The 126155-nt window shown below is 43.5% G+C and overlaps 2 protein-coding genes and 1 long non-coding RNA gene across 4 annotated transcripts; 1 reads left to right on the top strand and 2 right to left on the bottom strand.

The window, feature by feature from the left end:
• Positions 1 to 5526: 5526 nt before the first annotated feature.
• LOC115645577 lies at positions 5527 to 13498 on the bottom strand. Its single transcript, XR_003998775.1, has 3 exons — positions 13392 to 13498; positions 12850 to 13185; positions 5527 to 5660 (listed from the first exon to the last, which is right to left on the bottom strand). It is a non-coding gene; the product is annotated as an uncharacterized LOC115645577 (long non-coding RNA).
• A 2825-nt stretch (positions 13499 to 16323) lies between these two features.
• On the top strand, positions 16324 to 27991 carry VIM (vimentin). Its single transcript, XM_030550443.1, has 9 exons — positions 16324 to 16965; positions 17911 to 17971; positions 23039 to 23134; positions 23214 to 23375; positions 23952 to 24077; positions 25703 to 25923; positions 26029 to 26072; positions 26889 to 26974; positions 27624 to 27991. The coding sequence occupies exons 1-9, from the start codon at positions 16415 to 16417 to the stop codon at positions 27663 to 27665; spliced, it is 1389 nt and encodes a 462-aa protein (XP_030406303.1). The 5' UTR covers positions 16324 to 16414; the 3' UTR covers positions 27666 to 27991.
• Positions 27992 to 66290: 38299 nt separating this feature from the next.
• On the bottom strand, positions 66291 to 110314 carry ST8SIA6 (ST8 alpha-N-acetyl-neuraminide alpha-2,8-sialyltransferase 6). 2 transcript variants are annotated; one of them, XM_030550441.1, is made up of 9 exons: positions 110135 to 110314; positions 109625 to 109732; positions 96395 to 96490; positions 88421 to 88507; positions 82030 to 82174; positions 76865 to 76977; positions 74561 to 74653; positions 71912 to 72384; positions 66291 to 67428 (listed from the first exon to the last, which is right to left on the bottom strand). In XM_030550441.1, exons 1-8 carry the CDS (start codon positions 110227 to 110229, stop codon positions 71916 to 71918), a joined length of 1206 nt encoding a protein of 401 aa, XP_030406301.1. In that variant the 5' UTR covers positions 110230 to 110314; the 3' UTR covers positions 66291 to 67428; positions 71912 to 71915. The 2 variants fall into 2 exon arrangements, with proteins under 2 accessions (XP_030406301.1, XP_030406302.1); XM_030550442.1 differs by lacking the exon at positions 110135 to 110314 and adding an exon at positions 110072 to 110124.
• Between the last annotated feature and the right edge of the window lie 15841 nt (positions 110315 to 126155).

The following is a 126155-nucleotide window of genomic DNA, read 5'->3' as shown; positions in this document are numbered from 1 at the left end:
ACCTTTGCCAAACACTAGAAATGAGGAGATGATTCAAAGATATTCATTTACCACTCAGAAGAACAAGTTTTCAGCACAGACTTTCAAACTGTACTGTGTATACACTGAAGTTCTTGATCCTGTAAACACATATGCACAACAGGACTTCTCAACTTGTGTGAGTATAGTCACTCACAGGCATATATGTTTGCAAGACTGGACCCCAAGAAAGTTTCAGAAAACATACATGCATACGTAAATGCTATTTTCAAACAAATCTCTCTAATATTTCCATATTTCAGTCATGAGTTCTTGGAGCAAATTCATCTATGTTGCATTTCTGTTGACACTGGTGAAATTATACTAGAGATCATGCTAGCCCCTTATGTTTATATTCTAGCAATACTGCACAGAGCTGGACATAGCGCACAGTGCAGGCTGTCAAGAACCAGTTGTGGCTCACTCATCCAAAGCCACTCAGCCATCAAGCAGATTAAGGCTGCATGGACATAGCAGAGATACATTCGGCTCCCTCCCCTCCTTTTCTGCCCACCCCCGACCCCTGATAGGGTGATCAGATGTCCCGATTTTATAGGGACAGTCCCAATATGTGGGGCTTTGTCTTATATAGGTGCCTATTGCCCCCCACTCCGTCCCAATTTTTCACCCTTGCTATCTGATCATCCTTAACCCCAGAAGATCCTCTCCTTTCCCTCACACCAGGGTAAGAGTCTGGCATAGGAGATGACAGCTCTACCACTGCAAGATTATGCCTGTGGAGAATTCTCCACTGCTCTTTTCTTGCTACTTCAAGGCCACTCTACGCTAAGTGGACTGGAGAATCTGGCCCATAATATTTATATGCTATAGCAATAAAAAATAAGCAGCAGGATCTCATGAGCCAAAGAGGGACATTACTGGTCTCCTGTGGAAATGAACGGAAAACACCAAAAGTTCCCCAAGCACTCATGTCTGAGTAACTTCTTAGTAATCAGTTCTGTAGTTCATAGTACAGGAACTAGCCTCAGAGGTTTTAGCTACATATAGTAGAAAAAAAGGAGCAAATGCAAGTGAGGAATCTGGAAACAATTCTTCTTTATGGGTCTGATTTCAACAGGCTTTAGATCAGGCCCTATGTGGCAGTATTTCTGATGGACTGTTTACTTAACAGGCCAGAACCATGGTCAAGAAATATCATTTCTACCTTCAATTCCAAATTTCTTCCACTCCTTCCAAGAAGGATATGTCATTCCACGTATGGAATGCCCTCAGGGAAAGTGATCATCCACCTGTAACCTTTAACACTTAACAAAGGAGGGAGACTCTCCCATCCTATCAGAATCTATAGGAATCAATTTTTGTTCTCCGCTCTCTATCCCTAGACTGGGGGTTTCAAAAGTCACAACTAAAGTTTTGTATAAAAGGTAACATTGATTAGACTAATACACCTCTACCCCGATATAACACTGTCCTCAGGAGCCAAAAAAATCTTACTGCATTATAGGTGAAACTGCATTATATTGAACTTGCTTTGATCTGCTGGAGTGCAGCCCCGCCCCCCTAGAGTGCTGCTTTACCGTGTTATATCCGAATTCATGTTATATCGGGTCGCATTACATCGGGGTAGAGGTGTAACTGTAAATTTTAGGCTCAAACTGGACCTGATGTGTTCTATGCTATTGCCAGTGAAGATGTTGATCGAGCTCCCATTGATTTAAAGGAAAGAAGTATTGGGACAATGGGAGGTGAGGTTGCTCAGCACCTTGCAACAATGAACACGTAACATCTGAGGTGAGGGACTGTAAATCAGCTATGCCTTAACAGGAGACGAGGCTTTCAATATAAATTGATAGAGTTGCTATAAAAATATTAGTGTTTTCTAAATCAGTGCATCTCCAAAATAGTATGATTTATTCATGAACTGTCTGCTATTTTTCTGCATCCTCTTCTATATATATATATATATTTATAGCACAATAAAGAATTGTTGGCATAAACACATTAGACCAGCATTTCCATCCAAACAGCCTTTTAAAAATCCTTCCTCCTAGCAACGTAGGGGTATTTCCTCTTTCAGCTACTGTTTCAGAAGTTTGCCCACAACTTCGATCATCAGTCTGATAATACAGTTAATCACCGTGAATCTGAAAGATGTTTCCCTGGTAACCAACACATACATTCAGTGAAACAGATGGATGTGCTGAAAGGAAACATGCAAACAAAACCACTACACCATTTCCACTTTTTACAATACTTTAAAATTGTTAAATGTTACAGATACCAGGGCAGGAAAATTTTGTCACTACAGCAATAAGCAAAAATGATGACAGGAGGACACTGCATTTCACTGTGAAAGGAAGGATTACAGACTATGACTGCACCAAATACCTCCTTTCACTGCAAGCTATTATGTATATATAACAGACACCACCACACACACATTACATTTTTACCAGGGCCTCATGTCCTCTGGGGTTACATTAACTCTGCCTCACTCCATGTGATCCCTGCATTTCCTACCACATGAATCCAGACTATCTCCACTGAGCCAGCAGACCCCTCTGTTTGCACCTGTTCTGATTCCCATCATATTTATGAGCATGGAATGTTAACATTCTCCAGGTCACATATGTTCCAATATGTAACAGAGGTTTACTGGAATCATACTTCTGTGCTGACAGATCTAGCTTCAGGCTTCATTGCCAGGCTTTATTCTGGAGTAAATGCCTACAAATGAATTATTCACAAACTCAGAAAATAAGGGTTTATAATGGAAGCCTTAGTAGACCCTTAACTATGACTTGCCTTGGGCTGATATATAGAAAGTCAGAGAAAATGAGAGATTCAGATACTATATATTGAGACATAAGACTTGTAGAATGGTATAAAATGGTAGATAGATTCAGTGACCACCTGAAACTTGGAGATAAGTAAATGTTAATATAGGAGACTGAAAAGAAGGATCTGCTTTAAAATAGCAGTATACCAAAATGTAGATCTGCAAAAGCATGCAGACCACTCAGCAGGCTGGAAATGAATCCTATATTCTGGGTCAGAAATCACTCTAGCTAAGAAAGAATTTTAGGTATCTACATGTCATATCCTTGCTATGTAATCATTTGAGTTAAAAAAAATACTAACATCCACTATGGACAGAATTGAGCATAAAATAATGTTTCCACAAACCTTGCCCAAATATTTTAATTTTAAAAAATGAAAACCTTCTGCAGTTTATCAGAATTGAACTTTGTTTAATTTAATATTTCAGGAGAGAATGTTTCACACTTGACTTCTGACAAAAAATATAAAGTAAGTTAAGCTTTCCAGCCACTAATGTGGTATTTTCTTTATAGCTACTGAACTCAAGGTGGTTCATATACTGTACCTTGAATCTGTCACGTCAAAAAAGAAACCAGCATCAGACTTCGTTTTTTAGTCTCACCCACTCCTTTTCTAAGAACTCTGCAAAGGGGAAGTTTTGTGACTGAAGTTACAAATAATTGATGAGACAAAATAGAGTGTGTTCGGAGGAAGTGCCAAATACAATTTTTTAGAGGTTCCTTGTTTCATACCTTTAAAATGTTTTCAACTTCCCAGTACAGTACTAAATTTCACCTTCTGGTGTTGGATCATGGATGTATTCTCTAGACAATAAGAATTCATGTCAAAATGATGTTGTTTCTTTAATTATCTTTGAACTTCTGTTGCTCTTTAAGCAATTCCAGCCTATTGGTTAAATTTGGCCTGCAGTGGAAGCCCAGGCCAGATCCAGATCATGTGTTTACACTACATTATTGACTTTTTTGTTGTAGCTGCACATTCCAGATCAAAAAGAAAGGGATTAAAAAAAACCCCTACTGAATAGTAAAATAAATAAATAAATACAAATCTTCCACAGGACAATATGGACTCTTGAGTTCTAGGGCCCTGCTCCAGAGTCCACTCAAGTCAATCAAAAGACTCCCATTGACTTCAGTGGGCTTTCAATCAAGCCCCAGTTGCTTTTGGTTCACAAGCACACAAGCAACAGGCTGAGAAAGGCTTTGCAATTATATTTCAGTACTGACCATGTCTTTTGCTAACATGCCCACAATTGTTGCTCAAAGAGGTGATTTGTCTACTTCTTTCACTGTGTGGACTAGCCCTTTATGGGATTTTGGCTTTCCCCAACCTTTGCCTTGTAATTTAGTCTCAGGTGATGGGTTTGGGCTTGGGCCTCCCCTCCCCTGCCCACTTTGTAGTTAGATCAGGTGACCAGGCATCACATGGCATGAGGGGAGCATGGGGATGGAGCTTCCAATAGAAAATCAGGTGCTAGGAAAGGCCTAGGGGAGCACTTGCTAAAGAAGCCCGGAGCGGGAGAAATTGTGAGGGATGAAATTGTGAGATGAGAGTGCATAGGAGTAAATATAAGTATTCCAAGCTAGCTTGTGAAAGATCCAGGTGAAATGAAATTAGTCCAAGCTGTCCCTTCTGCTGCCATTATTTTTTTCCATATTAAGTTTGCATCCAATGAGAATAAAAAGCTTGGGATTTTCCAGAGGTTTTTTTTTTAAAAGGCTATCAGTTTTAATGCTGTTTTTCTGAGATAGGAAGGAGAGAATTCACATGTAGCCCCAATTAGTATAATTTAATTGGAGAGAGGAGTGCACTAAATACCTCTGCCTAAAGAGGAGAAATCTTCTTGCAGAATTAGAGAATGAGTGAATATGTGTTGGCAGTGCCAACATCCAGCTGCACAAGACCTGGGTTGAATGAAGTCTTGTAGATGTCAAATAATGAATGACATATTTTGCAAAAGAAGTGTTTTCTAATACGAGGCGCATAAGCCCTAGCTGAAATACAAAGGTGAAATGCTGGATTTGTCAATTGAGGATCCTGTGCGACAGCTGTAAAGGTCAGTGGGGGTTACTTCATTGCAGTGATGATTGAGGCACTGATCTCCAAGTGGCAAATGGCAGAACTGACAAACACAAGAATTCAAAACTCAGGAAACAAAGCAAAATAAACCCAGCTGATTCATTTCAACCTGAAATGTACATAAATCTCATTCCCAGTGCATATGCCACTAGCCCAGGCATTATATGCAATATGGTATTATAGGTAGTAGCATCATATCCTGAAAAGAACTGGATTAACAGGAAAATACCTCTAGCTACAGTGTTCCCTGTTTGCCATATGGGGAGCTCTACTGCAGCCTTAATTTTATCACTACTTGCACTCAGAAATGCCAGAATTGGAGCAAAAGGTGCCATATCCCAGTCATTACCAAATTCTTGCCTTTCAATTTTATTATCTAGAAGGTTACTTCTCCCTGAACTGCTTCAAGCACGCATCCTGGTCTCAGTAGCTTTCATAGTGCTTTTTTTGTCTCTACAGCCATAGAAACTGGCCAAAATTTAAGGGGCAGGAACTGTTCCCTTTCCAACCCTACTGCGGAAGCCACAAAGCTCTTAAATGGGTGCCCAATCCTTCCCACCCAGTTACAATATACAAGAATCTGACCTTTGAAGATGCCAGCTAGTAAGTGAGCTTGTCCTTGTGAATGGACGAGGGACTCCTTTCCAGCTGGTGAACACAGACTGCCACTGAGCTGAGCCAGACCTTGTGCCAAAGAATTTCTCTCTGTTCTTGAGCTGAGATGTATCTGCTGTCTCACTTCCCCAGCAGATATACACCATCTGGAGAATGGACATTTTTGTCATTAAAAAAGGAGGGGAAGGTTAATCCTCATTTCCAGTCCCTCTATACACCTCTCTGTCCCCACCCCCAACTACAGATGCATGGGATTTACCACTCTGCATCTGGATCGTCTTCTTTCAGTCCCACCAGTGAGGGAGAGCTGGTCAGATTTGGAGGGTAGGCAAGAAGTTGAACTACATGAGTTGCCCACCTGCTGGGTGGTTCCAGGTTTCTCAGCTCTGGGGCATGTGTGGGTCTCCTCCTTCTCCTTGTGTGTACCAGGCCAACAAACCTCAGGATCCTAGTATATTCATTTACACATCCCATTGGAAACAAGGATTTGGCATATGGCCCTCAGTTAATGCTGCTCTGCTGTCCTGGGCATCTCAAAGGAAGATGCAGTTGTTGCAGATAATTAATAATTCCACAGGTGTCTCCTGCCTCACCCTCAGAAACAACATCAGCATTTCCTGGTGTATCATTGAATGAAAAATTGTACTATTATGTTCAGCATAGGTGATGGAACTGGTGGAGCACAGGGCGGGTTCTAAATCACCTCCGCCAAATCTGTTTGCTGGTTAGATGATCCCTTTACATAGTTTGCTTTTGCAGGAGCTTGTCCAATGTGAATTAATAAGAGTTCAGATGCCAGTGCTCACCAATGGTGCATACCCTACTAAACTCACTGTATTTGACTTTTTCAGAAAGTTTTGCCCATAGAAAATAAGGGATGAACAGCATAACCTGTCTTTGTAAGGGCTTGTCAACCTCAAATTTTAAAACAGGAAAGGGCCAGATCAGGAAGATGGAGAGAAACAATCACAATTCAGGAAATGAGGCTTATTGTTTGGCTATGTAAAATGACAAATGCATTTGCACCCAACTACTGAATGGCTTCTATCTGCACTAGCAGCATAATACAGGCATAGCAACTGAAGGCTGTTACTGATATGCTGAAGATTGGGGTACCAAGTAACAGGTAGACCAATTATGTCACCTATCCATCATAAATCTTTAGGAACACTTACAAAAACAGGTTTGAAAATTTGTTTCAAGAATCCTTATGATGGATTAAATGTAAACAGTTCTAAAAAATTCTCTCCCCACTTCCCACTCCTTACTTAACTCCTCCCTCAGGAAAAGCCAGAGTAAAGAGGCAGACTTTGCAACATGTTCAAATGTCCATTAGACTTAAGCTCTACTGAAACAACCAAGGAAGAAGGAAGTGGAACAGAGGGTAGAGGGCCCTCTCTCGAGCATGGCCATTGATAGAGTGGTTCATCAGCTGAACAATACTTTCCTTTTGAGAGGTCTGAAACTTCACTTGTTCCATCAATCTCCAAGGGTGAATCAATAAATAAGAGTAGCAATCATCTCCTGTTTTCCCAATGTTTCCTCCTGGACATCTTGCTGTTTCCTCAAGTTACACATGGGTAAAACCAAGTTCATCTTTCCTCCCTAAACCTTTAATATTTTTTCTTCTTTTCTGCCACCTATATTACCTTGGGTCATTTTTGACTCTGCTCTCAACTTTTATCCATGCATCCAAGCTACCATCAAATCCTACTATTTATTTCTTTACAGAATATCAAAAACTCATCCCTTCCTCAATGTCCCTACAGATAAAACCCTTGTTTGTGCCTTGGTTATCTCCCACTATGACTCTGGCAAGCTCTTCCTCTATGTCCTCCCTTTTCCCCATATCATTGCATTCCAACCCATCCAGATTGCAGGGGATAAAATCATCCTCCTCATCCTCCACTCAGACCATATGACTCTGTTATTCAGATCCCTTCATTAGCTGTCCCTCCTCTATTGAATCAAGTTTATGGTTCTTGTTCTCATCCTCAAGACTCAGCATAACATTGCCCTAGCCTACTTCTCAGCTCATCTCCTCCTCACTCCTCTATGGTCTACCACCAATGCCAACTTTTCCATTCCCTTTTCCTGGTTGTCCCTTGTGCCATCCTCTCTCCCGGGAATAATTTGCCTATTAAAAGTGCAGCCTCTCACCCATTTTCCATGTAAATCTCTCCTGCTTCTTCCGCAAGTCCTACAAATGCTAGGCCACATAAACGTAACACCATTGCCACTTCCATCTCCATTTCAAAATGTCCTAGATCTTCACTGTTCTTTGACTTTCCACATGACAGTTTTAACTTTGTCATGCTTGTAGAATGTAAGCTTCATGGAGCAGAGTCCATAGTCAAGATTTGAAATGCCTCAATCTATATATGCTCAATTTGAGACATAGGTGCTTGGCATTCTGTGGAAATAAGCCCTTCTTACGATACCTCAAGCTGAACATCAAAAAATAGAGCCCCCACCCAAACCATTAGCCACTCTGGAAAATTTTGGCCTGTGTCTTTAGCTGTGTCTTGTCCAGCACTGAGCATATTGTCAGCACTTAATGTCTAGTGATATGTTAATAATAAATAAAGTGAATCATAGAAGAGCAAATAATATTTTTATAAAGGGATTGAATACTATTCACACTATAGTTACAGTCTAGTCTGAGGAATTTTTTTTCCCCTCTTTCCCAACCCCGGAACCGCTGCATATTCTTTGAGGCAAACACAGACCTCTTACACAATATCCCACTTAGCTTTTAAAATGATTAACTCAAGTGGGGCCATGGAGAGAGGAAATCAGCCAGAAATGGTGGGGTCTATGCCTGTGATATGTTAGATGGGGTGGAATCTGAGTTACTACAGAGAATTCTTTCCTGGGTGTCCAGCTGGTGAGTCTTGCCCACATGCTCAGGGTTTAGCTGATCATCATATTTGGGGCTAGGAAGGAATTTTCTTCCAGGGCAGATTGACAGAAGCCCTAGGGTTTTTTCATCTTCCTCTGCAGTATGGGGCACAGGTCACTTGCTGGAGGATTCTCTGCACCTTGAAATATTTAAACCATGATTTGAGTACTTCAGTGGCTCAGACAGAGGTCAGGGGTTTGTTGCAGGAGTGGGTGGGTAATATTCTGTGGCCTGCACTGTGCAGGAGATCAGACTAGATGATCATATTGGTCCCTTTTGACCTTAAAGTCTATGACTCTTAAAGTCTATGACTCTATGACAACTAGTAAAGCCAAAACTATAGAGCAACAGAATGCAAGATTCTCAACTACATTAATTTTGGAAATATAAGTCACATGGTCGTGGTATGAGTCATGTTCAGAGCACTTCCTTAGCAATAAAACACCCTTAGTTTCATATATTTCATACTACAGTAAAATATAATGTTACAGACACAGTGGGTTGATTTTGAAAAACTGCTAGTCATTTCCTTGACTAGATAACTAGCTATTCATCCAAGCTGTGTATATTTGGTTTGGTAACATGGCAACTAGCATAGACTTATATATATTTCTGATATATGTTATAGAATAAACTAGGAGTTCTCAAACTTCATTGCACTGTAACCTTCTTCTGACAACAAAAATTACTACATGACCTGAGGAGGGGGGACTGAAGCCTGAGCCTGCCTAAGCATCACTGCCCCAGGTTGAGAGGCCAAAGCCCAAACCCCACCGCCCCAGGCAGGGGGCACAGAGCCGAAGCCCGAGGGTTTCAGCCCCAGGCAGAGGGCCTGTAACCTGAGTCCTGTCACCCAGTGCTGAAGCCAAAGCCTGAGTGCCGCCACCTAGGGCTGAAGCCCTCAGGCTTGGGCCTCAGGCGGTGCGGTTTAGGCTTTGGCCCCAGACCCCAGCAAGTCTAAGCCAACCCTGGTGACCCCATTAAAACAGGGTCGCAACCCACTTTGGGATCGCAACCCGCAGTTTGAGAACTGTTGGAATAAATTATTATTGTGAAGCTCAGTTCTGTGGTCCTTCTTTAGGCTAAACACCAAAGAGCTGAGTAAAAGCTGGATAAGAACTTCATGAGTTGAACCACTGGCTTCAATGGAAGTAGTGTCTGCAATTTCAGGTTTTGGGGCCCAAATTTGTTCCCTTTGAAGTCAATGAGAAAACTCTCAATTTACTTGGAGCAGACCATTTGGCCTTGGTTCTTACAATGGACATGTAATTATAACAGTGAATATGACTTTAAGAGGATAATTTTCGTATGACAAAATGAGTATGGGAAAAATCAATTAAAAATCTCAATAAGGTAGAACGAGAGTATAAAGTCCTGGATTGCTTCATTGCTTTGATTTTTTTTATAACATTGGCATTTGCATTTCCACAGCATCATAAGCTAGGATTTTTTTCTGGATATTAAATATTGGTAAGTGAATATGTACTGAATTTGAAAACAGAAAATGCGCCAGTCATGCTAACCTGCCTAGTAAAAATACATAAGTAAACTAAGATACTCAATGGAAAACTTGTTTAATATTTGGCTTGAACTACTCTAGTCACTACCTCACTGAAATGAAATTACAAATCAAGACACATGAGTTTCATTATATATACAGATGTTTTTAGACATACAGATACAGGGCCTGATCCTGCGATTTTTTTCTTGTGCAAGTAGTCCTTATACAAGTATAGAATATACAATATCGGTAAAAACAGCATACCCAACATTGACTAATATCAATAAAAATTATTTGTCAATTGAGAGAATATCAAGGGAAACAGAACGTGGATATTTTGTTGCACTTGCAGAGCATGATTCTTCATTCCATTCAGGGCTCTTTTTTCTGCATGACTGGAGCAAAGGGGCCATAAGTTTATGTACAACTAACCCCTGGGGAGAATTCAGGAATCACTGATATTTTATATGTAATTAATAGTTCATAGCTAATGACTTACATTAAAAATGCAATTTAAAAAATCATGCCATGAACTTAGCTCTGCTCTGTACCAACTCAAGCTAGAACCATGAGTCTAATGTGTTAAGGAAGGCTTGGCCAACTTAGTATTAGGATGAGAAGCCAGGGCATTGTGATAAACAGTGCTGGAAATTCTTTAATGGCATTTTACTTCTGGGCATTACTGAATATATCCTAGTATGGTGTTAGTGTCAGCAGACCAGGTTGTAGGCAGTCAGACTGTGACGAAGTGGGAATTTTCCTGTAATAGGTTGTACAAATAGTGTGTGTGCCCTAGTTTCTCCTATATGCTGCATTGTTAACTAGGTGGCAGAAAAAGGTTGTTTACTCTCCGCAGAGATCTGGAGATACAGGTTCAACTGACACTAGCTACCTGGGGTCTGGGCCTCATGTCCATGGAGAGTTCGAGAAGACACTGGCCATTCCAATTGCCTGGAAATTTGGTACCTAGAAATTAACGAGCATGGATGGGCCACCTCTCTGCAGGAAGCCAGACGTGTTTAACCAGCTCAAGAACAAAGAGCTGAGGAGTGCCAGGTGACTATGTTCATCCGAGAACGAAGGACTGAGGCAGGGTCAATTGGGTTGTTGTTAAGTGTGGGCTGCTAGACGGGGGAGCCTCTTGTGAAATGGAAAAGAGGGGTCAGAAGGCTCTGGGCTGACCAAGATGGACTATGCTGTAACTTTCTGTTCTCCATACTAACTAAGGACTTTTTACGCTGTGTTCCAGACACCTAATACACCCAACTGTTTTTACAATGCTGGCTGAGAGTCACCGCAGAAGCTGAGGGTGGGGGTGTACTGGTCACTTTGCATGTACACGTCTCCAAGTCAGGTGAACTCCCTGAAGGGAGTTCACGGTGTGAAGTACGAGCGCTGAAGGCTCCGAGCTTCAGTCTAAGGAATGGTGAAGCCAAGTGGCTTACCCTAGTAAAAGAATGTGACCTTAAGTAGCTCTGGCACACTAAAAGGGTCCTCCCTCTTAGCGACTGTTCCAGAACTCCAAAACTGTGGTTCCATGATACAAGTGGTCAGAGTCCAAATGCCAGAGCCAAGGGGCAAGAGAGTGTTGGAACCAGGGCCAAAGGTCAGAATTGCAGTCACAGTCTGAACACCGGAGCCAATGGTCAGGAATCAGAGCTGAAGGCCAGGATTGGATTACCAGGAGTCAGAGAAGGATGGAGCAGGGCTGGTTCTGACAAGAGTAAGGCTGGGACACAGGACTGGAGCAAGGCTGGGTGCAGAGCAGGATCTGGGCTGAAGCCATGGAGAAGCAAAGCAGGAGTAGGGATTGGAGAGAACCAAACATAGGGAGGCAGGGAGTTCATAGGCATGTGTACTGAGCAATCAGCAAGCTACTGTTGCTGCTGGGCTTAAGACAGAGTGACTAGACAGCGAGTGTGAAAAATCAGGATGGGGGTGAGTGGATAATAGGAGCCTATAAAGAAAAAGACCCAAAAATCGGGACTGTCCCTATAAAATCGGGACATCTGATCACTCTAGCTTAAGAACCATCCTGCTAGTTTCCTCAGTCAATCAGATAGGGTGGACCATCAGACAGCCTACCTGACTCATTAAGAAAAACAACAAGGAGTCCAGTAGCACCGGAGACCTTGCTGTTTTTGTGGATACAGACTAACCTGGCTACCCCGATACTTGACTCGTTAAGGTGTCAGGAGTACTGAACAGGTGCAAGTGCAGGGCCTTACTCCTGACAGTTAGTGGCCACAGTGGTCCTAGAAATGCCATCTTTCTGATGAGTCAGGAAATGAAGGTCCTGACCAGTTATGGCCATTAAGGACTCCACAGCACTCATCCAAAAGTAAGAGTGTTAACCAAATTCCAATTCTGGGCCTGCCTAAAATTCCCTGTGAAGTTTCAACTGGATACAATATTTTCCCACTGCCACTGGATTTTCTTGCATCCCAGGAGGTGCACGGAGAGGTCAGTCCATGTACTCCTTTGACAGCATGGACTGAGCATGGCAGACCTTATGGACTCTGCAATAGGGAAGAGACTCATTGCACCTTCCCCCACTTAGGACCTGTGTAAGGGCCACCCAACAAATGATGCTAAAAGTTTTATGTCATTCTGATTATCACATTCTGGCTACTAACTTCTTAACACTTCTAGTAAATTTCATGGCAAAGAGCAACATTAAGGCTCCCGCCCAAGAAATGCACAGGTCAGAAAGGAACAAACATACGGCAAATCATATTTAAATATTAGGGTTTTCAAATTTATTTGCTAAAGCAAACATCCCTGAATTTTGGGGAAAATAAATGCTGAAAACATGACACTCATTATCAACATGTGAAGCATAAACAATTATTGTTCCATTAGTAAAAGTACAGTGCTGACTGGGTGTGGTGCATCTTTTTTTAAAAAGTACTGCTAAACTATCAGTACTTACCAAGTAGAACATTTTTAATCTATGAGGCTGCTTGTTATGTGCTGCCATACTTTTGCTTTCTCATGGAGGGAGTGTGTATTCTTGTGCCAGGACTTTAAGAAGACTCACAAAGATTTATAGCTGAAACCTGATGGCTGAAATAAAGAGCTCTCACAGAGCCAGGATGGCACATCTCAGGACAGTCCAGGATGCCAGTACAGTTAGCTCCACGAATGCTCTGTGTGTGTGTGACCCCTGCCTCCTATTGAATGAGAGAATGAAGTGAGCTGTAGTGCAGGACTTGTGTTGCAAACACTTCTGTAGCTCAACCATGTCAGCTTCACTTGCTTGACTAAGCTGCAATGAAAACAACAAAGTAAGGCCTGAAGGAGGGTGGCAGAGAGGTCCAAAATAAATCCCTTCATTTAGATCCAAACTACATTCTTTTGTTTCCAGATCCTAACCAGAATAAAAACACAGTACAAATTCCTTTATAAAACATTTCTTCACAAAATATTCTGGGCCTGATTCTTCCTCATGGGATATAAGTATCTCCCACTCACTTGATTGTGCCGTGATAGGAGAATCAGACCCTCTACTTTGTCCATCGTCCATCTGTATGTTCACGTCTATCAGCATATCCAATATAAATATTAGTTTTGAAGGGGTTGTGAGCTAGATGGTGAGAGATTTAAAAAATAAAAACAAAAAAGTTACACTAGATCAAATAGTTTTTCATAGCAATTAAAGATAAAAAAGACCTAGAAAGTAATTTAATTGCCCTGTCGGTGACACGTCTTTTCCCCAGTAGAGAGGGAGTTTTTCCCTGATGTTCCACTATTTTTTCCTTTTCTTAGTTTCATTCCATAACTCCTAGTTTTAATTCCTGTACCACCTACATAACTTCTCTTCCCTGCTGAGTGCCCCATCCTTTTAAGGCAAAATTCCCATTGACTACAAATGGGAGTTTTGCCGCAGTATAACATGCAGCATCTGATCCTTGATATTTATATCCTTCAGATAATTGCTGCCAGTTATTATGTCTCACTATAGCTGTCATTTAGCCAATTGCTCTCTTCAGGCCTGATTCTATGCCCATTGAAGTCAATGGCAATGCTCCCATTAACTTAAATGGTTCAGTTATTAAACTGGAGTCTGCTCTCTCGTTCAAATCATAGAGGGTTGTGCCAAGAAGCAGGAGCAAGATCTTAATCTGGTGTCATTCGACTATTCTGATAACATTCTATTCTATCTACTTTCAAATTTTAACTAATGGAAGCGTCTCTTGTTAAAACATTAACAAAACAGAACAATGAAAGAAATCTGCACCTTCACTGACCCCCAAAAATCGAGTCCATTAGCTCACCTAGCCAAAGGGAATTCCAAAAATCTCGTTTGGGCCTGACAATTTTGTGCCTAATAAGTAATACCTGAGATTACAATAATTGAAAGAAGTTAACAAAAAAGGTTTTCTCCATTTGTCAGTGTTTATTTCATATGTTTGACAGCCCTTTGCATATAATTAGTTTCACTGTTTTCCTGATATTCAGTTTCCCCCAAACAGCTACAGGGAAGAAGAAAAATCTCGTACGCAATTTTTATTTTATAAAATAATCAGCACATACTATTTAATGGTTATCAGAACCTGGATTTTTTTCTTATCAATATCAAAACATTTGAATTGTCACTGTGCCTTTAAAATAGATGTCTATAGTGTCTAGCCTTGAGTTGTTTCACACAGTCAGTAACTGTTTTTATTTAGCCTGGGATGTTGTTACTAACATGGCTGTTCCGTGCTGTGTCAGGTTGCAATGTGTGTTTTTCTGCTAGAGCCCTTTTTATAAAGGGTTTAAAATATGCCAAGCAGAAGCCTGGTTAGGGTACAGGGTGATGTGGGGGGAAGTCTGGGTTATTTCGATTTAGTCAGTGCACAGGAATCAGCTTAGGGATTCCCTTCCATGCTTAGGGGCAGCCACCAGAGCCTCTGAACACACCATGCCAGACAACAAGCTTCAGACTAGCCACTGCCTCCCCCCAAATTGCCCCCCCATGAGCAGCAGCCCAGCTTATGCACAGACTTGGTGACAGCAGAGTGACCTGTGTACACCACAAGCTACCTGGGAATGTACCAAGCACGAGCGAGGCCGGTATGGTGCATGTATCGGACATCAGCACTCAGCCTTGAGCATGCGCTTAGTTCACCCCTCTCTGCACACAGTGCTGGCATGGCAAAGCAGGCATCAGTGACTCCTAGAGAAAGTGAGTTTGTCCGCCTCCTTGCTTAACCCCGAGCCCTCGTCCGGCACCCGCCCCGAACCCAGCCTCCATGCCAGGGCACCAGGGGAGCATGGAGAGTCCTGACCCCCAGCTCCGTAAAGCACATGGACACCCTTTCTCACGGCATGAGAGCCCACCTAGATTGCCCAGCTGCTACTCAAAAAGGCAAGGAAAAGACTTAACTTGCAAAGTGCTCTGGCCCTTTCCCTCCTTTCTCTAGCCCCCTCCTCAATCACTCCCTTCCATGTCTGATTCCTCCTTCTTCCGCTCTCCTCATCCCCTCCTCTCCTTTGCTTGATCTTCCCAGCCTGCTTCTTGCTTACCCTCCTCCCCCACCCTGCCTCCTATTGATCCCGTGATTCCCCCACTTCCTACTGTCCCCTCCTGATCCCCCACCCTGCCTCCTACTGACCCCAATTCTCCCTGCTTCCTGACCCTCTCCTGCTCCCCCCACCCTGCCTCCTACTGACTCCCTCCTACTCTCCCCACCCTGCCTCCTACTGACCCTGATTCCCCATCTCCTTCTGACCCCCACCTTGATTCCCCCACCTTCCTCCTACTGACCCTCGACCCCCACCCTGCCTCCTACTGACCCCGATTCTCTCTGCTTCCTGACCCTCTCCTACTCTCCCCACCCTGCCTCCTACTGACCCCGATTCTCTCTGCTTCCTGACCCTCTCCTACTCTCCCCACCCTGCCTCCTAGTGACCCCGATTCCCTATCTCCTTCTGACCCCCATCTTGATTCCCCCACCCTTCCTCCTACTGACCCCCCGACCCTCATCCTGCCTCTTACTGACTCCGATTCCCCCCACCTCCTACTGCCCCCGCCTGATCCCCCACCCTGCCTCCTACTGACCCTCTTCTGCTCCCCCATCCTGACTCCTAATGACCCCCCACGATCCTGCACCCTGCCTACTGACCCCCTCCTGCTCTCCCCACCCTGCCGCCTACTGACCCCCAGGCCCTGTCCCCCCATCCTGAGCCCCCGCAAACTGCCCCGTCCCTCCCTGGGCCCGGGAATCCTGACCCCGCCCCGCAGCCTTTGTGCGCACTGCAGGGCGGGCCCGGGCTGGCAGCGGAGAGACCCCGGCCCGGCCCCGCCCCGCCCCGCTCAGGGCGAGAGGCGGGGCCGCCCGGCTGGCCGGGTTGGCTGGCTCGGGGCGGGCCGCGCGGCCGAGCCGAGCCGAGGGCGTGGCAGGGGTATAAGTACCGCCGCGGGCAGCCACCGCCGTTCTCCTTCGTCTCTCTCGCTCCGGCAGCAGTCGCAGGACCCAGCGCCCCCGGATTACAAAGCGCCGGCCGCCGCCATGAGCACGACCGTGAGCAGCAAGAGCTCGTACCGCAGGATGTTCGGCGGCGGCAGCCGCCCCAGCACCTCGGGCAGCCGCTACATCACCTCCTCCAGCCGCTACTCGCTGGGCAGCGCCGTCCGCCCCAGCAGCATCCGCCTGGTCTCCTCCTCGCCCGGCGGCATCTATGCCACCAAGTCCTCGGCCCTGCGGATGCGGAGCAGCCTGCCCCCCACGCGGCTCATGCACGACACCGTGGACTTCTCGCTGGCCGATGCCATCAACACGGAATTCAAGGCCAACCGCACCAACGAGAAGGTGGAGCTGCAGGAGCTGAACGACCGCTTCGCCAACTACATCGACAAGGTGCGCTTCCTGGAGCAGCAGAACAAGATCCTGCTGGCCGAGCTGGAGCAGCTCAAGGGCAAGGGCACCTCCCGCCTGGGGGACCTCTACGAGGAGGAGATGCGGGAGCTCCGCCGGCAGGTGGACCAGCTCACCAACGACAAAGCCAGGGTGGAGGTGGAGAGGGACAACCTGGCCGATGACATCCTGAGGCTCAGGGAGAAGTGAGTGCTCCGGGGGCGGATGGGTGGGGAGGGGGCGCCCAGGCTTCGACCTCAGGGCAAAGTGGGGAGCGAAGGGAACAATCTACAGCTCCAGAGTGCGAGAAGGCCCTCCGCCTCCGCCCCCCCCCCCGCCTAAAAACACCACTTCAAGTTGTTCTGATGGGTCAGCCCCAACTAGATGGCCATTGAAGCTGAGTTCAGCATCAAGGAGATGGCGGAGTGCACAGATCCAGTCCACATGGATAACTAACTAGTGTGTATCCATAAACGAACTGGTCTGCAGCCAAAAGAAGCCTGATGTATATTCAAGGCGCTTCTAGTCCAGATTAAAGTTGAAAAAGCAGGCTGTTGTGGAAAACCATCATGGATGGCCCCTATCTTCTAGGGGAATCTCCAACGTGGGTCTCTAGTATTCTGTTCAGACAGTGTAGTGAAAAGACCAAGTAAACAGTTAGCTTTGCCACACTCTCATCTGGGTTCTTAGTACTTACTGTGTTGCACCATGGATCTTATCTTGAGGTTTTTCGTGGGTTTGAAAACTTTGGTTTGGCAAATTAATCCACTTCTTAAATATTGCAGCCTGACAGAATCTGAATGTAGCAAAAGATTATTTAAAACCAACCCAAATCTAGGTCAACCTCTTGTTGCGCATTAGCTGAATAAGCAGTAACGGTTTTGGCACTGCTTGTGTTAGGCTATCTGTGGATTTCAGACTGCTGTAACAGCAGAAAGCCTCAAAGCCCAGTCATGCAAACTTAATGAAGAGGGCACAGACCAGAAAAATGTCGGAACGAGATGCCTTTTGTCAGAGGCCCCATCTTCCCCCTCTGACTGGGATGTTGGCTGGGTGTGGCTACCATCTGGATTTGAACAGACACTAGTACTGGTTTTCTCTCCCCCCCCCCCCTTAGTTTGTTTGTTTAATCAATATGCTACTATTTTCAGGTTGCAAGAAGAGATGATTCAGCGAGAAGAAGCTGAGAGCACCCTGCAATCTTTCAGACAGGTTTGTAATAATCTCTGCATATTAAAATGCATAATAAGGAGCACACTGAATGTAAACCGAAATGTGTAGAGTTGGCATAATGTACAAGTCAGATGTAGGGCCACCTAGTGGTAAAAAAGCAACTTGTAAAGGTGCAAGACTTCTCTCAGGCCACGTCCAGACTAGGAATTAAAATCGATTTTAGATACGCAACTTCAGCTACGAGAATAACGTAGCTGAAGTCGAATTTCTAAAATCGAGGTACTCACCAGTCTGGACGGGGCTCCATCGATGTCCGCGGCTCTCCGTGTCGATTCCGGAACTCCGTTCGGATTGATGGAGTTCCGGAATCGATGTAAGCGCGCTCGGGGATCGATACACCGCGTCCAGACTAGACGCGATATATCGATCCCCGAGCAATCGATTTTAACCCGCCGATGCCGCGGGTTAGTCTGGACGAGGGCTCAGTACCTCCAGGAAGTTACTCTTATCAAGGGCATGGCCATTCCTTTAGTCTAGAGACTAGTAAAACTGGAAACAGTTAACTTTTTTAAAGTATTTGGAGATTCTACTAAAACATAGCAGACTTGACACTTCTGAATGTATTTGCAATAAGTAATTTGAAATAGAAGTGTTGGCTTGCATGACTAGGTACAATGTCTAACACATCAGAGGTGAACTCTTAAAGCAGGGAGTGGACAAGTGTAGAAATAAGACTCTACGTTTTTTTTGTGGGGGATTCTTTTATTTAACAAGAATCCACCAGTCCTCATGCAGTAACTACATGTTTTCTTTAGGATGATGATAGTCTAAGTGGAGAGGGGAAGAGCTATTGTTTTGCTTTATCCAAGACTAGCCTATTCTACAAACTCGCTCCAATGTGGAATCGCTTTCTGATCCAATAAGGGTGAAAGGGAGCCATCTGTTCACTTGGCTGAAAGGTATTAATGGTTTCTATGGGATTCACTATGGAATGCAGATACAGGCATTATGGCAAGCGTGGTGGCAGCAGATTGAAATAATAGAACTCTTTGTATAGAAGAGTGGCTTGCTGCAGGCTGCATTCTTACAGAATGTGTAATGATGTAAGCGTGTTTTAGAGAAATGTTTTATAACATCAGTTATTTTAGATATGGCCCAGTCTTGAAATTCCTAGTACAGGACTCCTGCTCTGAAATTCTTGCAAAATAAGAATGGCTCTAACATGTGAGAATTTTCCTGTTAGAGCTGTCTACTGATAGGTCAGACAACTTCTCTTTCTGGCGGCCTTCAGATTTTAGGGGAGGGTTATGACCAGGGATCTTAATTTTCTGTGATCAAAATGAAATACTGAACTTTAATTCCCTAGTCACAATACATTTAGGTATCAGTTGAACACAAGGTTTTTAGTGATAATTTTATTAATCATGATGGATGGCACTGGTAGGCTTCAAACTTCCTTAAGAATTGTAATTAATAGAATTGCAGTTTGTATTTCTTACATGTACCAAACACTTCTATGTCTGTTTTATACAGTAGAACCCCATTTATCCAAGCCTCCATTATCCAGCTCTCCCTGTTTAACCAAGCCACCTGTGGCTCACTGCCCACATTCCCCCATCTTAAAATAAGGGGTAGAAAGCTCTTTGCCAGTTCTCCTGATAATCAGAATTTTTTATTCTGATCTGGCCCCAGTCACAATTAGATCGGATAAATGGAGTTTCAATGTATGATTTCTATTTTTTTCACAAAATAGAAAAACTAAATATTCTCTGTAAATGGAAACTGTGGTGAGTTGTTGTGTGTTTTGTTTTTGGCGGAGAGGAGGAGGCTTCATTTTTTTTCCCATGGCAAACAGATTTCTAGGATCCCTGGTCATATCAAAAGTTAATAGCAATCAAGTAATAAGATTATGTATACTGGATTTTTCTTTAAAAGAAGTTCTCAGAGGAGAAACATTGAGTCATCTAAACGTTAATGTGAATTGTAAGCTGTCTAGATAACTTTGTACTTTCAGTAAAAAAACTAGGCTTCAGTTGATATATAGGTTTTGAGCTCTTCAGAGCATTTTACATTGGAAGACCAGCTCTGCTTGTAGCCTGCTGGTAATGTTGGACAACTCACATCACCCATCTGTGCCTCAATTTCCCCATTTTACAGGTGGAGGAGGGAGGGAATAACTTCTTTGTAAAGTGCCTTGAGATCTACTGAGGAAAAGCACTATATTAAAAGCAACTCTAGGGGTTCTTGCAACCTCAGCCTTTCTTTTCATTAGTCAAAAACAAACCCAAAACTTCTAACTAGAGTTTGGATTTCTTTATAGAATTTGCCTCTCAAGACTTTTTTTTTCTTTTCAAGAGACTATCACTGTGGAAAGGCATTACTAGAATTCCTTTTATCTCCAGCCAGCAGGGCTCAGATGTGGCTTGGGTCACAAAATTGCATAGTCTGGTATTGTCTGGTATTCTAGAGTCCCTAGTGGATGCCTGTCTAAATGACAACCAGAATTTTGCTAATCAAGCTGAATTGCACCAACGTAGTCCCAAGCCTTGCTCAAGACAAATAACATGAGCTCTTTATGCAAGAATGAAGGCATGTTGAAAAATGGAGTTGCTTGCCTAAAATGTGGACGATACCAGGCATTACCTTAATGAACCTCAATTTCTTCTGTATTTAAAGAATAGTGACATTGATGTTTCACATCAGGCTTGTCTAACACTTGTTGCACTGGCTTACCTAACGTAATTGACTTAAACTGGTGTAAAGTCCTGCATAGGCATTCTTAAATGCACTTAACCTTTTATCTAGTTCCACTGAGCTGAACTCAGCAAAGAATCTAGGTAAACTGGTTTAAGTCTGGCTTAATTTATTAAAGGTGTGCAAAGGATCTTGCACTTACCTGTGTTTTTAAAGGGACACAGTTCTCTTTCAAACTGATCTAACTGTCTAGAGTTGGGGGAGGAAGGGAGTGCTCTCAGCATGCACTCTGTCCTATTCCTTGGTGTTAAACATTTTAGCATATTTCATAGACTGGATTATACTTAGTTGCCATATGCTAATAACATAAATGATGTTTGTATTCTAATAAGCAGGTTACTCAGAAGTGATTTTTTTTCTCTGCCATCTCAATCCTTGCTGTACCTAGATGCCCAGTACCGCCATTAGTATTAGAGAATGGGATACATGTACTGAACCTTTAAGATGTAAGGTGTCAGTAATACTAGATGCATAGAATTCAGTATTTAATACTGGTCAGCAGAAATACAGGCACCAACCATAAATTTCACTGAAGACCTGTTACTCACATTCAGTATGAGTTCCACTATCTTGGGTCTGACTGCAAATGACTTACACGCTTTAAGGTAGGAAAACAGGAGGAAGTTTTAAAGATGCATGAATCTGAGGAATAACTAAACAAGCATTGGCATGACAAATATCTTTCCCTTGGTGAATGGATGTCAAAAGTTTGACATACAAAACTAAATGTATAGCTTGCTCTGGACTTTTTTTCTCAAGAAGGAACAGCCTTAGTCTTCCTACCAGGGCACAGAAGCTTCATGCTATTTCAGCCTTTAAGTATAGTTTCAAAGAACTGTAGGACACTATTTTTGTGGCACTTAAAATTCCACATCAGAACAGCAAAATAGCACTCGCATGGTAAGAGCTGTTCTTAAAGTAACCAAATAAGTTCACTTGCATTACATAGCTTTTCATTCTGAAGCAGTTACCTGTTCAACTATTTGATGCATCTGAGTTCATCCATCATCCTTTGATAAAGCTTCAATGAGTTGCTTGCTTTAGGGCACAGCCAGGTAGCAAGTGCATCAGTACAAAGAATGAGTTATAGCAATGTATACCCAGCTGGACTGCTACTAGGGAATGTGTCTGAGAGCCCCTGGCAAGATTGACTTCTTGGCTCAAATTCAGAGATGCAGCTAGAAAAATACAGGCTTATCCAGTCCTCTAATATTGTCCCATCACTATGAATATGCTTAAACAAAAGTCCAAGTAAATATTCAAATCTGTGCATCATCTAATTGCATATCTGGCTCCAACACACTGCTTTGAAAACTTAGCCCTGATGCTAGGACTAAAGGGCTTCTTAACCACTCTAACATGGCCCTCCAAAACTGGAAAAAAGATTGATTACAAGTTGTGCTTAAATTAATTTCATTCCATTCATTAAACTATATTTCATTGTGCTCATGTAATGGAAGCACGTGTGGATAAGCTGGAACATCTCCAACTAAAGTTTATCAAGTTAGTCCCTCCACTGTAGGCTGTTTCAACTCTAATGTATGTGTTGGGTCAATTTGAAGTTTATGGCATGCTTGTAGTTCAAGACTTTTCAGGTACCACTGGTTAAAATGAGTGGGGGAGTACAAACTGTTACTTCTGGTGTATGCCAGATGTGCCATCAATTTAAGATTTAATATGTAAATGTTCCCCTTAAATTCTATGAATCTTTGACAATGTGCACAAGGTCGATAATTAATTAGATTTGTATAAACCTCCTCCCAGAATGCCTTGACCTTAAAAGCGCTTTAGATTGTACACAATTAACCCACCAATGAATTCTTCCTCTCTGAGATAAAGCATGGTGCCAAGCTGAGCACTAGTAGTGCTATCTAGTTCTGTAATGAGGACAGTATGCAGTAACATCAAATAGAAGGTAGGGAGGTGTTCTGATGAATAAAATATATCAACTTTTTTTCCCTAGGGATTGGATTAATGTTGCCAGAGAATTTGGCAAGAAATTGCTTAACTTTGTTATCCTGACTCTCAGATTTATTATCTTCTGATGGATGCATAACAAATATTTCAGAAAAATCCAAATGGTTTTGAGTTAGACTGAAACATGTGCTGCTTGATTTAATGCTTATGTATAAAATATATACACAACCGACAGCTGACATGCAACTCTGTGTATGCAAGTACCCAATTTGCAAATACATTTCATATTATTTCTGGCTACAGACTTTCAGGGAGGTCACTGTGCTGCTTGACTTTGTATCAAAGTAGCAGTAAACTTGCTTATTAAACTGATTCATTTTTTTCCCCTTATTATTAGTATAGTGACCTTGCTAAATGATCTTTCCCTTTAATTAGGATGTGGACAATGCTTCTCTGGCACGTCTTGATCTTGAGCGCAAAGTTGAGTCCTTGCAAGAAGAGATCGTCTTCTTGAAGAAGCTTCATGATGAGGTAAAGTGCATCTTCATTAGATTATTAATCTGTACCTTCTACCATAGAACAGTACTTGACTGTCCACTGTTTTCTTAAGGAAATTCGGGAACTGCAGGCCCAGATTCAGGAACAACATATCCAAATTGATGTGGATGTTGCTAAACCAGATCTCACTGCTGCCCTGCGTGATGTCCGTCAGCAGTATGAAAGTGTTGCTGCTAAGAATCTTCAGGAAGCTGAAGAATGGTACAAGTCCAAGGTAAGTGTATGGCCCTTGTGGAAATAAGAATATTTGGCTTAACTTTACTTTTTAGATATCCATGATAGCTTTGCCATGATACATAACTACTTACATCCCGGAGGCAAGGCTTTATCTAACTGCCCCAAAACAGGTACTGCCTGTCATGAATCAACACTAAGTCTTGATCCATAATACTGTGTCAAGAACCTAGATACTACAGTAGTTTAATGTTTTGTCATAGTTCCTATTCTTTGCATAGCTAGAAGCATCCCATGTAATAAAGGATGGCTTGTGTACAGATGAGCTGGTAGAGGAAGAAATGGATGGGTGTAGATATAGCGCAACATACATTGTAGATAAAGAATGATGAACGCTAACTTCTGAAGATGTGTTCATTCTCTAATTTGATGGTTAAAAATGAAATCAAGAGTTGTAACAGCATGACACTAGTTTGGAGCCTTTCTTTCAAATATTTAAGATCTTTCTATGTGCAGTCTCTTACTCACCATTCCTCTTACCCTTATCTGGGACACTGGAGTAGGATACATTTTTGTTAAAGTATTATACTAACTGTAAATCTGGCTTTTTCAACAGTTTGCAGATCTCTCTGAAGCTGCTACTAGGAACAATGATGCCCTACGTCAGGCCAAACAGGAAGCTAATGAGTACCGCAGACAAATACAGTCCCTCACCTGCGAAGTTGATGCACTTAAAGGAACTGTAAGTGAAAGATACCACTGCAGCTGTTACTACTTGTGCTGTTACCTTGTCACATTACATGCTAAGATGGATGAGAATAGAAGTGGCCTATCAAACAAGATGGCAGTCTAAAATGGAATTCTAAAATATAAGCTAAAGGTCCTTTTTGATTAACCTGCAGCTTTCAGCTGTGTGTTGGCTGACTATGGAATGAAGGTGAAGGAGGTGACTGTTCAGCTTTGACACCTTATTTTTAAAGCTGAAATATTGAGCAGTGTATATAAATTTGCAAGCTGAGTAACTGAAAGATTAATCCACTGTTAACTAATCTTGCACTTCACACTGTACTCCTTGTTAATTACATTTTCCTTTGGAAAACAAAAGGCTTCATATCTAACTTTAATTGTATATTGGTATCGCTATGAAACAAAGCAAGATTTAAAGAACGGACACAAGTTTTTCTCTGTATAACTAAGCAAATCTTTAAGATTGTCAAACTCTACTTAATGTGGAAACTTCAATAACTAGGCACTGTCAGTGGTTCAAATCTAGGTCTCTGAAAATAAACCACTGACCTGATTTGTACTAGATGACACTTGCAGGTGAGGTTTCTCGGGCTGCTCTTGGATTGTGACACAAGGAACTTAGGGACAATACCACCTACTTCCACTTCAAGGCCAGCCTCTACTCCACCCTGGTCCCAAGGCCCACTGGGGATATCAGTTGGCGGCTCCTCCATGGGGCCGTGAGCACGGGCGTGTACTTGGCGCCGTTTACCCCTGTCCCGGACACCTGCCCCTTCTGCAGCGTGAGGGAGACCCTGGCGCATGTTTACTTAGAATGCGCCAGGTTGCAGCCCCTACGCCGGCTCCTCACAGCCATCCTCTTACGTTTCTGGTTACACTTTTCCCCTCACCTCCTTTTGTATGCACTCCCTATCCGTGGCCCCACGAAGTCCCGGGACCTCCTGGTCAACCTCCTCCTCGCCCTGGCGAAAAAGGCCATCCACGCGACCAGGGAGGGGAGGTTGGCCAATGGAGACTCCGGTGACTGTGGGGCTTGCTTCCACTCCATGGTCCGATCACGCATCCAGGCGGAGTTCCTCTGGGCGGTGTCCACTGGCTCCCTTGACGCCTTCGAGGAGCAGTGGGCGCTGTCCGGGGTTCTCTGCTCGGTGTCCCCGTTAGGTTTCCTCCTTCTGACCCTTTGACCTCACTCCTGTCCCTGTTCTTTTATTAGTTGTCCCCCGCACTCAGTGGGTTCTGTGGCCCTGTGGTTCCTCCCCTTAGGCTGGGGGAGGATCCTTTAGCAGTGGGCGGGCTTTGCCTGCCCACTTCCCAGACACCCAATAGGTACTTCCACTTCAAATGCAAGGTGCACTGTGACCCTGCCTCTTCTGATATGTAAATGTTATACTACATTGCTCCCATAATTGCCCCATGAGAGGATGAAAGAGCTAACAAATGGCAGTTAGTCATGTCATGTTTTTAGCCCCTTCCACTAGTGCATTAATTAGTGGTGAGGTTATTAAACTTCTATAATAGAATAGAACATGTTGGGTGGGTATGTGGGGTTAAACACCCAACAGATGAAGGCTGACAGCTACTAAACTGCAGCCAACACTTCACTTGAAAATTCTCTTGCAGAATGAATCCCTGGAGCGCCAGATGCGTGAGATGGAGGAAAACTTTGCTGTTGAAGCTGCTAACTACCAAGACACTATTGCCCGTCTGCAGGAGGAAATCCAAAACATGAAGGAAGAAATGGCTCGCCATCTTCATGAGTACCAAGAACTGCTGAATGTCAAGATGGCTCTTGATATTGAGATTGCTACATATAGAAAACTGTTGGAGGGAGAGGAGAGCAGGTAGATAAAACTAATGCAAATATGGCCAGCAACTCAAGAGTAACTGCTATAAGAATTATCAAATTCCAGAGACTAGCTTCACTAAACTTGAATTCTCTTTTGCAGAATTACTGTGCCTATTCCAACTTTTGCTTCCCTGAATCTGAGGGGTAAGTAGTATCTAATTTCTCACACAGAGTGTTGGGAAGCTTCTTTGACAAGGTGTATCCTTTTGCTGTGGTAAACTAATACTCTAAAGACAGCTTCCTTTTAGCCCGGTGTAATTGATTCAGGTTTTGATAGCCAAACCCAAATGTTGTTCATTTTTAACACCAGAGACCTTTAATTCAAAACATTGGTATTTTAACTACTTGTTTTGAGTGGCTGGGGCACTTTAAGTTCAGGAAGATATTCCTTGTAATAACTTCACTAGTCACAAAATACTGGCTATAGGTTTTGTTATGATCTTGGATACGGATACCCAACTGAAGACAACTTAAAAGGGTTTTTTCTGAAGGCAGGAACTCATGCTCCCTGAAAATCAGGCCCTTTTGAGATGTCAAAAGGAGCACCTGAAAATCAACACCGGGATCATTAGCCACTTCCAGAACTCTTGCCTGCATCTATGCAAGATATCTGAATTAGAGTTGGTTGTAGCCAGTTACTTGTCATTTAAAATAACCTCAGACTGGAGCCCTCTATCCAGATCACTTACAGAAATTTCTCAATATAGAGACCTCCTAAACAGTGTTTTTGAAATCTTACTTTAACAATGGGTGATCAGAATTAAGTGATGGCTAAAATTACAAAACATCTAGCAATTTTAGGACCTTAATTGTTGGTGCCTGGCACTTGTCATGCTATGAAGTGCATCAGTCTTTCCTGTAAAGAATCTGTCTATTCTATCATGTATGTTCAATAGCAAATGAGTAACTTAAACTAGATCACTGAAGAATCATAACAGACCAATAATTTTACATCTGCAGAAACCAACATTGAGTCTCATCCTATCGTTGACACCCACTCAAAGAGGACACTCTTAATTAAGACTGTTGAAACCAGAGACGGACAGGTTGGTGCCAGTTTTAGTTTCTTTTAGTGGAGGAAGTAAAACAAATGACAAATATAGATATAACACTGTACATTGCAACAAGCTATTATCTAGTACATTCTAACTTCATTTTCCAAATGGTGCATGCTGAAGTACCTTGCCCAAGCTACAGTAGTGTAACACAGTATAGTAACATGCATTTGGGCTGAATATTTTGTACAGATGAGAATGTGCTAACTTCAACCTTCAAACTAGGGACCTCTCTATGCAGGGATGGCACAACATTCATAACCATGCTGTAAAGACATCTGGCCAAGGCTGCTACTTCTGTTTTCTCAGATATTAGATCTAGGGAGATGGGTTAGCTGGTTCTGAAATCATTCCTAAAAGTGACTTAGTTCTACAATATGGCAGGCAAATAAGGTGCTTGTAAACAAGATATTATTGCCCCCATGCCTTTTTGCTCACTTTCAACTAGGAATTTAATCAACCAATTGCTGACTTTTCTGTAAGTGAGTGGTTGTCATCAACTTCCACTATGGCATAAGTGGAAGATGATATTAGCTGTGCTAATAATAGTGTACAGACTTATTCTAGTAAAATTAATTTTACATCAGATGTCTTGAGTATTGAAATTGCTCAGAATGTAAGCTGTCTTATTCTTCAACAGGTTATCAATGAAACTTCCCAGCATCACGATGATCTGGAGTGAAAACCCTAGAGAAACTGCACATTTCTCACTTGTGCAGTGAAAAGATCCTTACCAGCAGAATTTAAAAAGTCCCTGTCTTAAAAGAAGAAACAGCTTAAGTGCCTTTCTGCAGTTTTTCCAAAAGTGCAAGATTATTATGCTAGAGAATAGGTATTAGATCTTGCAAACTGACTCTCCCTGAAGGTTTAGAGTTTACAATGGAGTCTAGTTTATGGATAGCAATATCTTGTGCTGCAATACTGTTTAAGTTTCTGAATTCAATAAAACTCCTTTTTCCAGCACAGTATGAGCAATTTCACTGCTTCAATAAATATTTGGAAAATGGCTTTTTAATGTGTTGTAATTTGTTAAACATTGATCGCTTTCCTCCAAAAGCACTGGAATAGCAACTCTGTGCTCAAAGTACCTAATAACCTGCACAACTCCATTAATGACAGTTGCATGGAACTTCGTTAGAATCGGCAAAAACACTTGGAAGAAACTTACATTTGTACTCACTTCCTTAACTTTAGCTTGCTTCAAATTATGATACATAGGTACTGGACCACTCCATCTTGAATTAAATGGACTATACGAGTGGTTCTCAAACTATTGTACTGGTGTACTTTCGCACAGCAAGTCTGAATGCAACCCCTCTATACATTAAACTCTTGTTAAATATATATTTAACACCATTATAAATGCTGGAGGCAAAGTAGGGTTTGGGGTGGAGGTTGACAGCTCAAACCCCCTGTAATAACCTCATGACCCCCTGAGGGGTCACAAACCCCAGTTTGAGAACTCCTGGTCTACATAAGCTGGCAGATGAGTAGATGCAAGTTGAACTGACACTTCTATCAAATTACTAACTATGCATTAGTGAACATAGTGTTAGCCTTGCTTTCACAGGTGAGCATCCATGTTCATGAGCTGCAGGTGCTTGGTTTCAAAACCAGGCTATGGAATCATATCCAATGACTATTCTTCTACCTATAGAAATTCACTGTTTTTAAAAAGGGAAAAGCTGCACCAGTACCTCTGCATGGGTGTTGTTTAGATGTACATAACTCCTTGTAAGTAGGGTGACTAGATGTCCTGATTTTATAGGGACAGTCCCAATTTTGGGGTATTTCTTATACAGGCTCCTATTACCTCCAAACCCTGCCTGCTTTTTCACATTTGCTGTATGGTCACACTACTTATAAGTGGCACCTAGAGCAAGGGCCTTAACTATAAAAGCTACTGCAACTCATGCCATCCTACAAATGGTATTTACCATCCATTATAAGCCTAGAAGGGGGAACAAGCCAGCTGTCTACCCTAACACAATTGTGTGCTCATTGTCTATTGATGCTAGATAAAATCACTAAACTATGGCAGAAAAGAGAAGACAAAAATAGGTCAGTTATTTGTAAAAATAGCCCATGTCCCACAATCAAACCACTTCCTGATGTTGGAGTGGAGCTCTGGGCTTTTAATGCCAGGTGAGCCTAGGCTTTGGTGGCATGAAACAGTTTGTATGTGACTCTGCCTCAGATTTAAGATGTTCAGTAAGTCACTTGACTTAGCTGTGTCTTTATTGCCTTATCTAAAGTAGTAATAACACAACTTTCCAAGTATTTTGCATCTGTACCTCAAAGGGTCAAATTTTGTACGGGTTAAATGAGCAAGTAGTGCTCAGGAGCTTATACTGATGGACTGGCAGTAGTTACATTGGAAACTGTTTATCATCCCTGTCAACAAACATGTCTTACCCTGCAACTGAGTGTAGCTTAGTTGTATAAGAGTCTGTGTACTCCCCATGCAGACCCACAGTTATACAACCACATATCAGCAATCACAAGCAGCCCAATAATACTTAATGGGGTGTTTCTGAAGATGGAGGTGAGCTCAACACTTAACACAATATTTACTTCCAGATAGGTGGTGCACAGATAGATTGTCTGCTGGGAGTGAAGTTGGCTGTAGGGTCCCTGCCTAATTTGTTGCAGAATTTGGGAAGTGTATAGTTAGAGACAGAGTATTGCAGAAAGAGAAAGGATGATCTCATGATTTAGGCAGTTGAATGCCACCCTGAAGAAGTGGATTTTATCCCTACCTCTGCATGTGTTATGCTAAGCAAGTCACTTAAGTCAAACTTTCCAGAGATGGTGACTAGTGTGGTTCTTGTTTTCTGGTTGGTTGACTGGAGACACTGGGTCTGGGGGGAATTGGCTGGAGCCTCTACATTGTTGGGTTATGAGTGTCTGGGAGAAGTATTCATGTAACCAGTTGGGTGTATCGCTGTCTGTGGATGTCTGTGTAAGTGCAGCATCTGCCAGAGGTTTGTAAATTGCCAAAAGCATCACAGGGTGTGAGGGATACCCCAGCTTGCTGGGACAAAGGGCCCAGCAGTCTGACAGTTTTGGTTTCACCCTGTGATCCCCATCACGCATTAGGATGTAGTACTGCTCACCAGCATTTTTTAGCCATGTAGGCTGATACAACAAGCCACGCTTTCTGCTTGTCCCCTCGCTAAATGATGTAGAATGTAACTTGGATTGTCCAAAAATCCACTGTCTTCACCTGTTAGCAGAACTCTCTCCTGCTGCCTTATTTCTGTCTATAAATTCCCTCTCTGGAAGATCTCAAGAGTCCCTTCATTAGCATTCAGGTCAGACTGTAAATGAGTGTCCGGAGTGAACCACACAATACTCAATGTACAGGTAGCCAGCCAGATAGATTAAACATCTCATGCCTGAAAGAAATCTGTTTCCCACTCTTTGGTGACCAGCCTCAATCACAGATCTTGAGAACATAACTTTCAGCATATATACAATACATTTCACTATGATTATGAGGATCAGTGTGACACAGGCTCTCATAAATCACTTCGCATGCACTCTTTGGGGAACTAATATTTAAATATCAGACCCAGGGGATCTGTGTAACCCTTATGCACCCCTGTGCTCTCTGCCAGTTTGTATCAAGACATCTCTGGGTCACACCTGCACATAGGGGGGCTGAATTAAGGTTGAAGAGGAAACCTTAAATCTGGCATTTCCTAACATTTGAGTTCTTGACTGCAACTTCAACATTATTTTAATGTAGGGTTTTTTTGGATGTAATAGATTAAAGGACCTTGTAGTATCTGTTGTTTTCTCCCTGTGTTGGAAATTATAGCCTATGATCAATTCACCTCTGGACCTTTCCTTCATTAACATAAGTATTGAGCTCCTTAAATTGCTCAGTTTGTAGCATGCTTTCCAGAGATCAAATCATTCTTGTAGTGCATTCCTAAAACCTTTCCAACTCTTCACCACATTTTCAAAAGCGAGGGCACTAAAGCTGAACACGGTATTCCAGCAGTTGGTGCACTGGTGATCTCACTAGACAGTAGTTAAAAACAGGGAAAGAGTTCAATGAAAGGAAACAAAGAAACATCCTTTGATCAGGGTAGAACAGGTGCCACCCTCAGTAAACCAGGACTTGTATTTAAGCCTTCTATATTTTGCTACTTTTGTCTAACAAATTACATCACACAAGGGCAAGAAAATCCAAGGACATAGCTGAAACAGTTTGTGGTGGTTAGAGGTGATGTAAGGTTATCCCTTGGTGACCCATGTATTATACCCTACATAATTTCCACATATATATAGAAACTTTCATCCAAGGATCTCGGTGTTTAACAAATATTAAACCTCACAAAATCCCCATGAAGGATGGACTATCCCAATTTTACAGCTGGGGAAACTGAGGCAGAAAGCAGTTATGTGAGTTAGCCAAGGTCAGGCAACAGGTGTGGAGCACAGCTTGAATAGAATCCAGATTTGGTGCATCCCACCTCTCCACTTCAGACAGATGATAATATTTCTTCCCTATAAGTAATACAAGCCTCAGAACATCTGCAAATACATTTAAAACTTATTTGTTTTAGAAATTTGGGTAACTGCAGCAAGAGTTAGGGTAAATCAAATAGTGTATTGATCTTGTACAAACAATGTATTCCTAGGGTGTTGGGACACACTGTTCCCTGGTAGCTATTTTTACATTTTTTCCCCCAACACTATACAAAAAGAGGCCTTATGGTGAAATGACCCAAAGTACACAAATGGCTGGAAACCATCGGCTTCTTCACTTTGAGCATTAATATTTTTGACTGTGAGCATGGATCACAAATTGTGGTGTTAGTCACCGCTCAAAAAATCATTAAATGATGTGCCAACAATGATCCAGAAATAAATTCTATATAGAATTTTGCTTAACTAGCCATGCAGAATGCAGTGGTAATTGCCCCCTCATCAGGATCCAGTCTTTGAGTGGGCTTTACTTAGCAAAGGCAACCAGCATTTAACACTAGTCATCACTTAGGGACCATGTGAAGAGATGACTTTCCGTTGTAGCAGCCACTTGGCAAGAGTTGACATTGCACCCTCCAGTGGCACTACCCAGCCAATGGAGACCACTTCATAGGTACTATTAGAGTTTCCCAGAAGGCAGAACAAAGCCACAATCTCCAATAGCATCTCCACCACTCAGGTCATTACAGTGGGAAATATAGTTTTCTTATGAGGTTGTTTGTTGGCTCAGTGGTAAATAGCTTACTGCAGTTATATACTAACATCCTCCTGATCTACCTAGATCAAACAGCATGAAGGTAACACAGCCATCGGCCACCTTCTTAGTATGGTGAGACTAGTTTTTGCTGTGGAATAATTTGCAGTATTCTTGCTCTTTCCCTGGGCAACTGGTTTTGTTTTATTTTTAAAGCAGGATTGAAAGAGCTATCCTATCGTCCTCCTTTAAGCTTCAAGTAGCACTGACCATAAAAGAATAGGGATAAATCATATGATTCACTCTAGGTGGCTGACACCACTTCTTTTCATCTTGTTGCCAAAGAAATCAAAGACAAAGGAAACCAATCAGCATGTTTGGAAGTGGAAAAGCCACATCTGAAATAAATAGTGAGGGAATGGTAACTATCTGTGTGTACTGTTACCACGTTAAGGGCAAGGGCCATCTTTCAAAGCAATATCTACCTTTCACATTCCGTTCTACAGAGCATCAGTAATAGCCATCACCATCTGACCACGGGGAGGAGTCGGACTATCAACCCCAGCCACCTAGAGTTGGGAGGCCATTCTCTAGTGTGTTTCTATAGCACCATTACTGCTAAAAATTGCACTGTTAGCTTAACCCTTCCATTGCTGTCAGCTAGATGCCTCGCTAGGGAAGGTGACATTGCATTTCAGCTTATTTGTAAAGGCCTAGCATACATACATCAGCTAAGAAGGGGGAAAGGCTGCTAACTTGCTAATCATCATGTCCACAAAACAATTTTACTGCACTCTATTTCTCTGTTTGCACAAGATCAGTTCATTCTTAGCACGTTTGTTAGTGCAACTAACATTCTATCACAGCAAGCTGTTCTATTTCCACTCAACAAGGCAGAATTAGTGGGTTTAAAGCTACAAGTGAAAAGGGAGCACGGTACACTTTGTATTCTGTATTGTAATTGAAATCAATATATTTGAAAATATAGAAAACAAGCCAAAAATATTTATAATAAATTTAAATGGCTATTCTATTCTTGTTTAACAGTGTGTTTTTTGACAGCCCTAGTTTAAACCTTCAAGGGACCTATGCCCCATGCTGCAGAGGAAGGTAAAAAAAACCCCAGGGTCTCTACCAAGCTGATACAGGGGAAATTTCCTTCCTGACCCAAATATGGTGATCAGTGAGACCCTGGGCATGTGGGCAAGACCCAGCAGGCAGATACCTGGGAAAGAATTCTCTGTAGTAACTCAGCTAGTGTCCTGTCTCTGGCCATTGGGGATTTTTGATCCACAACAGCCTGCAGAACATTTGTGTCTGTGCCACTAGCTCTCTCTTCAGAAATGACTGCTCAGCCTTTTACTATTCACGACTGGAAACTAATGAGATCCACCTTGCCTAAGAGAGTTAGTAGAATAGTAGGGTTACCAAATTTGAACTTTCAAAAAAGAGGACACTACATGGGGGGGTAGCCCCACCCCCTATTCACTCCCCCCACTTCCCAACACCTGACTGCCCCCCCAGAATCCCCAACCCATCCAACCCCCCCTGCTTTTTGTCCTCTGATCTCCCCTTCCAGGACCCTTGCCCCTAACTGCCCCCCAGGACCCCACCCCCATCTAAGCCTCCCTTCTCCTTGTCCCTGACTGCCTCCTCCTGAGACCCCCCAACTGCCCCCCTAGGACCCCACCCCCTACCTGTCCCCTGATTGCCCCAACTCCTGTCCACACCCTCAACCCCCTGACAGGCCCCCTCAGAACCCCCGACCCATCCAACCCCCCCTGCTCCCTGTCCCCTGACTGCCTCGACCCCTCTCCACACCCCTGCCCCTTGACAGGCCCCTACAGAACCCCCAATCCATCCAACCCCCTGATCCCTGTCCCCTGACAGCCCCCCAGAACCCCCTGCCCCTTTTCCCACCCCCCCAACCCCCTTACCATGCCGCTCAGATCAGCGTGTGTGGCTTCACGCGGCGCCAGACATGCTGCTACAGACACGTTGTTGTGCTCCCCCGTGGAGCGCAACCCGCCCCCCCCCGAGCACTGCTGGCACAGTACACTGAAGCTGCAGAGGAGGAGGAAGCAGGGAGGGGCTCTGGCTGCTGGAGGTCCCGATGCGAGTGGCTCAATCCGGCCCGGCCGCTCTGTCAGCCACACCGCACTCTGCATTGGGAGGGAAATCTCAGACCTTTTTAGATTTTCACAAAGTCTTCCTGCACAGCTATTTAAAACCCCCAAATCCGAACATGTCCGGAATAATCCGGATGTGTGGTAACCCTCAGAATAGTGATGTGTTGCTGGCTGCTGGCTTCTTGTCTTTGCACAAAAGGCCGTCACAGACCTCACTGACACTGACCGTTGTGCTCACCACTGGGCTAACTGGAAGAATTAAACTGAAACAACAAAAGCCACCTCCAAAGGTGGTGGGTTGCATGGCAAAAGCCTGACTAGGAGGATTAGAGGGGTTTCCTCAGGACTTATTGAAAATGCAGGGGATGGGACATTGGTTGGTAGAGCTGTGTGTGTAAGAAAGAGAAACAAACAGAGAGCTGGGAAAGCTAGAGAAGCAATTGTCAGGGTGTCCCTGAGAGGGAATAGAGATGGGGCTTCTTGAGGCACAGGGCTGGCTTAGACGTTATGAGCAAGGAAACTGTCTGCTGTTGTCTGTTTGTTCCCAGGGTCTGCAGGGAAAGAGGACTTTGTGTACATTCTTTGTAAACAAACAGGATTACACCAAATGCCTGACTCATATCAGCAATTTCTCCTCAACTCAACAAGATCCCAAATATTGGCAAAATGCCTGGGCCCAGGGGCCTGGGTAACTGCACTTCCATCTAGCCATTGGTGTTTCTTCCCCTTATAGAAGCAGACGAGGCTGCTTTGCCACAGGCTCTAAAGTCTATCCACACTCTCACAATCATACACAGGGTCCTACTTGTATAAATGTGGTAATAATGGGCTGAATCAGGGTTTCTCAAACAGGGGTCGCTGCCTGTGCAGGGAAAGCCCCTGGCGGGCCAGGCTGATGTGTTTATCTTCCCCATCCGGAGGTCCAGCTGATCATGGCTCCCACTGGCCGTAGATCACTGCTCTGGGCCAATGGAGGCTGCAGTGATCCATGGCCAGTGGGAGCCGCAATTGGCTAGACCTCCAGATGGGGCAGGTAAACACACCGGCATGGCCCGCCAGGGGCTTTCCCTGCACAAGCAGCGACCCCTGTTTGAGAAACCCTGATTTAGCTGGATTGAAGTGCAGTTACTCCTGCCCCTGGGCTCAGGCATTTTGCCAATATTTGGTGTAATCCTGTTTGTTTACAAAGAATCACTGTCAAAGAACTTAAAGTGTATACAAAAGAATCCGACACTCAAATGTCTATTGTACTAGGAGGGCCGGCTCTAGCCATTTCGCCACCCCAAGCACGGTGGCAAACCGCGGGGGGTGCTCTGCCCCTCGCCGGTCCCGCAGCTCCGGTGGATCTCCTGCAGACGTGGCTGCGGAGGGTCAGCTGCCTGCGGATGCTCCACCGGAGCCGTGGGACCAGCAGGCGCTCCCGGCAACCAGCAGAGTGCCCTCCATGGCATGCCGCCCCAAGCACGCGCTTGGCGTGCTGGGGCCTGGAGCTGGCCCTGTGTACTAGTTCCAGATATGTACATCAGCTGCCCCCATGCAGTAGACAGCATGTACTGCAAGACAGAAGGAGCATGTACAGTACTACCTACATCAGCACATATACACTCTGAAACTGCTTGGCTTTCTGCCACCGAGATTGTCTTGACATTCTCTTTTTGCTCCCTTCTTTGGGCTTATTTTGGCTGATGTCTGATCTGGATCAGGAGCATGTATTATAAATCGAAGGGTGAGTATGAAGGGCCAGCTCCCCTCTGTACCGGATACCAGGGTCTTGACCTCTCCACACAGGAAGGAGGAAATATGAGATGAGTTGCAAGCCGTGCCAGACAGAGACATCCCCCCTCTCAGTACCCAGTGTCATTGCCCAAGCAGTGTGCTAGGTTTTAGGACCATCACTGGGACATTCCTCACCCACCAACGTACTGGTACCTGCTCCTGTTGCAACAATCATAGTTACCCCTCCCTGCAACCAGCCAAGTTGAAGGCAAAAAAACCCACACAGCAATTTGCCAGTTTCACCATACGGGGAAAATCCCTTCCAGGCCCTAACACAGGCGATCAGTCCAACAGCCAGCATCACCAAAGGGATAGTATAAGGAAAGGGCTTAAATAGGGAGCCTGCAATGTCCACCCCATCTGGAAGAAAAGCTGTATCATGCCCTTCCTCCATCAGATGGGAGCCAGTAGTCCAGCCCCACACCACTCCAATTGCCCAGTGGCAGTACTGATGGGTGGTGAACACCCTAGAGTGTGGATCCTGATGCAGCAGGTGTTCCCTTGATCCCTACACAACTTAGCACAAGGAAGTGGGGAGAGTGAAGCAGCAGCCCCCATCTGCTGGAGGGGAAAGAGGATGCACAAGAAACACTTTCTCCACTACTCCCAGCCAAGATGTCCGCTTACCCTCCAGAGAATGTCTCCACTGCATCTGGCCCATCAAATCCCCACCCTGGCTAGCAGCATGTGGCCCCTATTACTATGGTATGTGAGCATACAACAATCGCACAAACATCCGTGGGATTATTCTAACACCCTGGGAGGCTAAAGAAGTATTATTGTTCCTGCTATGTCAATGGGAATCATAGAATCATAGAACTGGAAGGGACCTTGAGAAGTCATCTAGTCCAGTCCTCTGCAATTGTGGCAGGACTAATGACCTAGACCATTCTGCAGGTGTTTGTCTAACCTTCTCTTAAAAATCTCCAGTGATGGAGATTCCACCACCTTCCTAGGCAATTTATTCCAGTGCTTAACCAACCTGACAGTCAGGAAGTTTTTCCTAATGTCCAACCTAAAACTCCCTTGCTGCAATTTAAGTCCACTGCTTCTTGTTCTATCCTCAGAGGTTAATAAAAACAATTTTTCTTCCTCCTCCTTATAACAAACTTTTACATATTTGAAAACTGTTATCATGTCCCCTCTCAGTCTTGTTTTTTCCAGACTAAATAAACCCAAATTTTTTCAATCTTCCCTCATAGGTCATGTTTTCTAGACTTATAATCATTTTGTCGCTCTTCTCTGGACTCTTTCCAATTTGTCCACCTCCTTCCTGAAATGTGGCACCCAGAACTGGACACAAAATTCCAGTTGAGGCCTAATCAGCGCAGAGTAGAGCAGAAGAATTACTTCTCATGTCTTGCTTACAAAACTCCTGCTAATACATTCCAGAAAGATGTTTGCTTTTTTTGCAACCGTGTTACACTGTTGACTCATATTTAGCCTGTGGTCCACTAACTGTGACCCCCAAATCCCTTTCTGAAGTACTCCTTCCTAGGCAGTCATTTCCCATTTTGTATGTGTGCAACTGATTGTTCCTTCCTAAGTGAAGTACTTTGCATTTGTCCTTATTGAAGTTCATCCTATTTAGTTCAGACCATTTTTCCAGTTTGTCTAGATCATTTTAATCGTATCTTCCAAAGCACTTGCAACCCCTCCAAGCTTGGCATCATCCACAAACTTTATAAGTGTACTCTGCCATTATCTAAATCACTGATGAAGGTGTTGAACAGAATCGGACCCAGAACTGATCCCTGTCGGACTCTGCTCGTTATGCCCTTCCAGCATGACTGTGAGCCACTGATAACTACTCTCTGGGAACGATTTTCCACCCAGTTTTGCACCCGCCTTGTAGTAGCTCCACCTAGGTTGCATTTCCCTAATTTATTTATGAGAAGGTCATGTGGGACAGTATCAAAAGCTTTACTAAAAGCAAGATATACCACATCTACTGTGTTTCCCCTATCCACAAGGCTTGTTACATTGTCAAAGAAAGCTATTAGGTTGGTTTGGCATGATTTGTTTTTGACAAATCCATGCTGACTGTTACTTGTCACCTTATTATCTTCTAGATATTTGAAAAATGATTGCTTAATTATTTGCTCCATTATCTTTCCGGGTACAGAAGTTAAGCTGACTGGTCTGTAATTTCCTGGGTTGCCCTTATTTCCCTTTTTATAGACTGGCACTATATATTTTCCCTTTTCGTCTTCTGGAATCTATTGTGTCTTCCATGACTTCTCAAAGATAATCGCTAATGGCTAGGATATCTCCTTAGTCAGCTCCTTGAGTATTCTAGGATGCATTTCAAGTCACACCGGCCCTGGTGACTTGAAGACATCTAATTTGTCCCAGTAATTTTGAACTTGTTCTTTTCCTATTGTAACCTCTTCTGATCCTACCTCATTTTCACTGGCCTTCACTATGTTAGATGTCCAATCACCACCAACCTTCTTGATAAAAAACAGAACAAAGAAGTCATTAAGCATCTCTGCCACTTCCGTCTTGTCTGTTATTATTCCCTTCCCCTCTCCCTCCCCCAACCCTGTCCTTAGTCTTCCTCTTGCTTCTAATGTATTGAAGAAGATTTTCTGTTACCCTTTATGTCTCTAGCTAGTTTGATCTCTTTTTGTGCCTTGGCCTTTCTTATTTTGTCCCTACATACATGTGTTAGTTGTTTATATTCATCCTTTGTAATTTGACCTAGTTTCCACTTTTTGTAGGACTCTTTTTTGATTTTTAGATCATTGAAGATCTCCTAGTTAAGCCAGGATGGTCTCTTGCCATACTTTCTATCTTTCCTATGCAGTGGGATAGTTTGCTCTTGTGCCCTCAATAATGTCTCTTTGATAAACGGCCAACTGTCTTCTATTGTTTTACCCCTTAGTCTTGCTTCCCATGGGATCTCACCTACCAACTCCCTGAGTTTGCTAAAGTCTGCAGCCTTGAAACCCATGGTCTTTATTTTCTTGTTCTCCCTCCTACCATTCCTTAGAATCATGAACTCTATCATTTCATGATCACTTCACCCGAGCTGCCTTCCACTTTCAAATTCTCAACCAGTTCCTCTCTATTTGTCAAAATTAAATCTAGAACAACCTCTCCCCTGATAGCTGTCTCCGCCTTCTGAAGTAAAACAATTGTCTCCAATACATTCCAAGCTGAGGCAAAGGGAAATTAAGTGATTAGCACAGAAAGCTTATGTCAGTGATAGAAACCCAGAGCTCCTACTCCCAATCCAGAACCTTCATCACGAGATCATCCTTCTTATCTTTTACTGAAGCTGACATGAAGGACCAGTCTTAGCGGCAGGAGAAAGGGGATTGCCCTGGGTGGCAACTTGCAGGGTTGTCAAATTAGCATCTGGGGGGAGAGGCGGCACCACATCACTTGGTGAGGGATTTTTTGATTGACCGGTTGGTTTGGGACCATCAAAAACATTTCCTGCCCTGGGTAGCAAAACATATGGGGCCAGTCCTGCTCACACATCCTGCTAAAGCTCATGTAGGCCTGCTCCTGAAGCAACGTATGCCTGTGCTTAACTCAAAACACACAGGACTACACAAATTGCTTAAAGTTAAGCATTATTATAAGGCACAGCAAGAATGGAGTCTGAGATACGAGATTTCCCTGGCAAATTATAATCTTGGCGTATCTGATATCTATATGTAATATCCTTTCCAATAGCTTTTGCTATAGGAATATAGTCAATTGTTTTACACTGAGGATAAACAATATGAAAAGGGTCCTCTCAAGATACTGTCCATATAACAATTCCTTCCTAAATATAAAATCTTAGGTTATTAAAGATGAAATCATATGAAACATCAGATGCTTTTCTTTGTTCTTGTTTTTTCACTGTGCTGAGTGTGAACAGTGGCCTCTCTAGTCTGTTTGAGTCTAAACAGAGAGCAAATGTAGTTATTGTCCCGAAGCCCTAGCACCGCCCTGTCATACTTAGAGAGGGAATGTTTTAAAACTACATTGCCTGACACTTTGTTTAAAATGATGAACACATTTCAATTAATGGAATAAGATTAAGATTTTTTAAAATGTGGCATTGTGTAAATTTGAGGATGGCATTTTCCAGAGCTCTTAAGTGTTGGCCACACCGGGAACTTTTCTCATTGATTGTGATGGGAGTAGAGTTTGATCAATGCAGAAAGCTTTCAAAAATCCCAACCTTTGCATTCCAGTGAGTGGCACTGTACAATTTTTTCTTTTCTCAATATTTGTCTGGGGCTTTATAAAGCAAGAGGCTTCTCTGATACCTTTTAAATTTTACTCCCAACGTTTAAGTCTTTGTTGATCCTGTGGCACATATTAGAACCAAAATAATAAGATCTACTATGTACTCTTACGTACTGGAAATACAAAAGGCTCAAATGGCTGATGTAGTTTGTTGTAAAGGACTGATCTGTAGAGCCCCGCAAATATGTGAATATCTGCTTTATATCTGCAGGTTCAGATATCTGCGGGCCATGTTTGTGGATTGGGATTGGATGCATATACAAATTTTGTATCTGCACAGCACTCTACTGATCAGTCAGATGCTGAGCACCTGCAATTCTTGTAGATTTCAATGGGAGTTCTGAGAATGCAGCACTTCCTTCCCCAGATTCAAATCCCGATAGCTGAAGAATTCAGTCTGTAATTAAGCTTGTACACCACTAGATGTTACTGTTTCTGTACATACAGTACAGCTTGGTGAGCACCTCTTTGCATTGGAAAATAGGCAGTTATTCAGTACCAATTGAAATACACTCATGGCTACATTCACAAAAGGTATGTAAGTATGGTAATGCTGAGCATTGCCACACCTAACTTTTAGATGTCCAGAAAATCACTGGGATTCACAAAGCCTGAGTTCAGAGCCTAGGCTCCCCATACAATGAATGAAGAGAGATACGCACCTGTGAATGGGATTCACAAAACCCAGCAGGGTCAGCGACTTATCGTCTAAACTAGGCAATGGAAGATGACAAGCCAAAGGGGGCGGGGTATGCTAAACTCTACCCCTCTCTTGGAGATAGACTCGTTCTTCTGCTTGGGGTCTCAGCTGCTGTCTTGGAGGTAGGTGCTCTCTTGTCTTAGCAAGAAGAAGAAAAAGCAGCTGCCACCCCTTCATATCTTTTAGCCCAGGTTTTAGGGTACTCACCTGGGTTGTGGAAGACTCCCACTTCAACTCTCCCTCTTGAGTACTGCATGCAGATGTGGTCCCCCTACGGTTTCCATATGTGGTCGCCCCACAGCTTCCGTATGAGGAGTGATTAATAAAAGTGGGACTTTTCATCTTGGAAAAGAGATGACTAAGGGCGGGATATGATAGAGGGCTATAAAATCATGAGGAGAAAGTAAATAAGGAAGTGTTATTTACTCCTTCTCATAACACAAGAACTAGGGTCACCAAATGAAACTAATAGGCAGAAGGTTAAAAACAAACAAAGGGAAGTATTTTTTCACACAATGCACAGTCAACCTGTGGAACTCCTTGCCAGGGAATGTTGTGAAGGCCAAGACTATAACAGGGTTCAAAAAAGAACTAGATAAATTCATAGAGAATATGTCCATCAATGGCTATAAGCCAGGATGGTCAGGGATGATGTCCCTAGCCTCTGTTTGCCAGAAGCTGGGAATAGGTGGCAGGGATGGATCACTTGATGATTACCTGTTCTGTTCATTCCCTCTGGGGCACCTGGCATTGGCCACTGTTGGAAGACAGGATACTGGGCTAGGTGGACCTTTGGTTTGACCCAGTATGGCTGTTCTTATGTTCCCTACCTGAGGGGAAACAGGATTTTAACTGGGCTCTGCCACCTTTCTGGTGAGTGCCCTAACCACTGGTCATTGGGATATTCTACTGAGGGGCTCCCTCAGTCTCTTCTTTTGAAGCTAAATAATCATGAATCACCATGTCAGGAGAAAAGGGAGGTAAAGCGAATATGGGAGTGGTGTGGTGGTGATGAAAACCCTTAAAAAGGAAGCTTGAAATGGAAGTGTCTACCCAGAAACTGAGGGGCAGCCTCTAAGCAGGAAGCTGTCCATGAAAGGCTGGATCCCCTCTCTGACAGGAAGCATGCTGGGAAACTGTTCTGAGGTACCAGGTCACTCATATTAGAAAAGGGAATGTGTCTGAGAAAGAAGTGTAAAGCTGGGAGTTGCATCTTCATTTCTATTTTCTGTATACCCTGTTGGTGTTTGTTTCCCTTCACTCGTTCAGCTTGGAATCAGTGGTTTTCCTATTCAACTTTTTGTTGATGTTCGCCCCAAGCAGATCTCCGGGGTGCAGAGTGTGTGGATGTGTGTGCCAAAGTGAACTGATAACTGGGGGCTGTTTTCACACTTTTGGGGGTGATGAACCAGAGGGGAAAAGTCCGAGCAGCTGGTAGTTAAGAACTCAGGGGAGACAGATTTGGGGTGACTTGGAACCGGAAGGGCTGTTGGGGTCCCCCTGCAAGGAGTGACTAGGCTGGTGAGAGCCCGGCTGAGACTTTATGTTTGAGGGTTGGCGACTGGTGTCAGGGATCTGAGCCATAGCAGCATAGCATTAGGGCAGAGGCAGCAACAGAAACATAGGTGCCTAGGGAACTTTTACTGCAAAAACATAGGCGCTAAGTGATTTTAGGCACCAACAGATTTTGGGGGCAGCAGAGCAGGGGTTTTGTGAATTCCATGGGTCTTGCTTCTGGGATGCAGACACCTAAAGTGGCACTTTTTGTACATCTAGCCCTTACTGTTGACAGTTCAGTTAGCATTGTTCCAAAAGGAATCACTTTGGAATGTTTAGCACGACAGAGTTACACTACCAGCCTCCTGCTCAGGGAACGCATGCCAAGGACACCGTACTAAGGAAAATGAGAAGGCAACTGAGGGTGTGTGGCTCCAGTTGAGCTGGTAGGTGTGATTTCCAGCTTGCATAGATGTAACTGCGCTAGCCATACTCAAGCTAGCCTGCTAAACATAGCCATGTAACATGGGTGGTGGCTTGGGTTAGCTTCCCATGTACACACTCACTCAGACTCCCTGGGTACCTACTCAGGCAACTAACCCGAGCTGCCTCCCAGGCTACCCCAGATGCACTGACTTTTTATGCATGCTAGCTTAAGCAGAACTAGCACGGGTACGTCTACGCACACTGGGCATCACACCTCTCAGCTCAAATGTAGCCGAACCCATAGCCTAATAAAACCAGTGATGCCAGGCTTCAGCTACCTGCATCTAAATGTGTAAAATGCAAAACAATGGCTTCATCTCTTTCTCAATAGGTTTTTAAAACAGGTTGTTTTCGAACAAAGAGCTGCTACTGTTGATTTAATCTTAACACAGGAATTTGGTCATGAAGTAATTATAGGTGAGCCAGTAACTAGTAGTCACCACCATATAAACAAGTCCATCATCCATAAGGGGGGAAAGATACTGTAACCTTCAGAAAAAGGAATTAAAAATAAAGGTTAGTCAAACACAGCCTGAAATTAAAAATGTGGGAAGCAAACAAGAGAGGAAGCAGGAAGGGCAAGTAAAAAGCCAGGCTAGTTAAATTGCAAGGTGTAGGAAGTATTTGAGCCAGACAAATGTAGAAATCCAGGTCACATGAGAGAATGGCCAGTGGATCCATGCAGCCATTAAGTGATTAACTCCACCCTGTCCATGCCCACACTGTTCCAATACTCCAACCCCACGGAAGCTTGGGCTCAGTGAACCTCCCCACAGCTATTATCCGTGGTGTGAAGGGGTGTAGACCTCCCCTCTTTGGTTTCAGTAATCCTGCCTCACCCTCCTTTCCCCACCTGCAAACACACTATTCCAGAGATGGGGGAAAGGTCAGATTTTGCACTTCTGGAGGTAGGAACATCATCCGGAATGATGGAATGTTCCTTGGTTTCTGTTCTTTGACTTCTTCATGGGCTACCACTTAGTTTCTCTGTGCTTCAGTTCCCATTTTTAAAATGAGGATTATAGACTTATACCCCACCCTACGCACAGGGGTATTGTAAGACTAAGGGTATGTCCACACTACCTGCCGGATTGGCAGATAGCAATCTATCTATCAGGGATCAATTTATCGCATCTTATCTAGATGATCCTGCACCGTGAGGACGGGAGGTAAGTCAAAATAAGAGACGTCGACTTTAACTACGCTATTCTCGTAGCTGAAGTTGCGTATCTTACATTGAACACCCCCACCCACCCCCCAATATAGACCAGCCCTAAGTGAGTTGCTACAGCAATAGGGACCATTTAAGTATCTTACACTGAATTTTTTTCCCCCTTTATACAAATTCCAGTTTCTTCACTGCTTCTGTGATATTTATCAACCTGATGTACAGTTGGTTGGACTCTGAAATAGAACACAGCTTAACAGTTCAGACTTAGCAGTCTGAATCACAAGCAAAGGAAACACAAAGCAAAGGGCAAGGAGAAGGTTTTATAATTGTGATCAGCCTGTCTTCTCAGCATTTAATTTAAACCAGAGCACTGTTTTTTAGTGCCTGTAGCAATCATCCTGCTCAAGGAAATGAAAATATACTTAGTAAGCTAATACATGTGAATCTTTTTGGGGGGATATTTATTTATGAGCCTGGCACTTCAGGGTGTTTAGAGGGTAATTTCAAACTGTGAGGACTACGCTGTGTAAATTTAGAAGCCATTTTTCTAAATGTCAAGTATTTATTACATGAAAAATCATTTTGAGTGCGGAGCAGCTCCCCTCTGAACTGTAATGCATTTTGGGGAGGGCTTTGTGGATGAATAGAAATAATCTTTGAGAAGGGTGTGTTTTGTGTGAAATTGCATTGTGTGTGTAGTAACAGGAAAAAATGAATAGGGCAGGATGAGCAGACAGATATTTTTCTCTGCCTCCTGCTCTGGGTCAAGGTAATCCAGTGTAAAATACAACTGGATCTGGCTTTCAGGGAAAGGCCATGACATATGTTACTGTGCCTGATAATATCTTAAATTCTAAGAATTAATTGAACCAAGGTGAAAATCATAGCAAGGACTGGGCTTACAAAGGTGCTTAGGCACCTAAGTCTAACATTTAGGTGTCAATGACATTCTCTAAGCTACAGCTCAGCTGCCACCTAACCCTATAGGTGCCCAAATCCCCATGGTGCCTAATTTTTCACTGGTGGGGATGTGGAAAGCTGCCTGAATCCTGATGCTGCCCTACCATTAAGGTGCAGCTCTGAGTCCTAGAACAAGCCAAAAGGAATTCTCAAACTAGGCATTCTCCCACTATCTCACCAACAGGACTCCAGTCTGTAGGTATGCTCGGAGCAGGCCTACAAGTTCAGGCCCTTCCCAAAAGACAGTGGACATGTGTATGCCACCAGATTACCCAGTACTCCAGTGGTTAGAGAATTCACGTGGGATATGAGGAACCCTGTTTGAATCCCCCTCTGCCTGATTTAGAGTACAGACCTGAACGCAGGTCTGCCATATCCTATATTTTCTGCATTCAGTTTTCTTTCCAAATCCCTGATGTCTTTCTTGATTACATGGTTGATTGATCGATAACACTTCCTTATTTACTTTCTCCACACCAGTCATGATTTTTTGGCTCTATAAATATTTCCATTTCACTCTTCCTTCAGCATTTTTTCTTCACTGATAACACATCCCTCCATCTTCATTCCGAACCACTATTTCATATGGACTCCCATGCTGCCATGTCTCCCTTGATGATTCCTCGCAGGTTTGGTTTTATCACTGGTTTCTCTCCTGAATAGAAACTACCTTACACAGCATAGACGTCTGGCCCTCATGATCTCCATGCACAGATAGGAATACTATTTATATGCTTATTTCATACTGGACTGCCTTGGAAACTTCAAAATCCATTCTTCATAGCAGTTATTGCTTACATCAGGGTCTCTCTCTTGTATAGTTGGACACTTAATACCATGCGCTCTACTAGTCCATGAAACACCCAGACTGCAGTTCACTGATAGATTACACAGCAATTAATACCCACTCAGAACGAACTCTCTCTTTGTCTGGGGTCACCCTCTGCTAGATCTCTCTCAGCTGATCTCTTGTCCTCTGGCAGCTCTCCGCCCCCCCACCCTGAGGCGCCCCCCTGCGGCAGCTCCCCCTCTCTGCCCTGTGGCACCCCCTCCTCCCTGCAGCAGCTCCCCCCGGCCCGGGGAGCAGTGCGGCAGCTCCCTGCCCCAGCTCACCTCTGCGCCACCTCCTCCCCGAGCACGCCGTTGCCGCTCCACTTCTCCTGCCTCCCAGGCTTGCGGCACTAATCAGCTGTTTGGTGTCCCAAACCTGGGAGGGAGAGAAGCAGAGTTGGGGGGCATGTTCAGGGGAGGAGGCACAGCAGAGGTGAGCTGGTGTGGGGAGTTCCACTGCATGTCGCCCCCACTCCCTGACTTGCTGCAGGCAGCCCTCCCCGCACTCCCCTGCCCCAGCTCCCTCTACCTAAATGCCGATGATGACCAGAGTGGCTGAAGATCCGGCCGCTGTGGCCACCACTGAAGGACCCGAAATGCCACCCCTTAAATGCTAGTGCCCCAGGTGACCACCTAGGTTGCCTAATGGGTTGCACCGGCCCTGGCGTTTCTTCTATAGGTCCAGAATGGGGAATTCAGAGGAGCCATCCTACTCCAAAGACTTAGTGTTATCAAAAATGAAATGCAAACCATTTTCCATCCTAAACCGGCAACAGAATATAAATGCATACCTCTGGATACCCCCAGTAAAGACACTTGGAAGGTAAGTGCTATGTGGCTATGACATAGTGAGGGAACACAAAAATAATTTCTGAGCAGGCTTCCAGATAGCCCTCACTGTAAGACTAGTAGCACTTTGGGTACATCTACATTTTGAACTGGAGGTGTGATTTCCAGGTCAGGTAGACTTACCCGCACTAGCTCTGGTCTAGCTAGCACACTGTAGCCACTGCAGCGAGAGGCGCTAGCCATCCTCAATTACCTACCTACTAGCCTAGACAGGCTTATACTAGGGGCTCCTCTTTCCTCCCACCACGTGTGCTATTCTTAGCAGGCTAGCTCGATGAGTTATTACATCTCCAGTTCAGAGTGTACACTCACCCTTTGGGGCCCAGTGCTTTCTATATTTGTTTCTTTATATGGCTTTCCCACGGTGGAGGAGGTAATCAAGTGACGTGCTTATGGTCACACAGTGCTATTCCTTCTCCTTGTTTCCGGATGCTAAACTATATTAAAGACAGCTTGAAATATATCAGTATTCTCCTGCCATAACTTCTCCAGCTAAACAATTTATGTCATTGCCACAGAGGTGTTTTGTGAATGGGAGGGGCGGGGTTCACATCATTTTAACGGAGTGTCATGGGGTCCATGTTATGAAATGGTTGTAGCTTATTTTTGTACCATTGCACAGCAGAGCCTAACAGCATGAAATTCAGTATCATCCACTGTATGCATCAGCTCCACTATCACAGCACTAAAGAGGCAGGTCACTATCTATTTTTTTAATCTCATCTCATTCATTATGTACTTTTGAACAATGGCTTGGGTGAAAGCAGAAGCTGGACTAGCTGAAGAGTTTGCATCCCATGTAATTATCAGGGCAAGCTGCAATGGGAGTCTGTAGCGAAAGACAAAGTAAAGAAGTCATGTCGGGAAGATACGAGAAAATGGCTTGATCAAAAGGCGAGAGAAGCTGAAGCAACATCTTTGAGAGGTGGCTCTAAGAAACTGTTTCAGGTGTGTAAGCAATTGCCATAACCGTGGTATCGTAAAAACGAAGGAGGAAAATTGTTAACAACAGAAGTGGAACAAAAGGAATGATGATGAGAACGTTTGAATGAAATACTCAGCCAGCTAAAGGCAGCAATTCCATTTGATGGATGCAGAGAAGGTGAAAAATAAAAAGTTTCACTGTTAGAAATTTCAGAAGCGGAACTAGAGAAAACTATTAAGCAGTTAAAAAAATGGCAGACCATCTGGCCTGATGTCTCTCTGTCACTGCTGCAAGGACCATGCATACGTCTGCTTATGTTGACCCTGTGACACCACTCCCCTGAAGAAATACCCCATAGCACAGTGGCTATGCTTTATGCTGCCAGCACAGTGTAAAGTGGCTGAAATAGGGAACATTATCTGCCCCCTTCACTTCTGGATTCAAGGTGGTTTTTGTTTTAATTTTTGTTTTTTTGACAGGATGAGCCCATTTCCACTGTTACATGAAACTATGAAAGCTTCTTGAGTCTTCAGTAGGTTAATGAACACACCCCGCCTCCTGGGCCTCAAGGTAAGTGAATCTGTTTTGAAGGAATTGTCTTTAAAAATAAAATGTTACAAGGATTTTACTACCTAGAGCGTTGGTGCTGGAAAGGAAGAGGTGGGGAGCTAACTTGTTGCCTGTTGCAGCCACAGTCCGATTCATCTACTTCCTTCAGTGCCTAATTTTTGCCAGGGCTGACCCTGGCACCTCTGGGCTTGACAGTTCATAGTCCCGACACCTCTGGACAAGCTGCATCAGGTATGAATGTAAAAAAATTGCTTGAGCCCCAGCACCTCTTTCATTGTAAATTAAGCACTGACTTCCTTCCCCTTACACTGGATACTTCCTCAGTTCTTGCAATCAGTGCAAATGTAGAGTAGATAAGCAATCCTATCATGCTGCTTTCTATAGCTTTGAGCATGTCCTTTGCATTACCATTGTTATGCTCACTTGCCAGGTTCTACTACCAAAGCTTCCAAAATAATCCCAGTTGCGCTGTTCTCTCTCTTTTGGGGGGTTATTTACAGAGGTAGAGCAAAAAGCCACAGAAAATTGGCCTCAGTTACAACATAACAATCAATTGCTTCCTTAAAATCCTGCAACTAACTTTAAAAGCCCCCCAGAGTCTTCCAGGGCTGGTAACATTTTCTTCTCTCTCTATTGCTATGCAGACTCTCTTCTACTCCATGCTGCAGATAACATTCCCAGCTTCCACAAATCAAGGGCTGTATGCGCCAGTGCCTTGTCTCAGTGTAGGCACTTCCACCTCTGCACAGTGGGTGTGGAACACCACCACCAGTTAAAGAGAGTGAATACTGCCGGTGTGGCATTTCACACTGCCTTGGGCTCAAGTGCAAGTGATTTAGCTGTAAGGTTGTAGAAAATGAGCCCCCCCGTCCCCAGAATCAAGTAGTTTCAGCAAAGACCCACAACATAAGTTATCTGCTGAATCAACCTCTCCCCGGCCCCCACCCACCAATACAACAATAATACCTGGTTCTTATATTGTACTTTTCATCAGTAGATTGCAATACAAAAATTGTTACTGTCCCTAATGACCATTTTCCCTACCTTGTGCCTCATAAAATGTTTCCGAGTCAGTATATGTTAATTCATTTCACTTCACTTTCCTACTAAATGTTCCTCTTTATCATTTGTCTGTATTGACAAGTATGACAGCAGGTAGGGTGACCAGACGTCCCAATAAAATTGGGACTGTCTAGATTTTTAGGCATTAGTCCAGCATCCTGATCAATGTTTGGTTGGGATGCAATTTTCCCGATATTTCACATTCCTGTTTTGTTTTGTTTTGTTCTGCCAGCGGGACTCCACTTTTTTTTTCTCTCTCTCTGCCGGCAGGACTCCGGGACTCTGCGGGGGTTTTTTTTTCCCTCTCTCTCTCTCTGCCGGCGGGACAATGTTTTTTTTCTTTCCTTCCCACCGCCGGCAGGACTCTGTTATTTTATTTTCTCTCTCTCTGCTAGCGGGACACCGTGTGCTTTTTTATTTTTTTCTGTGCCTGTGGGTTTCCCCCTCTCCCCCCATGTGTCCCTATATTTTCTTCATCCCATATGGTCACCCTAACAACAGGTGAACAACAGCAAATGTCTAGTAGTAGATACGCTGGAGGGTAGGGATAGCATACCGAGGGACCTAGACAAATTAGAGGATTGGGCCAAAAGAAATCTAATGAGGTTCAACAAGGACAAGTGCAGAGTCCTGCACTTAGAACGGAAGAATCCCATGCACTGCTACAGACTAGGGACTGAGTGGCTAGGCAGTAGTTCTGCAGAAAAGGACCTAGAGGTTACAGTGGATGAGATATGAATATGAGTCAACAGTATGCCCTTGTTGCCAAGAAGGCTAACAGCATTGTGGGCTGTATAAATAGGAGCATTGCCAGCAGATCGAGGGATGTGATCTATTCGGCATTGGTGAGGCCTCATCTGTAGTATTGTGTCCAGTTTTGGGCTCCACACTACAAGAAGAAGGTGGGAAAATTGGAAGGAGTCCAGCAGAGGGCAACAAAAATGATTAGGGGGCTGGAGCACATGACTTATGAGGAGAGGCTGGATTATTTAGTCTGCAGAAGAGAAGAATGGGGGGATTTGATAGTTGCTTTCAACTTCCTGAAAGGGAGTTCCAAAGAGGATGGATCGAGACTGTTCTCAGTGGTAGCAGATGACAGTACAAGGAGTAATGATCTCAAGTTGCAGTGGGGGAGGTTTAGGTTGGATATTAGGAAAAACTTTTTCACTCTAAGAGTGGTGAAGCACTGGCATGGGTTACCTAGGGCGGTGGCGGAATCTCCTTCCTCAAAGGTTTTTAAGGTCAGGCTTGACAAAGCCCTGGCTGGGATGATTTAATCGGGGATTGGTCCTGCTTTGAGCAGGCGGTTGGACTGATGACCTCCTGAGGTTCCTTCTAACCCTGATATTCTATGATTCTAAGATTCCGTACACTCCTCGGAAAAGTAACAGTAGAAAAACACCACAGCCGTCATGTAATTAAGTACCAGGAGAGATGGGGGAAAGTTTTGCACTCTATACATATGTGATATCAAAGTTCTGATGTAGACTTCATTCCTGCAATGAGCTCTGCCTGCATACAGCCTTATTGACTTCAATGCTGGCACAGGGGTCTAACCATACAGATGCAGGATTGGCATCTCAGGCCCAGAGCTGCAAAGGGACTTAGATGTGACAATGCTGAATGTTGCAAAGTCTAACTATTAGGCACCATGAAAATCACTGGAATCCATAAAGCCTATGTTAGGCACTTTGATTCCCTGTACAATGCATGGGGAAAGCAAGCATCTAAGATGGTGATCTGCAAAAGACTGCATCATAGGTGGGGAGCTGCTTATGCTAGCCAGAGGAAGATGGCAATGGAAGAAGTGTGTGCGAAGCTATGCCCTTCTCAGAAAGTGAAGCACCTAAGTCTGGGCTGCAGGGAGGTGCCTGTCTTTGTTAGTGAGCCACAATCATGGAACCCCTCTCCTGAAGTTACATGTTTCAGGCTCCTAAGCCATTTCTTGCAAGACATGATTTAGATAGTTGGCTACCACCACACAAAGCTTGAAGGAGAAGGAGGCAACTTCTTTATATACCTTAGCCCAGTGCCTATGACCTAGGACACCATGGGTCTATTGCCCCTTCTGCCTGGTAAGGGAAAGGCTTTGAAGAGGGGTTTCATACTTCTCTGATGAAAGTAATTGACGCTGAACTATGGGCTATTCTAAGGTGGGGCTCTGCGTTGAAGCCATTCCACTTTCAGTATTAATTGGGTCATAGAACAAGTAAGAGAACCTCTCCACGGCCCAATGATTAGGGCACTCACCTGAGGGGTGGGAGATCTCTGCTCAAATCCTTTCTTTTCCTCAGGCAGAGGGGTTAATGGAACCTGGGCCTCCTATATGCTGGGTGAGTGCCCTAACCACTGATTTAAAAATTATGAGGGAGGCAACCTCTTCCATCAGTTCCCCACTCACAGCTATTTTGTGCGGAGCTAGGTGTACTCTGAGCATGTCTACCAGATCAGCCCCGTAGGAAAGAGGCAGATGCATGATAATCTTCCCTTGGTGTGAGGCTCTCACTGGGGCTTAGGTGTCAGCTAGGCACCCAGAGGCAGAAATTTAGATGCCTAGGAGATTTTTAGAGCAAACAATTTATCCACTGAGTGAGTTTAGGCATCGACAGGGTTAGGCAGCAACCAAGTGGGGGGATTTTTGGATTGCAATGTAGCCTAAAACTGGGATTTAGGTACCTAAAGCTGGGGTTTAGGCACCTGAGTCTGTTTGTGGATCTGACTCTTAATTGCTAAGCTTGATAGAAAAATATAACTGTGTGTTGTCATAAATATTAGGCTTCAGCTCACTTTGGTATTTGTCTAGCAGCAGGAGGCACTTAGCATGTGGCAATAGGTCCCCACCATTTTTATTCAGCCTGAAATTGTTTTACTAACATTTAAATATTAATTTTAACAGAGGCACTGTAGGTACAAGGAAAGGGCCTGATCTGAGCTCTTTATTCAGGAAAAACTCCCACTGGGAGGCAAGGGGGATTTGATGTGATTATCATATGCCCCCAAATCGCAGATAGTGTTGGACAGCTGGTTCCACACTGGCTGTGATTTCTTCCTGAAGCTCTAGGAGAAAACAGAGCCAATAAGACACATGCCCCTTTAGACATACTATTGATTATATAAAAACTAACAATATGTCCCACATTCCAAGAACAATTTTTAATCAATTGATTCTGGGAAACTTTCATGGGAGAGTTCATCACCTTGCTAGAAGCTCCTGAAATTTGTTGTATTTCAAAATCAAATCTTGGAGAGCTAAACTCCATCGAAGAAGTTTTTTGTTATTTCCCTTGGCGGTATAAAGCCACTTTAGTGAAGTATGGTTGGTTTGTAGTTGGAAATGCTGTCCCCAAACATATGGGCTTAGCTTTTCCAGTGCATACACAATGGCGTAGCATTCCTTTTCTCTGATTGACCAATGGCTTTCCCTCTCAGCCAGTTTCTTGCTGAGAAACACGACAGGATGGAATTCTTGATGTGGTCCTTCCTGCATTAAAACTGCTCCCACACCACGCTTGGACAGTAGGAATGGTTTGTCAAAGTCTAGGGCCCTTAACACAGGGTCAGACATAAGTGTCGCTTTAAGATGGTTAAAGGCCTTCTGACACTCTTCAGTCCACTGAACTGCATTTGGCTGTTTCTTTTTGGTTAGGTCTGTCAGTGGGGCAGCGATTTGGCTGTAGTGCGGTACAAATCACCTGTAATATCCAGCCAAGCCTAAGAAGAATTGGACCTGTTTCTTTGACTTTGGGACAGGCCACTTTTGGATAGCATCCACTTTGGCCTGTAGGGGGTTGATAGTTCCTTGACCCATCTGGTGTCCAAGGTAGGTCACTCTGTTTTGGCCTATTTGACACTTTTTGGCCTTAACAGTTAGTTCTACCTCCCTTATGTGCTCGAAGACTTTTTGCAGATGCTCCAGGTGTCCTGTCCATGAATCAGAAAAATGGCCACATCGTCAAGGTAGGTGATGGCAGATTCTCCCAATCCAGCTAGGAGACCATCTACAAGTTTTTGGAAGGTGACGGGTGCATTTTGCAGTCCGAAAGGGAGCACATTAAATTCATACAGCCCAACATGGATGATGAAGGCTGACTTTTCCTTGGCGGATTCGTCTAGCGGTACCTGCCAGTACCCCTTGGTTAAGTCTAAGGTACAGATGAACTGGGCACATCCCAGTTTCTCCAATAGTTCATCAGTGCGTGGCATTGGACAGTTGTCTGGGCGAGTTACAGTATATAGCTTACGGTAGTCCGCGCAAAAACCTATCTCCCCATCTGGTTTGGGAACTAGAACCACTGGAGCTGCCCATGCACTGTCAGAGGGGCAGATTACACCCATCCTTAGCATATCCTGCATCTCCCGTTCTATAGCAGTGTTAGCTTGAGGAGACACCCGGTAAGGTTTGGATCTAATTGGGTGTGCATTACCAGTGTCAATGGAGTGGTATGCCCATTCGGTCTGTCCTGGGGTGGCTGAGAACATCAGCGCGAAGCTAGTGCACAGCCCCTTGATCTGCTGTTGCTGCATATGTCCAAGGGTCATGGAGAGGTTCAGCTCTTCCACGCCACTGTCAATTTTTCCTTTGTAGTAGACACCTTCAGGCCATTCAGTGTCATCTCCTCTCTGGGCTGTAAACTGACAAACATTTAATTCTCTGGAATAAAAGGGATTTAGAGAATTAGCATGGTACACTTTAGGCTTTAGGTTTGAGATGGTGGATGTTAGGAACTAGTTAACAGCTCCCAGGTGCTCTTGGACCGTGGATGGCCCTTCCCATGACGCTTCTATCTTATGGGCCTGGAGCACCTTCAAGACCATAACCTGGTCCCCTACTTTGAGGGAACGCTTTCTGGCATGTTTATCATACCAGGCTTTTTACGCTTCCTGAGCCTCTTTTAGGTTTCCTCTAGCAAGGGCTAAAGCATCTCAGAGGCTGTTTTGTAGGTTGCTTACAAAGTCCAGAATGTTAGTTCCTGGAGAAGGCATAAACCCCTCCCATTGCTGCTTCACCAACTGTAATGGCCCCTTAACCTTGCGGCCATACACAAGTTCAAATGGTGAAAACCCTAAACTGGGATGTGGTACAGCTCTGTAGGCAAAGAGCAACTGCTGCAACACTAGGTCACAATCATTGGAGTGGCCATTTATGAATTTACGTATCATGGCCCCCATGTTCCATTAAACTTCTCCACCAGGCCATTCATTTGATGGTGGTAAGGGGTGGCCACCAAGTGGTTCACCCCATGAGCTTCCCACAGGCTTTTCACGGTCCCTGCCAGGAAATTAGTTCCCGAATCCGTAAGGATCTTGGAGGGCCAAACTACCCTGGCAAAAAATGTCTGTTAGTGCCTGGCACACACTTTTAGCCCTGGTGTTGCTTAGAGCTACTGCTTCTGGCCATCGAGTAACAAAATCTATGAAAGTCAGTATGTACTGCTTTCCTCTGGGTGGCTTCTTTGGGAAAGGACCCAGAATATCCACAGCTACTCGCTGAAATGGGACTTCAATTATAGGGAGTGGCTGGAGGGAGGCTTTGACCTGGGGTTTTCCCACTCTTTGGCATACCTCACAAGACCGGACATAAGTAGAAACATCCTTGCCCATTCCCTCCCAGTGGAATGACCTCCCCAAACAGTCTTTGGTCCTGTTCACCCCAGCATTGCCACTAGGATGACCATGCGCTAAGCTCAAGAGGTTTACCCGGTACTTAGTTGGAACTACCAACTGTCTCTGAGGCTGCCAGTCTTCCTGGTGCCCACCAAAAGGAGTTTCCTTGTATAAAAGTCCTCTTTCTACATCAAACCGGTATCGATTAGAAGAGTTGAGAAACGGTGGGTTGCTCCGTGCTGCCGTCCAAGCTCCCTGGAGGCTTTCATCTGCTTCCTGTTAGGCCTGGAACTGTTCCCTTGATGCTGGAGACATCAGTTCCTCTCTGGACTGTGGCCTTGGGCTTGCTCCCTCTGGAAGCAATGCAGGTGATGGGGCTGTTTCCATTGACTTTGGACCGCACTGCGCTGGTGTACTATGTGGTATTTCAGGCTCTGGCTGAGCCTTTTGTGTAGGGTTATCTGCTGCTGCTGCCAGTGCAGGCTCGGTGGTGCCCTCCGGTGTTGTAGATGAGTTTGCAAGCGCTGGACTCAGTGCTGGCAATGGTTCTGGTGCTGGTTGCTTTGCCAGTTCCAATTCTGGGACTGGCTTTGGCTGGGTCTCTGGGACTGGATCCACTACGGCTGTTGCAGTCATTGGCAGGGAATCCAGTTCTACCACCTCTGTCTGGGTCTCTGGTAACACAATCGGGGCCCTGATGGAAGGCTCAGGAACAGGGATAGGTGTGAAAGCTGGCTTAGCCTGGCTGCGGGTGACCATTCCCACTCTCTTGGCTAGCTTCACATGGTTGGCCAAATCTTCCCCCAGCAGCATGGGAATGGGATAATCATCATAGACTGCAAAAGTCCACATTCCTGTCCAGCCCTTGTACTGGACAGGCAACTCAGCTGTAGGCACGTTTAAAGGTTTTGACATGAATGGTTGAATCATCACTTGGGCCTCTGGGTTGATGAATTTGGGGTCCCCTAAGGATTGGTGAATAGCTGACACCTGTGCTCCAGTGTCCCTCCACACAATAACCTTCTTCCTGTCCACATTCACAGTTTTCCTTTGCTCTGAGGGTACCTGGGAGACATCTGGGCCTGAGTACTTTGGGTGTGACTCCGGCATAATGAACTGCAGTCTGTTGGGGTTCTTGGGGCAGTTGGCCTTCACATGCCCCAGCTCATTACATTTAAAACATCGCCCAGCTGACTGGTCACTGGGGAGAGGTGGGTTGCTGGAGACTGGGGCTGTGGCAATAAGGTGTCTGGGGTTTTCCTTGGGATGTAGGTGGGGCTTTGGGTTGCCCCTGGTGATAGGGTTTTGTTTCGGGTTGCCCCTTCTGATATTCGCTTCAACTGCTACTAGTTTTTTTCTTTTTTGCCACCTCCACCTATTTGGATCCAATCTCCCATGCCTCACTTACAGTTTTGGGCTTCTCATTTAGGATGTACCTTTCAGTTTCCTCAGGAACACCCTCTAAGAACTGCTCCATTTGCATTAGGAAGGGCAACTCTTCTGGAGATTTAACACTTGTTCCTGATATCCAGGCATCCCAATTTTTCCCAATGTGCTAGCCATGTTGGGTAAATGACACGTCTGGTTTCCACCTTCAGGCTCTGAACCGCCGACGGGCATGCTTGGGTGTTAGCCCCATTCTGATTCTGGCCTTTTTTCTAAAAGGTTTATAATCGTTCATGTGTTTCTTAGGCATTTCAGCAGTCACCTCTACTAAGGGTCCACTGAGCTGCAGCCTCAGCTCTAGCATGTAGTGGTCTGTAGAGATGCTGTACCCAAGGCAGGCCTTTTCGAAATTTTCTAAGGCGGCTTCGGTATCATTGCCTGCCTTGTAGGTGGGGAACTTTCTGGTATGGGAAGTGGTACCTGGAGGAGGATTTCCAGGGTTGCTTGGTATATTCTGCTTAGCCCTTGCCATCTCTATCTCCAGTGCATGCTTCCTCTCTTGTTCCCTCTCCTCCATTTCTTTTTCTTTTGCATCCATAGCTCCCCTGTGGGCAGCCTCTTTGGCTTTCTCTTCTCTTTCAGCAGCTTCTTTCTCAAGTTGTTTTAATTCGATCAGTCTCTTATGTTCCTTTTCTTTCTCTTGTGCTTCCAGTCTGGCTAAATCCGTTTTTTCTGGACATCACTGTCTGTCATCCTAGCCTTTCTGTGTTTAACCTAGCTATACTCGAGAGTTAGGCCATGGCTACACTCACACTTTACAGCGCTGCAACTGGGGTGTGAAAAAACACCCTCCTGAGCGCTGCAAGATACAGCGCTGTAAAGCGTCAGTGTAATCAGGGCGGCAGCGCTGGGAGCACAGCTCCCAGCACTGCACGCTACACCTGTAAGGGATGTGGTTTACAAGCAGCGCTGGGAGAGCTCTCTCCCAGCGCTGCCGCTCCGACTACACTCACACTTCAAAGCGCTGCCACAGCAGCGCTCCCGCAGTGCTGCCGGGGCAGCGCTTTGAAATTCCAAATGTAGCCATACCCTTAGAAAGAAAGAAAAAAACAACCCAGCTGGTGAATTTCTTTGCTAATGTAACTTGACTCCTCTGCCTTCAGACAAAGGGGGAAAAAAAAACTCTAACAAGAAAATTTTGTCCTTTTAAAATCCTGCTGTGCTTTTGGTTCAAATATGATCCCACCGCTCTGCCACCATGTCAGGGTTCCTTCCCCACTCTGAACTCTAGGGTACAAATGTGGGGACCTGCATGAAAGTTTCCTAAGCTTATTTCTACCAACTTAGGTTAAACCTGGTACACTGTCACCACCAAGTGATTTAACAAGAAACAGGGAAAGGTCCACTTGAAGTTCCTCTTCCCCCAAAATATCACCCCAAGCCTTTACATCCCCTCTCCTGGGGAGGCTTGAGAATAATATCCTAACCAATTGGTTACAAAGTGACAAAAGGCCCAAACCCCCGGGTCTTTGGACAATGGAAAAATCAGTCCAGTTCTTAAAAGAAGGGTTTTATTAAAAAGAAAATGTAAAAATCATCACTGTAAAATCAGGATGGAAAATAACTTTACAAGGTAATCAGATTCAAAATGCCCAGAGGAACTCCCTCTAGCCTTAGTTACAAAGTTACAACAAAACAGGGATAAACCCTCTAGCAAAGGTAATGTTCACAAGTTGAGAAAACAAAGAAAAACTAATATGCCTTGCCTGGCTGTTACTTACAAGTTTGAAATATGAGAGACTTGTTCAGAAAGATTTGTAGAACATGGATTGATGTCCGGTCCCTCTTAGTCCCAAGAGCAAACACCACAAAAACAAAGAGCACAAAACAAAGCCTTCCCCACCCCCACGCCAATATTTGAAAGTATCTTGTCCCCTTATTGGTCCTTTGGGTCAGGTGTCAGCCAGGTTACTGAGCTTCTTAGTCCTTTACAGGTAAAAGGATGGCCTCTGGCCAGGAGGGATTTTATAGTATTGTATACAGGAGGGTTGTTATCCTTCCCTTTATAGTTATGACAGATGTGGGCATGGGTCCTGATTCCGGTGAATCAGGGGAATCGGCCTAAAGCCAGCCCTGCTCTCCTAAGCCTAGCCACTCCTGGGCCCCAAGGACTCAGCTTGCTCTGCGTCCTAGCACCCTTCCCACTGCAAGGGTGCAGAAGGGTAGGGGGCCTCAGCCCATGAAGGCCACAAGGTGTCACCCTATCCCATGAACCCCTGGCTCATCACCAAATCCCTGGTTTTTTTTCCTCTGGGAACTGTACATTTTATCCCATTCGAAACTAACTACAAGTTAGGCTAATTAACAATTCCCCTCAAGTACCTCAGTCAGATACAACATACCTTCCTACTTAAGCTCCTGTGGCTTGACAGTGCTGTGAGGAAGACGAAAATTTCCCTCGTCTGCTGCCAATTGGCCCATGGGAGAAAAAAATCCTTCCTGATCCCCAAATGGGTGATGGGTTAGATCCACAGCATCTATCAGGCCAGGTTCCCATTCTTAATTTGGGGTGGCTAGGAAGGGGCTGCTGGAACAGAGTCAAAAGACACCCCACATGGCCCATGTTTCAGATTAAACCTTGGGAGCTGGGAAATGCTGGCCAATCAACACCCCTGTCTCCCAGCTGGCTAACGGGTACCAGAGACACCTAAGATGGGGAGGAGTTACCTAGCTGCCTCCCTCACTGCTGGGACTCCCCGCTTTCACTGCTGGAACCACCATCAAATTCCCCCACATGTCAAAGCACATGGGTGGCATTTTTTGTCTTGGAAAGGAGATCAGCAACTAAACAAAACTGACTAATACCCTAGAATTTCTGTATGTTTGGAGTCAGACAAATGACAGTTTTTGCTTGTTTTTTGCATAAAGATGTATTGAAATACCTGGAAAAGAAAGAGGAAAATATAATAATAAAGTTATTCCATTTTAACCCCTTATCTCATATGCACCTAACACCCAGTATTTCCTCTTACTTTGCTAGATAAGTGACAAATGAATCAGTTTAGTGTCCCTAATAGGGCAGTGGAGCACATTCAGTCCTGAGTTGCTGTGAGTGTAATGGGAATACTCACACAAGCATCTGCCCCAAGTGAAATTTGAACTGTAAATCCGTACAACTTTCAGGACGGTATCATTTTTCCGTCACATGGTTAAATAATTTCAGTCCCATTTACAGGCTCCAGACTGAACATTTTAATTTTGGCAAAATTCTACCATCCAGTATCCAGGTGGCTCAGTCTAGTGCTTTGTGTACTACTCCATTCTATACAGATTCTTAAAGCATGCTTATCACCATAGTATCTGAGATAATGTGAGACCTTAATGTTCATATTCTTTTCCTTCATTCTTTCCAGTCACAGACTAAACAAAATAGCAATGTGCTGGTTTCTATAGTTAAGGCTAATTTCACACAAAGAAGGGATGCCAACTTTTCTTCTTTTTTAAACAGGAGCTTAGGTTCTGAGGGAAACACAAACTTTGTGGGAAACTTGTTGACATATCTACCCTTACTTCTCTCTGAGGAGACCACAGAGACCTACTGCCCTTAGCTCCTAGATTAACAATCCATCAGGTTTCATTACCAATAAGGGTGTGTTTTCAAAGACAGGTTTTAGTTACCAAACAGGATTATATGTGAAAATATGCCATAAGGTCACAGCAGCTGAGAAACTGGTATTTGCATATGTAAATATTTGGCAATGATTTGACTTCAGCATAGCAAATAGCATACCCCATTGTCAAGGTTTCTTTCCCCACTTTGAACTTTAGAGTACAAAATTGGGGACCTGCATGAACATTTCTAAGCTTAATTACTAGCTTAGATCTGGTAACGCTGCCACCAGCCAGAATTTAGTGTCTGGTGCACTCCCTGTTCCCCCAAAACCTTCCCTGGGGAACCCAGACCCAAACCCCTTGGATCTTAAAACAAGGAGAAATTAACAATCCCCCCTTCTTTACCCCCAGTCTTTCCCCTCCCTGGGCTGCCTTGAGAGGCTTCACACAGATCCAAACTCCTTGGATCTTAAAACAAGGAGGAATTAACCATCCCTCCTCCTTTCCCCCCACCAATCCCTGGTGAGTTCAGACCCAATCCCCTTGGATCTTAAAGCAAGGAAAATCAGATTCTTAAAAAGAAAGCTTTTAATTAAAAAAAGAAAAAAGTAAAAATTATCTCTGTAAAATCAGGATGGAAAATGCTTTACAGGGTACTCAGATTCATATAGACCAGAGGACCCCCTCCCCCAGCCTTAGATCCAAAGTTACAGGAAACAGAGCTAAAAATACTTCCAGCAAAAAGAAAAATTTACAAGTTGAGAAAACAAACATAGGACTAATCCGCCTTGCCTGGCTATTACTTACAATTTTGACACATGAAAGACTGATTCAGAAAGATTTGGAGAGCCTGGATGTATGTCTGGTCCCTCTTAGTCCCAAGAGCGAACAACGAACAAAAACAAAAAGCATAAACAAAGACTTCCCTCCACACAGATTTGAAAGTATCTTGTCCCCCTATTGGTCCTCTGGTCAGGTGTCAGCCAAGTTTACTGAGCTTCTTAACCATTTACAGGTAAAAGAGACATTAACCCTTAACCATCTGTTTATGACACCCATGGTACTCTTATATTTCAAAATTAGTGTATGATATCTCAAGTCAAACGGCATCTCATCAGATAAACACTTCAGCTAGCTTAAGTGCTCTAAGGCACTCTAAAGCATTTTCTTTTTGATGCAGAAATGTGTATCTGATTAGCAACGCCACATATAATTGGGATCTGTTAGTCTCTTTATTTCTCATGTATGCATCTTCAGTTGTTTGCATAACAGAGAAAAGAAATGGGTTGTTTTTAAACATTGTCAGAAACTGACAAAAATGTATCCTTTCGTTCCTAATTCTCTGGTCCGATTCAAATAAGTTTTGGCAACTGCAGATCAGTCCCTAATGGGCTCTAGAGCAGTGGTTATCAAACTTTTTTTTTTTTCATGGACCACTTGAAAATTGCTAGGGGTCTCAGTGGACCACTTAATGATCTTTCCAAATGTTGTTTGTACCATTAGCTAACCATTGTAAAGCGCTTTGGATAAAAGCACTATATAAAAAATAATTTTTTTGTTCTACAAATAAAAGCACACAACTCATATTTTAATATCAGTAATCTTACCTTTCTAATGTGAATGATGTGCCCTCTCCCCCATTCTGTGGCAGCCCCCGAGCTGGGGCTGGGAAGGAGGGGAGTCTCTCCTTCTATCCCCCAGTGCGGTAGCCCCTGAGCTGGGGCAGGGAAGGAGGGGAGTCTCTCTCTCTCTCCTCCGATGCGGTAGCCCCCGAGCTGGGGTAGAGGGGAGTATCTCCCCCACCACAGCAGCAACATTGCTTAGGCTGGGAAGGAGGGCCATCTTTCCCTGGCAGCCGCAGCCCTGGAGCTGGGGAAAGTCATCTCTTTCTCTGGCCACTGCAGCCCTGCATGCCCCAAATGACCCCCATCCCCTCTTCTCACCCCACTGCCCCCTCTCACCTACCCCCTATTCCACCCAAGGCCACCACCTCACCTTACGTATGTCTTCTCCAGGGTTGTCATAAACAGATAGTTAAGGGTTAATGCCTCTTTTACCTAGCCTAGCTGACACCCGACCAGAGGAACCAATGGGGTGTGTGTGTGTGGGGGAGACAGGATGTTTCAAAAGGAAGGAGGGAAGTTCCCTTTGTCTTGGTCAGTTTCAGTTTTGGCCAGGGTGGAGATGATCAAGGAACCAGCCTGTTATCAGAGTAGTGAGTGTTAGAAACGAATAAATAGGTTTATGTTTATTTTCTTTTGTGACTTTGTCTTTGTGCAGTTAGAGGAATAATCAAATTGGGGGTTTTTTGTGTACTAAGTTTTGCCCAGGGGAACATCCTCTGTGTTTTCAATCTGTTGTCTGTGAGAGTAGCTGGTATGCTAATCTCTCCCAGAGGTTTTATTCTTTTTCTTTTCTTTTCTTTAATTAAAAGTTTTTTTTAAAAAGAACCTGATTGATTTTCTTTGTTTTTAGATCCAAGGGGATTGGATCTGGACTCACCAGAGACTGGTGGGGGAAAAAGTGGGGCAGGAATGAGTAATTCTTCCTTGTTTTAAGATCCAAGGGGTTTGGATACGTGTTCACCTGGGAATTGGTGGAGAAGTCTTTCAAAGCTACCCAGGGAGGGATAGGTTTTTTGGGGGGAAGAGGGTTTCCCAAATGACTCAAATATTTGGGTGTTGGCAGCATACTGATCTAAGCTGGTAATTAAGCTTAGGGTTTCTCATGCAGGTCCCCACATCTGTACCCTAAAGTTCAGAGTGGGGGTGGAACCTATGACAAGGATCTAGGCACCTAATTAGTGGAGCCACACCTGCACGGTTTCATTAGTTAGCTGGATGGCCCTTCATTGTCTTGTGTACGGCCGCTGAGGCACGCACCTTAACAGGAACTATCCATGGGCCACCTGAAAGGAGGTCTGTCCGTGGGCTACAGTTTGAGAACCTCTGTTCTAGAGCAGGGGTCAGGAACCTTTCAGAATAGGTGTGCCGAGTCTTCATTTATTCACTCTAATTTAAAGTTTTGCATGCCAGTAATACATTTTAACATTTTCAGAAGGTCTCTTTCTATAAGTCTATAATATATAACTAAACTATTGTTGTATGTAAAGTAAATAAGGCTTTTAAAATGTTTAAGAAGCTTCATTTAAAATTAAATTAAAATGCAGAGCCCCCCCAACTGGTGACCAGGACCCAAGCAGTGTGAGTGCCACTGAAAATCAGCTTGTGTGCTGACTTTGGCACCTGTGCCATAGGTTGCCTACCCCTGCTCTAGAGGATAAAAACTGACCATCACAAACATGTGCATATTTGACCTGATTTGATAAAACAGTCAGATTCTATTTGGAGAATCTCACAAATATGTAGCATAGAAGCTAACTCACCTGCTGTTCTCTTAAGACTGAAAGGCAAATTCATCGAGGAGTTTCAGAATGGTAGCCATGTTAGTCTATATCAGCAAAAAGAATGAGGAGTACTTGTGGCATCTTACAGACTAACAAATTTATTTGAGCATAAGCTTTCGTGGGCTAAACTTTCCCTCTGAAATTCATCCATTTGAAGGTTGTTTTCTTGTATGTATCAACTTAGAACTATTGTGCCCTAGATTTCTATATGATCACAAATGACGTTAATAAAGAATCCATACTATTGTCTAGGTACTCACTAAATACCTTCAAACCAGATGTTTGTCACATTTTCATTTAATTGCTGTTTTTAAAATGTGTTTAACTTTTCATTTTTTGAAAAGAGAAAAGCAGCAATGATTTAAAAAAACAAAACAAAAAAATACAACACACTTTTTCTTTTAACCAATCCACTAAAAATAAAAAAAAGGCATTTCCAAGTGATTCAAAACAACGAAGCGAAGAAACAAAGGGTATCCTCACAAAGGAATGGAAAACATTTGCTTGTGGTCTGCAAATGCTGGTATTTATGGAACAGAATATATATATTTATTGACTTGAAGTACAGTCCAATTCCCCCCCATCTATATCTCTATTTGAGAACCTCTGTAAATATACAGTTCAAATATACTGCACCATCTAACTTCTTGTTGAAAGACGTATTTTTAATAGTATGTCTTAAGTATAAAAAAGAAGCACACAGATATGTCTAACAAGTCTTTATTTCCAAACAGAAATTGCAAAAATATTTCATTACAGAACAATATGGAACTGGTGCAGTGTCTTAAGAATGCATCATAACAGTGAAATCATTGGGGTTTTTTTTGACATAAAATCGTTAGGCACTTAAAAACATAAAACAAAGTATAAATTAAAATCCACTGATTGATGTCTCAACAATACAACTTCACCTCGATTTCCTGTTATAAAAACAAGTGGTTATGCACACGTACAGTAGAGGGGCATTGCATGCCTCTGCCTAAATGCTGCAAAGAGACATTTGTACATTATACTGTAATAGCCTAATGTGTGAGAACAGACAATAGCAAGTTTATATCTTAAAGCATAAAAATATGCAGTGATAAATCTTTAAGAGACCTTTTTGGAAATAACATTAGTAGAGCCTACACTATCAGCGTCATTTTTTTCCGGTGAAATGCACAGCCATAACAGCTCAAAGGATGTGTAATAACTACTGTGATATTCACAAATAAAAGAAACAAAATAAAAGTGAAGCCAAAAACAAGAGATAGATTCTGGAACTGGATCTACTCGTAAACACCCCTGCACCTGTGTTGATCATTTTGGATTCCACACTGTGTGAATTCAGGAGAGGGTCTGCAGGGGGGCACTCAGGTGATCCAGTTGCAGATCAGGATGTTAGGTGAGATTATTTGAACCCACAAGCTGGCCTTGCACAACCAGAGGTTAGGTTTCAAAATCTGTCCCTTAGTATGTCTGTATGTAAGAGTTTTATATTGGATCATTCTGTAGTCAACTAGCGGGGTCACAAGAAAGGCAAATGTGGGGGGGGAGGGTGACCCAAAGTTTTTTCCAATGGAATAACTCCTATAAATAAAAAAGGCAAATGGAAGAAAGATTCTCTCACTTCTGAAACCACCAGGATAATGAAGTCTCTTTGTGTAACATGGGTCTTTACTTGGTCTGACTTTTCTAGAGGAAGTAACTCCAGGAAGCAATTGTTCAAAATGACAAGTGAAGAGTTACTTGCTAATGGAGAATTCAATGTGATAGTCTCAAAATTCTGCCATTCGGATGCATCACTCCCCTTCCTCCCCCATTTTTGGAAATATTCTGTAACTTCTGTCTTATTCTAACAGAACTTAATAATTATTTTATTTTATTAGGCATTTTGATATAACTAACATTAAGAATATAAACATAAGGGCCAAATACGAAGCAGATATAAAAATGCACATACAAAACATGTGTAAATTACAAATATATTAAATATACTTCAATTTCACAGGAGTGTAGGAATATTTCTATAACAAAATTTCAAGAAAACAAAAAAACAGTATTTTTTTTATATTCACTTTATTTAAACAGTCTTTTTTTCCTCCAATACTTTGCTCACAGCTGAGGTCAATGATTAGGATATTTAATCTAATGTAGAGTGAACAATTAGTGTTCTATAGTCAAAGATGATGTTTAGTAAACATATATCTGAGATTGAGCACAATATGTACAAAGGATAAAAAAAATTATATATTTCATTTGGCCATTCAATAGACTCTCCAAGAGATCATGGAGATTCTGCTGGTAGCAGAAGCGAGTTATTAGAATTTTGTGCTATTCTATATTAAAATCTGTGAGTAATAATGTGCAAAGGAACAGAACATCACTTCCTGTAAATCAAAAGCACAGGAACAAAGGTTCAGTCCAACTACCGCTAAAGTTAACAGGGTTCTTTCCAGAAGGGACAACTTTGCCTCTGCTCTGGACCCTATATGCTTCTCCACTGGTGTTTAAGGACCATACAGGAGTCACCAGGGGAGAACTGCTTCATCACAAGACTAGTATGGGGCTGTCCATACACAACCCCACCCCCACTACAATCCCTGGCATAGGGCATGCAGCTTGGGGCAGGACACTGGAACAGCTCTACTGTACAGTTTTAATGGAATGCCTCAGATGTCCTAACTCCTTGGTAGATTTTGTGTCTTGATGTCAGTGAGCTGCAGGAAGAAACATAAAGGGTGACTGAGGTTTTGCAGTTGGTTTCTTCGGCTGACAGCTCTATTTCGTATATGGGCAGAGATGTACAGCTGTGGTCAGGGCTGGCTTTAGGCCTATTCCACCAATTCCCCTGAATTGGGCCCCGCGCCTAAGAGGGCCCTGCACCCAGTGAGAATCCCTTCTCTGGCTAGAGGTGCCTTTTTAATTTTTACTCACCTGGCGGTGCTCCAGGTCTTCAATGGCACTTAGGCAGCAGGTCCTTCGCTCGCTTCGGGTCTTCAGCGACACTCTGGCAGCGGGTCCTTCACTTGCTCTGGGTCTTCGGTGGCACTTCAGTGGCAGGTCCTTCAGTGCCGCTGAAGACCTGGAGCGAGGCAAGGACCTGCCGCCGAAGTGCCACTGAAAACTGGGAGCACTGCCTGGTGAATACAAGTCCCATGTATTTTTTTACATGTTTTTTTTAAAGTCATCCCTGCCAGGGCCCCACCGAAACTGTTCAAATTGGGCCTCGCACTTCCTAAAGCCGGCCCTGACTGTGGTGGAGGAGAAATGCCCCTAATGGTGTGCACTACCAGGGTTCTAGGAGGCACAACATAGAATCCAGCCCATTGTCCTTAGCAGGAGTTGAACTGAACCAACAAGAGAATACAATTAAACAAACTATGGTTTAAAAAAAAATTATAGGTCTCTGATCCTGCAAAAGCCTACACCATGCAAACAAGTAGTCCTATTACATCCACGAGGTTACTCGCAGTGCGTAAAATTAAACACAGGGGTAAGGGCTTATCTACTTGGGGAAACTGACTGGTGGTATAACACCCTAGTGTGGGCACTCTACTCCACAATCAAAATAACTTTTTTCTGCAATAACTATTCCACTTAGTGGAGGAATTTGCAGGATCAATGCCTTCAGTAGAAAAAGTCCATTGCCAAATCTAACACATCATACCAGGGAGCTAATAAATACACACATTTGTACATCTTATATGAAAAGAACAAAAATGTCAAAACATTTTTAAATTATAATAATTTAACAAGCAAACTATTACGGAAGTCATATAGTGGCACCATCTTGAGATTGTGGTTTGTTAAATTTAACCAATAGTCAGGAGTTCCAAAGATTTTCCAGATAAATTTTGTTTGCATAAACAATTTTGATTACAAGAAGTTCAAAAATGTAGCAATCACTATGTCAAAAATCATTCACTTTTCTCCTTAAGTGTAAAATATTTCCAAATTATAATAGTGCAGTTTAATGCTCACAAAACAACATCATATCAAATCCATTACCAAACTTTTGAGATATACACAAATGTTCTCCTTTGGAATCACCACCCTGGAATTAAAACAAAAACAACAATATGTGTTACTGTTTCCTGTACATAAGTAAACCGTATATTAGATTCAAAATAAGCCAATTTTTACAAATCTTATAACTTAAACCTGTTTTGCCTCACACATCTGTATTCAACCTTATGTTAGAATAGAGAGTCTGTTACAGAGATCTGTTATACAACATCATAGGCTCATAGAATCCTCAGGGTGTGGAAAGGACTGATCGTGAGCTATCTAGTTCAAACGTCTGTTTTCTTTAGAGGAGGACTCTAAGCTCACTAGAGCATCTCCAGTAGTTGTTATTCAGCAGTGCCTACAGTTAGGCCACAGCATGGTATGCCTCTTTATCACCTCATCACCAGCTTTTATCAGCTAAGTAGGGTCGGGCCTGGTCAATATGTACATGGGAGATAGACAGAGAAAATTCAGATACAAATATAAGATGGCTGTAGAGGCAACTTAGTGTTTCAGATTCTTGCATTCCTTCTCCTCTCCTTCCTAATTACAATTAGCACAAATTAATTGTAAATAAAATTTTGTTTCCATTTCCAGTTTCCGATCCATTATATCTATTTGGAGGCTTGCTAGTTAGACAAGAACAATATCTCTTCACCGGCGCAATCATGCCCATTGCGGCCCAGATTCAGGATAGCACTTCAGCACATGCCTAACTTTAAATGTGTGAGTAGTCCCACTGAGTTCATAGAGTCGACTCATGAGCTAAAAGTTCGCACATGCTGAAGTGCTATGGTGGATCAGGACTTCTATGCAGCACTACAGCAAGGGCAGCTGCTGCTAAGGCTGCATGGCTCCAGAAGTTGCTACATAGCCTTCTCTGGCTTGGCTGGAAAGTCACATTATTGCTTGCCTTTGTATTAATAGTTGGGGATCGGTCCTGCTTTGAGCAGGGGGTTGGACTAGATGACCTCCTAAGGTCCCTTCCAACCCTGATATTCTATGATTCTAAAAATAGCTGCCTTTGGACCATCTGACTACAGCTGAAAAACCCAACCCCAATCCTCACTGACCTCATATATTCAAACTGAGGCTCAGATGAAGGCATGTTAGCCATACTTTTCTGTCTGGCCCTACCTACAGACACCCGTCCCCTTCCTCTCCAAGGAGCAGCTCAATTCCACCACTCTGCTCAGCCCCTCCTCCTTTTGCCCCTCCCCTCTGATGGGCAGCCCAGCAATATTAACCTGCTTAGCCACACCTCCTCCTCCTCCTGCCCCTGAGATGGCTCAATCATCCCTGCTTCACTCCTGCTCTCTGGCCGGCCACCCACCCCTGTGAGCAGCAGCTTAATGCTTATGCCAGATACCCCTTAGTCTGGAGCCAGTCTCCTTGTCTCTTTCTGGCAGGCAGAACACCCAGTCTGTTTGCTTGTCCAGACGGCATTTCCACTTGAAGGAGCCTTCTGAACAATATGATTTTTGCCAGACTAATGAGAAAGGGCCTATTTTTTAACTCTGGGGCCTATGTTTATTTGAATCCTCCAGGCTTATCTGGTTAAATCAATGCGCAAACAAGACTCTGTTCAACCAGAGCCAAAGCCAAAATGACTTAGTTATCTAATACAAAATAATCTAGATCAGTGATTCTCAACCTTTTTAATACCAGGGACTGGCTTGCTGCCTTCCTCAACTGGATCAGGGAGATGTCAGGGACTGGTGCCGGTCCACAGAACGGTCATTGAGAAACACTTCTAGATCATTCTTTTAGTGTAATTCCAGGATTCTGCTGGATCTCTCATTCTCTCTGTGACAAAGTATACATATATTCTAGTGCAAATATGTGTGGGGCTGCGTGTGCCTAAGGACATGTGTGCATGAGTGTGTATTTAAGTAGATGGAGCTCCCATTCTACTTTGAACTGATTCTACACATACTGGCCATCAGCTGGTGGAAAATGGTGCCACTTCATTGGTGTCAATGGATCTGTGCCAAATTACACTGCTGGAAGATTTGGCCCACTGTATGAAGTACAATCTTCCCCTTTTCCTGTGGTTTGGCTTTATGGGTGACTTAAGTTGCAATGGAAATGTAAGCCTCAGACTAAGCTTTCTTCTTGACTACTCCTAGAGTTTTCTTGACAACACATCAGTAGCCCAAACCACAATTTCCTCTCTCCAAAAAGAGACACTTTTCTTATCACCAGGGTGGAGTTAACAAGCCACACCTGCTACAAGGATTTATCAGGAATCAGTTACCATCTCCCTGCAGGGTTCTACACCTGCTAAAAGGGTGGGTCAACAGGAAAATCCTGCCACTTTGATACAGTATGAGAGCATTGCTCTACTGAAGTCAACAAAACGGTAACATCCTCAGAGAGTGAACACTGTGGGCAAGATTATGGCTGAAACCTCTGTGGGTGCCCCAAGGCGGAAGAGAATCTAAGGAACATGCCCCAGTTGCATACACATGCAGGAGACAGACCCAGACCTAATCTTTGTGCTCGCTAGAGTGTGGAATATTTTTTAAAAAAATTATGAAAAACCATCTGATTTCTAAAAGACCATTTTACAATGAAAAACTTCATTAAAAATTTCAACCATCTTAATAAAACCTTTCACTTCTTTGTTGTTAAAGGACTAAATTCTTTCCTATTAGAAATGCAAGCCATTAAGTCAAAAAGTTTCAGTATTAGGGCAGTGCAATTTACTCCTCAGATTGTTTTTTGCAGCTTCCTGTGAAAATCTGGCCACAGAAATGGTTTTCAGATCCTCAATCTGTCAAGCATTGACAGTGTTTAATTCACCCATACATATGCTTAAGCTTTTTTGTGACTCCTATGTCCTCCATTCTGATGAAAAATTCATAAATGGTTTCCTATTAATTTTCCTAGCTGGCATAGTTACTATAATTAAAGTTATATGGCATAGTTATCATGATTAATATTATATGAAGTGCAAACAGTGGAAACTGCGGGATGTAAAAAGCATAGCAACTGTATGTGTGATTATGAAATACATTATGTATTTCTCAACATTCCCTATATGCCATTCCTTTTTACAGTTAAAAAGGATAACCTAGTAATGTGTGTGCTCAAGCATGCATCTCCCCATCCCCCCATTCTATTATGTACTGTAATGTTATGTATAAGCCATCCTCATTCTGTTTTATTCTTTTGAACATGGGAAGATCTGAAACCATTGGAAGAAAATTGTGCTTATTTGGCTTGGCCCAGCAATCTGAATGGCTAAAAGGTAGCAATCTTATTGTTATGAATCAACTGTGAAATGTATATTTGAAAGCGCATTTTCTAAATAGCACTGAAAACCATTTTGAAATACATTTCACAGTCTAAGCAGAAGAAAAGTATTTCTTAGCTTTTGAACTTTCAGATTGCTTGGCTGGGTAGTTTTCTTTTATATAACTTGAAAAATGCAGGAGAAAGATTATATCAGCCCAATTAAAATACTATATTCAGGTCTCATTGTAACTTATTTATTGGTGTTTGGACTCCCATCTTTTGGAGAGTCAAAGTCCTAGTAACTATGACTCATAGTCAGCAACAGTACTAGAAGTTGAGCCGGAAATTGATGTAGCTGAAGGATGTACAAACAGCCATATTGGCAGGTTGTGTTTTGTCAACAGGCCAGAAGAATCTCACAACCATACAACAGAATCTCTCCACAGTCAACTGTAATTTGCATTCAGTAAATTGGCTCAAGATCTGGGGCCAGGTTCTGTGCTGCATCTCTTAGGACGCAGAACAAAGAAGATGCATCCCAGGCAAAAAGGGTGCAGTGCTTCATGGCTCTATGATGCTCTGTGGGTCAGTGCAGTCCCCAAAGTAAGTTATAGCAGTCCCAAGAGCTGTTGTGACCTATGGAAGCTTCTATACTTTTGTCAACCAGCTGCTCCCTCTCCTTGTGCCAAACTGGCATAGCCACTCTGCAGGGACATGTAAGTGGGGGGCACAAGGTTGCATACATCTGCCATATGCTGCCTCTTCTCTGGGTGAATTTGTCCATGGACTGCTTGGCCCTTTTTAGGTCCCGTACACTGTTGCATCAGTGTAGAAAGGTTTAGGCAGCACCAGAATCTCACCTCTTCTCTCTTTCAGGTGGTAGAATGTGTCTGTCTTAAATAATGCAGCCCACTTTTTGTCAAAACAGCACACCTTGGGGAATCCATCACAAAACACAAAAAAGACTGGCAGTCACACATTTGGGGCAATGGAACACTATTGATAGATTGAGTTGTGACAATCATGGATGGTGCTGCCAATCCTTCATGTATGCAGAAGGATTGGCAGTGTGGAGGAAAATGTCTGAGCTGACCCTAACCTTTCATCTCCATGGTGCTGTACATATAGGCAGAGCAGTCAAGCCTCCCTCTAATTCATATACACAACTCTCATTGACTCTTTGGGAATAATGTGCGTATCTGGGGAACACCACCTGGTCACAAAAAAGGCATTTTTGCCCTGATATTCTCTTAAACGGAAGCATTTTATCTTTGAGGAATCTGACTTACCTTTTCAGTCTGAGTCACATTTACCAAACTGCAGCTTCAGAATGCCCTTTCCATGAAGTTGGAGAATCTGGTTGTATTCTTTGGGCATTGCATGGAAACCTGGTTTGGGCAGTTGGTTGTCATAATAGTGGTGACTGATTGGCATCTCCTCTGTGGTTTTAGAGAAAGGCCAGAAGCCATACAACTTCACATTCTCACACAGTTCAATAGCAGCACTAGCAATCATAAAACCAGAAGACAGTCGATATGCTTTCACGCCCTTTGTTCTCCAGAACTGGGCTAGACTTTTCAGGTACCTGGGATGAAAAAATATCGCCCTCTGTTTTGCTCTGAATTCTTGTAGAGTGTGGTATACTTTGAAAGAAGTACCTGTGTTGCTTTTGAAGGAAAATGCTGGCAATAAAAGGAAAGCATTTCCATAACTTGCAATATTCTCCAGAAATGTCACCTTCTTTTCATTCAGCTTGTTGTATCTGTCAAATAAAATTCCTAGTGAACTTATCAGTTTTAGAGGGGAAAAAAATGCTTGAATTCAACAATTTATTATTGCAGGCAGGAGTTTCACAACTGCTTGAGCAAGTAATCTGTGAGCACTATTACTGCCATTTAATCTGTACATGTAGAAAATGTGATATGATCCCAGTTTTACATGCGCTATTATGAAAATCTGGTCTTATATGATTTATTTAATAATTACAAATTCACTATATAATTTACTTAATTTCACAGGAATTGCCATACCAAACCAGACCTGTGGTCCACCTAGTCCAGGATCATGTCTTCAAAGGAAGGTGCGAGAAGCCCCACACATTTAAAAATGGGCACACTAGCATATACTATAAAAATCTTTATGCAAAGTAGTTACTACATGTGTGAGGTAGCTGCTTTACAAATATAGGCTGCAACTGTGCAAAGACTTGTGCATGAGCCTAGTATATGAATAGTCCTCATGGAGTTAAAGGTAAGCACATGCTTAAGCCTTTGCAGAATCAGAACCTTAGCTGCTTTTTAAATACTGCTGGACTGATTGTCCAAGCTCCTGACACCCAAAGCTCCCACTGACTCAGCACTTCTGAAGATTAGACCATACTTCTAATGAATTGCCAGATCCCAGGTCATAAACTGTTGAGCCCTCCAAAATTCTGCAATGATCAAAGTGATTTTGCTTTGGGACTTTATTGCAGGGCTGAAACATAGTTTTTACATCTGTACTGTAAATGCCTTGAAAACACAGTCCATAACAGAATGGTTGATATAACTTCAACTATAGTGTTGTGAGAAGAACCTCACACTTAGCTTGCTAATTAGAAGTTAAAGTAGAGCAGTTCTCTAGACAACCCTTTCCCTCTCCTCCTTCTAAGGCACTTACAGCTTTCTCTGAATAATAAAGTCATTGAAATGGCCAAATCCCAAAGTCCTGACTCATTTTTACTGAGTCCTTATTAAGGTTAACGCTGTTAACTTCCGTGGAGGTTTGCCTGAATAAAAACAGAGTAAAAACTTAGTGGAACATCATGATTAAGCCCAAGAGCAATAATTAGCTTCAATAGTCACCAATGAAACTGTCTTCTTATGCTAAACCTCTGGACCAAATTTTGCTTTTACTTGCAACTCCATTGACGTCAATGGGCCAAATTCACTGCTGGTGTAAGCCACTAATACATCTCCATTTACGTTAATAAGGATTGCAAGAGAATCAAAGCAGAATTTATTCCAAAGACTCCAGCTATCTCCTAGATTCAGTGACAAACTTCTTTTAGAGATACAAGATGGGGAGGCAATAGCTTTTACTGGACCAACTTCTGATGGTGAGAAAGACAGAAGTTGGTCTAATAAAAGATATTACCTCACCCATCTTCCCTCTCTAATATCCTAGGACCGACATGGCTACAACAAAACTTCAGTTTTCTGTGTATTCGACTGTTTTCATCTCACTGTTAAGCTCGAGTCAATTTTGTCTGGTTGTGTCTGTTTGAGAAATACAGGGACGAGAGACTGGAAGATTATTAAGCAGTAAATATCAACATACCACACTGGTTCATTTGGCAGATAAGCACTAGCTAGAACAGCTTGTGGTCCAATGTGAAACTGAAGATTATACAATAACTAGCAAGTTCTAATTAGACTTTTGTTGTTGTTGGTTTCTTCCCAAGAAGGGGATGAAAGCAAAATACTGTAGAGAAAAAAGGGGAGATCCACTTTGGGTTGGATTCTTTAGTGTTCAGACAATTATAGAAATGTAGGTCCCAATTCAGGACAGCACTTGAGCACATGCTTAACTATAAGTTCCACTAATGGACTTAGACACATGCTTAAGGGCTTTCCTAAATCATGGCTATAATGCCAGCTTTTCAGAATGGATTTAAGATGAGAAATGCTGCTATTTCCCCTGGTTAGGAACACGTGGATGGGTGCAAACAGAGGCACTGCTAATCTCTGTATTGTTGACTCATTTCTGTTCAAAAGGACTTGTTGAATGGGTTTCCATTCACTGGTATGCCTTTTACCTGGGAATTAAGAATCACTGATGAAGTAATCAGAATGCATTGCCCACTGTGATGGCATTCCAAAGGGTTTAATAACAAAATCTAAAGCATGACAAACAATTAAACAACATTACACAGGAAAAAAAATTATAATGATACTTACTTCTGTGCTATGATACTTGGATTAACAGTCACGAGACTTGTTTTATTGCCAACATCTTTGCTAATGCTTCCTGTGGTTGGGGGAAGGTTACACCTGAGGTTTAGAAACAGTTATTTAAAGAGAGCCCCACCACAAATGCCGTGCTGTTATTCTATGCAAATTCCTCAACTGCACCGTAATATTTACGACATCTCCCTCCAAGCACCCGATAAATAAATAAATATTAATGAACCCTTACAACATGCCTGAAAAATAAGTATTTGACCTGTTTAACAAATGTACACTGAAGTACACAGAGTCACATTTTCTCCATATCACATGAGTCAGTAGCCAAGCTATTAATAACCCAGGAAGTCCCACCTCCCAGTTCCTCTGCTCTATCCACTAGACTAGAACCTGCTACTATTTCCTTCCAAGATAAAGTAATGCAGCTCCTCTAAAGGTTCTGTAGTTTTTTTTGACTCAAAACCATGTAATTAATAATCAGATGCAATTGGCATAGTGATATTATTGCCTGTATCAAAGATGAAAATGGAAAACTGTCCAACTACTAATGCATTCCAACTACTGATTCAGTAGTAAATAGTCAATTTCTATTAAAGATAAAGAAGAAAAAGTTTTAGCCTGAATTATGCTTATCATTTATGTTCTTTAAAAACCTGCTACATTTAGGTTTAGCATCTCATCTTGTAAGTTCATCACTTCTATTCAGGCCAATCACCTAAATTAGACATGGGAAGGCTTCTCTTTTGTCTTATTTAAAAGCACCAGATGTAAGTCAGAAATAAGAAAGGTGACAAAATCCAGTGGAGATGGGTGTGGACTCAGAGGTCTGCCTGCAAGGTTGTCGCTCGTTCACATGTTGGAAAATTTCTGGTGGAGAACAAAGTGGGAATTTTATTTCCACAACATGGAGTGAGACTCAAAAGGAATCTCTGCCACCCATGCTCAGACTCAAGGTTTGAGGTGGGTTCGAGAGTCCAAGCTGCCATCCAAGCCGGAACGTCCACACTGCTATTTTTTGTGTGCTAGCTCGAGCCCCACTAGTGCAGGTCTGTCTACCTGGGCTGGGAGGCTTGCTCTCAGCTGCAGGATAGACATACCCGTAGGCACCTCAAGAGGCAGTTAGGTGCCTATAGGGATTTTCAAAAGTGCCAAGGTGCCCAACACCCACTGGGAGTTTGAGAAGGTATTTAGATGCCTATCTGTATCTTCAGGCACCTAAACACCTTTAAAAACCTGGCCCCTAGGCATTGCTCCACTCAGCATTGCAAGGCCTAAAAACCTTTAAAAACCTAGACCTGAGGCCCCAATCCAGCAAAACATGTAACCATTATGCTTGACTTTATACCTATGAGTGTCAATTGGTAACATTTTTAAAAGTACTCAAAGTGACTTAGGCTCCTAAGTACCTTTGAAAACTGATTTTAGGTATCTGAAAATGCCAGCAGGGGCCTAGGGGATTTTCAAAAGTGATCAAGAAGGTTAAGGTGCCTGGCACGAAGATTTTAAGGTAAAGGCAAGCATGTAACATATTTAATGATAGCTTATATCAGTCTTTTTTAAAAGATCTCTTCTCCTGATCCCAAGAAAAACATCCCTCAACCCTAAATGATAGTCAATAAGCAAAAAATGGAGCTTCTCAGAGGCTCAACTCCCAAATTGGAACACATCCAGGTTCATAGACTAAGGCCAGAAGGGACCACCGTGATCATCTAGTCTGACCTGCACATTGCAGACCACAGAACCTCACCCACCCACTCTTGTAATAGACTCCTAACCTCAGGCTGAGTCACTGAAGGCCTCAGATCATAATTTAAAGACTTCAAGTTACAGAGAATCCACCATTTACATGACCTGTGCCCCATACTGCAGAGGAAGGTGAAAAACCCCAGGGTCTCCGCCAATCTGATACAAGGGGAAATTCCTTCCCAACCCCAAATATGGTGATCAGTTAGACCTGAGTATGTGGGCAAGACCCAACAGTCAGACACTTGGGAAAGAATTGCTGGCATTCTCTGAAATCGCAGGTGTGTGAACACATGTGCGCTTTTTTCTGCTTCTGCTCTTTTCTTATATGCACCCAGAGTAGTGACATTTACAGAGCCGAACATGATGCTTGGCTATTGTGTTGAAGAATGGGGCAGACAGACTGAGAAGATGGGGAAAACGTGGCTGGGGCGCACGTGCACACCCACTAACCATAGCACAGTCGTTTAGTTTACTTTTTGGCCTACAAAGCTTGACAGAATCCCTTCAAGAGCTTTTGCGCTCTAAATCCCATTAGTGTTTAGCAGAGCTTACCTAAATACAAAGTCAGAGTTATCGATTTCAGCTCCACAGCTGGAATTTTTCAGAATGCCCCCATTTCCAACCACTGCACAGTGCTTAAAAGGATAGCCCAGAAGGGGTGGGGACTGAAAAGAACAAAAAGAGCATGAACAGAGTTTGGGATGGGTTTTTTTTGCATTTCTCATGATATGGAATCAGAACTATTACTACTTGCAGGCTAACTCCAATAAAGTGCAGAGAACACACACACAGAATGCAGCACGTGTCTGTCACAAACAGTCAGAAGTAACAGAGAGGTGGAAAGAGCAAGACTGGACTGTGAGCTACTATCTTTGCTTTCAACAGTTTGGGGAAGTCTCTTTGCATTGTTAAAATTGACCAAAAAGATAAATAAACTTGCTTTGTTATGTTTACCATGCAATACTCCTGTTATGGACAGCGTCTCCTGAGGGACACAGGGTATGTCTACACTGCAATGTAAGCCCAGGGTTAGTGGGACTCGTGTCTGCTGACTCATGTTAAGGAATCCTGGATTTAAGCATCTACACTGTTTTTAACACTATGTTAAGACTGTTCTAACCCATGCTTCAATCTGGGGCTCTGGCATCCACACAGCTGCACACAGACCTGAGCCAAATCAACCATATCCCAGCGTTGCAAGTGCTGCTCTAGCCCTCTGACCGTGATGTACTGTGGGAAAACTTTACTGCCCACCCTATTACAGGAAGTCTGAACAACCTGAGTCTGCTGAGTAGTCATTTTGGTTTGTGCATTCCCAATTACTGGATCCAGCAACATGGAGGAGGTGCCTTCGGAAGAACTTCTCTTGCTTATGCTTTCACTTCTGTGTCAGAAAACTGGCAAAGCATCCATGAGGCATTGGTGGACATTTCAGCAGCATTTTCTGTCCCACTGAAGGCACCTGATGGATTTCCTGGTGGAGTAGCAGGAGGAGGAGTACCCTGGCATCGCAGACTCACACTGGCTGATGCTGCTTGGTACAACTGGCATAGCCACTAATGCCCCATATGTAGACCAGCGCTTCTCGTGCAAGGCCACAAGCATATTGTCATGAAGACCTGGGATGACCAGAACTTTTAGATGAAGCAAGCTACAGTTCTGGAGCTTTCTGAGCAGCTTACCCCCAACCTTCCAGTGTAAAGAGACACAACTGAGGTCAGTCATGCTGGTCCAGAAACAGGTTTCTATAACTGTCTGGAAGCTGGCTATTCTGGACTGCTACAGGTCTGTTGCCAACCAGTTTGGGGTTGGAAAGTTGGCTGTGGGTAAAGTGGTGACAGAGATATCTGAGGCAATCAGGCATGCAGCTCTTTGCCCAGGTGGAGGAGATGGTTTCAGCGAGGGAGCAGGCACTTGCAAAGCAGTTCCTGGAACAGGAGAGGTAGCTAAGGGAGGAGGACAGAGCTCAGAGAGAATTGTTTCAGCAACTCCTCCTGCTTCTCAGCAAGCCATTGCTCCAGGCTTTCATCCCTCTTCTTCTGGTACTGGACCTGCTAGTCTGCTGTGTCATGAACATTGATCATAACTTATGAAAATGCTTTCTTTTGGAATGGCCTGTGAGGGTACACTGGGCCATGGATCAATTCCTGATGAACAGCAGGCAGTAGAGGTTGAGCGGCCTGAAAGAGGACAAGAAACAGAGGGTTACTATCTAAAGTAGCTCAGTGGAGGAGCACAGAATTAACTCTTGTGGAATCTCAAGGACATAAAAAATACATTTTGAAACTGAACCCAACATGTATTGCGAAGGAGATGCTTCAGTCCACATTCTTTCTGGGCACAACCTGGTTATTTGCAGTTACAGAAGGGCAGAAACAGTGGCATTGTTAAAATAACCTGCTTTCTGTTTTATAAACATTTTATAATTAAGTGGCATACGGAGCATATATCCGGGGGAGGGTAGTGCCCTTACTGCAAAAAGGCTTTTCCCGTCATTTCAGGCCTTTCACACTTCGGAGGACATAATGGTTCTTGTGGCGCCCTACTGCCAAAGGGAGATGTTATTCCAAGCTGCTAGTGGGAAACCTGCAGTGTATGCAGCGGAAGTAGTCAAATCTATAGTGACTGAACAGCACATCTGTGAGTGGAGTGGGCTAGTCAGCTACTGAGGTGGCCCTGGAAAGTACACCATTCCCCACAATGTAACTGCATATCTGGAGTTCCTGCTTCAGGAAAAAAGTTTGCAGCTACCACTAACCAGAATTGGGTCTGAATCCATGAGGGAATTAACAGGATGCTGTGTTAGCTCACACATTGCTTTACCCTGTTATTGTTGCTCACAAGCATGAAGAACTCCACAGCCTTCTGCACCCACCACGGTTCTGGACAAAAACTGACACCCAACTTGTACGTGGGAGAAATAATTTGGTGACCCACAGACTGCATCTAACTGAAATGGACTAGATTTGGAAATAGAGAACAGTCTCTCTCTCTCTCTCTCTCTCTCTCTCTCTCTCTCTCTCTCTCTCTCTCTCTCTCACACACACACACACACACACACACACACACGTTCCCCGTTTCCAAGTGGCTCCATAGAGGAAGGAGGAATGATTACGGAGAGGCAAATTTCAAGCCCTAACTACTGAAAGGAAAATATGCATGACCCTGGCAAACATCTGTGACCTTACAGTGAAAACACTTTTACAGCTGTTTATGACTGTTTGAAATTCCCAGTCACCATTTTGAACTCCACGTAGTTGGGGATGGGAGCGGAGAGGGGACACCAAGGTGCTTTGATACAATCCACCATTACCGGACACACACTGGTAGCCGGAGCGGATCATAACTTGTGCATTGCTTCTAAAGCAGAAATCCCTCCCAATACTGTAATAATTAACTGTAAATCAGAGTCACAAACTTACCCGGTTCCAGAGCGGCTTCTGTCTCCCCCAGGTTTGCTAGACTCAGTAGTGGGCCGTTCTCAGAGGGAGAGAAATCAAACAGCTCTTCTGAGTAGGGACCTTGAATTTGCTGTTGATCCTGATCCACAGCCTCCTCTGGGATTGGTTTAACAAATAGTCACTTCATGCACCTCTCTTGGAGCCTGCTGCTGGCTCTCATCCATTCCCATGCTGGATTCAGGGGCCAGCAGGGCACCATTCCAGCTCACCAGGTTGTTATCATGCATGTTGGCTCCATGCTGAGTGCAGTGCCCAGCACTCGGTCAAACTCCTCATAAAACAGCCATGGTGTTGGCAAGTTGCCCGAGCTGTGGTTCTTGTCTCTGGTCTTCCAGTACTTGCTCTTCAGCCTCTTACTACGCTCCTTGCACTGATCACCCATCTAAAGCGGTCAGCTTTTTTAGCTATCTGCTGGTACACATGGTCATTCCTGGTACTTCTGCTGAAGTTCAGTTTTACTGGCCTTACACCAGAGATTCACCAAAATTGGGCTGTGTTCCCGTGACCATGAAGCAGCACGATTTACAAAAGTCTTGCCCTGCTCAGTGTCTACTGCAAACCCAAGAGGCTCTCTGATAGTGTGCCGGGAGCTTGGTGTTCAGAAGAGGAGTTAATGCTGACCTGAGCTGCTGTCATACGCCAATGGGGGTGACTCATTTTCAATACAGTCGACTGGAGATTTTTGGGATAGTGAGGGCTAAGGAGGTTCGCCCACAGAATTGTGGGACACTTTTGGCAGACTCCCAGGACAAGAGTAAAGCAAGGCTGCATCTACATTGCAAAGCAATAGGGCTCCAACCTGGGGTCCTGGCTTGACTTATGCTCAGACCCTGCAGCCCTGAGGGTCCTAGGATCCTGGGTCTATGCAATTGCAGTGTAGATGCAAGGGGCGGGGGGATACACTTGAGCCTGAGCTTAAGCATGGAATTGCAGTGCGGACATACCCTTAGTGGGACCACGTATCTAGGGAGACCTCCAGGAACTACTACTGCCAGGGGGAAATGCAGGTGCTTAATGTTATCCTTCCCCTTCTCTCAGGCAGGCCACATGGGCTGAGAGGGAGAAGGAGAGAAACAGTAGAGGGTGCCATACGAGAAAGCAAGGAAGTGCGTGAAAGCTGGTAAATGCCAGTCCTTATAGAAGAAGTTTATCTCAAGACAACACAATAAAAAAGGGCTTTGTTTGGAAAACCAAGGCACCTCTTTTACGTTGGAGAAAGAACGTGTCTTTCTACAGTGAAACAGAGTGACAAAAACCCGAGGGACAAACCCGAGGCTAAACTAGTCTGGCTTGGATAGCAAGTGCATGTACATATGAGCAGACACCAGAGGCCTGATTCTCCTCTCACTGACCCTAGTTTTACACCACTGTAACTTTATCTACTTTAATGGAATTACTCCTGATTTACATCCTTCGAGAGGAAGATCAGTTCCATTGTACTTAAACATATACAAGAAGAAGCTCAAGAGGAACCGTGTGTCAGATACACTCAGGAAGGGAGATGCACGTGATCCAATGGCCAGTGTTCCTTTCTGTGCTCCATCCACAGAGGATGTGAGTCTCTAAGACTCTTTAGCTCAGTCTGTAACAGAGTCATGTTTTCAGTTCTAGAGATGTCTGGTTCAGTTCCTGAGATCCATCACAGTCACCAGGATTGGCATGGAATAAAAGAACACAAACCATCTATTGGAGACTGAAACTTTTCATGATCACCTGAAACTAGGTGCGAGAAGAGCAGTGTTAATTTGCACAATGGCCTTCAGTCTATAGACCTGATCTCTTGCCACTGGACTGGAAGTACTAGAGAGAGTTTACAATTTGCAGCATTCTGCAGTAACCTCTATGGCTGAGCTACCAGCGGAGTTCATGGATACTAAAGGTACATCTACACTGCATCTGGGAGCGAGCCTCCCAGGCCAGGTCCACTAGCAGGGCTAGTGCAAGCATGCTAAAAATAGCTGTGTAGATACTGTAGCTTGTGCTCTGAAGTCTGGGGGGCTGAGTCCAAGCTGCAACCTCTACGCAACTATTTTTAGTGCTCTGGTGCAAGCCCCACTAATACAAACCTGTGGACCTGGGCTGTGAGGCTTACATCCAGGTTCAGTGTAGACATATCCTAACAGGAGTCCCAGCCAGCCTCTCTCCTTTGCATGAGAAAGTTATCAAGAAATAAGGAGAGAGAGTGGGAATGGGACCATCCTCTGAAGACCCAAATAAAACAACTGTAGTTCTGAAAGAAAAAGAAACTGTTCTTACCTCAGGCAGCATCCTAAAAATGTCCTCTGTGATGAGGATAGTCTTTTTATTGTCCACCTCATAACTCATGTTACTTCCCAGCGGGGTATTGTTTTGAGAAGCAATAAAGTTGTGAACAGCATCACAGCAGGAAGCTAGTTCTAACCTGCAAAAGACCAGTGTAGCTAATGAATGATAAGGAGGTGGCAGAGAACTAGAAAAGAAAGTCTGTTTTTAATTAATTTAGTTATCTATAAAGCTGTGTGAACCCTTCAGAATGACTTATCCCCTGACTTGCTTTGTAACCAGCCCAAATAGCTCAGCTGTGTCAAGAAAGAGATTGTAGGATTTGTGGCAAACCCAGGAACCCCTTCTCTTTCCTTGTTTTTCCATCCCCCTTTCCAGGCCACAATCACCTTATTATTGTTACAAATTAGTATCACGGAAGCACTGTGGCCCCATCAGAGACCAGGGCCCCACTGTGCAAGGCGTTGGTCAAACAGATAATAAGAGAGTCAGTCCCTGCCCCGAAGAATTATCAAATCAGATTTGCAGCAAAAAATGTAAGCAGTGGATGTAACAATCAGAAGGGATGGGGGAGAGAGGATGCAGGAACAGTGAAGGAAACACCTGGTTATGTAGCTCAGCTATGAGAAAAGCTAGATGGTTTTGAGTTAATTAATTAACGATTAATGTCTTCAACCACTCAGCACAGTTCTGCTGTGCAAGATTTGGCAGACGTTAAATAAATTAAAAGATACAAATAAATAAACATAGGTATCTTCCGTGTCTGGTGTGTGTGAGTGTGTGTGAGAGAGAGAGAGAGCGAGAGAGCGCGCAGGATAAGCCAACATAGTTTGCAAAAACCATCTAACCAATAGGGCAGCCTCCATTTAAATGTCTTCTAGAGGGATGATCATCCAACCCATAACTCAGTTTATTTCCTCCAGGGGTGAGTGTAAATGCTAAGCAGTATTATTTTGAAAAGCAGTAAAGTTGTGATCAGTACCATCAGGACTCTGAAATCTGCCATTGATCCTGCTGCCCTTTGTCTTATTCTGGGATCTGATATACCCCACAATGCACCATGCCCAGGATACTAGGGAATCATTTTAGCCCAGAACTTCAGAAGATATTTAGGAGCTTAATTCCCACTGATGGTCTGGGCCTTTATCTCTAGACACTTTTACCTCACACTTCCAGATTGTCAGCCTGTGGTCAGCAGTGATATCCTTGGAATGTCAAACTGAAAGACTGGCAGATGCTGCCCCTGGATGCCATGTGGGCTTCTCCCAAGCAATAGAAGCAGCAATGATGTTTGTCACTGACTGCGAAGGAACTTGGGCAGGAAGCACAGATTTTAAAGCCTGGGGTCTTCAGCACAGTCCAGTACCCATGCATGGGTATGAGGGGGCAGGGCGTTCATAAGTAAACAGATTCCCCAAAAGTCCACAAACTCCTCTAAATAATTACTAAAATGAGTAAAAACTATGTAAAACAGCTAAATACTATAAAAACCTAACTGTATAAAACCACACTCTTTTTAAAAGGTGCAAGAGGACACTAATAGTTCTGACCCGGATCATGTGGGAGGGAAAAGGAATGGGAGACGTGGCTGGTCTGGCCCGCCTTCTACCGCTTCAGACGAAACCATGAGGCAAGTCAAGGCAAGGGCACATTCCTGAATCAACGGACACTACTTTCAAGTTCTCCGTCTCCTGACACATGGTGGACATGTGTAAACCTTCAATGGAATACTGTAGGGACCATCACTGAAAGAAGAATTAGGTGAACAGTGCTCTGGTGCGCTCTTAGAGCACCACTACCCTTACTCAGAGGGGATAGTGTGGTTACAAAACTGTCTGATACTGTCTAAAAAGAGAGTTATTAATCCTAAGGTAGAGACTCTCTGCAAAACTTTGTGCAATGCTTAAGCCCTCACTTAGCCCCTACATTCATGGTTTAAGCAGTGAATGGGGCTTTGCTGGCCCATCTGAGTAGGGTGATTTTCACCCATATTTTCCATATACTGACAAAAAGGTATTTAGCAAAAATCAAAGAAAAAAAAAAAGACCCAAAAACCTTTTCTTTATGGAACTTTAAAAAACATTGGATTCAGTTAAATAGCCAGTGCAAAAAGTGATTGCTTCTGTACCAAGATTTTGTAGGACTTGGTATTTTTGTAACTAAGTTATACATTTGTTTTTTTGAAGACAGTTTATAATAGGAAATTTGAAACATGTTGGACCATTGAATCAATATAATTAACTGTATTCTCTAAGGGAAATTATAAGCACAATTAAATATTTTGATGCACTTTATAAAAAACATAATTATTTTGTATTTTTAACTTGAAAGACCAGCTGCTATATTTACTGTTAAAAGGCTGGTTTTTCTTATGTCATCTGTGAATGTTGCTAGCTGCTGCCCCCAACAAAATGATGGTTGCAGCTGTCTACAACCTACCTGGATGCAGATTATCTGCCTATGGAGAAAACAGAAAGTGAGTGGTGAAACCAGGACTAGTGAGGAGACAGTGCCCTCACAAACAGAACTGTAGCCCTTGGGAAGGACAGGGTCCTGATGAGGAACAAGGAGAATGAAAGTTGCCAAGAAAAGGGCATCACTCAGGGAAAGATATGGAAGGTAGGGCCAGAGGCCCAGAATGGATGCACAAAGATGGTGGAGAAGGCTGAAGTGGCTGTGAGGGAGAAGACAGATGAGAACTCCAGGGAAGGAAGAGACTCTCAGAGGCAAAGCTAAAAGATAGAGGAACCAATATGGAGACTAACCAGTACACAGTTGGAACTCAGACTCTGGGGGAAAAGGATATTGGGAGAGTCTATAAGGGCAAAAGCTATATGAAAAGTTGTTAGCAGCAAAGCAAGCATTACAAGTAGCCATAGAGGACATGCAGTTTCAGAAGGAGAAACTCAGAAACAATATGGAAGAGAGGGGTAACGATTTTTCATGGTAGGAGACCAGAAGCAGGATGACCTGTGGAGCAGCTCCAGTGACTCCAGGGGAGAATGCATTCATACCTCTGAGGGATGTAGTCTTTAAGGGGATGGTGTGTGACAGGGTGTCCATTCCCACAAGGCCAGAAGGGGTAAATTAGCCCAATTAACCTATAGGCTGCATCTGGAGTACTAAGGCCTGATTGCTGATGAAGGACAAAGGGCTACAGATTGAATTCCATTGGCACAAATGAATAAAGCCTAAAATCACTAAAGCAAAGAAATTGTGAAGCTACATCTTGCTCAAAAGAAATGTGTAGGTATTAAAAACAATTCCAGCTGTGTAGGTACCCAGCTGGGTTCTGTAGTTTGTTGTACTGATGATATACCTCTTACATGAAAAAAATCAAGATGTTAATGTAGTCATTAATATTCAGGTTACCTAAGGAACCTGAGACTAAAAACTCTAGCTAGAGAAGCCCATGCAGCAGAAGCAACCCACCCCACAGTAGTCTCCAAAGCTCTAGGAATGAGCCTTCTGGGGGAAAGCAAGGCTCTTTCACCCATCTTTTTAATGTTTTCTGATTCACTGTAATAGCCAAGAAGAGTGAGGTCTTGGTTTGGTTAGAACAAGTGTAGATTGATGTAAATCTGTAAAAGGAAGAAGAATTCAGGTGGGCTTTAAAGCAGAGAGGTTAAGGAATAGGCTAATGGAGTTGCCATGCTTGTGTTTTGACTGGTGATAAAGAACAAGGGGAATAAGGCTGAATTTTGAGACAAATGGTCTCATGGGAAAAAATTTCTGAGCAAGATTCATATGTAGTACTAAGTACTGGAAACAGTAGAAGTTCAGACACACTTTTTCTTACTGCCTCAGTCACTTGTCATCTGCACTCCATTCAGTTGTGGTAAAACTGTATCACAAGATACTACAACTGCTGGTATCTCTCTGCCATAGTTAGCTGGAGGACGGAAGAAGAAGTAGAAACAGCCATGGGGATGGATGATATTCCCAAGCATGTGACACAGTATGTCCCCCATTGGAGGCACAATGGCAATAACCAGAAGACAAGTGCCAGGCGTACTGTGCACCCCAGTGGACAGTCTAAAGTTGGTGGAAGTGTTGTTAGCACAGGGTAGACAGACACCCTGAAATGGAGAGAAAAAACATGAAACCCTTATCTACCTATGAGGCCTGGGCAAAAATTCATCATACAAAGGTGATTGGGGTGGGGGGGGAGAAGAGAGAGGTTTGGACTTGTTTAGTGGCATTCATTGACTTTGAGAGGTGTGAGGGAAAGACAGTTCACCACACAGCTATCAGAACACTGACCACTGGTTGAGAACGAGAACAGTCCCACACTAAGCTGTAGGTAAAAGCCACCACTGAGCCCTATAAAGTATGAGCACTCATTGGGACAGTGCTGGAGAAGAACATTTAGACAGGGGGAAAGACAAGGGTATAGCAAGAAGACCCTCGTGTCAGTTTTGCATAAGCTGAGGCAGGTAGTGGATAGCCAGCTTATACCCTGTGCTTGGATCTGCCTGCAGCGGTGCCACTGGGGTTTGTGCAGCATAGAATTGCCAGCTGTTGTGTTTGGCCAAACACTTAAGTAAATATTTCTCTCTTAGAGCCATACCTGTTCCTTGTACTAATTCACTCCCCCATCCCCTTGTTTGTCTTTGGCTCTGCTAGGATGCAGCCATCTGCGGAAGGCAGCAGAGCTATGATACTAAGGGAGATGTTTGCTGAACATTAGGCGGGGCTGTTTTCTAGTAACATAGGAATTGCCATACTGGAACCGAGCAGTGATTTATCTACTCTAGTACCAGTCTCTGATAGCGGCTAGTACTAGATGCTTCAGAGGAAGGTGCAACAAAGCTCAGAGCTCAGTTATGGAATAACCTACGCATGGGGGAAGCTTTTTTCAGACCTCATTAACTTAAGATTAGTTTATGCCTGGAAACACAAGGATTTACATCGCTTATAAAAACGTATTTTATCCTATCTATTCTATTCTTCAAAGCTGCAGGGAAGAACATGATGATCCTGTAAAACAATACTAAACATGCCTGTGAGGTTGGTAAGCGCTATTTCCATTTTACAGATGGGCAAACACAGATAGAGAGAAGTTAAGTAGTTCGCATTCGGATACCGTGGCCTAGCCATTAAAGGACTCCAGTGGATTAGGCATGCGAATGGCAATTTTAATCCTCCTTCTGATAGTAAGTAACTGCATGACCTGATTCACATCACATAACCTCTCTAAGCTGAGTTTCATCATCTGTGAAGTGGGTATGACTGTATTTAGCTAGCTCATAGGGAGGCAGAATGGAGTAATATTTGTAACGTACTACACAAGTGTAATATACTATTCTGTAGAAGCAAAACTCAGCAGTTCCTTGCTCCCAGCCCTGTGCTCAGTGCATTGGACCAGTAGCCTATAAAGCAGGAACACATGGACAAATAGAATTAATATAGGAGGTAGAAATAGACAAATGGGAATTTATAAGCAAAAGCAGCACTTTGACTTTTCATATGCTTCAGCGTGACAAATTACCACTGTCTCAAAATTTTGTGAAAAGTCTAAATACCAGGGTGCAACTCCCGTCCTGTCCAACATTACACAATGTGGTGCTATTCCTTCCCCTCCTCGCTCAAAAGATTTCACCAATTTCTTCCACCTCTATTCCCCACACAACTCTGCTAGTACATCATCTTTTCTAAGCTGCTATTCTAGTCTCTTGCTCAACATTGATAAGCATACCAAAGTGTGTGGCAGGTTTCTAAGGGGCACAGATTTAGTTAGGAAGCAATATACTGAATCTTAAAGGAAAGCATATTTCCTCTGATGTGCTAAGAGATCAGAACTTTTGCAAGATTCTGAAGTGCTGGAAGAGCAGGATATCTATAAAATTTTAATATCCGGCTTCTTGAAAAGAACAGAAAGGAGAAGAAATTGAGATAAAAAGAGAGTTACTTGAACACATAATAATCATCCAGACACCAAAACAAGTTAACTTATAGGTCAGTGGTCACATTTTATTTTGTGTGTGTATATATATATATATTATATATAAATTAGACACATTTGATAGATAGATGGGGGAAGAGAACTTCTAATTTTATTACATTTACTAAAAGTTTAGGAATTAATACAACTTTTTACAGTAAAAGTCAATGGGCCCAAATTTCAGTACGCCTATCCTAACTTACCGCTAGGGTAGAAGGCCAAATAATCACCTTAAGTTTGCTAGAAGGCTAGTGCATCCAACAGTTTTCTTAAAGTCACATTTTTCAGGACCATAACTACAACGTTAAGTGAGGAGTTACTCTACTACATACAAGAGGCACTGGTTTATTTGGTATTAATTTCCTGGGGAAGATCTGCACCATACATTTATAAAGCAAACCCTCGACAGATTGCTTTTTAAAGTTAACAACATTAGATTACCTAAATTTTGTATATTCTTCTGGTCTTCTTTTCCATGTGCAGTTCTGTATTTTTGTCACTATCTGAAGGTAATAATCTTCAGAGTACCTTAAAAAAAATCAGATGCTATAATATGTATTCAGTTCCAGCTATAAACACAATTTCTCAAACATGGTTCATACAAAACAAATCCCTTTGTGAATTTCCATGACCCATTTTACCTCTATGTATTGTAATACTACTATCCTCATTTAATTATTGCGACCTATTAAACCATCTGCTTTTACCTCTTTGATATATTATTGAACTTCTATTTTCAGAGTTTTTTCAATACACCTACAGATTCAGAACTTGCATATTTTAGATCCATTGGATCAATCAAAATGATCTCAACACAGGAGTCCAAATTAATATGTCTGTGTTATGCCAGAAAACCGCTTTTTCTTGTATTCAATGCTTTAAACTTTAATGATGGTTTGAGACATAGCTGTTGCAAACCAAGGGTAGCCTTACAATTCTCCTCTTATTCATTTATTTACTTCATAGATTCTTCCAAGATCAATTTTATTATCCCAGATATCAATATTTAAACATGAAAGTTTGTTTGTAAAACATTTCTTAAGTAAAAATATCAAACCTGTATTTTATACACCACAGAATCAACACTACCAGGGCATATGGAACAAGAGTTTTTTTTCATACTGTAAGGAACCTTTTAAAGAGATTTAAGTTAGTGCATAGATGAAATACTGCAGAACATTTTATCAAAAGAAAGGAAAAAATTTCTTCTGTTATGGATCTCTGCTAGTACAGATTCCATTTGTGCTTTTTTATGTACTTGGAACCTAATGGAGTTGTGTGTATTTATTCTGTAGAAACAAATCTGATTTATGGTTTGGGTTTTTTTGTTTGTTTGTAATGTGACTACTAATTTTACAGGACTTTTATGTCCAGAAAACCTGTACCCAGTGTTCTTTTAGCGAAAAGGATTATTTTTGGAACCAGAGGGCAATAAGAATGCCACAACTTTTATATGCAAATGTTTCTGGGGAAAAAAAAAATCGCATCTTTCCTTTTGTTTGCTTGTGAAAGAAGCAGAAGTTGCTTAATGTGTAACGTTAACTGTCTGGTCAGGTTTGCTAGACTTCTAATTACTACCTATTTGCAAATGGAAAAAGAAAATGCAATCATTTAGGGCCCAGTCCAAAGATCCACTGTGGTTTGAGTTCATTGGCTTTGGATCAGGTCTTTAAAAACATACACAGTGTAGATCACATGGTCTTGAAATAAACATTTAAGTACAATGAAAGAGGACATGTTTACCAGAGCCCCCAGCTTATTAACAATGTCTAAGGAAGCCAATCATTTTTACTTAGCTGATTTTAGGAAAGTATCAGTTGTGTAAAATGGTCTTAAGTACAGTAATCATATCTAATATTACATTATGCTGCTTAAAAGGGAAGCAAAAGTAGATGTTTCTGTGTGGAAACTCTGCATGCTAGCTTGGTTTTGTTTTTTAGTGCTGAAATCAATAAATAACTTTATTTAGGAGACTGGAACCTAAGGAGAAATTGCATAAATTAAGGGAAAGACTACAAATATGACAGAAAAAAATTACTTGGAACATTATTGTGTAGGGAAAAACCTATGAGAATCTGAAAGCAGATTCTTGCCTAAGGACAACAGATGAAGATCACAGTCTTCAGTGAAAAAGAGTACTGTCAGCTTGGGAAGAAATGCCATGGGCTGACAATATTAGAGAGCTTCAGAGAGCCATTAGGTATACTGAGGAAAATCAAAGCAAATCACCACAATGCCAGTTCCAAGGCCTCATAAAGGACTTAACATAGGACTGGAAGGGAACTCCTGGGTCACAGAGTCCAGCATCCAGACAATCTGGTCACATAAACCCATTCGTATCAAGCTCTATCTTAAAACTAGCTAAGGTTTCTTGCCCCCACTGTGTGCATTAGCTGTCCTTATAAAATGAGAGGGGCTTCTTAACTATATATTAAGGAGTTATGTGCCTCTGTCTGGAATAACACACCCCACAATGTGCAGTCTTGCTGTGTTAATACTGCCTTCTGTTGGATGGGATCAGCCCTGCTCCAATACTTACAATCTCATTCTCTACTGGCTGATTTACAGAGAAGAATCCAAGTTAAATGAAGACCTGTGTTAATGAAACCCACTCCACAGGTGCTGTTTAGTAGACATTGTGCCTGTATATGCAGCCATAGATTGTTACAGGTCTCCTTTGCCAACTACTGGTACAGTGCCATCAGTTTAAAATGTTGGTCAGACCCATATATGTCCACGGGGCAGGATCTGAAGATGCCTACAGTGTCATGATTCAGACACCATTTTGCCTGCATTAGTTTTAACACTTTATTTTCAGTTGCAAAAGCCTCTCTAAACACAGGCAATATTAAAATAGTTTTTTTCTTTCGTTGGTTGGTTTTTCTGTTTTTAAAGACTGAACACAAAGCCCTTGGATTTGCTGCTGCTGGTTTCACAGCCTGGAAAACTTTGTCATCAGCCAGAAAGCCTATCTGAGCAGCACCTGTTAAAGAGGCCACAAATGGAGTGAATCCAAGATGGCGATAAAGGTTTCATTTCACAGCTCTGCCAGAATCTACACAGTTCTGTTGTCAAGTGATGGCCGAGGATATATTACCTCCTGCAGCGTCTGAGAATCAGCAGCACATGGCCAATGATGCCCAAAGGGTTAGTATTCGGCTACAAAGGTGGGAGAAGCTTGGGTAAGTTGGGCTGTGGCAGAATGTGGACAGGGAATAACTATTGCTCTTAGAACAGTGGGTCACACTTCCCCCTTCTGCTTGAAGGTCTATCGCCAACATCCCAACCACTGCAATGACATGCCACCCTAGGAAACTCACCTGTGTTAACTGATCCCTCCCAGCTAGTCAAGTGATTTCCCACTCCCTGCAGTGCCTCTCACTCATGTACACAGGGCACTAGAGGGGGAACGGCCAGGGTACAATGTCTATTAGTACGCATGTTGGGGATGCCTGCAGACTGAGTCTCCTGCACTGCAGCCTACAAGCTCTGGTGCACTAGCAGAAGGGCCACAGCCAGAAGTGGGTGATGAAAGCCCACAAGTTAGAGAAGAGAGACAGAAGTAAACCCCACCTATGACATGCTGAAGCTAAGCACCTGCCTTCAGAAAGACCAGTTCGTTTGGCAAGAATGCTAAGGAGGGGCTATGAAAGAGAAGGCTCTTGTGGGACAGAAATACAAAAGAAAAGAAACAGAGGGAAATGCAAGACAAGGGATGGCTGCCTTATGCGTTTTGACATTACAAAGCTGCCAAAAGAACCATCATGTTTTTTAAACTTTAGGACGTGCCCTCAGGGCTTGCCCTAGAATAAAGATGGAAATCTTCCAGGAAACCCAGCCCCTCAGGCCATCTATCACCACCAAGGCATGCTTGGTATAATAATACTTAGTACGTACTAGCATTTTTTAATTTTCAAATCATTGGACAGATATTAAAACTAGATAATTTATCCTGGTATGTATCAGCTCAAGAGGCTGAAATGTCCAGATTACTACTGAAGGCACTCTGGAATGGCAGTACAAATCACTGCTGACAAGGAGTATGTGTAAGAGGTAGATTCAAAGGGCAGCCAGCTATGGAAATTGAGTTGCAGCACATATAGAGCAATGCAATACCCTGTTCCACAAACCCAGCTCCTCTTCCAGCCTTCCCAATTCAGTATCTGCCTCCCGCAATCTGCACAGCTCCTCTTTCCCCAGCCACAGTGGTAGAATCAGAGAGTGGGAGGCATTAGCATTCTCCCAAGCTTTGCCTATAAACCAAGCCCCAAACACTTGAAATGCTGAAACAAGTCACTAATCTAAGTAGGTTGTCCAGATATTGATCATCTGATGATCCCTCTTCTTTCCGAGTGCTTTGATCAGCAAGTGTAAGGGGTAACAATGTTGACAGTTATATTGTTGTCACTAAGTTTCAGAGATAACACATGTGAGATTACTAATAAGGACAGTTTACACCTCTCTTGGTGCTATCAGTTTAGGCTGAAAGCAGACACAGCCCATTATCACTGTATTGGTTTACAGCTAGTTCATAGTCTGAAGAATACCTATGCAATCATTAAGGATGGTGACCAGACTCTTTATAAATAAAAGCAGATTCTGAAGCACAGAGAGAGACAGAAAAAAAAAATCTCCAGAAAGAACGACTACTTTTTTTTTCCGTTTTCTTTTTTATTTATGTACATCTTATGTCAGATTTACTCCCGAGCCATAAGTTTTTGCTTCTTCAGCTTCTTTTGAGAGACCTTTTTCTTCTGAGCAACTTCCTCTTCTGGCTTTGGAACAATCTGCTCCTTCTCAGTGAGGATCATCTCAATATGACAGGGGGAGCTCATGCAGGGGTTGATACGACCATGGGCTCTGTAGGTACGCCTGCGCATTTACTACTTGCTGAGCCAGCGGCATCTATTAAATTGTGGCTTGGCTACTATCCCTTCTGATTACCACCAGCTGGATGGGGAAGCAGTACCACCACTTTAGTGCTTCTCCATCCACCAGGGGATGAACAGGCCTGGGAATACTCAGCTGGTGGGAAGGAGCATTAGTGGGAGGAAACAAAGAGGAGTGTAGTTTTGAGATTAGGACAACAACAAATAGGTTAGGTGATCATAGAATCATAAGAGTTAATGATTCTAAGGAATGGTAAGAGGGAGAACAAAATAAGGACAATGGATTTCAAGGTGGCAGACTTTAGCAAACTCAGGGAGTTGGTAGGTAAGATCCCATAGGAAACAAGTCTAAGGGGAAAAACAATAGAAGACAGTTGGCAGTTTTTCAAAGAGACATTATTAAGGGCACAAGAGCAAACTATCCCACTGCAAAGGAAAGATTAGAAGTATGGTAAGAGACCACCCTGGCTTAACCAGAAGATCTTCAATTATCTAAAACTCAAAAAAGAGTCCAACAAAAAGTGGAAACTAGGTCAAATTCCAAAGGATGAATATAAACATAACACAAGTATGTAGGGACAAAATTAGAAAGGCCAAGGCACAAAACAAGATCAAACTAGCTAGGGACATAAATACATTAATACATTAGAAATACATTAGAAGCAAGAGGAAGACCAAGGACAGGATAGACCCGTTACTCAATGGGGGGGTGGGGCAGTATCATAAACAGATAATGTGGAAATGGCAGAGATGCTTTATGACATCTTTGTTTCGGTTTTTACCAAGAAGGTTGGTGGTGACTGGATGTCTAACGTAGTGAATGCCAATGAAAATGAGATAGGATCAGAAGAGGCTAAAATAGGGCAAAAACACGCTAATAATTACTTGGACAAATTAGACATCTTCAAGTCACCAGAGCCTGATGAAATGCATCCTAGAATACTCAAGGAGCTGACTGAGGAGATATGAGCCATTAGCAATTATCTTTGAGAAGTCATGGAAGACAGAATAGATTCCAGAAGACTGGAAAAGGGAAAATATATAGTGCCCATCTATAAAAAGAGAAATAAGGGCAACCCAGGAAGTTACAGACCAGTCAGCTTAACTTCTGTACCCAGAAAGATAATGGAGCAAATAATTAAGCAAGGAGGGGTTGCAAGTGCTTTGAAGGATAGGATTAAAATTCAAAAAGATCTAGACAAACTGGAGAATGGTCTGAAGTAAAAGGATGGAATTCAATAAGGACAAATACGAAGTACTCCATTTAGGAAGGAACAACCAGTTGCACACATACAAAATGGGAAATGGCAGCCTAGGAAGGAGTATTGCGGAAAGTTATCTGGGGGTCATAGTGGACCACAGGCTAAATATGAGTCAACATGTTTTTTGCTCTTGCAAAAAAACCAAACAATATTGTGTCCAGTTCTGGGTGTCACATTTCAGGAAGGACGTGGACAAATTGAAGAGAGTCCAGAAAAGAGTGACAAAGTGATTAAAAGTCTAGAAAACATGACCTATGGAGGGAAGATCGAAAAAAAATTGGGTTTGTTTAGTCTGGAAAAAACAAGAGCGAGAGGGGGACATACCAGTTTTCAAGTATGTAAAAGTTTGTTACAAGGAGGAGGAAGAAAATTGTTTTTATTAACCTCTGAGGATAAAGCAAGAAGCAATGGGCTTAAATTGCAGCAAGGGAGTTTTAGGTTGGACATTAGGAAAAGCTTCCTGACTGTCAGGGTGGTTAAGCACTGGAATAAATTGCCTAGGAAGTTGGTGGAATCTCCATGATTGGAGATTTTTAAGAGCAGGTTAGACAAACACCTGTCAGGAATGGTCTAGCTCAGGGGTCGGCAACCTTTCGGAAGCGGTGTGCCAAGTCTTCATTTATTCACTCTAATTTAAGGTTTTGCGTGCCAGTAATACATTTTAACCTTTTTAGAAGGTCTCTTTCTAGAAGAAGTCTATGATATATAACTAAACTGTTGTTATACGTAAAGGAAATAAGGTTTCAAAATGTTTAGATGTTTCATTTAGAATTAAATTAAAATGCAGAGCCCCACCGGACTGGTGGCCAGGATCCAGGCACTGTGAGTGCCACTGAAAATCAGCTCGCGTGCCGCCTTTGGCATGTGTGCCATAGGTTGCCTAACCCTGGTCTAGGTAATTAGTCCTGCCACAAGTGCAGGGGACTGGACTAGACGACCTCTCAAGGTTCCTTCCAGTTCTATGATTCTATGGAGACTAAAGAGAGGAGAGAGCCAGCGCAGCAATAGGAACGGGTGAAATGGAGGGAAAAGGTGACTAAGTGCAGGAAAGTAGAGTGACCAAGAAGGTGGTAGAGGAAAGACTGAAAAGTCAGAGAAAATCCTGAAGCTTAAGATAGATGGGGAAAAGAGGTTCAGTCGGAAGGGAGACTAGTGGGAGAGTTAGAATTAAAAACCCTAGATGAAACCATTTTAAAATGAATTAGAAGTTGATTGAGGGAAAACATGGAGACTGATAAAAACAGGAAAAAGCAGCATCAAAATTTGAACAAAAGAAAGTGTGGGGTAGAGGCAAAAAAAAAATGAAAAAATGTTTTAAAAACTGATTTAATGGTGCTTTCCAATGAAGCAAAGTTTAAACATTTCCAGGCCTTTGACTGGGCAAAGATTGATAATTTTTTTATTATTTTATCTAATTTGTATATCATTTGTCCTCTGTGTACAAATAAAAGGCTACAGCCATGATCTTGCAGATATTTAAGCATATGCTTTCATAGTATGGGGAGTGGGAGAGGGGTGGAGAGATGGCATATGCAAAATAAATGGGCCACTTCTCCATTTCCTGCACAGAGAGGGGCAGAGGGGCCAGGAACCTGAGCCAGGTTGATGTCTGAGTCTATATTCCAGAGTCTACAGTGTCTACACTAGGAAAAATATATAAGGTTTTTAACTGAACTGGTGCAGTTTCACCAGTGGTAGTCAAGGATGAACACTGTAAAGCAGAGGAGATGCTGGTGTCTGTGTATACAATGGAACAACTAGTCTCCTGGGGGTAATACTACAGTCACTATAGGTAATTCAGTTTTTATACTAGCTCATTGCTAGACCTTTTCTGAAGAGAATCCACTTATTGTGATTGTGTATTGGCTTGTAAGAATGTGAACTAATCAGGAAAGGAAACCCCAAAGGAAAAATGTGCTTCTCAGATTCTGTCAGGGTGATTTTTTTTTTAAAGACCCTACATTGAAGACGAAGAAATAGAAGTCTCCCTCTCATTTGTAGCTGTGAATGAGAAATCTTCTTGACATACTATTTTTTGTTTTCTTTAATTTAGACCAAGAATAAATCCAGTGGATGCTACAGAGAAAAAAAAACAACAAAAAAACACACACAAACACAAAAAACAGCCAAACACTGGTTACACATTTTCAGTTTGCTGTTTTATGGTTTTACATTAATGTCACTGAGAATTATGTGCAAAAGACAAGCAGATGCTTAGTCTTCTATTCAAACCAAACACAGCAGAAAGCAAACCAAACACCTACCTTTTCTTCTTGATAGATGAAGACCAAATGTTGTCCTGCATCTCCTTACATTTTGAAGCCTGTTGAAGTTGGTAAATTGCATTTCTGAGAGTTGTTCTGTTGAAAAAAAAATAAAAATCTTCAAAAGATAGAAAACGCTCTTAGCAACCCCCCAGTTAATTTGATGTGACAATGAGATTAATAACTGCCATAGATTCTGAAAAAACATTACTAATTAAGTCTGAATCACTTCTGCAGAAGGGGAGGTGGTGTTCTTACTAGCAACAAGTTTGATTTAACATAATCTCAGTTTATATCAATTGCCTTGTGCCAATTCCAACGTAAATCAGAAATGTAATTAAAAAAATAAATGGGACTCGGAAGCAGCTTGAACATTACATTTTGAAGATGTAAAAATATTTTTACAATAAATATTTAAACAGAGGGTGGTTTTCCAAAGCTGCTGCTAAAATGCAATATTCAGGAACAGCTACAATTCAAAGAAAACTGGGCAGCTTGGGGAGGCTACGTAACTGGATGTGGAAACTTTCACCTGTAGGTAGCTAGTTTTTAATCTAGTGACCCAAGATTAGTATTTCCCCCTTGTTTTCCAGGATAAGATGATGTTATTCACGTGACCACATTTTCTTTATACATCTCTCCCTCTCCAGCCCTGAACTTCTAAGTATGCCTCTTGTTCCTGATAGAAGATAGACCCGTTGGTTATTAAGCCTCTTTGGGTATGGCTACACTGCGTTTTAACACCCATGGAAGTGAGTCTCAGACATGGAGGCTGGAACTAGGGGTGCTGGGGATTCAGCACCATCCCTGGCTTGAAGTGGTTTCCATCATATATAGGGTTTGCAGTCTTATTCAATGACTTTCAGCACTCCAGCACCTATGGTCTCAGAGCTGCACAGATGTTCAGACTCGGGCTCTGAAAATCACCCCAACTTTAGAGCCCAATTCCGGCCCATGCTCCAATGTCTACACAAGCTGTTTTTAGTGCCATAGCTGTAGACCTGGGCTCTGAGACTCACTGTCATGGATTTTCAAACACAGTATAGATGTACTCTGAGATCGAGAACAGCAATTCTCTCTGGTATCCATGTTTTATATCAGACAATATCCTCCTCTCTATCATCTCTTGCAACATTTTTCTTCCCTCTGACATAAGGTTTTTTGCTCCACTGACCATAATTTCTCATTCTCTACACCCACTCTTCCTCTTCACAGATTCAGTGCGAGCCCACCAACATGTTCATACACTAACTGACCAACATTAAGTTAACAGACTTTTGTATCCAAACACTTCAAAACTGTCTGACACTCTAAATTCACCTTCTGGCATGCTGGACCCTAAATTATCCCCTTTAATGATACTAAACACGTTTGCTAGACCTAGGTGAAGATATTCCTATTCCAGCATAGAAAACCAGCCTAAACAATAATAGCTTCTTAAAGAGTTCCCTTCTGTCACAGGAAAGGCCAAGACCCTGTCTCAATAGGCTACTGGAAGGAGAAAGAATCCTTGTGCTTATTGATACTGTATGAATTAATTATATGAACACCCTTTTTAACAATCCGGTAGTGTGGGCCAGATCCTTAGCTGTAAATCTGGCCCTTTGAGTGCACAATTTGTTCACCCCTACACCAAAACTAAGACATTCTTGCACAGTGTGAGTTTCTGGAGATTGTGTAGCTCTGATGCTCGGAGCATACTTGCACAGATCATGGTTAAAGGTGTGTAGCTTGTGCACAGATGCTGTGTCATTCGTTCATGACTGCCTATGTGCAGGTGCTCTCCTGAGCAACCCAATCTAGCTCTCAGAGTCAAGGCAGCCAGGCCACTGCAGTGCATACATACTCATATTCTAGCAATTAGCATGCCAAGGGCTTCGTACATTTCAGCCTCAAGGCTGATGAACCAGGAGTGCTAATGTTGTTCCTGCACCTGTCACCATCACTGGGATGTGCAGGGCCCAATCCTCTCTTTGGGTGCACACCAGGCTCACAATGAAGTCCTTGAGAGGCCTGCACCACATGTCAAAGTAGAATTTGGCCCACTCTGTGCACATATATACTGAAACAGGGGCCAATCATGCAGTTCTTATTCGATCAGAACTCCCTTAAGAGTCAGTGCAAGTCTTACTCAGGTAAGAATCACAGACCAGTCCTTGCTTGACTAAGCAGGAATAAACAGACTAAAAGTAAGCAGTAACAATATTTTGGTACTAGGCTATGACACGCACTTACATGGCCAGGCAGCAGGACAGAGAGGGAGTAAGGATCCTTTCCTCCCCCAGGACAGGGCACATAAGGGCTGGGCAGAATTGCAACCATTTGCCTGGAGACCACAGGAACAACTCACCAAGAGTTGGCTGGCTGTGATGGGGAAAGGGAGCATACTGCATCCCTAAGAGGGAAGTCACAGACTTCACTTCCCCCGGACAGAGAAGGGGTTCCCCCAGGAGCACATCCAGGGTTCTCCTTGGGGAGCTGCAGCTCTGCACACACTTTATTGGGGGCTGTGGCAAAATGCCACAATCTAGCTTTGTTTTTTCAGCTATACAGGGCACCTAACAGACAGACAACAGCAGCTTGTTATCAGCTCAGTGGCTGATTTTGGATATGGTTTCTTATGTTAATACTCCTTTTGGAAGAGTGGCATACAAATATAAGGACAGCAGATTTTCAGGGCACTGAACTCAGTATGGCATGTATATAACTGATAAATGTTCTGTCAATACAATTCACACACACAGGTTTAGGAGGTTTACTAAATGAGGTCCCTTTGTCCTGGCTCTCATAAGAGCTCTGCACACATGTGCTTAAGCAGCTTTTGGTTAGCCCAAATTTACAGATGTAGATATTTCTTTCAAAACACAACCAGAATGACACCGCAGAAAAATAAGTGAAATACACTGATGCACTGTTCCTCTCTTTTGTTTCTGTTGTCCCTGTTACTGCTGTGGTTGCTAAAAATTATTCTTATACTGCAACAATTCAAAGCACAAATGGGAACACAGTCTATGATTAATTATATCAAAACCATCTTAAAAAAGAGAAACAATGCTATCAGCCAAATGCATGCTACTGGTGCAAACGGTCATTGCTTATAACCAGAGATATGGGGGAGACTGGATGGTGGAGTGAAAAAGGAACTGTGCTAAGGACAGATCTTGGAATATTCAATAAAATGTTGTGATTCATCTACTTGCTTGGATGCTACCACCATGGAAGAACACAGTCACAAGCGTTAGGACACTTACAGCATACGAGGGGGGGAAAGCTGCTTCTCCAGAAAGAATGAAGGGGAACACACATTGCAACTGGGAGATGTAGTCCCCAGTTTGAGTAGAGATACATGAGCTAGCTCTGCACAAAATTCGCAGCATGGCCATGTCAACACAGGCGGCAGCTTGGGCTAGCTACTCACGTAGGTACCGAGGGGGTCAGGCAGAGTTGTACTCAGGTAGGCTAGCTAATGCCACCACCTATGTAGCCATAGCCACAGTGCTCTTTTTAGCACACTAATTCAATCAAAGCTAGTGCAGGCATGTCTACCTGAGCTGGAAGTTATACCCCTGGATGCAGCGTAGACTTGCCCTGAGTTGTTACTCTACCTCTGTAAGGGAGCACTTTTTAGGCAGACACCCTCACAAGTCAGCCACAGAGAACTGAAAATGTAGGTGCCACTTGTCATTTCAGTTAAGCTGGTGTAAATCAGAACCTTTTCCATTTATGTACATGGAGCTTAAGTCTGATCAGCCTAATCAGTCCCATGTCTGTTATATACCAACTGTTTGTATCCACCGGCACACAAAGCATTATCCACAGAAGCCTCGAAGTTCAAAACAGGACAAAAGTGCTCTCCAAATACAGAAGACAGAAACACATACACAGCCACAGAGGATCCAACAGCAACTGTTCCTTTTTACAGCTGATCGTACATGGGACCCTCCTCATCACCTGCTGACAGTGGTTTTTCAGAGATACACAAAAGCTACTGGTAACAATTGGTCATACTTTGCATTAGTTGGTTTCCACATAAAGTAAGGCTGGTTCAAAGTCAAAGTTGATACTCTGCCATTGGCTTGTAGCTAGTACTCAAATGCTTGTGTGAAGCCTGTTCAAACAAGTTCTGAAAGCTGGCCTGCTAGGTTTCCTGTCCAGAAGAAATCACGCTCTGCCAGGAAGAGCCAGTCAGAAAGGTGATCTAACATGGCATTGTTTCAGGTAGACTGATCATCTGAGGCACATCTCATCATAACATTAACACATCACTATGCAAGAACTGATGTTCTTTCAAGGAGTGAATGAACTTCAGCTCTATACAGAGAGACAGCACGAGGGCTTTGGCCCTATTTGGTCTCACTTAAGCACGATCAGTTTCAAGCAAGTTGCTTTCCATCTTCAGATTCACAAACTATTCCTTCCTGTTGGACAAAAACAAGTCCAAAACGGCTGCCTTTGTGGTTACTTCCTCCACCTTCCAAAACAAGAAGTTGTCCCCAATACATTCCAAGAACTTATTGGACATTTTATGTTTTGCCATATTACCTTGCCAACAGATATCTGGGTAGTTAAAATCCCCCATTACTACAGGTCATGTGTTTTGGATTTCTGTTATCTAGAAATGCCTCATCTACCTCTTCCTCTTGGTTTGGTGGTCTATAGTAGACCTCTGTTTTTCTCCACTTTTATCTTCACTGAGACTTTCCACTGGTCTGCCTCTGACCTCCTTCTGAACCTCAGAATGAGCATATATATGCTTGATGTACAACACAATATCTCCTCTCTTTTTTCCCTTTCTGTCCTCCTTGAACAAGCTGTACTCCTCTATACCAGTATTCCAGTCATGAGATTTCTCCCACCAAGTCTCTGTGATGCCAATTAAGTCATAATTTATCTTATGTACTAATACCTCCACTCCTTCACATTTATTCTCCAAAATGCAAGGAGTATGGGGAATAAACAGACTCCACTCACACCACCTTGTTCCTCCTGTGGCTCTCTTTGACAGGCACATGCAAGCCACATTCCCAGCAGGTTACCAGAGTCAAGACACCTATCTGACCAGGTCCCCCACAGGTGCAGGCAGAGGAATAGCTAGCAGTGGCATTGGCAGTCTGCCATTTTCCTCCCATTGCAGGTTCTCCCTTGTAGAGTACCAGCAAGTTAAGGGGGAGAAAACAAACCCACCTACCCACACTTTCTCCATCTGCTGGTGAGCTTAGCTGGCTAACCCCTTTAGTCTCCCATTTGCCTTCATCTTATCAGTGACTAGCAACATCTGTGGTTTTTAAGGCCTGGGCCCTACACACAGCTGGAATGGGTCACTCACCCCTTCTCACTCAGCCCCCGCTGATCAGTGGTCTATCCAAAAAACTCCACTGCTCTCATTTCAAACAGTCCTACTAGAAATCAGATGCTCACCCACCCACTCACCCAACTCTATGATTCTAACTGCAGGACAACCTAGCCCAGACAGTCAGCAACCAAGCCTAGATTTCACATACACCAAACACAGAAAACCTACCAAACTCAATGGCATGTTCCCAGTCTTTTCCCCGCCCAGGTCTGTATAGCACAGAGAATTATTAACTATATATAGTTATTGCTATTGTTTTAATTTAGGGGAATAAATAAGACAGAAGTGCCCTTGAGCTAACTAACTCCCTTAGTCTCTCAGGTGCCTTTGTCTTCATACTACTGTATATGTGCCTCTTTCTACCAGATTTGGCTACTGAAAACTGGCAGCCTGTTTGTGAATATTCTTGTGTCTTATCTTCTCCCTAGTAGACACATTTAATTTTGAATCTTTCACGGTGTGTTAGTTAGGTTATTAGAAACCAATAATCCACTCTTCCATAGCAAGAGTGTTATGAAACTGTTAACTCTGCCACCAATTTAAGTGAATTAGATAATGAGAATACATTGATGTTTTTAAGGTTCATGACACTTTGATTAATAAGGCAATATGCAATCTAAATGCTTTGTGAAATGGACTGTAAAAACTACTTTATCAAACCACAGGAGCACTATTTGCCTTATAATATTAATAATGGCAACTGTGTAAAAGGCTGATCTTTCACTCCTTACTCAGGCAAAATTCCCATGAAACTTTAGCTTGGATAAGTAATGTTACAGCAGGTCCTAAATATCCCTTAACTCAATGGCACTTTGGTAGTCCTTCTGTTGCACTGAACCAGTGTCATATTTAGTATCAATATTCTTTCTTTATAAAATCCATAAACTAGTCAGAGAACATGGCAAACAATATTCACAGTCTACTAGACTAGTGAAGAGAATATAATAAGGTGATAATACTGAAATGGTATTATAACAATACACATTCGACAAAATGACAGACAACAACAATTTCACTTTGGCTAAGTGGACTGGAAGCGGCTGAGAAACCGCTCGTTGGTGTCAGAACAGAAATGTGTCCTGGCAGGATCTTACAATAGAGCTTCTATTCATTTAGACATAGCAGGTACACTAGGTATGTCCTGAAAACATACTTCTCAAGTGGGTCTGCACATATCATTGAGGAGGGAAGTTACAAAACATTAAGACAGCAGCAAAATTAGTCAGCAAGGGTGGCAGCTCTGCTAATCTAAACTGAAGTTTATTATTTGTATTACTAGGTTACGATTCGTAACCTTGGTAATCAGCCTATCCCACCCTCCATCCCACTGATACAATATTTTGACAGAAGAAAGAACGTATTGGACTCTATAGCATAGTTCATTATTATCATGATATAGTTATTTATTCCCTAGCCCTGAAAAATGATCTGCTATTGTAGAAGAAAAAAAACGGAGAAAACAAGGCTGTGATACGATGTATTAATTAATTCTACCTTATCCTCCCTGCAAACATCTCCTTTCTCCCTGCTTACTCACTGCTCTTCTAACGCCTTTGCCAATTATCCGACCAATCCAATGACGCAGGTCATGTTTGTTATAAAACAGACTTTTGTGTTGAAAAGATAATGATGCTCAAGACAAAGAAAACATTAAGAGGTGCTTTAAAATTGGTCCCACATAGTGAGTGGTGGCTGGCCAGCTCTTTGCTGCCCAGTCATCATTTCTATTAACCTAAATCTCTGCATTAGTTGTGTTTTGAGAAAGCTGTCTTCCCCTCCACTGGCATGGGCTGATCTTATTTAACTGCTTCTTATTCTAGCTGGTCTTTAAAGCAAGGTTGCTGCTATCAAGAAGGGAAGAGGTTGGTGTGAGACAGTGGGCGTGGGAAAGATGTCTGACTAATAGCAATGGAATGATGACTTTAATAATGGAGCATCATAGGGAAGATTTCCCTGATGTTCTGCTAACAGTGCGATGTATTGGGTTCCGAAATAATCTCCCAAGAGAAGTGGCAGAATCCCCATTGCTTGAGACGAGAAAAACTAGACCAGGTAAAGAACTAGAAAACGTCATGTAGGGAATAATTCTGCATTTTTTAAGAGGATTGACTAAGTGATCTAAAATGATTGACTAAGTGATCTAATAGGTCTTTTCCATATCTACCTTCTATACCAGGGGTGGCCAAAACTTACTGACCCTCTGAGCCACATCTGACAATCTTCAGAAGTTTGAGAGCCGGGGTGTGCTGGCTGGGGCTTGGAGCTTCAGCCCCATGGGAGGTACCTGCCAGGACTCAGGGCTTCAGCCCTGCTCCTGCTGAAGCCCTGAGCCCCAGCAGGTGCACCCTGCTGGGCAGAAGCCCTGAGACCCCTCCTATTCCTGCTGGACAGAAGCCCCTACCCTATCACCCTGCTGCACAAGCTCCCCCACTTCCCTGGTAGGTGGAGAATGGCAGGGGAGCAGATGTGGAGGCACTGCGAGCCGCACTTAAGCAGTAAAAGAGCCACATGTGGCTCACAAGCCACAGTTTGGCCACCCCTGTTCTATACTCCTGGAGAAAGTGGGTGGGAAGGTGAGGCCAGAGTACACTGGCCCTTTAAAACTGAGGAGGGGAGTCTCCAGGGACTGTACTGCAAAGATGGTTGTTGTGAATTTCCCTCAGAGAGAGTGAGAATTCGCATGGCTGCTTTGGGCTGTGCCTGCTGCATTTCTGGGAAGAGCCTGGATTCCCAGCAGGCATATGGGCAAGGAACAAACCCCAGGGAGAGGTCATGTTCTGTTTTTGGGGTTTGATTCAATACTTTTGTTTGGTTGCCTTTTGGACCTTGCCGCCAGACTTCTGGGGAGAAGTTCTCCAGAGGTATGCCTAGGAAAGAGACACATGCCACTTGGGGGAGAGGCCGTAATATTTGTTTTTAGAACTCCATCATCATGGCCCTCTAGGGACACCACTTGGCTGCATCCACCATCCATGAGGTCCCTAACAATGATCTGACTCTATCTGGGGGATAGCTGGTAACACCCCATCAACACTTGCCTTACAACTGAGATTAAAAACTTGTCACTGGTCTTCCCACATGCCTCCTGTCCCCTATATTTCTTTGCTCTGGTTGTGACTGTGCTAATAGCACGTTAAAATTGACTAGACTCCCATTCACTGAAGCACTCTGAGTCTACCAGCACTTTCAATTCAACGTGACACCATTGCTTAGCACACAAAGCTGAGTGGCAGGAAAGCACAACACAGAAACGAGTTGGGAGGAGGAAGAAAGCAACATAAGGAGTTAAGGGGGAGGAGAAAAAGAAAAAACAAAATAAAATAGAGTATATAAAGCAGAGAAGAGAGAAGCAACAAATACATAAACCTCAGCAGAACAGAGGACATCTGAGAAATCACTTACTAGTAACTGAGAGCAGGAAGGAATAAAAAAGCAGGCAGAGAGGGAAAGAATACAGAAAAGGGAAACAGGTGACAAGAACACAAAAGGAGTTCACACAGACTGACTAAATGCTCCATATTGTTAACATTACATGTTTTGTTGCATCTGAACTTTAAAAAACTGAAGACATTTGGAAGACCTAAATTCAGGGGGTGGGGAGGGGGAACGTTTATTGTTATAGTTCTCCTGGCATCCAGCCATTAAGGCCATGAGGCAGTGTGCCTCAGTTTCCTCATTCACACACAACAAAGCAGGGGTTTTTTTATGGTTTCTCTGCTGTGATAAGCTTTAAACTTATTTACAGGTATTTGAAATAATAGCATTATCATAAGGTTTAACATCCATGTCAAAATTCTTATCCCCGAAACTTAATATTAGTACCAAAATTACAAGTATCTTTATGATACCTCATCCTCTGTTCAGATAGTGCAATTTTAGGTTAGTTTGTTCGTTACCCATGGTGTCCTTTGACTCTCTCCCATGTAATCAGTCACTGGCTTTTCTTTCCCTCTAGTGTTCCCTCGGTGTGGGCTCTTAATTTAATCATGTTTCTGGAATTTTGGTGCCCTAGGATCTGGCAAGATAGGTGTTCAGGAGGATTCTGCACATTGGCTGGCCCTTTGGTGAGCAATCTCCCAACCCCAGGACTGTACATATGTAGAAAATCCAGCTTCCCTTTTGGGGTTACCCTGTGTTTCCCCCTTCCCTGCCCCCTACAGGGCGGTGATCTGTGCTCTTTGCACTGGATGTATTTACCCTTTGATCAGATTCACTCTTTTCCAGCAGCTTTCCCATAACTGCTCTCTGTGTCTCACCAGCCTGGGGGAAAGCACACACACACATCCCCACCCCCTCCGAGAGTTGCGTAGTCTGTATTCTAGCAGACTACTGCCTGGCAATTTCCAGGTCTCATCTCCTCTGCTGTTAGAGGCGTTGGAGCTGCATCTTGACGTGAAGAGACACAGTTACTTTCCAAAAACTTATCAGGAATAGCATCCAGAAAAATTGGGACCTGGATTGGGGTACCCTCCATTACCCTTTTCTCTGTCCCCAAGAAGTCAGCTGTGTGAACCCTCTCCTCCAGGAGGTAAGTTACACAGTTCCTTCTCAAAATCTGGGTCACAGACTGAGTGCCTGAGTGCACAGATGCTGACCCAGCCATCCTCCTTGTGTCCTGGGCATCTTGCCCCAAGTGACTAGTAAGGAGCCATTCCTGTACCCCCACTATTCCTTCCCTAGTTTCCTCCTCTGGGCCCCCTCCCAAGACACATTTCTCTGTGTTCTCTAGGAAGGGTTCTGTCTTTTGTTCAGCGGCAAAGCTCTGCCAGCTAACAACTGGGGCAGTTTCCTTAATTACAGACAATGCCTCTCAGTTACAGACAATGCCTCTCCTGGGTCTGAGGGTATGCTGCCTCCTGCTGGGAAGTAGCTAGTCTCAGCCCTTCCCACAGTTGGAAGCACCCTGCTTCCCTGGGATACAGTGTCATAGGAAACTTCACCCGTCTCGGGTTTCTGAGACCCCCTGCCCCTTCTCTGGGCTCTCCTTTGGGACACATTGCTCTACGGTCCCTAAAGCCTGTTTTGCCTCTGGTTCAGTTGCGACCTGCTAGCAGCTAACAACCTGGACAATTCTCTCCTTGGCAGGCATTATACCCCCTTTCCTTCCTGTGTGCAGCTTCCTCCCTGGCTGCCTCTCTTTCTTTTATCTCCAGTTCTTTCAGTTGTAGTGATCTCTAGTGCACCCTCTCCTTTTCTGCAGACTGAAACCTAAAAAGCTCCAACTTTTGCAATTGCTTCACTGCTTTCACTCATTTTCCTGCTTTCCTGTTCTTATTTCTCTTTCCAAAAATAAGCAAACTGGAAATAACAAAATTGTGACCTCCTCCTGACTGTTCTTAGCCACTGCACTTTTGACTCACTTAAAATCACAAATACCAGCGCTTAAAGTGTGAACTTCACGTGGAGCAACAAGCAGTACAACAACAAAAGCTCGCTGCACCACTGTGACGTTCCCCTCTGGTGTTATCTGGACCGGTGATCTGCTAGGCCTCTCCAGTCCTTGAGTCTGGGAACCAGCCTTACCCTGCTCTGCTGTGACAGCCCTCACAGCCTCTGGTATGTAAGCTGCTCCTAACTACGTGCAAGCAAATAACACTAGCCAATATCTCCAGTCCCAGACATAACCGTAGGAACCTCTGACTTGTAGTGTCCAGTTATGCCCGCTGGACACTGCAAGCTTATATAAAAGTTAGTCAATTTAATAAAGAATTTTATATGTACCACATTTGTTTTCCCAATGCAAACCAAACACATTGTTTCCGGTAGAATAAACAAAACAGATTTATTAACTATAAAGGCAGATTTAAGTGATTATAAGTCAAAGCATAACAAGTCAGGTTTGGTCAAATGAAATAAAAGCAAAGCGCATTCTAAGCTGATCTTAACACTTTGGCCTTGGCTACGCTCACACTTTACAGCGCTGCAACTGAGCTGACACCCCCCTGAGCGCTGCAAGATACAGCGCTGTAAAGCGTCAGTGTAATCAGGGCAGCAGCGCTGGGAGCGCGGCTCCCAGCGCTGCATGCTACACCCGTAAGGGATGTGGTTTACATGCAGCGCTGGGAGAGCTCTCTCCCAGCGCTGCCGCTCTGACTACACTCACACTTCAAAGCGCTGCAGGGGCAGCGCTTTGAAATTCCAAATGTAGCCATACCCTTAGAATGTTCTTAAAACTTAGATGCCTCTCACCACTGGCTGCCTTTTCAGTCAGGCTCTCCCCTTTGATCAGCGTTTCAGTTGCTTGGTGGTAGTGGTGTCTGTAGATGTAGGTGGAAGAGAGAGAGCATGGCAAACTCTCTCTCCCTTTTATCATCATGTTCTCTCTTCCCTCCTGGTTTTGCCCCCCTCCCCTTCAAAGTCAGGTGAGCATTACCCATCACAGTCCCAAAGTGCCCAAAGGAAGGGGGTGACTCCCTCTAGAGTCTAACAGATTCTTTTGTTGCTGTCTAAGCCAGTGTCCCTTGTTTCTGTGAGGGTGGGCTGGGTTTGTCCCATCCATGCCCTGATGAGGTGTGAACTGCCTCTCTGTTCTTGGAGAGATTTTGCCTGGGCTTGCTATAAGCCACGAGGATACATTTTCAGCCTCCTAACTATATACATGAAATTATAACCTATACCCTTACTATAACATTACTGTAACAATTACTATAACATCACTATAACAACTATGCTCAATGCATTATGAGCCTTCCAAAGACACCCAACATGACAAACTTTGCATTGGATATACCACATAATCATTTTATAAAAATAAACATGGGGGTGTAGGGTGTTCCCCTGAGGTACAGAGCATCACAGGTTGGTTTTCTTGGTAAGAAATATTGAATTGTCCACATTTACACAGTTAGAATGAATAGTAGGACTAGCTCCATTTGTACTGACTGGGGGGAAAGCATTTGTAGTTTGAACCAAAAAATTCAGTTAGATTCTTTGGGTGAAATCCTGGCCACACCGAAGTCAATGGGAATTTTGCCACTGACTTGAGTGGAGCCAAGATTTCACACTTCAAGCTTGAAAGCCAATTGCTAAACTCTCTCTAAATTATTGTGTGGCTCTTTGGTCACCCTACCTGTTGAGATATAGGTGCTAATTAGAACAGCTGTAATGTGAATATGGCTAAATTAGGTAAAATAAATAGTGGCGGGGGGGGGGGGGATCCAGATAGCAGATAGCAGCAGCTTTTGAATGACTAATAAATCAATTCTGCTACCCTTACCCATGGTGAGTAGTACCTTATGCTGTGAGCAATCTCGAATACCACTGAGTGGCAAAATATGGTTCTTGGTTATAAACATTCAAGCCCTGCACTTATGAAATGACTCCTCCCCCCAGCTTATTTTATTGACTATACCCTTATTAAATATTGTGATATAAATTAATGGGCATGATAACAAGGATCCACAAAATGATTCAGAAACAGCAGGGCACTTGGGACTAAACCATGAGACTACATGTGGAAGAAGATGCTACTCTGTGTGAGTAAGGGATTTCAGAATCTGGCCCTAAGCTTATGTATTTTAAAGGGGAAATCCACATTACGAATAGAGTGTGAGAAGATGAATTTTTAAAAAAAATTAAATGACAGACAGACCCACATTTTTGGAGAAAAAGAAAAAAAATGCTCAAAACAAATTATAGAGCACTCTTTGCTTTGCTACACAAAAGCAGCCACAGATTGATATTTGATGATACCCAGTATGGAGTAGTCCTTTTATTACATTGCAAGCCAATTTTCTTGTTCTAAGATACTTTAAAAATCTCTTTTGATCAAGGCTTATAAGAGCAAATGGTAACTATAGTGAATTCTTGCTGTATAGAGCATTAATATCACAGTCATAAATAATCCAAATACTGAATAAGAAATAAATAGCCTGTACCTGTTCTCGGTTTGAGTAGCAAGCTGGACAGATGTTAAAGGGGACCTGAGTTTTCTCAGCCCTTTAGGTGTGACATCAGTAGTTGATTTGGCCTCCTCCTCCCAGCTCCTAGTAAGCAAGAAGGAAAATAAAGTTGTCAAACACTGTAATGAAACGTTACCATGCGTGAACCGTTCCCTCTCCATGAATCATTAATACACTTCAAAGCCTCAGAGCCAAAATAGATCAGGAAAAGCGGAGCGAAGGCTGTTCTGCTGTTGCTGTGTCTAATGTATAAAGGGGATTATAAAGTCACACTCCTTATTTTCCAGCTGCATTTCAGAGGCTAGAGTATCTGATCTCTGGCATCCCACCTCCTCCAGGCATGGAGCCGTCCTTCCAGCCAGGTATCAGTATCATCCACGCTGCTGCCTCCTTCCAGCCAAATCAAAACTCTGCCCCACCTACACTTGGGAGCTGGCTTTGGACGCCCGGATTCTTTGGGATTCACCCTGCTGCAAGTCTCGCTACCTGGTGCTGAGGGACCCGTCTGCTGTGAGCCAGAGGAGGCACACGAAGAGAAGCAGGCTGCTGAGCATAGCGATTAAAGCAATGACCGCCCGCATCTTGTGACTGCTCCGAGCAGCTGCACGGCCAGTCTGAGCGGGAGCAGCGCCCGCTGCTGCTAAGCCGGCCCCACAGTATCTAAGGGAGGCGGTGATAGCAGCCACAGGGGCTCTCTGCTCCGCCCTACCCAGTTCCGGCGTGTGGGGCCCAGTGCTGCCACCTTCCCCCAGCCATTGACATCAGCCTGAAGCATCCTCCTTTCCCTCCCGAAGTCACCAGGGGCTGCCCCGCAGAAGAGCTGGGTGTAGCAGTGAATAATTGCATCCTGTCCCTGCTCTGCTCCAACTCCCCTTGGCAAGCATCAGCCCCCTCTCGGGAGGGGCTGTATCTCCCAGGCAGGGGTCCATGCACCTGCCAGCATGGGGCGCTGTGTGTGTGGTGGGGGAGGGGTGCCAGATAGCCACAGCAAAATGCCAGGCACCAGGGATGGCAGGGCGCCTTCCCACGGGGCATTGGCAGGGTAGGAGAGCTGCCCCTGGCAACTCCAGTGCGGGCTTGCATGTCTTGCTGCCCTCTTCCAGCATTGTGAGGGGGGCGGCAAGGAGAACGGAAACTTGCACCTAAAGATGTTTCATGTCAGGTGCTGGGTCACAATATGAAAGGACTCTACAATGCTTGGCCTCCTCTCAGGTGCCCCCTCCCCTTCCTTTCTCTCTTCTTTCTTCAAATTCAGAGTGTATAAACAGCCCTTTCTGCAGGGTTAATCAATTAACAAAATGCTCACTATCATAGAGCAGAATCCCCCAGCACACTTCAAATGGTATATTCATCCCACCAGTCCAACACCAAGCACAATGCTAGCATCTCCCACCATGCTGCTCCCCAGCCCCATTAGCTGGGGTATTTCTCTGCCCTGCTTTCTTCTGGGGTAGGATTCCAGCTCTTGCCTGAAAACAGCAGCCAGCTCACCCAAACATTTTTCTTCCTCCACTGATCTCAGCCCTCTCTGGCCTGGCAAAGGTTGTAGGTGACCCCCTGACTGCCTTCCACTTCACCAGCCTGAGCTGACTCCACTACCCAACCAGGGAATTCTCACCCCTCCCTCCTTCAGGGGTACCCCTTCCCTGTAGCTCTCAGCCTAGCTATGCTCTTCATCTCAGCTCTCTTTACCTCATTTGTAATCCCCAGAATCAGCCCCACCCTCCTCTTTCACCAAACAAGGGCACTCCTGGAGTGGAAAAGAAGAACTGAGCCCAATTTCATGTACTGGGCCAGCTACTCAATTATAGATGCCATGTGTCTAAAATTAAAGTGATTCTTCATTAAAATAACTCTTTATAGAAGTGCTTTAACTACTACTAGCACTTAAGCCATTGACATGCAGACTTATTTCCTGGTACGCTCCTGCAACCTGTGTTCTTCTCCCCAAGCTCCATGCAGATTGTTATTAGGGATGTCAAGTGACTAAAAAAATTGTGATTAATCACATGATTAAAAAAATTAATCATGATTAATCGTGTGATTAATTGCACTGTTAAAGAATAATTGATTACCATTTCTTTAAATATTTTTGGATGTTTTCTACATTTTCAAATAAATTGATTTCAGTTACCACACAGAGTACAAAAGTATACAGTACTTATATTTTTATTACAATTTTTATTACAAATATTTGCAATCTCTTTATCATGAAAGTTGAACTTACAAATGTAGAATTATGTGCAAAAAATAACTGCACTCAAAACCAAAACATTGTAAAACTTTAGAGCCTATAAGTCCATTCAGTCCTACTTCTTGTTTAGCCAGTCACTCAAATAAACAAATTTGTTTACATTTGCAATAGGTGTTCATACTGTTGTAGCTAAAGATTCATATGCCCCTTCATGCTTCAACCACCCTTCCAAAGGGCATGTGTCCATGCCGATGACAGGTTCTGCTCCAAAACAGTGTGGATCGATGCATGTTCATTTTCATTATCTGAGTCAGATGCCACCAGCAGAAGGTTGATTTTCTTTTTTGGTGGTTCAGTTCTGTAGTTTCTGCATTGGAGTGTTGCTCTTTTAAGACTTCTGAAAGCATGCTCCACACCTCATCCCTCTCAGAATTTGGAAGGCGCTTCAGATTCTTAAACCTTGGGTCCAGTGCTGTAGCTATCTCTAGAAATCTCACATTGGTACCTTCTTTGCATTTTGTCAAATCTGAAGTGAAAGTGTTCTTAAAACAAACAACATGTGCTGGGTCATCATCCGAGATTGCTGTAACATGAATTGTATGGCAGAATGCGGGTAAAACAGAGGAGACATACTATTCTCCCCCAAGGAAGTCAGTCACAAATTTAATTAACACATTTTTTTTAATGAGCGTCATCAGCATGGAAGCATGTCCTCTGGAGTGGTAGCCAAAGCAGGAAGAGGCATATGAATGTTTAGCATATCTGGCATATAGATATCTTGCTACCCTAGCTACAACAGTGCCATGCAAACGCCTGTTCTCACTTTCAAGTGACTTTGTAAATAAGAAGCAGGCAGCATTATGTAAACAAACTTGTTTGTCTTATTGATTGACAGAACAAGTAGGACTGAGTGGACTTGTAGGTGCTAAAGTTTTACATTGTTTTTGTTTTTTTGTATGCAGTTATGTAACCAAAAAAAAATTCTACCTTTGTAAGTTGAACTCTCATGATAATGAGACTGCACTAGCAATACTTGTATGAGGTGAATTGAAAAATACTATTTCTTTTGTTTACCATTTTTACAGTGCAAATATTTGTAATAAAATAATATCAAGTGAACACCGTACACTTTGTATTCTGTGTTGTAATTGAAATCAATACGTTTGAAAATGTAGAAAAAATCAGAAAATATTTAATTTCAATTGGTATTCTATTGTTTAACAGCACAATTAAAAGTGCGATTAATCACTATTAATTTTGTTAATCGCTATTAATTTTTTCAAGTTAATCGTGTGAGTTAACTGTGATTGACAGCCCTAATTGTTATCTTTTTCATTTTCACTGTTATTGTTTTGTACTTTGTGCAGGCATTTGCTGACTTGTGGAGTCCAGAAGTTACTAGTATGTAGCCCACCATTAGGGTGTCCAGGTGCCCAGCTTTGGACTGGAAAGTCTGTTCTAAAAGGGGACCTGACAGTGTCTGGTCAGATCTACAAATCAGATACACAAAGTCCGGTTACTGTGGGTGGGGGAGGCAGGGGGGTGCCAGGTCATCATCCATGCCAGCCCCCACTGCAGCCTCCTACCTGTGTCAGGCAGCTGCAGCTCCCAGTCCCAGCTCCACAGGCAAGTTCCTCCTGACCCAGGCCAGGGGATAGGAGGGGAAAAGCGGTGAGCGATAGGGGGAGGGGGAAAGAGGAGTGGATGGGGGTGGAGCCTTGCGAGGAGGAAGAGGCAGGGCAGGGAAGGTTCCTGCAGATCTCCTGGAGTGTCCGGTTTTTAAATATTACCATGTTGGCAATCTTACCCATCGTAGTGACATGTCCTTTACTGCCAACCTTTTGGCCCATTAGGCCTCATAGTCCTTTAAGTGTGCAGGTCTTCCAACCAGTCTTCCATTTCTTGTTGTGTTACTGCTTGTGGTAGGGGATTTGCTTCCACCCTGTAGCCTTCTATTTTATTTTAAGGGAATTTTGTAATGTGGTATTATACCACCATGAGTATATGATTATATATGACATAACATGTTAGTTAATCATAACATCACACAATAAATAATCAATAAACTCAAATCATTGGCTACAACCCTGTTGCTGCGTTCATTGTGTTGGGTGGCATCCTGTGGGTCATCTGTGTTGCTCATACACCTTGTTTCTTCTGACCCTCCTCTGTCACGCCTGCTGATGTCTGTGGCTGTCTAGCCTGGCCGTGGCCCTGTCTACCTGGGTGTGCCATCCGTCTGCCCCTACTTAGCAGTTGTCTTAGGTTTTGTCTCTACTGCTGTCCTGAGTCTGTAGCTACCTCCTATGATCTGTGTCCCACAGCAGCTTGGATTGTTGCCTTTTGCCATTGCCTTGTGTGACTATTTGATGATTTGCTCCAGACCTGGTCACCTGTATACAGTAGCCTCAAGTCCTTTGTTGTAGTGGGCTTCCTGCTTAGCTTTGCATTCTCTTAACTGCTTCTGAGTATCGTCCATCATTCCTCCACTGGATTCTCCTGCCCATCAGTCTTTATGCTGGGCTACTACCTAGTCTCTGAGAAACTGGTAGGGACTTCTTCCTGTCTGTTTTTCCTTTGCCATCAGCCTCTTATCTGTCTTTACTGCTGTCTCTGTCTTCCCATTGCTTTGCGGGTGCCCAGGGGAAGAAGTCTTGTGTTCTATTTCCCATTTGGTGCCAGATCATTTGAATTTTGTTGAAGTATACTGTGGTCCACTGTCTAAGCATAGTATTAGTGGGGTTGCCATGTTAGTCTGGATCTGTAAAAAGCAACAAAGAATCCTGTGGCACCTTATAGACTAATAGATGTATTGGAGCATTTCTGGGAGGTGGACTATCTGGAGGACACTTAGGCAGTTTCCTCATCACAGTTCTTGCCTAAGTGTCCTCCAGATAGTCCACCTCCCAGAAATTGGAGTAGTAATCATAGGACTGGAAGGAACCTTGAGAAGTCATCTAGTCCAGTCCCCTGCACTCATGGCAGGACTAGTTATCTAGACCATTCTTGCAGGTGTTTATCTAACCTGCTGTTAAAAATCTCCAATGATGGAGATTCCACAACCTCCCTAGGCAATTTATTCCTGTGCTTAACCACCCTGACAAGAAGTTTTTCCTAATGTCCAACTTAAACCTCCCTTGCTGCAATTTAAACCCATTGCTTCTTGTCCTATCCTCAGAGGGTAAGAATAATTTTTCTCCCTTTCCCTTGTAACATCCTTTTATGTATTTGAAAACTGTTATCATGTCCCCTGTCAGTCTTCTCTTCACTAGACTAACCAAACCGAATTTTTTCAATCTTCCCTCATAGGTCATGTTTTCTAGATCTTTAATCTACTGAGCCCATGTAATTCCTGTCATGAACAGTGAACAGGTCTGTTCTGAGCTTTGTCCAAGGTTGGGCTGGGATTTCACGGGGCTCTAGAGTCTCCTAAATCTTCTGTTGTTGATCACTATAGTCTCTGCATACCTCACACTGTTTCATGTATGCTGTCGGCTGGACATTCTTGCCTGGCCAGTAGGTACACTCCTTGGCTCATCTCAGGATTGCCTCTATATCTGAGTGTGAAACATAGATCTGTCTCATGATGTTGGCTCTTAAATCTATCTGATTACTGCTCAGTCCGCTTTAAACAAAATCCCATTTTGTACACCGAGCTCATCCCTCATGTGGTGGTAGGGAGTAACCTCCTGTGGCATTTGCTCCTAGGAGTCTGGTCAAACCTGGAGTATGAATCATTTTACTGCCTGTTGTGTTCCGTCTTGTTCAATGCTTTGTTGGATTGCCTGGCACCTCCCATCAGAGATGCCAAGACATTGTCGCATGTTGATAGATACTCTATCCTGTTCCACAGACTCATATGTGTTGTACTCAGGAAGGTATGCCCTGCTCAGCGTATCTGCCATCAGCAGAGAGAGGCTGTCCGGGCAGTATCTTATGCCCACATCACAGTGCTGCAGTCTCAGTAGCACACATGACAATGTCCTGGGTGAACACAGCAGTGCCTTGTTCATGATGCTTCCTAATGGCTTGTGATCAGACTGCACATCCACCCTATGCCCAGAGGTGAACTAATGGAATCGTTCCATTCCAAAGAGCACAGTCAGTGGCAACTTCTCTAGCTAAGCATTTCCCTTTTCCGTGTCTGTCAAGGCTTTACTAGCAAATGCTATGAGCTGCAGGCAACACATCAGTGCTGCTCCTAAGTTTCCTTCTGAGCATCACACTGTAGCTCTAGCTGCTTCATAGGACTGTAGTATTTAGGACTGGTGCCTTGCTTATGATTTTTTTTTTACATTCCTTTCAAATGCCTATTCTTAGGTCTCTGACCATTCCTGTGCTGTTTCATGGGCTGTTAACTGCCTCAGAGGTTCACAGGCTGCTAACAGGCATGTGCAGAATCTGGAAGGATAGTTACCCCTGCTTGGACTCCCTTCACATCCTTTGGCCTGGGCATTTCCTTAATACCTCTCCGTTTATGCAGCAAAAAAGCTAGAGCCGCCCCTGATTCAGCCTAATATTCTGCTCCCAAAACCTGGTTAACAGTTGTAACCACTTGATATCGTGGTCCTGGATCATCTCTTCCTTGCCATCATTGTAACAGGGTGGTCTTCCCCTTAAAAGCCAGCAGCCCTGAGACCATCCAGCCCTGACTGATTATCAAACCCAGTTGGGAAGGGGTCAGAGAGTGCAATTGGGAGGAAAGCTATAGGAGGCAGGTTCATTCCTGTGGCAGGCTGGGGGCTAGTGTGAGGAGAAAGGCCTTGGGAACCCTGCAGAAGACCCTGGATCAGGGCAAAAGACTGGGTTTATATGTGAAGCTTATGCTGAATTACTTTATTATGTTTGAAAGAATAAACTGTGTCCTGAAGGAAGGGCTTGAACAGACTTTGGTGTGGTTTTAGTCCTTCTTATGTAAGGACTAGTGTAATAGGCCACCTGGCCTGCAATCTCCTCCTACAATTGTCATCAGCTAGACTCTTGATGCCTGAAGTCCCTCTAATGCCTGACAGTACTCAAAGACTTTTCAGCTGTTCAGTGTTTCAGGTAATTATTCCTGGCAACAGCATCTCACTATCTTCTTGTCCTTTTTCCTCATGCAATTGTGGAAAAAGCTTTACCTTCCTTTGTTCATCTTTATCTCCTATACTCAGCTCTGTATACAGACTCAATTCTTTCTCCTGTGCTTGTGCAAGGTTCGTCTGGCAATCTAGCATATGATTCCTGGTGGTCTGAGTCCCTCCCTACTGCCTGTTTGCTCTGCTTGTAGGTGCTGTTTGTTTGCCTGTTAAATCATGCTCTCTGCCTTGCTGTGGGTCTCTGACCTCTGCCACAATGTTTTGTGTACCACATACTGGGTAATTCCATGAAGACTCCATGCTTGCAATACTAAATTTCCTCTCTATTAAGAGAACTATATTTGCAGAGGTGCAGCAACTGCAGCTGGCATTCAAGCCATGTGCAAACAGAGTGACTTCTTGTTGCTCCTCTAAACTTTTCCCTTCTGCAACCTGTGCTGCTCCCTTCAAGTTCCATGCAGGTTGCTCTAGAAAATATCTCTGGGGCAGATACCAGGAATGGAACTGGTGGTGTATCTTTCTATGGGATGGGACGCTGAGATGGCCCCTCATCCTCACTCTTCCCCTGCTTTTCCCCACACTGGTGATCATCCTCCACACACTCCCCTTCCACATAGTTGCTGACCCCAATTCCATCCCTCCCCCCCTTAGCTATCACTCCTCCATTCCTGCTCAGAATGACTTCCCCAGAGTGGAGGGAAGCCCTCTCTAGCAGAGAGGTTTGTTCTCAGTAGTATCCTAGCCCATCTAGTGACAGTCTTGAGGGAGTGACTGTGACCGAACCCGTCACAACACCTTCCTATCTTTTTCTAGGCTGCTGTGTGCCCACATATTAGCATTTTTTGGTGCAATCCTGTTTTTTTTCAGGGAAGAAGGCTGACCTACAAATAATATTTTTTAAAACTTCCATTCCTATCCTCACTGTAATATTTTCACCCTGCAATGCCACTCTTCCCATGTCTTAAATATTTCTGGCAACTAACACATGAGAAAAATAAGTGAAGGCATCAGTATTTTCAGTCTGTCTAGCTTTCAGCATTCAGTCTATAATATTGATGGAGAACTGTTTTTTACTTCTACCATTTTTACGAGGTCGATTAGCTAGTCTATGCATCATTTTAAGGTTCTGTGAAGAGAGACAAGATTATGAATTGTGTCTGCATCAGCATTTATATAGTATTTTACATCTTCAAAACACTGTGCACACACTCATATATCAATCCTCACAATGCCGCTATGAGGTAGGTATGGCACTTTTCAGGGTTACTCGAGGTGTCCAGGGCGAATCACTAGCACCTGCTTACAGCGTGAGAGAGCCTTGTCTGTGTCCATTAGGGCAAACCATCCCCAGCTGGCTGCTGGCAACACAAGCACTCTGCTCTGGGCTCCACAAGCCTCTCTCTGTCCCAGTGCAGGGCTAACGATTTACATATCCTGCTATGTTGCACTCAATTGCCCAGTCCCTTATCTTCTGAATAATTGCAATGCACACTGATTAGCTGCCTCTGTGGAAGCACAGTTTGCTGGTTTCACCTCAGTTCAACGCTCTTCTTAGCACAAGGCACCTAGATGTGTCTGCAGTAAAATCAAATTGAAATTTATTTAAGAGAGCTTGAGATAGAGATTCAAATGAAAGCACATATAAGGGTTGGGAAACATAAGGTTACAAGTTAAAGAAAAATATAAAATGCAACCTATAGCCTATGCTTATTAGATAGTAAAAGTAACTTGTTAATAAGGTTTTTCTCACGGGTGGTCAGTCCTTACAGTATGTATCCACTACTTCAGGAAGCTGGAATTCACCTTTCATGAGACATGTTCCTGCCCCTGCCCTCTATCCCCCCTCTCCTTTGTAATGACTAAAATCCTGTGCCTTTTCTTCTTCTCTGCTACAGTTAGAGACTACTGTCTCTCACCCTATGTGTTATATCCTTGGGAGCAGCCGGTTTAGGAATAAATCACTTGAGGCCAGAGAGCAGACAGCAAACAAAACTACCATTTATTTACAGACACAGAGCTCACCCAACCGGCCGAAGCTGGCTGGGCTATCCCCTAATAATCTAACTCAGTTGCCATAGGAACAAAAACCATGACAACCAAATACACAACACTATGGATCTCCTATGCAGAGACTCTTTTTGGGGTTCTTTTGTCTTTGCAAATCCTCAAGCCTGCAGTGGTCTAGACAGTAAATACAGGGCTGGCTCCACAGGTGTCAATACAGACTGAGTTCTCCCTGAGACCCCCCTCATCTCAGGTAACAAGTTTCACTTCAACAGTTTTGAAACCTAATTTCTACATATCTCTTAAACTATTTCCCATACAAATGTAAGCATGGTGTGAATGAATGCTCCACTGACAGGTAGCTGGGAGGGAGAGAGACTTTGGGTGTGTTTATGTAAATACAGTTTGCTCTTGCTCTGCTGAGATATTCAGCAGATAGAGCAGTGTCAAAGTGATCAACTTTGGCTGCTGTTGGGTTACAAATCACCTTAGTACTGAATGCAGGGGTAATTAAATATGGTTACCAATGTTGTAATTATTGTAGAAATACAGGGAACCAGGACTGTGCTTAACCTGTCCCAAATGAGGGGGTCCCCCTCAGTTGAAAGAACCTTGTTAATCCAGGGTCTTGAATGCCAGCACTCTGTGAAAGTAAGAGGAGTGGGGATGGGTGTTATAGCTAAGAAATTGTGAATGCTTTCCAAGGATTCTTCCTAGATTGGTTTAACCTGTTCCTTTCCCACCGGTCAAAGAAAGAGCTAAATAGGTTTCATTAGGAGCCTCTGTTGTTTGTTTTTAAAGGTTCAGTCACTGAGAGCTGAAATCACTTGAGATGGGGCAGTGTTTCTGTCCAGCCTGCAAAGAGCTGAAAATCACTAAGAGACTGATGTGCAGAGCTCATGGCAGAAAGGCAGCTGGCTGCAGAAGGTGACTGATAGTCAGCTGGTGAACAAGTGGCTAGTGAGCAGAGTGAGCGGCCAGCAGGGTCGCTGGCATAGAGATACAGGGAGCAGCCAGCAGGGCGGCTGGTAGAGAAGCTCAGCGAGTGGCCAGCAGAACAGCAGGCACGGTGAGCAGCAGGTGAGTGCCCGAGTAGCAGAGCAACTAATGTGCCTCTTTACATCCATCCAAGGTTGGAGGCAAACTCTGCAGATGCACCTTTGAACTCTGGGTCTGCACTGACCAAGGACAGCAAGTGTGAGTGGTGTGCAGAGAAGGGATGGGCATGTTAAAGGGACGTAAAAACCTGAGGGGAAAAGGACACTGCCCAACTTACTTGAAGTTGGGTTTTTGCTCATGGTTTATGTTTATGAACCCTGTGTGTGGTGTTTTCCCAAATTAATGCTGAGTTATTTCCCTTCTTTTATTAAAAGTTTCTTTTCTACACTCAGCAAAGAATCCTGTGGCACCTTATAGACTAACAGATGTTTTGGAGCATGAGCTTTCGTGGGTGAATACCCACTTCATCAGATGCATGTAGTGGAAATTTCCAGAGGCAGGTATATATATGCAGGCAAGCTAGAGATAATGAGGTAGTTCAATCAGGGAAGATGAGGCCCTGTTCTAGCAGTTGAGGTGTGAAAACCAAGGGAGGAGAAACTGGTTTTGTTATTGGCAAGCCATTCACAGTCTTTGTTTAATCCTGAGCTGATGGTGTCAAATTTGCAGATGAACTGAAGCTCAGCAGTTTCTCTTTGAAGTCTGGTCCTGAAGTTTTTTTGCTGCAGGATGGCCACCTTAAGGTCTGCTATAGTGTGGCCAGGGAGGTTGAAGTGTTCTCCTACAGGTTTACGTATATTGCCATTCCTAATATCTGATTTGTGTCCGTGTATCCTTTTCCGTAGCGACTGTCCAGTTTGGCCGATGTACATAGCAGAGGGGCATTGCTGGCATATGATGGCGTATATTACATTGGTGGATGTGCAGGTGAATGAACCGGTTGATCTGGTTAGGTCCTGTGATAGTGTCGCTGGTGTAGATATGTGAGCAGAGTTGGCATCGAGGTTTGTTGCATGGATTGGTTCCTGAGCTAGAGTTACTATGGTGCGGTGTGCAGTTACTGGTGAGAATATGTTTCAGGTTGGCAGGTTGCCTGTGGGCGAGGACTGGCCTGCCACCCAAGGCCTGTGAAAGTGTGGGATCATTGTCCAGGATGGGTTGTAGATCCCTGATGATGCATTGGAGATAATCAGCTCAGGATTAAACAAAGACTGTGAATGGCTTGCCAATAACAAAACCAGTTTCTCCTCCCTTGGTTTTCACACCTCAACTGCTAGAACAGGGCCTCATCCTCCCTGATTGAACTACCTCATTATCTCTAGCTTGCCTGCTTATATATACCTGCCCCTGGAAATTTCCACTACATGCATCTGACGAAGTGGGTATTTACCCACAAAAGCTCATGCTCCAAAACGTATGTTAGTCTATAAGGTACCACAGGATTCTTTGCTGCTTTTACAGATCCAGACTAACACGGCTAGCCCTCTGATATTTTCTACACTCAGACTCTGTTCTTGAGACTAGGGAAGTATTGCCTCTAAGGGGCGCCTGGGGTGGTGTGTAATTTTCCCAGGTTACTGGGTGGGGGCTCGAGCCAGTTCTGTGTTGTATCGATGGAAAGGAACCCCTAGATATTGAATCTGTCCCTGGTTGATGCTGGCTTTGCTTGACAGAAGGGTTACACAAACATCTCACAATAACCATGACAATTTGCTAGTTCTTAGCTTTCAGCAGAAACCATGCACAACCCCTTCAGTGAAATGTTGAGAAGATGTTCAGACACAGGGATAATACACCTTCCTGGGTATGCCTCTGTCACAGTAAGTATTATCCCCATTCTACTGATAGCAACAGAGCAGAGAGGTCAAGTTACTTTCCCAAAATGGGAGTCAATGGCCAAGCCAAGATTAGAACTCAGGAGTTTCTAGCTTCCAGTTTAATAGCTGTCCCTTAGCCCAGGCTGTGTCTTCATTAAAGCAGACTGTGACATAGTAATCTAGGGGAACAGTTCTCAAAATGTGGCCTGCTGGTGCTGTGCAGAGAACTGGTTACTCACAAGATACTGGCTCTCCTCTGTATTCCCAGCTGCTAAATCACATTATAAAGCAGTTTAAAAATACATGAAATATTTTCCTAATATTGCTTTTCTGTGCAAACAATTCTGTAGTTGCCACGGGGACAATATATATCTAAATAAGTGGTTGGAGCAAATGGGACTAATGTCCCTCAGACATGCTTTCTATTAAGATGTAACCCATCCTGTGACAAAGTCTGAGAACCCCCTGAGTGAGGCGTATGTTTATGAGACTTGGTATTAGGATATTGCCAGTGTAGTTCATTACTGCAAGTGTATTAGGTTTAGGTTTTTTTTGTTTTTTTTTTACAAATACCCAGTTGGAACTAGATTTTGTTGTACTGTGGGTGTTTTATTTATGTCTATTGAGAGCACTAAGGGACTTGGTATAATGGGCAATAAACAGTAAGTCTATGAGGTACTTGCTACCAAAATCCAGAAAATTCAGCAGCTGGAGGCCATTGCATGAAGGGGCAAAACACATAAGCTCTCAGCCTGGGAACATTTTGGTTTTGCTACACATTTTCAAGAAACCTGTTTGATAGTTTTCCAGTGGCTTATCTGGGCAGCGTTTTGTGTCCTAAAAATGTAAGAATGAATTTTATTTAAAAAATAATCACTGCTTTATCGTTATTAAGGACACCAGGTCCTGCTGGGCACTAAAAAAAGAATATATGTATCCAAATTACTGAGGTTTTCACAGTAGCTAAAATAAGCTGCATTTTGAGGTGCTCATCTGGGACACCAGGGAAAGGCCTAACTCTACTGGCTGCTGAGCACCTCCCAAGAGGGGTAAAATTACAGAGTTGAGGCTGCTCAGCATCTCTGAGGATGGGCTCAGCACTTTGCAAGATATTGCCTCCCTGGTTTTATCAAGCAGCTGTGAATCTCAGAGTAGGTATTGTGTCCCCTGTATGATACAGTATGATCTTCATAGCTGAAAATTGACTCTGACCCTTAGGTATTCGTTTTGCAGATTTGTACCTAGTCGCTACACTGGCTGAGAAACTGTGGTCCACTCAGTCCGGCCCTGAGTGCCAGATGTAGGCAACTCAAGCACAGCATGTGGGTGGCAGCCCAGCCTTGGCCATTAGGTGTTTGCAACCAAACTTTGTCCACAGCCTTCCCATTAAAGTCCTCGAAGCCCATATCAGGGTATGGGACCTGCAGGGAGCACAAAGCTTGCCAAGCAACAGCCCCTTTTGCCAATTGTCGCAACAGGTCTTGAGTCAGGAAGAGAGTCTTATCTTTTTGATGGAGTAGAGCAACACTTGAAGATTGTTGGCAAAGTCCCGGAGGGTCTTAGTACGTTTTTGGGCTCAAGCAAACAGCTCTTTCAACTGTTCATCTAGGATCAAGGGCCGTAAGATAAATATAAAATAAAAGAATTAAAATTAGCTTAAGTTTGATTAAGGAAATATATACCGTATGTCTTGTAAAGAAAGGTCTTAAAAATAGTAAGTGATTAGGTCAGAAGCAATAAAGTTGGGAGGATGTCTGGTTCAAAGAATAACTAATGAAACAGGAGCAAAGAATCCTGTGGCACCTTATAGACTAACAGATGTTTTGGAGCATGAGCTTTCGTGGGTGAAAGCTCACTTTGTCTGACGAAGTGAGTTTTCACACACGAAAGCTCATGCTCCAAAACATCTGTTAGTCTATAAGGTGCCACAGGATTCTTTGCTGCTTTTACAGATCCAGACTAACATGGCTACCCCTCTGATAATGAAACAGGGGAACTTTCTAAAAAGAAGGCACCCAATAGGTGACTGCAGATGGTTTTAGATTATCTTTTTTGATTTGTCTTAAAATGAGCCAACACAGTCCTTCCCCAACCCACACACCAGTGTTAAAGCCTCTGTCAACCCAGCTTCAATGGGAAAGCTATTGGACAACAAGAATGAGGGGAGCAAGGACCTCGAGAAGAAAGGAGGTTGTAAATCATATCTGGATTAAGACTGGAAATGATGGTGAACTGTCTTAAATTGATTATTAGCTGAAGTCAGTAATTGGCAGTGACATCACTGGTCGTTAAAAAGTCAGCTCTTAAAGGTTCATTGCTAATACCTGCCTGACTATGCTGGAGGTAATCAATAGGTAGGGCCCTACCAAATTCATGGTCCATTTTGGTCAATCATAAATTTCATGATTTCAGCTATTTAAATCTGAAATTTCATGGTGTTGTAATTGTAGGGGTCCTGGCCCTAAAAGGAATTGTGGGGATGTCACCAGGTTATTGTGTGAAGGGGGGTGGGGTGTTGTGATACTGCAACCCTTACTTTTGTGCTGCTGCTGGCAGTGGTGCTGCCTTCAGAGCTGGGCAGCTGGAGAGCGGTGGCTGCTGGCCGGGATCCCAGCTCTGAAGGCAGAGCCAGCAGCAGCGCAGAAGTAAGGATGGCACAGTATGGTATTGCCACCCTTACTCCTGCACTTCTTCTTACTGCAGAGCTGGACCCTTAGTCAGCAGTCGCCACTTCCCGGCCACCCAGCTCTGAAGGCAGCAGCACAGAAGTAAGGGTGGCATGGTATGGTATTGTCACTCTTACTTCTGCTGAGTGCCCGGCCAACAATCACTGCTCTCCAGCCCCCAGCTGTGAAGGCAGCGCAAAAGTAAGGGTGGCAATACTGTGACCCCCTTAAAATAACCGTGTGACCCCCACTGGAATTCCCTTTTGGGTCAGGACCCCCAATTTGAGAAACGCTGGTCTCCCCTGTATAGTATAAGGTAAAAGCACCCAAAAGACAAGATTTCATGGGGAGAGACCAGATTTCATAGTCTGTGATGCTTTTTTCATGGCTGTGAATTTGGTAGAGCCCTACCAATAAGGGTCTAAGCACCTCTGGGTTTAGCCCATTTGTAAGTATCTTGATCAAATGCATACAGTTTGAATGTGGCAAATTGCTTATTATTTATGCTTTTTAGGCATGTTTATACTAACTGCATAAAGGCCTTTGGATTTAATAAAGGAATTTGTGGTGAAATGAGTTTTTGGTGGTTTCCCTTATTAATAATTTCAAATATTAACTCCTTTAGGGGCCCATAAATCCAATCCAGCTGCTTATAATATTTTTGGTGATACTCTTCTGGTCATCAGACCAGGTCTGCAACTCCACTAGGGTGGCTCCCCTCATCTGGGCCAACAGGATCCCTCACTGCTGGTACTCAAGGAAGCTATACATGTTAAATGTGGATTCCAGGCCTGCCTGGAAAGTTGGTCAGGTCATCCACTGTAAACCTGGGTAACCCTAGGGACCTTACATGGTATGTTAAAATCATTGGGGCTGAGCAGGGTGACAGGAGGTGGGTTGGGTTGGAAGGGGTTTTGGAAAAGTCTTTCTCCTTGAAAGATGTTCGTGGTGCTGCAGACATGGTCCCCAGGGATCACTACATAAACTCTCCAAATCCTGTTCATGATGCCACTTGTCAGGCTGGGGATTCCCAGAGTTGGGAAAGGGGGCCCAGATCCCAGCTGCACATCTCTGCACCAACCCTCCCTCCACAGTGGATTCAGAGTTAATGGTATTTGCTCCAAGTGTTAACAACACTTTTATCTAATTCAGATAGCACCGGGAAATAGAACTAGGTGAGGATCTCTAGTAGGGTTACGGAGTGTACGGCAAAACAGCCCTCCCCACTCCCTTCTAGACACACACACGTGCTCTGCCCCACACCAGTTCCATCCCCCCTCCTCCGCCTTTGGGTCCATCGAACCTGAGTATGCACTCTGTTGCTAGTGTGAGCCCAGAGCAGTGGGTCTTGTTTTGTGGTCTCAGCTTTCCTGTCAGCTTCAGGCTGAGCATTTATTCAAGCCCCCTTTTGCAAGCAATTTGGTCTCCTCCAAGAAGCTCCCTCTCTGTTCTAGCTCAGGGTTCATGAGTCCTGCCTCTTCCTTTGTTTCCTCTCCGCTGTGCCAATTTTCCCAGGCTGGTCCCCAGTCCTGCTTCCCATCCACTCCCATCTGCTTGTTCACTCAAACCCTCCCAGGGCTTAGAATTAATTCTGTGTCCTTTTTTTTGGAGTTGCAACCAGCCAATTAGGTTGTGCAGAGTAGCAGGGAGGCGGAAAAGCAGAGAGAAAGGTAAGGACAAACTTTCTGTCCTGGCCCACAGATACAGTACAGTCTTCATTGAATCACTGCTGAAAATTGACTCTGACCT

This window comes from Gopherus evgoodei, chromosome 2, assembly GCF_007399415.2.
Source record: "Gopherus evgoodei ecotype Sinaloan lineage chromosome 2, rGopEvg1_v1.p, whole genome shotgun sequence".
Lineage (NCBI taxonomy): Eukaryota > Metazoa > Chordata > Testudines > Testudinidae > Gopherus > Gopherus evgoodei.
The sequence above is the reverse complement of the archived record's forward strand: the minus strand, read 5'-3'. Positions and strand labels throughout refer to the sequence as shown.

Excerpts from the sequence above, each read along its gene's own strand:
- VIM (XM_030550443.1), top strand. The coding sequence starts at position 16,415 with ATGAGCACGACCGTGAGCAGCAAGAGCTCGTACCGCAGGATGTTCGGC. Across the intron at positions 17,972-23,038 it reads CCCTGCAATCTTTCAGACAG|GATGTGGACAATGCTTCTCT; the intron begins GTTTGTAATAAT and ends CCCTTTAATTAG. Across the intron at positions 26,073-26,888 it reads TGCTTCCCTGAATCTGAGGG|AAACCAACATTGAGTCTCAT; the intron begins GTAAGTAGTATC and ends TTACATCTGCAG.
- ST8SIA6 (XM_030550441.1), bottom strand. The coding sequence starts at position 110,229 with ATGCGGGCGGTCATTGCTTTAATCGCTATGCTCAGCAGCCTGCTTCTC. Across the intron at positions 96,491-109,624 it reads GCTACTCAAACCGAGAACAG|AACAACTCTCAGAAATGCAA; the intron begins GTACAGGCTATT and ends TTTTTTCAACAG. Across the intron at positions 82,175-88,420 it reads GAAGAATATACAAAATTTAG|GTTAGAACTAGCTTCCTGCT; the intron begins GTAATCTAATGT and ends GGTCTTTTGCAG.